This window comes from Talpa occidentalis, unplaced genomic scaffold (genome assembly GCF_014898055.3).
Source record: "Talpa occidentalis isolate TD23 unplaced genomic scaffold, MPIMG_talOcc4v2.1 talOcc4.9, whole genome shotgun sequence".
Classification (NCBI taxonomy): domain Eukaryota; kingdom Metazoa; phylum Chordata; class Mammalia; order Eulipotyphla; family Talpidae; genus Talpa; species Talpa occidentalis.
Window position 1 is genome coordinate 99,233,137 of NW_023605305.1, and position 144,179 is coordinate 99,377,315.

Sequence of the window (144,179 nt, forward strand, 5' to 3'; positions counted from 1 at the left end):
CTTCATTTAATCTACACAACAGTCTCATGAGAGATAACTTTCTTTTTTTTTAAATGAAGCAAGTGGGGCACTGAGACATTAAGTAAATTTTCCAAAGTCATACTCTTTGCAAGTGGTAGAAATAGGAGTTGAACCCAGGTATGTCTGAAACTTGAGATCATGATTTTAACAACTAAGCTTTGTTCCTGTTATTTGCACAGGTTTTGATCTTCACGGACTGTTCTACAGCTGAGAAACTACAACTGCAGCTTTTCCCTTATTGGCCCACCGTCAATCTAGCAGGTAAGGTATATCTTCATTAAGGAATATTCTGCTCAAATTTCATACCTCAGCAATTTATTTAATCTTTGCATCATGGAGAAGTGTGGTAAACATTTTTAGGATACTAAGCAGAAACTTTTAAACAAGTATGATGTATAGTTCTTTAAGTGTAAAACAGAATTCCTATTCAGGACTGCTCCGAGGATTACATGAAGCAATGGAAAATGTTCATTTCCGTGTCTTTATCATTCTCTGGAGGAAAAGTTTCAAGGAATTTTAACTATGCCTTGCATAGAATGTCTTATAATTTATAAATATAATCTTAATTTCATGTGAATAAGAAATTCATTATGTGGTATACTTTATGTAATATATATTATTTTATTAGTAGTAATTCATCTGACCAGCACAGGTGGAGGCTTGAAAGGACACAGGTGGAGAGCCACCAGCTATCCTTGGGAGGGAGTGGTGATTCACCAGTTCTGCGTGCTCACATCGCTCTTGGCGTCCTGTCCCCCAGTGATCACTCAGCGGCTGGCTGCAGACCACCAAGACCACCAGGGCCAACCCTAATCCTCAGGGAAGCTCATGGGCTGAGTATAAAAGTACTTGCTCTGCTTCTGGCCATCTTCGATTTAGATTTCAAAGAGTTTCACTTAGACGTTAACCTCATGAAATTCGCTGGGTCAAAAGCAAAATCCATATAGGATTCTTAATCTAAGTGCATATGTGCTTTGCTGTGTGTGTCAGTAGAATATCCATAGGATTCAACAAATTTTCAAAGTGGTTTATGAACAGATAATGGTTAGAAATTTTTCACTTAAGACTATTTTGGGAATTTTTTTCAATTCCTGGGGCTCAAGAAGTCTGTGCAAATAAGAGTCCCTCTTCCCCCAGAAGCTTTGTGAAAGCTCAGCTAACGCTAAAACCTTTTTGAAGCATTTTTAGGTTTTGTAGAACTTACTTTATTGTAGTTTTACTTTCCTAGGTTCATTTTTGGATGAAAATGGTGACTTTTGATTCCTAAATTAGGCTACAGGTTTTGAGCACTACAAAATAGGCATTTATGAATATGGAAAGTCAGACTGTTCAATAAGGCTGTCCCTTCCTGAAATTCCATATACTATTTTTTCCCACTTGAGCTTCTATAAATCCTAAGTTAGAGACAAATTTGCCAGTTGAAAAAGGAGAGTAAATATTTACCTATTATCATCTTTTTTAATAAGAGGAAATGATTCATTTTATACATCTAATTTTTAGTTTGGTCTTTGTGGTCAGGGAGACTCAAGTTCATATTTTGTATCCTCTACATGCTAGTATTTTGAACTTGGAGACAATGGCAGTAGAGATAATAATATCTAGTTATTATTATTATTGACATCTTATTTGTGACAATTAGTGATTTGAAACTGTATAGTGAATGATTTTTTTGGTTCCAAGCATTGTTACTAACAGCTTTGATTGAAGTATCTTTAATCCTTAAAAAAAAAATGTTCATGGGTGAATTGATGGTGGAAACTCTATGGGGACTTCACCTGAGAAAAGAAAGCAAACAGGGCCTCCCCATTGGTGCAGTGGGTTGAGCGCAGCACTGTGAAGCTGTCGGCAGCCTCTGCAGCATGGGTTCAATTCCTGGCCGGCCAGGGAGATACTCATATGGCATGGCAGACCTCTCCTGTCACTCCTGATGCTCCCCTCAGTAGTATGTTTCGGTAGACCTGTCTGTTCTGCTCCCCACTCTGTCTCTGATGAATTCTCTCACCCTCCTCTGCCTCTGGCCTGTACCCCAGTTCTTGTATAAATAAATAAATAAATCTTTTTTTTAAAAAAAAGGTAAACATTGTAAGAAAAAAAATAAGTAAATAGAATTTAAAAAAGAAAAACATGGTACAGGTGAGGATTACTAAGACTCAGATAGGTGAACTATGGCTCACAGCCCTAAACCAGGCAAGGGACAGAGCTAAAATATACCTCGTCTTGTATATTACCTTGCAGACAGCACATTCTTAGCAGATATTTGCCCCTCCTCCCCGCATCAGATTCCGGGAGAAATAGAGAAATAGAGGCCCGTGGTACAGGGTTTGAGTTTCTTGCTCTTTATCTTAGTTCCACCCACCCAGCAGCTAAGCTGCTCCTTAGGACCAGACCCCCCTCACTTTCCCTCTTCCCAGCCCTCTTACTGAGGATAACTTATTGAGAGGCAAATGTGGACATTATCTGGTAATTAGGCTCATTAATTTTATAGGAAATTCTTTAATTTTCTTTGGGGCCATGTTCTTGAAATGCATTATCTCCCTTTTATGACTTCACTTGCCTCAGTGTCAGTAGAGATTAAAGGTAACATGCCCTGCTGGGAACAAACACAATTTTCCAGCAGCTGCATTTTGTTTTCCTTAATAATTAACAATTGCTGCTGACTAACCCTTGCAGCATAAAATGCCCACCTTTTCACAAAGGAGTGGGCACTGGTTTGAGGAACTCACAGGGGATATCAGAAAAAGAAGTGTGATTAAAGCATTAAAGATTTAAAGGTTGACATTAGGATGAAAGGTAGAATTACAGTAAATATAACGCTGTTTAACATTAAATGGAATGTGTTGTACTTGAAACAATTGTTCATTTCAACATTAATTATTAAGGGGCCCTGGCAACTCATTTTTAATTCGCAACTAAAGACACAATTTCTTAAGATATAAATACAACAAAGGAGCTCAGAAGGTAGATACTTTTTTAGCTTTAATGATTCCATTTTTTTTTTCTTGGTAAAATCTATAAACAAATTAGAAAGGGCTGTGCCTAAATTATAGAAGCCAGGCATAGTTTGTGGTGTGCTGATATTGTGCTACTGGACAGAGAGATTAAGCAGTGTTATATTGGAAATTGTTTCACATGCTCCTCATTATTTTGATTTGAAGATTTCTTGGCAATACACGATTTAAAAGGACATTTGAGGCCACTTTGTGCTTTATATTTTAAATCAATTTTCTTCTAGGGGGAAGGCAAGCATGTTCATCCTTTGATTTTTAATAAGAGACTATGTGACTGTGTAAGTGTGATCAAATGTGCACTGGCCTAGTTTTTATAAGAAATTGATAACCATTTAAATTGGTTTATAAATCTATTGTTCATTAGACCTGCATGCCATTTGAGGAGTAAAACTTGGGAGTAAGTTCTTGATGGCCAAGTGACATCTTATAAATAAACATGAAAGAGTGAGGAAAGATGGCTCGGGGAAGGAATTTATGGTGGGGGAATTCAAAAGGCCAATTTCAGTTACTCTTTCTGGTAAAATACAGGCAAAGTCAATAGTACCATTATGTTATCATGATTTATTTTTCCACCTTAAAGAATGTGTGTAAAATGGTATTAGTGCTCTCAGTTTAGCAGCCTTTATTCTATGGCAGGTGTAAAATATTCAGTGTCATTATTAAAAATCTTTGAATTATATCTTTTTAAATATCAACTGAAGAGAAAAAGGACCAATAATGAATTACTGGCAAACACATGGTTTCCTTAGTGCATAGTTCTTTACTTTCTCCTTGTTCTCTCCATCTATATATACTAAGAAGGAAATATCATGATGGAGGGAAGCTCACTGCACTTGACACACTTGGGCCAGTCATCTTAGGGCAGTTTATGACTTGATGACATAAGACCTCAAAACATAGAAGCTCACCTCAATGAAAGTGTATTTCTCACTTATGTTACATCTTCACTGAATGTTGGCTTAGCACTTTGCTCTGGGACTCAGCCTGGGATAGTGTTAGTATTGTGGCAGAGGAAAAAGAGGGCAGAATTATCTGCAGTTTCTTAAACCTCCCATCTATGGTGGCATTTATCACCTCTGCTCAAGGTTTATCGATCAAAGCAAGTCACAAGGTCAGTGTTAATGTTGTTTAAATAATCTACTGTAGAGGAATCAGCTGATTTTGGAAATGAAAATAAAATGGACTACCCCTCCACATTCATATACCACGGAATTTTTCTGTAATTATATCATTGGAGCTATAGGGATGAAGTGTTTCTAGGGGAGTTAGGTTGGCAGCTTGCACCCATCCTCCCACTGATAATCTTTTAAGGAGAATTATCGTGCTGATTCTGTGGTAGGAAAATATTCAATAAAAAATGATTTTTTAAAAATTCTGCATGCTAGGGTTGCTGAGAAAACAGAATTCTGTCAACTGACCCTGCCCTCAGGAATATGGATCAGAAAAATTGGATAGGTCCTATCAATTATAGCATGTGTTTATACTACCATCATGAATTGCACATCTAGAATTAAACATGCCCTATGGCTATTAGGTTGCTCGTATTTCCCAGTGTGAGAGTTAGATGAAACAGTTACTACAAAATATAAGGTCATTACCCTATATGGAAAAAGGGGTAACTGTCCCTGAAATGAGTTATAAAATCTTCATTTTACAAAATAGGAAAATAAAGCATATTTATGATGACAGAGGATAAATTTTAGAATGTCTCTTGAACAGTATTGTAGAGTTTGCAGAGTGCTTTTATAGAAATCAACATTTGAAATATGTGGGATATATATTACTAGACTCATTTCTGTGTAAAAGAACTGGGGTTCAGTGAGGTTAAGTAACTTGCCTAAGGAAATGACAGACCTGGGATTCAAACTCAGACTTCCTAGACAAAGTCCAATGTTCTCTCACCAACATAAACTGCTTCCCAATACACAATGCCATATCCGACTCACTTTCTCTTTGAAGGAAAAATGGACACAAATATGGAAAATATGTTAAAATGGAAAAGAACATGGGCTAGAGTTTAGCCTCGCTTTGGCTACTTTAGTTGCTGTTACATTTTTAAGCAAGTCACATCAGCTCTCCATGCTTGGGTTTCTTCACCTGCCCAATCAAGGAGTGGATTATATTTTTTCTTAATGTCATGTCTTAAACTACTATTTTATAAATTTTAAAATTATAGTGTCTTGTCATTTGCATTAACCCCTAGCCCCCAGTTACCTACCAGCTTATGTGAGTATATTTTCCCTGACACTTTAGCTAAACCCACCCTGACAATTTAGTGACCAGCTTTGTTTTATTACTATCAATAACTCTAGAATCTTTTAACTAGTTAAGCACTGAAAAGGGATGCACTGGGTCATGTAACTGGGAAGTCCAAGGTGACAAGTACTTCAGACATAACCAAAAACGAGGTTCAGAAAAAATCAGCTAGCTCTTGCATGTTTTCTCTCCCTTTGTCTCCCTCCCTCTTCCTCTCTCTCTCTCTCTCTCTCTCTCTCTCTCACACACACACACACACACTGCTCTCTTATGCTCTATTCTCTTTTACTTTTCTCTCATCCCTGCTTGTCTCTGAACATTTTAGCCTCTCCTGTAGTAACTTTTCTGCTGTTCTCAATAAATGGGGAATGCAGTCACTCGTAGCTCCAGAGACACATCCTTTTAGTTTCTAGACATAGCATGAAAAACCTCTTCTCCAGGTTCAAATCAAAAGAGGTTTGGAAAGGACTCTGATTGGCCTTGTTCAGATGGCTTGGCTTCTGCTAGACTAGTTCCTGCAAGGTGAAGCTAAAGTGATTAGCCAAGCCTCTGTGACTTGCCCGCCCCATGGTTACACATTTAGCATGTCCACTAGACTCACAAAGGTATGACTCACAGTTCCCCAAAGAAAGTGGATCTGTTACCATAAGAACAGGGAAGGGGCTGTGTTAGAAAAACACAATAAATATCCACTATGCAGTATAAACAGACATCTGCAATGTTGCAGTCACAGTCAGATCCCCAAATGCATGGGTGAGAACCTGATAATGAAGCACAAAATGTTAAACTTCAAGATAGAAGAGTAGAATTATTATCATACATTAGACCCTTGACCATACTATACTGCCCAATTCCTCCAACATACTGAACGGCATATGGAGATAATCCATTTTTGGCAGCATTTTTAATTTTAAGAATATATCACAATACACCCATATTCCTTTTAGGAATCCACAAGAAACATCTCATGTATTTACATACTTATAGAGAGTTTCCCAAAGTCTATATTAAAACTATATAAGAACTTCAGTTCTTGGAGTAGTTGAAGAAAAAGAAAATTTCTGTGCCTCTATATTTTGTTGGGAACTGTTCCTTATTTCCATCCCTGGAGAGTCCTGATGTGTCACAGCATATTTAGTCACAATAAAGAGACTTTGTTTAAACCAGCATTTCCCAGACTCATTTGATTTCAGCACACCCAAACCACACATACATGCACACACAACAAAGAAAGACCGAAACAGATAGCAGTGTAATTAGAACACCTAAGAATATCCTGTGTAAGATCTTTGGATTGAATTTTGGAAGACAGTGACCTAAATCATCCTGGAAGCTACATATATTTGTCTCATGTCCCCTGTTGGGACAGAAAATTCTTCTGGTACTTCCCTGCTGTTTAGAGTTAACGCTTCTTTCAAATTTCATGAAGAACAAACCAGCTTTATGCTACTTCTGCATGAAAAATATGTCAGAATTTACCAAATCCATGAAGTTTTGATATCATAAATATAGATCGTGGACTTCAGAGACAAACATAAATCCAAAATAAATTTAGTAGTTGGCTAAAAAATTGATCGTTATAAATGTATCACAAAGATATTATTTATATGTGAGGGGCTGTGTCAAATACACCTGGGTTTTATAAATATTAGTGTATCTTTTCATTTCCCTTAGCTTCACTTTCCCCACATGCAAAATTGAGATGATATTGTATGCCCTTAGAGCTGTTTTGAAATTTTCATGATAAAATGGTTGTGAAAAATGAACTTCATACTTAGAAAATATGTTTAAACTCACTTTCTTCCTTAGCATTTTTTTCAACCTGAAGTTTGTGAACTTGAGGATTTATTGAGCATCTAGTAAATGAAAGACACTGTTCTATGGTGCCAGAGGTGAGGAAATTAACAAAATCAAAAATAATAAGTGATAGATGTGAGTAGAAAAGTGCTTTCTTAGAAAAGAATATAACTATTTACATAAAGATAACAATAAAAGGCAGCAAGTGACGAGGGCTAAGTTGAGGATCTCACCCCTGTTATGGGTGGAAGAAATCCCTGCAGGTGTAGTGTTCGAACAGGACTTGAAAGAGTCTCTGCATCTTTGAAAGAAGCAGAGAAGGAATAAGAACCCATTAGGAAAAGAGAATCACATAAGCAAAGACAAGAGGATGAGGGCCTCCCCGGTGGCGCAGTGGTTGAGCGCTGGGTTGCGAAGCTGCCCGCAGCCTCTGCTGCACTGGTTCGATCCCTGGCTGCTCCCCGGCCACTGGAGGAGGGTCCCGCATGGCGCGCAGACCTCTCCTGCCGCCCACTGCTCCCCTCAGCAGTGTACTTCTGTCCTTCTGCCTGCTCTGCTCCCCGCTCTGGCTCTGGTGAATTCTCTCACCCTCCCGCGCTTCTGACTGTACCCAGTGCTTGTGTAAATAAATAAACAAATAAATTTTAAAAAAATAAAATAAATTTAAAAAGACAAGAGGATGAGATCAATTGAGTATTTGCAGGAACAGGAAATAGATAACTTGATTATAATCAGTGAATTTAGATGCCAATATGTAGCATGTAAAAATGGGTGTGCAGTGGCCTCAAAAAAAAAAAAATGGGTGTGCAGATTGAGACCTGAGAGTGAAATGTTTTGAATGCCAGACTGAAGCATGTGCTTCATTAAATAAATGGAAGATATTAGCAATTTTTAAGGCAGGAAGGTGGCATAACAAAGCTGTTATTTCTGGCTATATAATATACCAGTTGTGTGCAAGGACTTAGGCTTGGAAGGGACATTTTAGCATTTGATACCTCTTGTCTAATACCCTTTTAGAAGTATTCTGAGGAATGCATAGATACTAGGAAATGTGATTTTATCTAGACATTCATCATTGTGCACATACAGTGCCAAAAATGTGTATTTCTGCACAGATCTTGTCAATGAAACCAGTAACTGTCCTTACCTTTCAGATGGACACCTACTGGTATTCTGACTACCTTCTGTACCAAAGCTCAGGCTTCTTACACGTGCTCTATCATACCCCAGACTTTTCCTTCTTCTGATCCATCAGGATGCTCATTTTTTCTGTGAAAGGGCCCTATCACTCAACATCAACAGAGAAATTGATTCAGTTTACATAATGAAATAATCTACCCTTTGAGATGTTGCTCACTTAGAAGCATAAATCATCAAATGTGCTCTGAGGGCTGAATTCCTAAAGTTGGAGAAAACAAGAGTCATGACCTCCTTTTACCTTCTGTTACCTATACTAATAGAGGGATTCTTCTGCGTTGTAGGGTTTGAAAGTGGGGTGATGACTCCCTGATAGTCAAACATTGTGTGGGGCTGCATGAATTTCACTAAGCTTATGAGGTTGCAGTGAGGAAAATAATTAGATTTAAAATAAAAAAGACATCCACTAGCCTTCTTTTCTAAATTCCAGAGCTGTCTTAGAGCCTTGAAAAAAACACCCCATTGCATTCTAAGCCAGTCCCCTGAGTGCCCTGATGATGGCTATTTTTGAACTACTGGTGCATGCAAAGAAAAATCAGCTTTGAATGTGGATGAGTAAACAACTCAGTACATATACATTTGAATTATTAAGAAACAATCCCTACATATTTTACCTTTCCTCCTATAGTCTCTCCCCAGGATGCATAGTTAAGAAAACAATCAGAATCTGAATACAAATAAACTAAATACTCTAACCTTATAACAAAAAAGAAAGGGAAAAAAAATTTTAAAAGATACTTTTAAAAAAATCTTTCTCCAAATTAGGAAATTTCTTAAGTTGTCCTGGTTTTCTGTTTGTTTCTTTGTTTGCTTTTTATGTTTCTTTTACTTGTTTTCCTCATGCACTACAGCTCTCTTCAGAGGAAAATTATTAAATGGTAGTATCCGGCATCCACTCCACTATCCTTCTTGACATAATTTGAAGCAACCAGTCTATCCACTAGAGAAAAGTAAATTAACTTGTCTTCCCATTAGTCTCTGGAACCACATAGGTACTGGGAGACCCTGGCCCCTCTCAGAGAGCTGATCCATTCAGAGGGAGGCCATGGGACTACTTTCTTATATCTGATGAAAATTGTAGTATAGGAGAAATACACAGATTTTGTAGACTGGCATACCTAAATTTAAATCTTGACTCTGATAAATATTAGCTACTTGAGTTAAGAAAAAAAATATAGAATTCCCCTAAACTTCAGTCTGACCATGTACAAAAATGTGATTGACATGTAGTTACAAAGATTAAGGGTTAGATGTATTAAATACATATAGTTCAAATCTTGAGCCATTAAATTCCCAAGAAATAGTATGCATTTTCTTTTTGCGGACTATTTTTGTTTTTGTCAATTATGAGCTTCTGTCCATCCATGCATCTGTCTATTCATCTATCCATCTATTCACCTAATCTATTATCCATTTACAAACTATTAATTGTGTTTATGATTAATATAATATTAAAGCTGAATGTCTTGCTACATGTCTCCTAATAGCTGTGTTGTCTATATATGGATCATTGAAATTAGCCACATCATTTTTCCTTTATAGAAGAAAAACTTAGTATAAGCTTTTTTTTTAAAATGTTTATTTATTTATACAAGCACTGGGTACAGTCAGAAGTGCGGGAGGGTGAGAGAATTCACCAGAGCCAGAGCGGGGAACAGAACAGGCAGACCGATGAAATACACTGCTGAGGGGAGCAGTGGGCATGGCAGGGGAGGTCTGCCACACCATGTGGGACCCTCGCCGGTGGCCAGAGATCGAACCAGGGCAGCCTTGCAGCCCGGCGTAAGCTTTTTAAAGTTTACATATAAGCCTTAGGAACTTCACTCAAATTGAGTTTTCAAAGCATGTTGATAAACAATGGTAAAGCAGTACACACAAACATTCTAGGTAAAATGCACTTAAAATTGAATTTGTCCAACTTGTAATTACTATTAAGTTTCTTTCTTGTACAGCTGCACTAACAGTATTTTACATAAGATCATTTGTCTACACAATATGTTCTTATTAAATTTAATTGACAACTGAGAAAAAAAATGTGGCTTACCAATTTGAGGAAATTAGTACTTAAGTAAATAAGAATCAAACAAAACAAACCAAAAAAAAACCCCAAAACCCACAGTCAAAACAAGATTATTAAAGTACAAATGTACTTTGATTATTTATTTTGGCCAGTGTTGTTTGGGTTTAATTATTTATGATAATAGTATACTTAAAAATGTACTGTAGGCTATTTTGTAGAGTAATGAAGTTTTAGAAATATGAGTGGACAATGTATTGTTCTGCTTGCAAATCTTTTGAGAAATTGCATGTAATATCTAATATTTTAATTGATAGCTGTATTTTCAGATTTAGTAATGTTTGAGTGTATGCTAGTTTGCCATTTTTATAACTCAGTATGCTTTTATTTTATGCTAGCATATTTGTGCATGTGAGTTATATGTAACTAAACAGAGTGAAATCTGTCTCAGTATATACAGACCTCTTGTGAGAAAGTTCACAGAGTCAGGTTGGCACTCACTCATGTTTTCTGCTACTAACTTTATTGCAAATTTAAAGTTTATTTTGTATGTGATCACTCTGTATCATGAGGAGGAGGTAGGGAGTGAAAAGACTAAGATTACTCTTTCTTTTAGCCCCATTAGCACCCTGTCAAACTTGGATAAAGTGTTGGGTATCTGAGGTATTCATTAAATAATATTCAAAATATCTTTAGGAAAACCCTAAAGATTCATCTTGACTATGTAATAGTTTGTAATCATTAAATTATCATTACAGAATATTTGCTAATATTCTTATTACCTATGTTCTCCTGATTTCTCATCAAAAATAATATTATATTAAAGCTTTGAAGTTTTTGCTCCTTCTCACTAATGGATTTTTTCCTGTATGTACTTCTTATGCAATCCCTATTCCCACCTTCACCAATCTATCAGTGTGAATTCTAGTTCTGGGATCTTTGGGATTTATGTCAAGTTTAATATTCACCATTCTGTAGGTGAGAGAGTATGGACTTTGGAAGCATTCTATAGAAATGTGTTTGACAAAGGGATAAAGAGAAGCAGGTGAGAAGAAGCCATATGGCTGACCTTTATCCACCACTGGGAGATAATGCCATAAAGAAAATAAATAAATAAATAAACGAGGGAGTTTTAGTGTGTAACTTTATTGAGGAATTCCATGATTTACTGTTCAATATAGTAAGGCTTATCATGTAAGTTAGCTGTGGAACTCCCTGATTTACTGTGAAGCACTGTAGGGCTTATCATGTAACTATTATATGAGAGTCTTGGCAAAGACATGGTTAGGGTTTTGCAATGCCTGTTAAGAATGACTGACATGCTTTCCTCAAATGGACCAAAGCAAACTCTGACTAGCAAACAATTTTTATTCTTAGCATCTGAAATTCTAGTATTTTAAATGTATTTGGCACAGCTGTGAAGTGTAACTTATATGCTTATTTTCCCATTCTTTCATCATTTTGCACCTAGACTTCTGTTTCATAGTAAATTGTAATATGAGGTTTATTGTTTTATTATTCTGATATCCATTTTGGAGAATTTTAACTCTTTTAAAAAGTGACATTACATATAGCTACTAAAGATAAAGCATGGGACAATTTCATCTCATGTCAGTCCCAGATTTAAGTCCTTCAAAGTCTCCCCTTCCCATTGATATAAGATCAAACCCCTAGTCAAGGTCATAGGGTCCTGTAAGCTAATTTCCTGTCTCTTTGTGATGGGAAGACCACTCAGTGAAAGTGGGAATATATTCTAAACAAGGACTACATCCTCAAGTATTACAATGTTCTGACTTTTACTATTCATAAGAAGCTTTAATTAAGCAGGGACAATTGAAAAGGACTAAAGCAATTTATGCTGAAAGATTCCATAACTCAATTAAATTTCTTGAGGATAAGAACTGTGTCTTATTCTTCATTGAATCCCCAATGTTTAGCACAGAGTATGGCACATAGAAGTTGCTCAAAGAAATATGAATACGTCTGAACTATTTGCAATTTTCTAATTCTCTGTACTCATTTATGCCTGCATATATGCATATCTATACTCATTACCATTGCATCTGCCTGGTTGTTACGTTTCCTCCTAGATCAACCAGCTGACTCCTATCATTATTCTAACACCAGCAGTACAGTGATTCCTTCTTGTCTTTCTTCTATTTGCTTCCATAAGATCCAGTAAAGATCTTATCACCTGTCAAACTAAATTCTAACACAGTGTGCCTGCCTAATTCTACTTTCACTCTTTTGACTTAGAAAACCTAGTACCTAATCTAATTTCTGCCACAAATTGATCATCGGTATTAAATATATGTATGTGTATGAATGTGTGTATATATATGTATAAATGTATATATATATATGTGTGTATAAATGTGTATATATATGTATATCTTGAGTGAATGATGTTAATGAGTTAGGATCAATGGACCTATTTGTTCTGATAATGAATGAAAAACTGTTAGAACTCTTTCAAGGAAATTGCTGCTTTAATCACCATATAGAAAAAAAAAAGTAGGTCAGAGAATAGCATTAAAATGGGCACTGAATGAAATATGAAAAACCTGAGGATAATGATGTATTAGAGGCAGTATAGCATGGTAAATGAAGGTAGGGATTGGGAGCATGATTGCCTGAATCCAAACCCTGATTTCTTTCTAGCTGTGAGACTTTAGGCAGGTTACTCAAACCTCTTTGCACCTGAGTTTCTTCATCTATAAAGTGTGGATTGTAATGATATCTATTTTGTGGAATTATTATGAAGATGATATTAAATAGATGTAAAGTGCTAGGAAAAGCACCTGATATAGAAACATTATGTAAGTACTAGCTGTAAGAATCATGATATTAATAATGATAATGAAAATAGTAATATATACTCTCCCCAGTAGAACAGTGCCTACTGTACAGAATGTTATATAAATACTAGCTGTAATAATAATATTATTACATACTCCTCCTAGTGTCTTTTTACAACTCTGTCTAGTGATCCTAAGCATCCTTTTTTTGTGATTTAATTTCCACAGCATTTCTGTTTGGATATTATTGACTTCAATTCCATTAATCAGAGATACAGAAGAAACTAGAGAGGTAAGAGATATTTAGAAAAGAAAAGTAAAATTTGGTAAACCTAACAGTTAATAGGATTCTTTAAGCTTGATATTTTGAGACTAGAATCCACTAAATTTAACAGACTGATTTCATTTTTATATCTCTGCCTAGAAAATCTGTCCTCTTTCTTATTCTCTTCTTGATCCAGATTATGACAATAGAAAATAATTTTCTATAGCTTCTACCTTGTGGAAATTTGCCAGTTTTATGTTGGGAAGCTAATAGTGGGAAACTTCCTGTAAGGCTATACAAGAATGAATTAACAGTATGTCCATCAAAAATTGTAATTTGCCATTATTCTACGTTCCTTAAATGGAGTGGAGCCCAAGAAAATATGTAGCCATAATTGTATGATTACTAGCACTTAAGAGTTTGCTGAAATTATGCATATAAGTCATTCATTTTACTTAACTACAATTGTTCTAAGTGCCCTTTTCAAGGACACATCTGTCATTATAACACTGGGAACCATACCCCACATTTCTAGAAGAATGAGATTTCCTCATTTGCCACAATCTATTAACATAGTTGTGCTCCACTGCTTTGCCCTGGCACCTTCTTAGCACTTATGTCCACTCCTAGTGATGTCATTTAGTTTCATGGATATAAATAAACAATTTCTATAGCTTTGAAATTCCTAACTTTAATCTCCAATTGTCCCTGAACTTCAGATTTGTATATCGGTTAGCCTACATCACCTTAATGACTAATAAGTATCTCAATTTAGAATGTTTGTTCTAAGTAGAATTCCTTATATCACCCCTCAAACAAGACTGAAACATTTGCTTTGCCTTAACCTTCAGTGGCAAGACCACCCTTCAGAAGAGTCATGCTGATTCTTCTAATTTCTTCATGTCCACTTCTAATCTCATAGGAAATTATTCTGGCTCTACTTTTTAACTATATCCAGAATCCAAAAAGAAAATAAAAACCCAGTTAAACAAATGGGCAGAATACCTAAATAGACACTTCTCCAAAGAAGACATACAGATGGTCAATAGGCACCTGATAAAAATAGTCACCACTTATCATCAAGAAAATGCAAAGCAGGGGCCTCCCCTGGTGGTGCAGGCGGTTGAGCGCAGCGCTGTGAAGCTGTCCACAGCCTCTGCAGCACCAGTTCGATCCCAGCTGGCCGGCCGCCGAGGGTCCCACATGGCAGAGCAGACCTCTCCTGTCGCGCCCACTGCTCCCCTCAGCAGTGTATTTCGTCAGTCTGCCTATTCTGTTACCCATTCTGTGTCTGGTGAATCCTCTCACCCTCCCGTGGATCTGGCCTGTACCCTGGTTCTTGTATAAATAAATAATCTTAAAAAAAAAAAAGAAAATGCAAATCAAAACTACAGTAAGATAGTAAGTACTTCATAACTATGAGACTAACCCATATCAAAATAAAGCAAACAAAAGGCAACCAGAAACAGCAGATGTTGGCAAGGGTTTGGGAAAAAGGAACCCTCATACACTACTGGTAGTAATGTAGGCTGATCTAACCACTGTGGCAAACAGTATGGAGAGTTCTCAAAATATTAAAAGTAGATCCGCCAATGTGATCCAACAACTCTTTGGTATCTACCCGAAGAATATAAGATCACTAATTTGCACTGCTGTGCTCATTGAAGCACTGTTTACAATAGCGAGGTATGAAAACAACCTAAGTGCCCAAGGATAGAGGTGTAGATTAAGAATATATGGCATAGGGCCTCCCTGGTGGTGTAAGGGGTTAAGACACAGCACTATGAAGCTCTCCACAGCCACTGCAGCACGAGTTCAATCCCCGGCCAGGGAGCTACCCACATGGCGCAGCAGACCTTTCCTGACTCGCCTGCTGCTCCCCTCAGCAGTGTATTTCAGTAGATCTGCCTGTTTTGCTCCCCAATGTGTCTCTGGTGAATCCTCTCAGCCCCCACACCTCAGGCCTGTGTCCCAGTTCTTGTATGCATGAAATAAAAAAATATATATGATATAGATGCGCAATGGCATACTACTCCTCTATAATATAAATAAATAAATAAAAGATGAACTCTGTTGATATGAAGCCACATAGATGGAACTGCAGGGCATGATGCTAAGCAAAATAATCTGGAAAGGGAAAGATAAATTCTGCATGGTTCCACTCCTATATAGAATATAGAGAAACAAAACGAAGAGTCAGAAATCTCCAAACCAAAAATGAAAAACCCTAGAAAACCTCAAAATTCCTGTGAAACTGAGGGTCCTAGTGAGGAGGGGGAGGTGGGAAGCAAAGTAGGGAGGGAGCCCAGTACACTATGCTGAAGGACTGCGGTGCCTTGTCGGTGGCATGGTGTGGTAACATGCATCGATATTTTTGAATCATTCAGTGTTGCAGATCAGTGTTACTTTCATTTAAAGACTATTAAAAAAATATCCAGAATCCAACCACATCACTACTCCACCGACGCTGGCAACCTGATCTAGGATACTATTATTGCTGGCCTGAATTATTTTAACAGCCTCTGAACTGTTCTGAAGGCTTTCACACTCTCCCGCTTTAGACTCTTTTCAATTCTGCAGCCAGAGTGATTCTGCCAAAATGTAAGGCAGAACTTGCCACTTTACTTTGCAAAACCTTCAAATGCACTTTTTTGTCCCTTTTCCCTACTTAATTTTGTTCTCCATGTCATTGATGACTTTTCAGTACACTGTAGAATTTAGTATGAGTTTTTTTTTAGTTTCTGATTTACCCTTACTAAGATAAAATCCTCATGAGGGATGTGATTTTTGTTTATTTCAGTCATTACTACATTGCTAATACCTTGAATAGCGTCTGGTCATTTTATAAGAAAACAATTAGTAAACCTTTGTTTTAGACAACAACAACAACAACAACAAAATCAAACTGTAGCATAACATAGATATAATTACATGTTTATCATATTGCATTGGTGTTAATTGAAATAATGTTGTAGTGCCTCAATGGTAGCTCAGTGGTTAAAGTCTCAGCTCTATCAAGCTATTGCCAGCCACTGAGGCTTCAGTATGATCCCCAGCCAGGGAGCTGACGCACATGGTGCAGCAGACCTCTCCTGCCTTGCCCGCTGCTCCCCTCAGCAGTGTATTTCAGTAGATCTGCCTATTCTGCTCCCCATTCTGTCCCTGGTGAATCTGCTCATCCCCTACACCTCTGGCCTACACCCCAGTTCTTGAGGCACAAATAAATAAAAACAAATCTTTCACAAAAATAAAAAAAATGTCGTAGATAGTCAGCTGTCCCCCATAATCTCTTTCTGTTCATGGTTTAGAATCTGTAGGATACACTTTGTACTATAGACTTGTTGCTGATACACAGCTGTCCACCCAGGGTTTATAATTCCCAGCCTTCCCTGTATCCAAGTATGACCAAGTGATGTGTTCTTACCAATGGAATTTATATGTGCCACTCCTGGTGAGGGATTGTGACAGGCATATGCCTCTTCGGTCTCTTTCTTACATGGGGTCACTGCATACAATGAGAAATATACTTGCACAGTAGTTTGACTTCATTATTATTGCATTTATATACATGGGATGTCGATGGGTCAAGAGGTCTTAGTGGAGAGGTTTTATCTTCATGATGGGGTAATGAAAAGAAATAAACAAAGAAGGGTAATTTGGGGAACAGTGATGAGATAATGGGAGGTGTAGATTAGGACCTTGAAAGCAGCACCTCCTTTCAGGATATGAAATTTTACTCATTTCATGTCTGTCTTGAAGAAATGGAGAGGGAGCAAAGGGAAAAGTAAGGTTGAGAGGGGGAGTAAAAGAGAAAGATTTGAAAAAAAAGGTGTCTATGTGTTAGGTAACCATTGCTGACAGATAAGACCAAGAAAACCAATTAGATCTCTAAGCTTTAAAGAAAAAGGTCTTGTCCAAAGATTTAATATTTCTAACTTTAGCCCCTAGTGCCTTCCTTTTCTTATTGATCTCTGATAGTCTCGGGCTCACTTTCTTTACCAGTCACCCTAGCAACCCTACATCCCAGCAGATCTAAGAATTCTCTTTATGTTTTACACATAACTTAGTTGGGGAAAACAAGGCAGCTGGGATTCCTAACATGAAGAGATTTTCTTTTACAAGGGCTAACTCTCCTCTTTAGAACAAAGATATTGGACTCAGATGGAGGTCAATAAAAATTTCAACCTACTTGTAAAGTTGCTGTTCCTTTTGAGGTTACCAAACATCTTGCTGTAGTCCCAGGTGTTAATGAATTACACTGACAATAGTGCACCTGCCTTCTTCGTCAGACTTTGTCCATTGTGTATACCATCATGTTTGTCAAGGTTATCCGTTTTGAGGTTCAAAAAACAAGGGAAGGGAAGAACATGAGTTGGGGTTTAGAGAGGGGAGGAAGGATTTCAACTACATCTGTAGGTAGTTTCTAGTAATTTTAAAGTAATTTCTAGGAGACTCCAAGCAGAAAATGCTCAGGCAGTTGAAATACACTGCGTAGTATTATATTTTATAAAGGTAAACAACAGAATGAAATGCAACATTATTCCATAGTGCTTAAGTGTTGAGTGAAAACTTAAAATATATGTCAAGTATCTGAAAATATCAAAACCTGGACAAGACTAGAAAAAAAAAAGAATAAGCAATATGCAATTTACCTACAATTACAATACCAAGGTGACCTATTATTTTTATTTCCCTGAATTAATAACTGTGTAGAGATTGTACAGCCATAGCCATTGCTATTGGATTGATAAGTTGCTCTTTTTACTTTTTGACTAGTTGTTTAGTAATTGTGAAACAAAATTTGATGTCTAAATTAAATTTGAAGATCTTTGTGTCTTATATTCATTCTTTCTTTCATTTCCCTAGTAACTCCCACTAAGCTTTACAATAGAATTTTAGCTAGGAAAAAAAGTGGAACTTGAACATTTTATACCTGTAAAGGGCTGGACTGGGCACAGTGCAGGTTTTCTGATCCCATGCAGACTGGGTAAAGGAGGAGTCAGAGTCCTCAGTAGTTTTGCAGGTTTTTTATTTGGGGTTCACCAGTCATATGGCAGGCAGGGGTGCTGGCTGGGGGGCTGGGGGCTGGGAGGCTGGCAGGCCTGCCAGCCTCCCAGCCCCCAGCAAGTCTTCACTCTATCTGGGCTCTCTGGCGTTCTTTCTGTTGCTTCTCCGCTTCCGCTTCGGCTTCTACTGCTGCTACTGCTGCTGCTGCTGGCGTCCCCGTGACGCCGCCCTTAAAAAGCACAGTCTTAACTCAGCTGAATCCCATCTACCTATGCCCACACCCTATTCCAGGTGCCCGCCATCAGGCATGCATTCAGGACAAGGATCCATCATCTATCCTGATGGCGGAAGGGCAGAAAAGCCTGATATTTTCCTTACCCTACAATACCCTTCTTAGTCAGATTATCTTCCTCAAATTTAGTTTGTACAATATATTTTGATTTTTTTGAGGGTCAGGGTAACTTTTATAACTATATAATGAGGTATGAGGCATATAAAGATGGAAAAAAACATTGGGAAAAAGGAAAAATATAAAGGTAGAGAGTTTGAGAGGAAAGTTTTCATTGATAGTCTGAGATTTCAGATAAACCTGGACTCAAATTTAAGAGCTGATTGATTTTGGTAAGTCACTTGCCATAGGTAAGCCACAATTTGTCATAATGAACTGGATTGTAATATATTGCAAATGTCAAATTCTATCGTGTGTTAAATACTTGTTATAAATCTTTGCAATCAATTTAAATGGTTGCAATATCCACTATTATTGTGATGAAAAATAAAATATTTTTATACCAGGGAAATATTTTTATACCAGCATTCATATACCAGGGAAGTTATTGAATTTAAAAAGACAAGAAGCAGAATGCTCTTTCCTCCACATTGTTTTTTTTCCTCTATGTTATCTACATTTCAGCACTCACCTCTTTTTTTTCTTTTTTTTGCTCCAAGTCCTGTGTGACCACATACCCCTAAGGATCACAGTGGCTCATTCCTCCTTTATGAATTACATGCACATCTTTTAAATTGCCATATATAATTACATATCATCTTTTTAAATATACACCTTTTCTATTTTCAAATTCTTGACAAATTTTCAGTCATTGCATCTCCATAATACTATCTCAATATTACTCAGTTAAAAATGCCATATTTAGAATTGCCTTGGGTTTCCTGTAGATCTTATTCAGAATTATGAAGTGATTTATCATGTGAAGTCAAAACTTCCAATGGGAACACTAAGAATTTCAAGATGTTATATTTAATTTTCACTCTTTCTTTATTCTTTCAAGGTCATCTTGGTTAATTAGTTTATTTAGGCTGCTTTCATGGGTGCAGAATCTTAGCTAATTATTCTTATTTCTTCCCTAAACTACTGGATTTTCTTTTACTACTTTACATCAATGTTCTGTAATAATCATGCCTATCATGGCCCCTCTCCCAGCTAGACACACACTCTTTTTAATGCAAAAACGTCATAGCATTCCTCTTGTGAAATCATGCTCAAATTCTTTCAATTTTTTTTTTTCAAAGTTTGCCATCTGGTCAATCTTATATTGTATATAATCGACTAATGTAATGTAACAAACACTGTAGTGCTTTCTAAATATTCTGTGTGCTCCCTACTTTTCCCCAGCATCCCTTGTAATTAGGTTGGAGTTGTATGATGAGTTCTGATGTGGAGTGGAAATGACGTCAGTCTGAGGTCCTTAGAGGCAGGTGTTGGAAGCCACTTGTTAGGATGGCAGCTGCATAGATGGTTGCATCAGTGTCAGTCTGAGATCTTTAGTGACCCCTGTCCACCCATCCCCAGCCATATCTCACGTGTAGCATGAATGAGAAATGCATGCTTTCAGTATAAAGTGGCTAAGATCTTGAGTAAATATATTTCCCTAGCCTGTCCCAGCTTATATTGACTAATATCCTTGGCTAATTAGACCCAGTAGTAATGAACTCATAGGAGTAAGACAACAAAACAGGGTTAATTGGCTATGGGTGTCCATTTCTGAAAATGTAAAATTGTTTCTAGAAATACTGTTTTTCTCTATCAATAGGATCAAAAGAAACATTAATAACAGTGATGGTAATTGTATAGCACCATGCTTAGCTTATTATTGCCAATAATAAAATGGTGCTATTAATGGCTTTTGAGTGTTTGCAGTTTTAAGGTATACACCGCATGCATTGTCTAGAGTCTGCTCCTTCTACTTGTTAATACATTAATATATTTGTATTAGTTTTATATTTTCATGCCATACTTTACATTCTTTTATATTTGACCTAAGTTCTAAATAAAAATGTGTGATTTGCAGTTGCTACTGTACCATTTTCATCTTTAGTGTGCTGCGTACTTTTCGCTTAAAAAGAAAATGAAATCAACTCTCTTTTCTTTGATTCTTCAAGCTTAATTGGAATGGAGCTTTCATGCTCAAATTAAGGGACTTTCACTTAACTATTTTGCCTCATTTAAGAAAAAAGAGCCTTGTTAGCTAAGCAAAGACATGATATTTGTGAATCCATAACTAAGAAAGCATTCCTCACACAGCTGCAAAGCACAATAGGTATTTTGGTAAAGTTATATCTGTCTGAGGGATCTGTAGTGTGAGAAAAGAAGATACTAAAATAGGATCCACTAAATAAAATCCAGCCTTTGGCTAACTATACCTTTCTTCTGTTTCTTACCTTTCACTAGGACTAATGAGCTACTGGAACTTAGGTTAATGTGAAAAATCCCACCAAATATTCAAAACTATAGTTAAATTAAGTAATTTTGAGCCCACAAATATATCTGATTCTGATAGAAATATTTAATTATGGGCCTCCCTTCCCTGGTGGTGCAAGGGGTTAAGATATAGCACCGTGAAGGTACCTGCAACCACTGCAGCATGAGTTTGATGCCCAGCCAGGGAGGTGACCTACATGGTGCAGCAGACCTCTCCTGTCTTGCCTGCTGCTCCCCTCTGCAGTGTGTTTCAGTGGATCTGCCTGTTCTGCTCCCCACTCTGTCTCTGGTGAGTCCTCTTACCCCCTGTATCTCTGGCCTGTATCCCAGTTCTTTTATGCATAAATAAGTAAATCTTTAAAAAAAAAAGAAAGAAAGATTTAATTATCCTACCTATTCCTCTTTAATATATCTGAAACTCAGAGCAATCATATAATTTTGACAAGAGGTCTAACTCTACTTTAGTGCAATATTATATTGATTTCTATCTCAGTAACACATATTTTGGAAAACCCTTAGAGGAAAATGTTCTGGTTGTGATTTTTAAATGCAAACATTTATGACAAACATGAAGCAGAGAAAGTATCTGTGGTAGATCTGGTCAAGCAGATTACTAGATTATCTCTCTAAGTGAGAAGGAGACATTTATAGTTATCTTGTAGTGGAGTTTAGATTTATAAGTAGAAACACCCACTTCTTTCTTTGATAGTCATCTTATCTTGACACCTAAGTACCATTCTTAATACCTTTGTCTCCCTTTTGCTTCCTGAGTAATCTGTTCTGTCCCTTACATATTTTCTGGTTCATTCACATCTTTCTACTACTGTCACTCTTCAATCGCACCTGGATGCTATCCCACAGTCCCTTGGCTGATAAAAAGCATCCATTCTGAATTTCCTCTAACCCACTCTCCAACTTGTCTTTGAAACTAATCTAACTGTATCACAGCACATCTGTAAATCACTCAGTGGTTTTTGATTCCTTTTGCAATGAAGTTAAAATGCCTGGAGGAGCCTAAAACTACAGCCCCACCTCTCCACATGTCTGGTTTTGCTTCCACTCAGTCTTCCTTTTACTCTCTTATTTCTAGTCATCGTGGTCATTTAAAGGTTTCTCCATACTTCCTTCTACCACAGGGCATTTGTGCAAGGAGTTACCTCTATCTGGGATTCTAACCTCTTCTGTCACTCCCACATACCCAAACAACTACAATATGCCCACTCTTCCTTTAGTTATTTTTCATTCATGCCTCAGAATCCAGTTTATTCACTGCTTTTTTGTACATATTGTATCTCTTGAATGTTACTAATAATAGTTATAATTTTACATTTTTTCATATGAGTAATTGATTAATACATATCTCCTAATTTAAATCTGTATCAACTAGGGTTAGATCCTGCCTGATTTTTCATTTAGTACTGGCACAAAGTAGGTAGTCAATAAATGTATGTTGAGTGAATTAATTTTTAGAAATAAGTCTCAACTTGCTTGTCTATAAACCCATCAAGTCTGTTGTAAGGAATACATGAAATATCATTCATAAAGTATTTAACACGGTGCCAGAGTGCTCTATGATCTATGATTATATGTACAACATGCTCTCTGATTATAAGTACAACAATAATAGTAAAAATAAGATAACCACATATAATGTCCCCCTCTCTTAAATATGAAAAATGGTTAGTTTTTTCTTTCTTTTGTTAAAGTTGTAGTCAAAAGATCAATTCCCTTTTATCCAATAAAATTTCTGACATAGACAAAGAAGGAAAAAGGAAGAATAAAAATTATGAGCCTTGGACCTCCCCTGGTAGCAAAGCAGTTAGCGCTGGGCTGCGAAGCTGCCCGCAGCCTCTGTAGCGCCGGTTTGATCCCCAGCCGCCAGCAAGAGTCCCACATGGTGCAGCAGACCTCTTCTGTCTTGCCCGCTGCTCCCCTCAGCAGTGTATTTCGTCGGTCTGCCTGTTCTGTTCCCCGCTCTGGCTCTGGTGAATTCTCTCACCCTCCCGTGCTTCTGACTGTACCCAGTGCTTGCATAAATAAATAAATAAATCTTAAAAAAAAAAAATTACCAACCTTCCTACTGATAAAGCAAATAATGGAGAATGTAGTTTAATTTCAAGGCAATAATAAACTTCCCAATACTCTACCTTAGAACAAGGCTGACATCTCCGATAGTCAGTCAGCAGCAGATACAGTTGTAGGCCTTCCAGCATCTTCAGGGGCAGGGCCTCTGCCTCCAAGATTACAGTGTGGGAACAAACCAACCAGAGCATGTTCTGTTTTCTGTAGAAAAGCTAATCACACACACACCAAAAAAAAAAAAAAAAAAAAAAACAGGAGGATGTGGCTGAGTCATATATGCTCAGTTCCTTCATCCAAATGTACCTGACCAATAAATTACATCTCACTCCAAGATAGAGTGAGAAGGTTGGGAGAAAGACCAAAAATATGACTTTTATGGGAACCCTTCACATGAAAGAGAATGGAGACTAAGTATTTGATTTATTGCCTTAATGTACTACACTAGGTATAATACTGTGGACCTTCTTATAGACTTTCAACTGCCTCTTTCTCTCTCTTATATTTCGCTTATTGCTGAGTTGCTTCTCAACCTTCAAGGGACTAGATGATACAAGTTAGAAGTTTAGGACAATTAGGACCCAATGGGTTAAGCCTTGACTAGTGGAAAATTGGAAATGAGCTGGAAAAAAGTAAATATTTCTTTCCTTTCATTTGTGGACTCCTCCAAGATTCAATTTCTCCTTGTTAATTTTTTGAAGAAAGAATATAGAAATATTAAGCCATAGTGATGCACCAAGACACACTGCTTTGACATTTTCCTTCCTCATTTTTCCATTTCTTTCTTCCCTACCAAAAATATCCTTCATCTAGATATTTCAATTTAAGTATCAGTGCTTTATCCTTTTCCCAGACTTTATTTTCTGGAGGAGCTACTCTAGAATTGGTATGTTATTTGAAAGGAAAATGTATGAGTTCCTTTGAAAAATCTTGTTTGTTTCTTAAATTTCATATTAATTTATTTAATTGACAAAATTGTGTATATTTAGCTTATAATGTGATGATTAGATATAGTATGCATTGTGAAATGATTACCACAATGAAGTTAATTAACACATCCATAACCTCACATAACTACAATTGCTTTGTGTGTATGGTGAGAATGCGTAGATATTACTCTTAACAAGTTTCAAGTATACAATGAAATGTTATTAACTATAGTCACATGAAGTACATTAGATCCCAGAATTTATTCTTTTTTTTTAAATTAATTTTTTCTTTTAGATTTATTTATTTATACAAGCACTGGGTACAGTCAGGAGCACGGGAGGGTGAGAGAATTCACCAGAGCCAGAGCGGGGAGCAGAGCAGGCAGAAGGACCGAAGTACACTGCTGAGGGGAGCAGCGGGTGGCAGGAGAGGTCTGCGCGCCATGTGGGACCCTTCTCTGGTGGCCGGGGAGCAGCCGGGGATCGAACTGGCGCCGCAGAGGCTGCGGGCAGCTTCGCAACCCAGCGCTCAACCGCTGCACCACCGGGGAGGCCCCCAGAATTTATTCTTATAAATGTAAGTTTAAATCCTTTGACCAACATCTGACCATTCTTCCCAACCCAGCCCCCTGACAATTATCTACTCACTGTGAATATGAGCTTGATATTTTTAAAATAGTTACATGTAAATGAGATATCTGGTTTATTTCAGTTAGTATATTAGCTGAGCACATTTCTAAGACTCCTTTTAAAGTTCATTGTTAATCTCCTCTCCCTTTTGGGGCTAGGTAAACTAAGCATCAGGCTTAGTTTCTAGAAGAGAGTCTGGTTGACCTCCTTACTTATTCTCACTCTCGTTGGCCTTGTCACAAGCTTTTCTCTCCTCCAACTTGGTTTTGGAGTGGAGTCAGGAAAATATTTTTTTTTTCTTTTAAATATGAATTTTTTTATTTTTATATTCCCCATACAATTGCAACCCCCTGATTTTGACCCCAACCCCTCCTTTCCCCGCCCCCCCCCAAGTGTGTCTCTGGTTCATAGTTGTTTGTTGATTTTGATTTTTTTCTTTCTTATAGTTATTCTTTTTCCTGGTCCCTTATTTAAGTTTTCTAGATTCCTGCTATGAGTGAGACCATCCGGTATTTTTCTTTTTCTTTCTGGTTTATTTAGCTGAGCATGATCTCTCCCAGCTCCATCCATGTTGCTGCAAATTGCATGTGTTTATCTTTTTTGAATGCTGAGTAATATTCCATGGTGTATATGTACCACATCTTCTTGATCCAGTCATCTATTTTTGGGCATTTGGGTTGTTTCCAAAGCTTAGCTATTGTAAATAATGCTGCTATAAACATAGGGGTGCAGGTGCCCTTTGGAATTACTGTTTCTGTGTCCTTTGGGTAAATACCTAGGAGTGGAATTGCTGGATCATATGGAAGCTCTATGTTTAGCAGGTCAAGAAATCTCCACACAGCTCTCCATACTGGTTGGACCAGTTTGCACTCCCACCAGCAGTACAGGAGAGTTCCTTTCTCTCCACATCCTTGCCAACATTTGTTGTTGCTGGATTTTTTAATATGTGCCATTCTCACTGGTGTGAGATGGTATCTCATTGTAGTTTTGATTTGCATTTCCCTGATTGCAAGTTACGTTGAATATATTTTCATATGCCTGTTGGCCATTTGTATTTCCTCTTTGGAGAAGTTTCTTTTTAGCTCTTCTGCCCATTTTTTGACTGGATTATTTTCTTTGTTTTTGTTGAGTCTCATCAGTTCTTTGTAGATTTTTGTGATCAGGCGAAACACTACATGACATGCACCTCAAAGACATATTTACAGACGCATCACCCAAAGTAGTGATAGTGAAGGCAAAGATAAACAGCTAGGACTACATCAAATTAAAGAGCTTCTGCACAGCAAAAGAGACAATAATCAAAACAAAGAGAAACCCCACCAACTGGGAGAAAATTTTTGCACCCAACACTAATGATAAAGGACTGATCAGGAAAATATTTTATTTTTGAGACATACCATCCTAATATGGCTTCATGGTCTATGGACATGCATGATGTTTAATACTTTCTTTGTTGTGGAAACTTTGTGATTTCTGGAGGATGCTATGGCCCTCTGCAATTATGACTCAAAATTGCCAGGATTTCTCGAATCACTGATTCTCTCCAGTCCACCTTTAGCAACTATCTCTGGTTTTTCTTACTTCTGGTGTCACTCTGTCCTGTAAAATCACTTGCCGAAGCAGGAACTTGTAATACAAACACTGTAATAGAACCATTGAGGGTGAGTCTCCAGGATTTATCATAATTCAGCTAAGAAATGTTTTTTCATCCTTATATTATTGCAAGATCAATTTTTAAAATCAAATGTAATAAATTCAATAGCTCTCTGTTGAATGAATAAATAAAAAGCTGTTCTAAAATACAATCTTCCTGAACTCTGACATTCTATAATATAATTTATTTTTTCTTCCTAAATCAATCAGCCTTTTTCCTAGTCAGTTGATAGAATCAATCAACTATCAGTCAACCCTCAAGTATATGTTCAGCCTGTAACCACATTCTAGATGTTTTTAAAATTTAAGAGATTCCTATATAATGGTTTAGTTGCATAATTAATTTCTTAACACTATGTACTGTCACCAACTGAGCTAACCTCCATGCTGCAAAATTAACTTAAAAATTAGCTTAGTAACTAAGACTAGTCAGAATAAATAATTTAAGAATGATACCATATGTCAAAGGTATGGCGCACACTCTGCACAATAATCCTCACAAGACACAGGGAAGGGGAGTCTCTACCTTCTCTAATGTCGTCTTTTATACTTGACTTGATCTTTGATTCATAAGCCCCAACTTTATACTCATTTGTTAATTACCCTGCAGTATTTGGTAATTATTCCAAGAGAGAATCCAAAAGTCAGAGATAGAAGAAGGGACTGGAGAAAAAGGAGGAGACGATGAGAAAGTGGGCTGGTGAAGAGGACTACAGAAGAGAGGATTAGTTTTTGCTTGTCAGAACCTAGGTGCAGCTTGTGTGTGTGTGTGTGCGCACAAATTAAAATATCCAAAATAAGGATAAAGTGCTGTTCTCTTTTTGCTTTTACCATCTGTAAACATGGAGTGGGCTTCATTTTTTTAAATTTTATTTTATATATTACATCATTTTTTAAAAGATTTATTTATTCATTTATTTATTTGTTTTTTAATTATTTATTTATATAAGCACTGGGTACAGTCAGAAGCATGGGAGGGTGAGAGAATTCACCAGAGCCAGAACAGGAAACAGAACAGGCAGACCGACGAAATACACTGCTGAGGGAAGCAGCGGGCATGGCAACAGAGGTTTGCGTGCCATGTGGGACCCTCGCCGGCCGGCCAGGGATTGAACCGGCAGCGCAGAGGCTGCGGGCAGCTTCGCAGCCCAGTGCTCAACCGCTGCGCCACCGGGGAGGCCCTACATCATTTTTTAACGTGTTTTTTTTTTATTTTCTAAATCTTTTTAAAGATTTATTTATTTATACAAGAACTGGAGTACAGGTCAGAGGTGCAGGAGGGCGAGAGACTTCACCAGAGAGAGCGGGTAGCAGAACAGGCAGACGGACAGAAGACACTGCTGAGGGGAGCAGTGGGTGAGACAGGAGAAGTCTGCTGCACCATGTGGTTTTCTCCCTGGCTGGCTGGTAATTGAAACTGTGCTACAGAGGCTGCGGACAGCTTCACAGCACAGCGCTCAACACACCGCGCCACCAGGGAGGCCCGTTACATCATTTTGCATTTTTGCACAATGTGTGCGTTTTCATCTTGGTTATAGTCCCCATACAATTCCCTCCCCCCTTATTTTTACCCTAATCCCTCTCCCCCCTCCATGGACATAGAAACATTAATTCAAAAGGCCAACTGCACCACTATGTTTATAGCAGTACTATTCACAAAAGCGAAACTATGGGAACAACCCAAATGTCCAAAAACAGATGACTAGATCAAGAAGATGTGGTACATATACACCATGGAATATTACTCAGCAATCAAAAAAGATAAACTCATGCAATTTGCAGCAACGTGGATGGAGCTGGAAGGGATCATGTTCAGCGAAATAAGCCAGAAAGAAAAAGAAAAATACCAGATGATCTCACTCATAGCAGGAATTTAGAAAACCTAAATAAGGGACTGGGAAAAAAACTAATTATAATAAAGTAAAAATCAAAATCAATAAGCCACTATAAACCTGAGTTTCATTTTTAAGAACTTTGAAATGAAAAGAGTTAAGTGAAAGAGTAATTAATGCCCAAAATGGATTTCCTGATCATAATTAGAGAAGAAATCATAGAAAATATTTTCTCTGTGTAATTTTGTAATTTTCCTTCTTTCCCCTTTGAAATAGTAATCATTGTTACAAACTGAGGCTCTTGTAACTACAATGTCCCTTTGTCTTACCAGGGTATCGGTCTCACATTAACAACGTGGCTTGCTTCCTACAACTGGCTGGCATCAGCGCAGAGGTGAGGTAGGCAGTGCACGCCCCTTTATCCATCTTCAGCCACTTGTTTCTTCCCACTCCTTATGCCTGCTACCACATCTCGCTTAGATTAAAATGTAGTGGTCCCTTAGAGTTTAGGATTTTATAAAAATTACAAACACATCTAAAATTTTTTTAATTCTTTTCTAAGAAAAATGTATATAGACCAAGTTGTTTTTATACATTTAAGGTTATTATTGCTGAATTCTGATCGTCACCATATAAATATAATACAACTGCATATTCCATGTTCAAGAATTCAGAATGACACTAAAATAACTTAAATGAAATGCATTGAGGTATTAGAAATGCAAGGAGTGACCTATTGTCCTTTTTTCCTTCAATAACTACAGAAAGTTTTGAAATGTGGCTTTGTGTACAGTTTTGTCCATATTTTCCAAAAAGTTTCCTCAGTAATAATGTATTATATCTCTCTACAAACTATATCCAGGTAATTTTATAATCTGATTTTTAAATGTTAACTGAGAGGATATTTGTTTTTTATGATTTTGAGTTTATGATTTTTATAGAAATATTTTCTTAGTTCTTCCATACCTCCCATTTTCCAGTCTAATCAAAAACTAGCAAGAGTTTTCCAGGTCTTCTCTGAATTGCCATGCAATGCCACTTTAAGGAACTTTCATTTATGTTGGATTTTTTTTTTTTTTTACATTTTCTATAAGTATTGAATCCCTCTGAGCTACACAGCAATCAGTGGTAAAGTGAAATGGAATCTGAAGTTCCTAAATATTTTCCTTCTTTAAGCATTTTTTCATGATAAAAGGTTGTTTAAAATAGAACTCTTTGTTTACTCAGTTTTCTAGGATAATGTTAAAAAAAATACTTCTCTAGTCAAATAAAAAAAGATATAGAGACAGAAACAGCAATTGGAAGAAGTTGTTTAAAATAAAGAATTTTAATTTCTCTTGTGTTATTGGCTCGAGGTTTGAAAGGTTCAGTTTGGCCTACAAAGGTTTGGAAATTTGGAGAAAACAACCACCTCCAGTGGAACCTCAACTCTCCAAGAGTGGGGAGAAGATTAAAAGACAGTGTAAGGAAGGCTGGTATTGAAATGCAGATAAACGTGAATGATAGAGTTGAGGAAGCCCCACAGAACACTCACACAGCTGGGCTAAAGAGCTCAGTGCAATGGAACAAGAAGCTTAAAGTTCCCAAGGGTCCCAAATAAAAGGTGTCCCTATTAGTGACCAGTATAACAACTCATCCTAGCTGCAAGAATGACAGTACTGGAGACATGGGTTCCCTCGTGGTGATTAGGTGCCTGCTCCCATGCTAAGAAAATTTCACCCTCCTGGACCTTAGTTAGTGGAGGGCAACAAACTACTACTTTATTTCAAGTTACTATCTTATGCCATGTAAAGAACCAAATACTTGCTACTGTTTCTGGTAGTGTTTCAAAGAACGAAGAGACATTTACATAGTAGAACATATCGCCCATGAATTTTTTTTTCTTATAATTGTCTGGGGAAGCATGGAAATGTAAAGAAGCAACTAGATTCCTGATGGAAAATAGCATGAATTTTTTTTTTTCACTTCTGTATGCTAGTTCTCCAACTACCACATGAAAAAACCACTGTACCCATTTTTTCTTTATCACATATGCATGATGCGCACACACACATACACACACAATTTCCCTGAGAGTACAGTAAATACTTCCTATTATCATCAAGTTGGGGCTGCCAATTGATTTCCATGGTTGCAGAAGGAAAAACTGATTCTGGATAACTTGCTAAAGGGAATATTGTTGAAGTTAGTAGAAGCTCACAGGATTTATAGAAAGGCTAGAAACCAGCTTAGAAGTAGATGGCCTACCAGTGTTTACAGTGGCTGTGAAGCTGAGATTATAGAACTGGCCTCATAGCAAAACTGTGTGACCAAGTCCTGCTGCTGGACTGCTGAAGTGAATGGACTCCATCATTTCTCTATTATGTGTGCTGCACTCACCTGTCACATTCTAAATCAGAACCATTTGATTGACCTAGCTTGAGTCAAGTGGAAGCTTCTAAGTTAAGACATAACTGACAGAACACCTGATTTCATCCACAGTGGTATCTGTCCACTGTAAAGAAGTTACTCTCCACCAAAAAAAAAAAATTAAAGTGTGCTGCTAGGAATGGGGGAGGGAAGCAAGGACACCAAATATCAATGAAGCTCCAACACACTTGGTTGAGCAGGAAAAGCAGGAGCAAGAAAGCAGGCACCTAATCACCAGGAGGGACCCGGTGTCTTCAGCACTGTCATTCTTTCAGCCAAGGTGAGTTGCTGTCCCAGTCACTAATAGGGACACCTTTTATTTGGGCTGCTTGGGAACTGTTACGCTTCTTGTTGCATTGCACTGAGCTCTTCAGCTCAGCAGTGTGTGTGTGTGTGTGTTCCTTGGGGCTTCCTCAGCTGTCAACTTACAAAGAAAGGTCTTAGGGTATGGATGAAGCAGTAGAAACTGATTACGCAATGACTACTCTCCTTGTAATCCTTTTCTTGAGCAATTGGGTTCCTCACTGCTGAAATATTCAGTGACCCTAGCATTAAAAATGGTAGGTAATGACAACATGCTATGAAGATTTCATTAAGGAATGTTTGGGAGAAAAAGTAATGTACCATTCATGTAAAAGCACAGTGATTTGAAAAAGGAAAAGAAATAAAACTGGCAAGGTTTGAAGCTAAATTGGAGGCTGACTCGGCAATATTTATTGTATAATTCGTGTTGCAGACATTTTGAGCTGCCTGATTGAACCATTTCAAAATGTCGTGTAATCAGTGATTTCTGAGTGGTGTGGAGATACAGAACACATGCAGACATTTGGCAAAACTTGTCAAAGTCTTAACCTATATTTCTGGAGGAAAAATAGGATTTCTATATTGGAAGTCTGAACTTTATCTACTCCACATCCCACTTTGTGAAATTTACTTTCTGATGAGGAGGATTATAGATTAATGTTTTCAATCCTTGTCTCACTTGAGACTTGGAACTATATGTCTCTTGCTCTTTGGGGTGATTGTTGTGGCAATCTTCTCCACGGCTTCATCTTCTCTTTAAGTCACATCGTACTTCTTCCAAGCCAGCCCAAAATTGCCTTTATATTTGAGCTCTATCTTTCCGCTCTTTCTGTTTCCCCATCCCCGGAATCTATCTGAAGTTGACTTCTTAAGTGGAATTCTTCACTGATGATTTAGAAGCAGCTTATCCTAGAAATTGTACGGTGATACACACTTTCTTTCTTGGGTCTTACACTTAAACTCCCAGAGGCTAGAAATACTATAAAATGCTAACAGTCTGACAGAGGGTAAGGAGTTAATTATTGGCCAGTGCTACACCTAGCCACATCTCATTAAAATGCCTGATAATATATTCAGGGCATCAGGAAGAAATGAAAAGAAAACATCAGAAGGCTGAAGATGAAAGGAGAATGATACAATAATAAGAGAGAGCTTGTAATTTCTCAACTGATGCAATTTTTTTTTCTTTAAAGAACTCACCTCTATTCTGTTTTAAGTCTGCTTTGTGGCAGAGCTATTAGTGTGCTGAGTCACTAGTCACTCATTGACATCAGCAATCAGAGTGGAATCAAGAAACATGATGCCAAATTGGGGCTTGGTCACATTGATGTCTTGTTTCTTAAACATTGGGCAAAAAAGTGATATGACTGCAAAGTAAACAAATAGAAAGGTGCAAGCTAGTTGGAATATACTTACATATGCACATACAAAAACATAAATTCACATACACAATTATGAAGTGAGCAGTTGTGTTATTTTTAGCAACTTGATCTTTCTAAGTTTCTATTAATTTCATGGGTTGACTTTATTGTCTGTTGACAAGTGGAGAGGGCAGAGAAATCATATCATAATAAAAAGGACATGCAGAACCATTAAGATGAAAGGTAGGGGAATATTCAGGGAATAACACATTGTCCAGGTGAATTACAATGTGGGAGTGTTTGCAGAAGGTCATGGGAGAAAATGAAAAATCATGCTTAGAGGAAATGTTGAATCTTTAAAAGAAAATAATCAAAATATATCAGAGAGAAGTATTTATTAGCCTATTCCATGACGTTCTTATGAAGACTGATTATATAGATATTAACAAATACTATACTAGATATACACACATATATTGATGTACATAGAGACATATATTAACACATATGTAATTAGACTATCACTGTAGGTGTTCATATGAAGCACTTTAAAAAATGAAGCAGTCTATAAATACTAAGTCACACTAGAATTATTAAATAGATAATAGTGATACACCACAAGTTTTTTAATAGGATATGTTATTATGAAAGGGTATGCATGCAACCATAAATACTTTAATACAAGGAAGTGAATGCAATAAAAAGTAGTAGGAGATGACTATTGGATTTAAATCTAGACCAGGGCAAATTATAATCTATGGGTAAAATCTGCCTATTTTCATAAATAATTTTTTCTTGCAACACAACTATGCCTATTTATTTAGGGATTATCATGGCTGCTTTTGTACTACAGTAGAAGATTCGAGTACTTACAAGGACCATATGGCTACAAAGTCTAAAGTGTTTATTATCTTCCCTTACTAAAAAATGTTTGCTCATCCCTACTCTAGATAATTAGAATGATAAAAGAAGCTAATTTGTATGAAATAGTAACCATATGCCAGACATTGTTCTAACATGTTACATGACTTAAATCCTTAAACTTCCATATTAGGAAGATACTGTTATCATTCCTCTTTTCTTATTAACAGAGGGGCTGAGTAACTTGCCAAGGGTAGGTGTTAGTAGCAAAATCTAGGTTCACCAAGTTAAGCAAATTAAACTATAGTGTACCTAGTTTAATTTGAATTTCAGTAGACAGTGGATAATAACAGAGTATAAGTATATCCCCTGAAATATTTTTAACATACTTACATTAAAAATTACTGGCTCCAGAGTTGCCCCTTAACAATTACTATGCAGCCTTCTCTGGAAAAGACATTGGTCTTATTTTAACAGGAGTAGTCTTGCAGGGCAAAGGAAGTAATTTTCAGCAAGTGAGTGACAGAGTTGGTCTATAATTTGAGAGGCAGAATTGGCCTTTTTCCTCAAAAATATATTAAAGATATAGTGTGACTTTGGGTTGAAAAGATTAAATCAGATTTGGTTTGGTTTCTTTATGACATTGCCCAAATATAGAGTTTTGTGCTAAGAGAGTAATTAGGACTAGACCATAGATTGAATCACCTAAGTTTAAGTGGTAGCGGAAACTAGAAATAAATACCATTTCTGTGCACTCAGAGGTGGGTGTTGGCTCAAATCAGATCCTTCCAGATCTCCTAACAGTGCTATGTTAGTAATGCTTAGCTGAGCTTTCAAAAACCATTTATTTTCCATAGTGAAAGCCCAACCAGAATTACACCATAATTTCTCATCAGTACTTAAGAAAAAAAAAATTAATGAAAAAGATTAGCTTAATGCTTTTTTGCAAAGTGAAGGGTCCTAAAATTTGTAGGCATCACTGTGCTGAAAATAACATTTCTGACTAGGAAAGTAGGTCCTGTATATCCTTTCTGTTCTTAGAAATAGGGCCACAGATGTGGGAAGCAGGATATTGAGAAGTGCTGTCCATCAGGAGCAATAAAATTCAGTATGGACTACAACTTGCATTTGACTTAGGGGTGTGGTACATTGCTGCTGAAACTATAAACTTGTCTTAATGGGTTATTTTGCAGAAAGCAGCTTGCAGTTGTGATAGGCACTATAGTCCATAAATCCAATTTCATACAGGCAGTGCCCAGACACAGATTTTGCTAATTGCTCTCCCTCAGACTTGGAATTCACTTTTATCCCAGTAGTGTATTAAAAAAAAAAAAAAAGGCAGGGGGAGTAAATTTCTGTAGAAGAGACTGAAATACTAGCTGTTTCATGACATAATCGCTTACAAATGAGAAAGTTGTTGATTATGAGAATATAACAAATAGAAAAAGTGTAACAACTATTTGAAAATGTAGATTCATATTTTATAACCTGTCTCTAAGTATTCTGTATCCTAGGTAATAATCAGTGACTTCTGAAAATTCAGCAAACTTTTATCAAGTTACTGTGTGCCAGGCATGTCCTAGGTAATGAGGATAGACAGATGAATAAACTAATTTCTAACTGTCAGGCATTCACAGTCTAAAACCAGAGACAGAAATTTACACAAATAAATGTCATTGAATGTTTTCATCCTTAAATAGAGCCACAGTGGGGGTCTAAAGACATAATTCCCAGTGCTTCTTGGAGAGGTCAAGGCATATTTTGTAGAGAAGGTGCTGATCGAGCTTTTTAATATTTACAAAGGAATTTATCAGATGAAAAAGGAAGGAAGAATGTGGACAGGAATTCACTGTGCCATTAGAAAAACACGTTGAAGGAGGAGAGAAAAATTATGGCAACAGACTAGGAAGAGAATGGACACAAGCAGAGATTGACAAATCACATTTTATGGAAAAAATCCAGCTCACTGCCTGGTTTTGAAAGTGAAGTTTTCAAAAGTTTTACTGGTACACAGATATGCTCATACATCTAGGCATTGTCTATGACAACGTTTGTGTTATAATGGCAGAGTTGCATAGTTGCAACCAAAACCACTTGGCCACAAAATAATTACTATCTGACGCTTTATAGAAAAATGTTTCTCACCCCTGGATGATAGCATCTGTTTACCATAAAAAATTACTTGGAGGATAAAATTAGAATTATGGTGTGTTCGATAAGTCAATCAAATTCCCTCCTATGTGCTAGACAAAATGTTACTGCAAAATCCCAAACCTCAAGCAATTGCATTTGGAAAGAAAAACATTAAATAAGTAGCTGCATGATAGTCATTATAAGGGTAAATCTCTTCCTAAGTCTTCTGTTTTAGAAAGCTCACCAAGGGCAACAAGTGGACCCAGAAGGATGAATAGGAGTTCTTAACATGGGAAAACAGCATTTGCTCTATTTCTAAAACATAACTCCAAGTGAAACTTTCTGATTGTTTTTGCATTAGCTGTTTTAGAAATCCCCTGTTTTAAAATATCTTTTGTGTTTGTTGAATGCTCTGAAACATGACACAGAATAAGCTTATGGTGTTCTTTTGACTGTGGCCTTCCTCCAGCATATATTATTTTGGCTCAGCGTTGTGTACCTCAATCACAAAAAAGTCATTTCAGAGATGTGAGTATCACACGTTGCCCATAAAGAAAGCTTTTGTTCCCATTACTCCTAGTTATCAACTAACTGATAATAATTTGACACATCTAGAACAGCTGATAGGATGTACTTAGTCTTTAAATCTGAGAAACCTTTTTGTGTTATGGAAAGGATTAGTTGTGTTACTTTCAACCAGAACCTTGTCATAGAACTCTACTGACTGACTCCTGGAAGTTACTTAGCAAAAAAGTTTCTCCCAATGTCAGCACTAAGAATGAGTTGTTCTAGAAGCAGTTGCCTAAGACCGCATGCAATGCCAAAGGTAGAGACTGAAACAAAAGAGAGGATACTGGTCTGTGAGATTTTTAATCACTAGATTATTATCTGAATATGATTATTATCTGAATCTATGCATTAAATCTAAACTTTGGCTCAACAATAACAAATGTAACAATATGTCCAAAATGTCCCAAAGTTGGACATCTAGAATCTACAACATCTCTAATAATCTCTCTTTCTTAATCTCTCTCTCTCTCTCTCTCTCTCTCTCTCTCTCTCACACACACACACACACACACACACACACAGAGACACACAGATACACACACAGTGAAAAAGAGCTTCCATAAAATACATATCATATAGCCTTATTTTTATTGAGTAATTATATATTATATTAGATATTATATTTATGAAAAGTAAATACCCCAAATGCTGCTTATAAGGCATATATGTGTATTTATATATGTCTATTTTAAAAATGATGTTATACATTTGCACTCATACCTACAATGTTTTTTTAAGTGAAATAAATATTCAGATTACCTGAGCTGAGATTTTACTATGCAATTTTAAGTAGTGGCCTGGGTTAGTGGCTTATTCCTAATTCCTTTCACAAATATTTATGTCACTGGTATATTTTGCTTTTTTGGTAACACTGAAAGTTGTCCATCGGACAAAGGGTTCTTTGGTGATGGGCAACTATGGCAACAATGCCTGAAGAGGGTGATCCTACATTTCTATTATGGATACACTGATGTATCCACCCATAATTAATTTTTTTTTAATTAAAACATGATCTTAATATTTAGATTTTTTTTAGTCCACATTATAATCAGTAAAATTGAGGCTACAGCTCTTCTATTGCCTGAGGGCACACTCAACTATTAACAGTAGGATGGAATATATAGAAGGATCAAGTAGCACTTTATCCACACTCTTAGAAAATTGCCACCTTATACTGAATGACCTCTGACTTCTCTCTTGGGAAAGGACTCATTAGACTGCCTTCAGCTCAACTGGGCAAAATCCCCACCAGGGCTACCTTGGTGCAGACCATCTGTACAGGCGTTGTTGCTGGGTTGGCCTCAGGAATACTTGTGGTCAACTCATCTTGAGAATGCTTTTAATAATTTATTCTTCAAAAAATGTTTTTTGATTGTCTACTCTGTGGCAGTCACTATCCAAGAAACTGGAGAAACTTTGGAGACACCCAGATTCTAGGAACAAGGTTACTGACTTTGTGAAGTATACAGCCTAATCAATTTGGGCCGAAAGCTCACCAATCTCTCTTTCCCTACTTAATCCTAATAGAAATGTGAGAGTGCAAAATATATGGTGATCAATAAAGAGAGTGTATTTGGAAAGTGGAAAACAAAAAAGTCTGGTTTTAACATTCAACTAAACCAAAAAATGTGAACTATAAAAAAAGGTTTACTAAACTGAGTTTGGCTTAAATGTCACACACTATCAGCTAATAAAATAAAACCTAAACCTCTTTCAAAATAAAGTAAACATTAAGGAAAAGGTACAGGAATTTTATATAAAACAGTGTAGATAAAAAACATAAGCATTTATGCAAAACTGTATTTGATAAGAAGCAAATGAAAAAATAAATCTAGTAATATAAAAGTAACATCTTGAAGTTTATATTATCATGTTTTATTCTGTTATGAAAAAAAAAATTGTAGCACACCATATATTTTTGCCTCACAGATTCAGTGTTAGAAGGACTCAAATATGGCAAAGTATAAAGGTAATTAGAATGAAATTGAAAGAATAAGGTTACTCTTGACATGGGATGACTTTGTATGGGTATTGTGTCATTCCTGTAGATTCTGGGTCTCCTTAATGCCCTCGTTTTTTTTTTAAGATTTATTTATTTATGCATACAAGAACTGGGGTACAGGCCAGAGTTGTGGGGTGTGAGAGGATTCACCAGAGACAGAGTGGGGAACAGAAGAGGCAGACTGACTGAAATACACCACTGAGGGGAGCAGCAGGCAAGTCAGGAGGGGTCTGCTGCACCATGTGAGTAGCTCCCTGGCCAGGGATCGAACTTGTGCTGCAGTGGCTGCGGATAGCTTCATAATGCTGATGCTTAACCCCTTTGGGCCACCAGGGAGGCCCCAAAGCTCTTATTTTTGACCTATTTTGTATTCAAAGCGAGTTTCCCCAGAGAACACCCCAAAGCAGAGTTGCCGCGGTATGTTCTTTTTCATTGAACTTCTAAGGCTTATTAGAAAGTGGATATTTCTACTCAAATGGCCAAACCCCTTTCCACGTAGGCAGTATTAAGGTTGATGTGTTCTTTTGTTTCTTCCCAAACTCTCATTCCCTCATGTGAATATTCTTGGTTCAGCTGAATGCTACATACTCCCACCGGGAGCACCAGGCCTCTGTGTTTGCGCTGTGGTAATTACTGTATACTGATCGCCATCTCTTCTTTACATGAGATCAGGACCTTTGGTGATTTTAGTTTGATAAAATGGCATATTTACATTTTCGATTTGATTCACTGCCTTTAGCTAAAACAAATACTCTGAAAACTGTCTTAAATTTTGAAATAGGAGTTTTTTTTGGCCCTAGGTTTTACTACTTATGAAGTATTAATATATGGTTAAAATGGATTAAGGAAGATAGTGTTCTGTCTAACATGCAAAACCTGATTTAACCTGTGAAACTGAGTCACCCAATTATTTATGGGGTCCCCTGGCCTGGTAATAAGTAAAGGCTAAGCCTAAAGAGAATTCACTTCATCCTGAGCCAGAATGGGGACTTTTAGGGAGTAAAGAGTTGCTTTTACCACTCAGTATACTTCATCAGATTCACCTTAGGAAACTTATTTTCGGAACTCCAATATTTGTTGTTGGTATAGTTCCCAGAGATTCAATATATTGATATTAGGAGCTTTAGGTAGATTTGTAGAAATATTTTTTGTAATGTCCAAGTATCATGATTTAAAAAAAAAAATTCATTTGAATGCAATCCTCTTAAGACTATTATGTTTGCAAGTAGCACCCCTAGTTCAATGGAATAATTTTTCTCTATTTATTTCCTAAAAGGTTCATGAAATAGAAAAACCATGTGAGATTTCTTGGTGCAATTTCTTCAAATATTGAAGTCTCAAATTTAGGAGACAATATAAAAGGAAGAAAAGGAGGAATATATTGTGCTGATTAGGTAACAAATTGAAAAACCATGGGGCATTTCTGCTTTGTAGAATGAACCTACAGCAGTGGGAAATAAAGTCCTAGGTAAATCACTGGTGAAATTAATATGTTTTAAAGGTTATCAGAGCAAAACTGCTGAATCCTATAGCTTGTCATCAATAAATTAAAGGCAAATCGCTAATTTAATTTGTATGAATTACTAGTTGACTCCAAATGTACGGAATAATGAGAACTAATGCCACTTTATGAGATGGAAATGAGATATTTTTATTTTCAAAGAAGCAAAAAGACAAGGTATAAAGTTGATTCAGAAATGAAGCAATCTTTTAGTTCTAGTGATTGTTGATTTTCTAACAAAAAAAATTATCCCAGGTTTTCTGCAATTCTTTTCATTCAAATCTAGCTCAGATGAAATGTAGGGAGGCAATTGACTTCCTCTCAAACCTGATCTGATTTTGACCCAAGAGAAGAGCATTCCAAGCCTGGGTAAGGTAGGCACAGTACAGTTTCCCCAAGAGAACCATCTGAGCTCTAGTTTCTCATCCTTATACTTGATGAGAGGAAGGAAGGGTGCTTTCTTTTTCCATGTTTTTTTCATTGAGCATGAAATTTTGAGCTGTGGGAAATTAACTTAACAAAAAAGGACTTTTGTGGCAATATCTAGAATAACAGAATAAATTCAAGTTCTGAAGCCTTAGCAAAAATCAGAATTACAAAATGTTAGAACTATCAGAACTCAAGAGATTGTTTTTGTCCAGAAACTCATTTTATAGATAATGAAACAGACCTAGAAAGATGAGGTTTATTTGAGGCAGGGTAGCTATCACGAACAAAGCCTGTACTGAAGGCCATGACTTGAAACCATTGCTCCTGTTTTTTAATTAATTGCAAAATTAAGAGATCTCCATTGGAAAGAGTTTGTGTGTGTGTGTGTGTGTGTGTGTGTGTGTATACTTAGTTTATCCTTAAATAAAGACACACACACACAAATATTGGACAATGTTTATGACCATCATCTCACACCTTGCGTGATTGGGAGAAACATACTGTGTAACAAAGTCTACTTTCTCTTGGAGTCATATTTTTTCCCAAATGCATCCATTGAGATATAACCTGTCTAGTGTCTTCCTTAGCTGGGGGGACTGGGTGTTCACCACAGAGAAATGAGCAATAAATTGGCTTTCCTCTGCAGGTTCAGACACCTGAAGTATATGCCTCAGCAGCTGTGAAAAGTAACTTTATTTATCTAACTGGCATTAGAAGTAAAGGGTGACAGCCTAAGAAGGATGAACAGTAATTTTATAAAATGTTTCCACAATGAACCGGTTTAAAAATGAGGGTGAATGTTCTTAAAATTGACTGATACAAAGGATCATTTGGGTTCCAGTAGGTGGCTACAGCTCTGTGCCTTTATGGTCATTTCTTTGATGTATGACTACATTTTTTTTTCACCTTTTGCCAATAGGCTTTGGACTGTCAGAAATACACAATGATTCCTTTTCCCTGAGTAGCTAGAACTTAATTCCACAATGTGATAGAATTAACAAAATATGGGTCAGAAGAGGTAATAATAAACATTAGAATTCAACTCCTTTGTATAAGTGGGGAAAGTGAGTTCCAGTGACCAAGGCAAGGATTTCTAACTTGATAAAAAAAAAAAAAAGCAAGGATTAGAATCCAGGTTTCCTGGTGCTTATATTTTCTTGTTTTTAACAACAGTATCATTTGGCTGTAGGAATGGTATTTTGTGTGGTGTGCAGGCCATGGAGGCTGGGGTTCTGTGAAGAAATTTCATCTTTGATGCTTGAAAATATCCCAGTTAAGTTGCTTATACTCTCTGGGTTATAGTTTCCTCACCTGTGCCATAGGAATAAAATAATCTCTGGCACATCGGGTTGTTATGAGAATTAATAGACTTAGCTCCATGGCTGGCTCAATGTAGTGAGAACACAGTAAATGTTAGCTTTTAGAAGAATGAAGTCCTAGGACAGCGGCAGTGAATGCTGGGAAGGAAATCTCTAAATGGGATTCATGTAACTGTGAAAGAATTATTTTGCTTTCATCCTTCCAGTAGACAATAATAATAACAACAGTGTATCAACTCACATATCTCTCCTAAAACTGAAATCATTATGTTAAGCAGTAACATATACTGTTACCAGCCCAGGTCATTTATTCATTTATCAAAGATTCATTAAGCACCTTCTACATGCCACGCTATATTGGGTACCAAACTATCAAAGGTACCTGTCACTGTTCTCAAAATGAGTGCCAAAGGGGGGGAAATCACAACAAAATGTGCAGCAAGTATAATGTTAAGATGTAATGAGAATGACCAAAAAGAGTGCTGAATTCATAATTGCAGGGAGGGAACTAGGTGAGGTTGTGTTTCTTTTTTTTTTTTAAGATTTATTTATTTATACATACAAGAATTGGGGTACAGGCCAGAGTTGTGGGGAGTGAGAGGGTTCACCAGAGACAGAGTGGAGAACAGAACAAGCAGATTGACTGAAATACACTGCTTAGGGGAGCAGCAGTCGAGTCGGGAGAGGTCTGCTGCGCCATGTAGGTTATTCCCTGGCTGGGGATAGAAATCTGCAGTGGCTGCAGTGGCTGCGGCTAGCCCTTGCTCCAGGGAGGGAAGCCCGAGGATATGTTTCTTAAGAAAGATAATCCAGGGGCCTCCCAGGTGGCGCAGCGGTTGAGCGCTGGGTTGCGAAGCTGCCCGCGGCCTCTGCGGTGCCGGTTCGATCCCCGGCTGCTCCCCGGCCACCGGAGGAGGGTCCCACATGGCGTGCAGACCTCTCCTGCCGCCCGCTGCTCCCCTCAGCAGTGTACTTCGGTCCTTCTGCCTGTTCTGCTCCCTGCTCTGGCTCTGGTGAATTCTCTCACCCTCCCGGCTTCTGACTGTACCCAGTGCATGTATAAACCAAACAAACAAACAAACAAATAGATAAATAAATAAGACATGCCTCTAGAAAATTAAAAATAAATAAATAAAAAATAAAAAAAAGATAATCCAGGTCTAGTACCATGAGAAGATAAAGCCAGGAGAAGTTGGAGAATGAAGCCATTCCAAGTAGTGAAATGGACAGGTGCAGAGGAAGAATGGCATAATATAATTCAGCACATTCGGGGAAATAGAGTTCATTCAGTGTGGCTAAAATTTCAGGTTTAAGAGAAGGAATGGAGCAAGGTCTAACAAATGGGAGTCAAATTCAGATCATGAGGACCTTAAATGCTATGCAAGGACTTGTTGAACTTACCCTTAAGGCACTGATAAGTCAGAGAAGGATTGTGTACAAAGGAGTTACATGATCAGGATTTTTTTTTAAAGAATGGTAATTCTGGATTTGAATGAAGTGTAGGTTGAAAGAGTGATGATTGGAAAAATGGAGAAAAGTTAAAAGACTGTAAAATCAAAATGAAGGTAGTATTGATGAGAACAAGAGGAGGGCCATTGATGTCAGGAATGGATTGGTAGTGAGAAAAAGAAAGGAGGCACTGGTGGTCATTAATTTTCTGATTTGGGATTTTTAGTTTAATAATGGTAGCACTTACAAAAACTGAAACCCTGTAAGAGGAGCAGGTGTCCAGAGTGGAAGGGTGGAAAAGAAATTGAATTTAAAATTGTACATGTTGAGCTTGAAGAGCATAAAGACATCAGCATTAAAATATCCTTTAGAAGAAAAAAACTTTCCATGACATTGGCTTCAGCGATATCATTAGGACTCCATTCCAATGATAAAGGAAACAAAAACAAAAATAAACAAATGGAACTATATCAAACTAGAAAGTTCTGCATAGTGAAAGAAACTACCATTAAAATGAAAATACACTCTACTGAATAGGAGAAAATATTTACACATCATACATCGGACAGTCATCTAATATCCAAGATCCACAATGAACTCCTATAACTCAACAACAACAACAACAAAAAAAACAATTAAAAAAAAAGACAGGCAGAAGAGCTAACTTCTCCAAAGATGATATTACAGGCACATGAAAAGAATGCTCATCTACCCAAAGAATGCAAAAGTACTAATTTGAAGAGAAATAGATGCATTCCTATGCTCATGGCAGTACTGTTTGCTGTGGTCAAGCAATGGAAACAAGCTAGGTGCCCAAAGATAGATGAACGGATTAAGTGTGGAGTATAAATATAGAAAATGGAATCCTACTCAGCTCCAAAAAGGATCAACTCTTACCCTTTGTTACACCTGAATGGAACTGGAGGTGATTCTGCTAAGTGAAATAAACCGGAAGGAAAAAGACAAATACCAGATGATTTCATTCCTATGTGGAAAATAGGGAAATAAAACAAGGGTCAGACAAAATCAAACCAAAAACAAAGCAGAATTGAGGCTACCAGAAGGGAGAGAGAGGGTAAAGAGCAAAGTGGGGAACAGGCATGATGGACTGTGGCCTTGATGGTGGGTATGGTGTGGTAACATACATCAAAGAGATGTGATCCTATGAATCAAATGCTCCACCCCCAGGTTCATTGGGCAGGCAGCACAGCCTCCAGGTGGGGACTAGCAGAGCAGCACTCAACCAAACTCCACTCCTTGACATCCTGACATCCAGACAGAACACTCGGTATAGAGCGACCTTTTATTTATTTATTTATTTTTGGGGCATTTAAAAGGGAGCAAGACATGTGGGCTCAGTCTTTTTCCTAGAACTGCTGCAAAGGCATCCATCCCACTGACCAGCTGTCAGGGTAATAGGCCTTTGCCCACCCACACTCCCCCTGGCCTCAGCAGCAGCAGACCTCTGTCACACCCTGCCAGCCTTAGTTGCCACACCAAAGACTCTCTTGTTTGCATTTATGTTGCAGGTTCTGGACTCATAACTAGTGAGAAAGGTTCTGACCCAGTAACAATTTTTAGACCTTTCACCCAGTAGTAAAGCAATGTTAATGCAAAATAAATAATGAGTGTGCAGGAGGTGGGGGATTAATGAGAGAGATTCCTCCAAACATATCACTCAAGTGTTCAATAGCTTTAAAATATAAACCAGTACAAAGCAATGGAAAATTTTAAAAATAAAATAAAACAATAAAATACCCTGTAGAAACTTTGGAACCCAAAGATCCAAGACTGAATGATAAGCATAGATTTGGGAGATATCAGGATATGGATCGCCAGTTACCTTCTGTGTACCTCTGTGAACTGGTGAGGCTGTGGTTCCCTGCTCAGATCTTCTGATGACATTCCAGAAAAACATGTGCTGTCAACTGAGAGAGAGAGCTTTCCCTCAACTTCCTAGTGATTGCTGGAGTCTATAGTATTTTTAGGAACACTGTGTTAGCAGGACTGTGATAGCGTTTTACCTGATCAAACATTTGGGTCTGTCAGGTTGGTAGCACATCATCCCCCATGTCATTCACAGGCAGGACAGGGTACCTCATGCCACATGTGGTGCCCCAGAGATAAAGGCTCCCACTTTATCTCTGAAGAATGAAAGAAGGAGACTGGCGTGGCCACACACTGGCCCAAGCTCACCTGCTTTGACCTCCAGAGGGAAGGTAACCCTGCTTCATGCCAGTCCTGTGTTTTCTAATGTGGAGACTGCCACTGGGTCTTGGATCTGGCTTCCCTGGCTTGGTAAGCAGAATAATGCCCCCACTCCCCACAAGGAGGCCCATATCCTAAGCCTTTGGGGCTGTGAATATGTCATTTCACATTGCAAAGAAGGATTCAGTTTGCCTGTTATCCTGGATTCTCTCAGTTAGCCTAACATAGTCACAGAAGTCTATGAAAATAAAGAGGGAGACAGATGAGGAGATCAGAATGGTATAATATTAGAACTCGTCCCACTGTTGCTGGTTCTGAAGATGAAAGAAAGGGCCATGTGAACCAAGGAACATGGACAACTTCTAGAAAAGGCAAGAACATGGATTCTTCTCAAGACCCTGCAGAAGTGAACATAGCCCTGATGACACATAGATTTCTATCCATAGAGACTTGTGTTAGACTTATTACAGAACCATAAAGCAATGCACTGGTGGTGTTTACCTTTGTAATGATTTGTTATACCAGCCACAGAAAACTAATACCCTAACCTGTACCCAAAGGGACCAGATGTCATAACTCAGTGTGAAGGTGTTGATGCCACCTTTGGGCAAGGGAGCCAGTGGGAAAATGTGTGTGCTCGCCCTCTATAGTCTATTCTGATACATCAGATTTCAGATGGTCTTTTGAAGCAAATGTAAGAAATCTGGTGTGTTTTTCACAAAGTGATATCCTTGTTTATGTTCTTGCTCCTGCCATTATGAATTTCCCTTTTGGCTCGTTTATGTTTCTCTGAGACTTCTGAGGTTCCTAAGAAAATAGTTGCTTGGGAGGCTTTTTCTCACTCAGCTGCTTTCAAAGGAGCCTGGGAGGGTAGTGACTGCAATTATGCAATTAGGTGAGCCCATTGAGAATGTGTGTGTGAGTGATGGGTCAAGGGACTGAGAAGACCTGGGAGGAGTCAGTGTTTCAGCCCAAGGGAAGAGGAATTGTGAGAGCGAAGGTGTGGTCAGCAGTACTAGAGGTGCAGCCATGGCTGGTGAGCTCAAGTAAGGGGAAATCTGACACTGTGGGACACTGCAGACCTTGGCCAAAGGTGCAGACAAATCAGGTCACCAGGGATTTGGGAATAAATTAGGAGAGATGAAATACCTGCAGGAGGCATAGACAGCTCTTTAAGTGAATAGTTATGAAAACAAGAGGGGATCAGAATGTAGCTAGAAAACAACATTGGATAGAAGGGTGCATTTTTCATCTTAGTTTCACTTTGATTTTTTTGGAGAAATCTGAGTATGTTTATGTCCCAGAGGAAATGGGCCAGCAGAGAGGACAGTTTAAAAATTCACACAATACACAGGGAAGCTGCACAGACATATACCAACTAACAGAATGCAGAACTTTCCCTTGAATGCTGTCACAAATGCAGAACTGTGTTTCCTTCCCCCAAACCTAGCATAGAAATTTGGCTGCAGTGTCTATTTGAGGAGGCTGGCAGCTCTGTTTCTAAGTGAGTCAGACAGGACAGCAGTGTGATTTGGGCCTCGTGGGCTCTTCACGAGAGCAGCTTAGTCAGTGACTTGCTTCTTTAATCTTCTGACTTGGAATAAAGCTAGATTGCAGCTGTGCATAGTGAGTTCAAACCAGCAGCAGTCAAGGTGTACCTAGGTTTCCAGAATGGAGAAAGATACCTGTTTGTGACTCTTCGAAATTCTCCGTGGGCCTTCCCAGAAAATTCAGTTCTGAAATCAGTTACCAGACTAGGTAACTCAGAAACCTTTTCATTCACCCTTTCTGAAACCTACACACACTGAACTAGAATCAAATGAATACAAAAGTGGTCCATTTATTATTTTTTAAGAATCACAGATTTTTAGTGAGTGGAGGACATTTTTAGGATCATTTAGTTCAATACTCTCATTTTACAGTTGAAGAATTGGAGGCATAATAAAAGCACCAAAGCATAACAATAACAAATTATATTCTAATATGCTTTTGCAAAAATTAACATATCTGATCCTCAAAGAGATTTTGGAAGAAGAGGAACAAAGCAAAAGCAAAAGGAAAGGAATTCAAATTTTATCATAAATATATTCTGCTTCTTAAGCCTTACTCTTTGTAAAGTAGACTATTTATTCCCCTCTTCATCCTCCTGCTGGTCAAAAATATATTATTGCTGTTTTAAAGTTAAGAAAATAGGACTATGAGATGTAAAGGATATGCATAATGCCCAGTATCCTAAGTCTTAAACTCATGTCAGCATCCACAGCAGAGCTCAGGATTCTTTGATTTCAGAGCCTTTTTTTCATTTATCAGTTTATACTTTTATAATAGTCTGTACTTATCAAAGTAGTTTCACTTATATGGTTTAGTTAATCATTATGACAACTTTGAACGGTAGATCAAACCATTAAAAAAAAAAACATAAAGAACTTGATGGAAGTCTCATCAGTTGTTAACATTGTGTTAAAATCAAGCAACAAATGGTCTCTGAACTTCCTACCCCCCATAACAGTTGTTCTCAGTGCTGCCTACAAAATGGCATTATCTGAGGGGCTTAAAAAAAAAAATACAAGTGCCTAGGCCCTAACCCAGACTAATGGACTCATCCTTCCTGGTGGAAGGGTCCTCAGAATCTATATTTTTTTAAGCTTTCCAGGTGATTCTCATAGTCTATGTTGTGAATCGCCGCAATATTTAATAGATTTAAAGTCTTAATTTTTGTTCCACACAGTCTGATTTCCTCTTCTGCAATAATAGCTCACATTTTTGTAGCATTCTGAAGGCCTTGAGTGACTCATTGATTCCTCCATTGCATTTCAGTTCTTTACTTAAAACTGTCCGATTTTGTCTACAAGTATCAGGTAATACAGGTTACAAAGTCCTATTGAATTGCCCATTCTAACAGCCAGCAAAACATAATGCTTTCAACCTTATGCTACTTGAAGGCAGTCAAACACCATTCACATGGCGCTGGCTGACTAATATCATACTGCCTGGGAAACATAAAGAGGAAGAAATGCTAGAAGCATAATACCTTTGCTTTCATTGCTGACGGTGGTGGCTACCGCCGTTGTGAGCAGAAACTCCGTGCAGGAGGAGACTCGGAAGGCAGATGAGCAGAGAGCTTGCTGTCTCTTATGCCACAGCCCCACGTGTATTATTGCCAGTATCCATGTGTAACAGATAGTATTGTGCACTGAGCTGGAAGATAATAAATAGATGTGAGATGATGATTTACAGAAGGGTGCTTGGAACTCCTTGAACCAGCAGGAGAAGAAAACGGCTTGTACAAGGTTGTACTGTCAAACTCAAAGTTCTTTTTTTCCTTTCTCTCCAGAGGGCAATTTCTCCAAGACAAAACTTGCTCTCTGCCTTATCATCTGGAAATTCGGTGGTTAATTACTAAAATGCCTGATCCACAAATCTCTAACTGTCATATTTTTTTCCTTCCCTTTCCTTCCTTGACTTTTTTTTTTTAAAGGTCTCATTAGAGCAGCCTTTATTCTAGGAGTTTTACACAACTATTTCTTCCTCCTTTCAAAACCCTCCCTTATTTAAGTTTCTGTGACTTAGTGAAATTATGTAACTAAAATCTGTATGATTTGAGAGCTTATCAAAATCAATGAAAAAACTTGAAATAGAAAGGGAAAATGCCAGTGAATTCTTCGCATGATTTCGTATGAGACCATTGTTTTATTTCATGTGTTTCTTGTCAACAAAGAAGCAATTCTAGTAAATATGACCATGATAGATGTATTAAAGTGATTAATGATATTGTTAGCTTGATGGCTCATCTCTATCAAATGAAAATTTATCCAAGACTATGCTTTTTTATCATTCTAATATTCAATACAATCATAAGATGAAAGCACTAACATTGCCAAAAATGGAAAGTGATTTATATTTATGAACATCTTCCACCAGATGTTCCATGGAAAAATGAGCTGCTGTTAAAGGTGAGTTTTATATATAGGCCAAGTAAACTAGCCCCTGTCATTTCATGGGCCCTTCATTTTAACATAGTGATTACATGTACTGTCTTTATCATCCCATTAATGAGTAAAAATTCCAGCTGCACTACTTTCTAGCTGTGTGACCTTGGGCAAGTTATACTCTGCCATTCCTCAGTTTCCTCATTTGTAAAATAAAGGTAAAAATAGTACATATCTCATAGCATTGTCTTGAAGTTGAAAATGCCTAACACTTAGTATGTGTTCCACAAAGTCAAGCCATTATTATTATCATCAATCTGGTATGTCCCCTTGTCATTCAGTTTATATTCCAGAGGCATTGAATAAGATATATAACATCGTGAGAAAACATGAGCATGATCAACCTGATTTATTTCTCTGATAATTCAACCAATTCATCACCCGAGATAAGAGATACTAGGGTAGAGAAAAGTGAGTAAAACTGGATTGAGGGAAGAGTATGAATCACTCTCTCAAGGGGGTTGCTATATCAAAAGCAGTTGGTGCAGCAAAGAGCATGTGTGTCAGACTAACATGAAAATAAGCTCTGCTTCTTGAGAAGGAGGTAAGACCTTCCACAGATTAATCTAGTTCTCACTGGACTCTGAGTTAGAAAGTTAGAAAAATTTAAATGTGATCTTGGATGTAAAGTACTCGGCTACAGTTAGAGCTCATTTTTTGTTAGTTATTCATTGTTTTAAATCTTGGGAGAGGAAATGGAGTAGGGATGATGGATATCTGGGGTAGGAAGAGAATCTGAGCTGGAGTATGAGGGCAGAGGACATATTTAGGACAGTTTCCAATAAGGGAAACAGTCAGAGAGACCTTAAACATCACTGGTCCCTCCCTACCATTTTTCTCGCCCAGTGAACCACCAAAGGCCATGTCCTCTGAGTAATCAACAAATAGCATTGAGTCCCTGCTTAGGCAGGACCCTTTTCCAGGCCATGTCAGGCAATGTTCCTACTCTTAGGGAACTTATATTTCTGCTTATATTCTGCAGAAATCTTACCATAAACAAAAAGTGAGGCAGATATTTTAGATTGTGAAAAGATGATAGATTAGATGAAGAATGACATGGGAGAAGATACTTTAGATAGAGGTTTAGAGAGGTCAGCTGAAGAAGCAAATTTTAAGTGGGAAGGAAGAGGATCCAGCCACATAAATATCTGGGAAAAGAACATTCCACTCAGAAGGTCTTGCATTTATAAGACCTTGAAGTAGAAATGATCTTGGCCCATTCCCAGGCCAGTGTGACCGCTGCGTGTACTAGAGAGAGCAGCTTAGTCAGGAAAAGACCTGCAGGCCATGCAAGGAACCTGGATACCCAGCGCCATGTGAAGACATGGGAAGGCTTGAAGCAGAGGAGTGAGGTATGGATTCATTACAGTGGCCTTTGCCATGAACTAAAAAAAAAAAAAAAAAAAAATCAACAGGCAAATAGGCAGCCATGTAGAATTCTCTAGACTCATCTCAGTTTGTTCATAACAACAAAAAAAAATGAAGTAGTAGCAGAGATTTTACTCCCCCAATTTTAGAAATAAGGAAATAAGGTACACAAGTACCTCCAACTAGGAGCCTCATGAAGGCTCGTGGGGTCCACCGTAGGCTTTCAGATTTTAATCCGAGCTCTACTTCTTGCAAGGAATTCAGATCACACTGGCTTAGCAATCAGATTTATTCTATTAATTTTTTTTTTACATTTTGATTATTTTTATCCTGTTTGTTTTTCACACCTTGTGATTTCTATTTGATTTCCCATTAGGTCCTGCCAACTAAGGGTAAACTCCTTGGATGTATGTGTTAGGCTTCTGTGAGTGGTAATAACCACAGTGCTACAAGAATCACTAAGCGCATAAATATGACATGACTCTCTTCTCTCCCTTCCCTTTGTGGCAGTGCAGACTGAGCATGACAGAAGCGAGTGAGAGGTACAGACAGGCAATGTAGACACATCCATTTCATCAACATCTACCCAGTTTTCATAGCCCCTTCCAGGCCGTTCTCACAAACTGTGCCTCTCATTAAAGCAGTAGGCACAATCATTTGTCCTATATGCTAATTCCAGAATTTGTGATTCAATATTTGAAGGATTTACAGTTTTCCATATTCCACCAAAAATGAACAGGGCCCATAATGACAGCAGCCAGACAGCTTTACATATGTGCTCTGACCAAGAAAATAAAAGGATTGTCTTAGAATTTAATGAGAGGCAGAAAGAAACACTAGTTCCTTTCAAAACTGTAGCATCGACAAGGCTGGTGATGGCACTTATAGTGATTTAGCAACAGAAGGTAGATATACTTGGCATAATGGTAAAGAGTTGGGAGGAATTGAGTTGTATTAATCAAACAGAGTAAAGAAATATTTCATTAACTGCATAGTTTATAAGCACCACATTTTTGTACTGTTTGTTAGGAAGATGGAGGCATGCACTGGAAACACTAATTCTAATTATTACTGTAAGTGGGAGTTTTTGGCACAAGGTCAAGAAATAATAGGAGAATGTGTGAATCTCACTATTGAGCTGCAGTAAGCCTAATCATTTGAATAAAGCCAGTTGTTTTTTCTTGGACCCTCTCTGGGCTGTTCAGTGTTCTGGATGAATCTAACACAATCAGGCTGTTCTCTGGAGTATAACCACTTCCTGCTGACTCAGGGCAACTTGCTTCCTCTGCCGTTTATTAAAATGAAACATTCATATTAAAACCCCATTTTTTAGTGATGACCAAATATACATTAGTAATGACATTATTAAAACTATTTTGTTTAAAATGAACTTTCACACTAGCGTGTTGCAAAGTGGCACAAACAAATCTATCTAATTTCACTAGAGATGGTTTTAAAACACTTGCAGATCTTTCTGGCATTGGCATAGAAAGGGATCTGATGTGTGTTTCAGGAGACAATCTAAGTTTTTATGGCCATAAAAAATGAATACTGTTTCCACTACTCCACACGGCAAATAATGTATAATTCATGATTTTTCATTAACATGCAAATGTGAAATAGTGTCTTCTATGTTTGCATCTACTAATAATCTATTAAATATTTAGAGGCATAGTAAAGAATACTAAAAATATTTGGTCTGGCTACTGTTTCAGTAGTTTTTCCCCTCATTTTTCATTTGTCCATATATTTACACATGAAAAATTGTAATAGAAACAGACAAACAAATAATCAATTCAATATGTGGCATTTCTAAAACAAGAAAATAACCCTAATGTTTATATAGGTCCTGGTATTTTTTATAGCATTTTCACATAGATGATCTTGGTCAACTATGGCAGCAACCACATGAGGCTGACATTATTCCCATTTTGTAGATCAAAAGACCAAGGAGTTTCTTGTTTGCTTTGGTTTTGATTTTGCTAAATACTTGGACAGTCAGCCAGACCAACATTTCAAGTGCCTTGATTTATAATTTGTTGTACCTTAAGCATATAATAGAATCTCAGGTGTGTTCATAGAATCCCAATGTTTGATAAATATTTTTGGCTAAGACCATTACATACAGCTTGTACTGGCTAAGGAATATGAGGTTTCTAGTACTCTTTCAAGGGGGGCAGGACACTTCATGGGGTCATTCTGCAAGTATTTGTTGAGCAAAACCATATGCTTTTCTGTGCTCGACATTCTTCCAAGGCCCTGATGGGAAGTCAATATGAATCAGACACGCCATCAAGGCTGTAGAGTACAGAAGACAGCTATGAAAGGAAATTACTGTAATGAAAGGATTTTATTACATTAAATGCTATTAATGGGGTACAGAAAGTGCTCCTTCTCTCTGGGCAGTGAGGATCTTGGTGAACTTCATGGAGAAGCTATGGATGCAGGATAATGGTTGAAATGAGCCATTGAAGGGCTGAAGCCCAATCAAGTAATGTTCTGTGTAATTTTGGTGGCACGGTGAGAATTGGACGGAAATGGGATGATTAGATGCCCATTAAAATATTTATAAGAGACTAAATTGTAAAACAAAAGAGTCATAGAAATAAACATAAAGAAAGAAACTTTTCTATTTCAATATACTGGAAGGATTCTTAGAATCAAATACTGGTTTTTTTCAATAAGTCATTGAGTAGATGACAATAAAGGGTCAGTTCTATCTAGATATGACAGATTGTTGACCTTGACTTTTCTCATGTGCTCTGGGTTATAAATGCTCTATAGAATCACAATGTAATTGTTTTCTGTAGTATTACATGTAGGGCATCAATCTGAGTGTGTTAAGACATTTCCACTATGATAATAACCCCTAAAGGGGAGGATCCTATCCCCAAAATATAAACAATGATGTAAACCAATGTTACCTTAATTTAAAAAAAAGAAAAGACATTTGGAAGACAAATTTTTCCTTAAAAACAAAATTATCTGTACAGTTTCTATTGATGACCCTTTCCATGCCTTTTAGGAATTTGTAGTTAAATAAAGATATCTTCCATCAGAGTACTAAGATTTTCATTTGGAGGAAGGGAAACTAAATTTTGGGTTACCTTTCAACAATAGCACTTTTCTGTGCTAACCTAGTTATTTATTGCCTCAGCCAATCCAGCAGACTGACTTCCATTACAAATTTTAAACGTATCAGAAATAGTCTGTCAAATTCGTTTCAGTAAAGAAATAAAAAAGTAGCTCTAAAGATAATACAAATAAAAACAATCACATAATGTTAAAGTCTTCCCTGTTTTTATACTGATATCAAGAACTCACCTCTCTGACAGGTGAGTTCTTGATATCAGTATAAAAACAGACCATTTTTCTTCTTGCTAGAGTTATTTTCCATACAGTGACTGGGAGCCTCCTTTGTGTATTATCAGTGTCTCTCCCTATTGAAATGAGCTCTGTCTCAATTCTCTATAGGATTCTCTAGGCAACCACACCCTGTGTATCTGGGGTCAGAGAAGTAGCTCAATTACAATAGATAGTGTTACAGTGAAGGGTTCATTATCGGAAGTTATTTTAATGCTTTATTAAATTGATTTTTGTACTTTACTGATTTGATTATAATATTAAGAGTTTCTACACAAAATTTCATTCCAACATTCCAATTATTTTTTTTAAGATTTATTTATTTATGCATGCAAGAACTGTGGTACAGGCCAGAAGTATGGGGGGATGAGAGGATTCACCAGAGACAGAGTGGGAAGCAGAACAGGCAGACTGACTGAAATACACTGGTGAGGGGAGCAGCAGGCGAGACGGGAGATGTCTGCTGTGCCATGTGGGTAGCTCCCTGGCCACCTGGGGATCGAACACTTGCTACAGAGGCTGCAGATAGCTTCACAGTCATGTGCTTAACCCCTTGCACCTCCAGGGAATCCCACCAATTATTTTGCTATTTAATTTACCAGTACCATTACTTTTCATTTATGCATGACAATTGATATACCATTCATGGATCAATTAGAGAAACACAGGATGCCTGGTATAAAATGAACTCCTGGCAAATATTTATAATGAATAAATGGTCCTCTGTTACCTAAAAAAAAAAAATGGAGTGCTAATTTCTGTGACCACAGAAATAGTAGGAAAATTATCACAAAATGAATTTATGGATAGAATTACTATCTGATACATTCACATCAAACATATCAAATCTTTTATCATGACAGAATAAAGTCCTATAAAACAAAAGGGAAGCACAGAGATAAGCTACCTTGATTTAATCAAAAGACTGACATTTTATTCTGTAAAACTTCCTTTTCTTTCACACGGGATAAATTTTAAACAGTAGTTATCAATTACAATACAGCAGACTAGAAAAGTTCTGGATGGAGAGGGAATTTGTTTTGGTATTTTCTGAACTTTAATAATTTTCTGATTTGAGAACTATTCCCCTAGCACTGTCATTATGATTCTAACCCAGTGGGCATGTGATGGAGTATAAGCATCAGCATTTTAAAACAATCCTCCTGATAATTCTGCCACATATCCAGGCTTAGGAATCAGGACCCTTCAGCATAAACAACTGACATCAGGAACAATCATGGTTAGCAGGAGACCACAGTGACCCAAGGCATGGATACCTGAGGAATCCTGGAACTGATCAAACTCATAAGAGATTTTTAGTGTGTAGCAAGTAAGAGTTGGGCAGAGGAAACAATTGCTATTATAGCCACATTACAAAGCACTGTTGTTACAGACCAACTTAGAGTTCATGAAAAATGCTTTTTGTGTAGGAACCTTTACCATCACTCCTAGTATATCTAGTCACTTATCTGCCCAGGGTAGTAGGAAGAAGAAGCTCATGGGATTTCAGGACCAGTGGGACAAGTAGAAGAACATGCTCCATGGCAAGGGAAGGCAGTGACTGTTATAGAATGACATTTTAAACTCTTATTATGGTAACATTTTTTGAGACTCTTAAGTGTGCACACATAGGAGCTGTGACAAATAGTATGTCCAAGGATAGTTAAGAGAAATGTATCAGTAAGTATAAAAGAGAGAATTGATAACTTAACAATGACTGGTAATTAGAGTATGCTCTATAGAAAGATCAATAATGCCAGAGAAATGGAGATCTATTAATTTTTAAAAGACTCCTTGAGGCCAAAAATGATTCCCCTGCATGGCTAAAATAAAACCATAATAGAAGGTAACTGCTGGCATAGAGAAGAGAACACATTGCAGAAATTCAGGTGTTCATCTTTCCTTCTGTGAAATCTGTATTGTGTGCAGGATCCTTGTAAGTAGAAAGAGTGGGTGTAGCTAAGGCTACTTCAAAACAGCCTCAAGTCTCTAAAAAGCTGAGAAATCCCAGGGTGATGTATCTCAGACTGATACAGTAAAGAATGTCAATTTCATAGGATAGTATATCAATGAGTCTCAGTAAAGAGTCTTAAAAACCAATCATTTCCCTTACATGCAGACCCTGTAGCAAGGTAACGGTATCTTAACTAGTGTTAATCAGATATATGCAATATGATGAGACTATCTTGCTTAATAGCTTTTACCTAATATTTTGATATATTAGTTTTGCATTTAATTCCATTACATATCACTGTGTCAACTATGCTTGTCCAGAAAGGTAAAAAAAAATAACAGCAACAACATTGCTTCATTCTGGGTATAGTTCTTGCTAGGTAAACATTAAGTTAGGGTGGTGTCCATAAGAATCACAATCCTAGGGCCTCCCCTGGTGGCACAGTGGTTGAGCACTGGGCTGCGAGTCTGCCCGCAGCCTCTGCAGTGCCAGTTCGATCCCCGGCCACCGGCGAGGGTCACACATGGCGCAACAGACCTCTCCTATCTCACCCACTGCTCCCCTCCATGGTGTATTTCGTTGGTCTGTCCTGTTCCCCGCTCTGGCTCTGGTGAATTCTCTCACCCCACCCTCGTGCTTCTGACTGTACCCAGTGCTTGTATAAATAAATAAATATTAAAAAAAAAAAGAATCGCAATCCTAGCTCTTTGTGGCAGTGATTCTATGAGAATTACAGTTGTTTGTGTGAGAATTACTGATGACCACTAAGACATAGAGATACCAGAAGCTATTTTGTTGAGGTGATTTCTCAGATGAGGGAACAGCCTACTAGATAAGTAGATAAGTTGAAAACATATTTTCTTTCTTTCTCTAACTTTTCTTGTTCTGTATCTCTGTGGTCACCTACCTAATAGCCATAAATACCAAAGTAAAGCCTTGATGCCTGGCATTATAATCTTGTTTAAATTCTTACTTTCAATGAGCATAATTTCTGCCAGGCCTGACCTTATTCTTTTTTTTTTTTTTGGGGGGGGGTGGTAAGTTCTCAGTCTGTGAACCCATTCTGATTTACATATGAGTACCAGCAGATTCACTTCTGTTCCTTAAGTCCAGTTTTCAAGTTCCAAGCATTAGCAGTATGTGACCACAAAGATCTATAATCTGATGTTTTATTTGATTTTTGTGTGTTTGTTTTAATGGAAGAGTAGAAAGGGAGGGGAATATTTGATTTGCTGTCTAGCCAACACAATTCTAAAAAGCATTAAGCTGAAACTGCTTCAAGTGTTTATTTTCTAACTCTTTCTCGTATAATGGGAACAGTCAAGATCTGAACATGAGTCGATATAAGGTTTGTGGTTTTATGATAAGCATATCAGCCAGTGGATAGAATAAACCTCAGTGACAGCTGTGATGGTTCTTGGAATCAGACATCCTTCAATAATGCGTTCCCCCATAGCTTATAGACACTGCTGTAGAATAAGGTCAAGGCTTATGGCAGATGTTGAATATCTCTGAGCTCTGTGAAATTTCTCTCTGTGGATCCGTGCCTAACAACCATTACATCAAACCACAGGTACAACGAAGCCCATTTCACTCTTTGACATGATACTGTTGTTACTCTAGAGGCAAAGCCTTATGCTCTTGCTAGCTGAAAAAGACACCTCTCTAAAAGCTGAAAGACTGCAGGCACAGAATTGAGAATAGTTGAGTAGTTCCAGCCATCAGTATATAAAACAATTACTTTATCCAGCACAAACACATTATAGTGTGCTGTCCTGGAATTAGGATAGCTGGCAGTATCAAAAAACATATTTGTGGAAATTTCTATGATGTTAGTTTGCCTTATTCTATGCAGCTCTAGTCTTTATTAAAACAGTATTCATTCATTTCATAGGAAATAACTGACTGCTTCATTAATTGATTCATTGCATGAAATATTGTCATTGAACAATCAGGACAAGAGATAAGAGAAAATTAGGAAACATATAAGTACCATGAGTCAGGAAGAAAGAGGAAAAGAAAGAGAAATTAGACCACTATTTAGCACTATGCACTAAAATGAACTGAAAATGGGTTAAAGACTTAGATGTAAGACCTGAAACTATAAAATACACATAAGAAAAAGAGGCATATCCTCCTTGACATTAGCTTAAGAAATGTGTTTGGGGATTTAACTCCAATGGCAACAGAAACAAAAGCAAAATTAATAAAAGGAACCAGGCAGCAGCTCTCCTGCCCTCCTGTGACTGTACAGGTGCTTCTCTTCATCAACCTTCTCCCTTTGCAAAGCAGCAGAGGCAGCTCCTCCCAAGGCTGCCTGCCTGTGACTATGTAGGCTTCTTTCAACAAACCTGTCCCTTTCATGGGACAGCTCTTTCTGCCTGCTTGTGTCTATGCACACACCCTTTACTTCCCAACCCTTTTTATAATAAACCTGTCCATTTGAATATTAAAAAAAAACACAAATTGAACCAACTCAAACCAAAAAGCTTCTCCACAGCAAAAGAACCTTGCATCAAAACACCCTACATAATGGGGTAAGATATTTGCACATTTGTCCAACAAGTGGTTAGTGCCCAACATATAGAAATAATTCATAAAACACAACAATAAAAAATAAACAACTTGATTAAAAATGGTTAGTAGATCTGAATATACACTAGAAAGAAGACATACAGATGGCCAGCAGACATGTGAAAAGATGTTCCTCATCAACAATGAGATATCACTTCACACCTGTGAGAATGGCAATTATCCAGAAAAGTAAAATTTCTATGCTCTCTGGGCTTTCTTGGAGAAACTAAATATATTTTAAGAATAGCCAGGAAAAATATAAGAAAACGCTAAAAACAAAATTTACAGGAGTGGTTCAAATTAGTAATAATTTTAATGCACAAAATTAGCACCATAATGGCTCATAAGGAATATTATACTTGACCTATTTGATAATTAAAATAATATGGTAACTTTCTTATCATCACTCATATCTTCTCCCTCCTCGATACCCCCATCCTGCCCAGAGAACTTATATTTTTCTGTTGGTGTACTACAGAGTTAATTTTGAAAAGTTCTTTAGATGAATATACTTGATTATTTGGTAATGGAATATAGATGCCATTGAGCTTAACATCCAATACTGTTCACTCTCCAGCAATTGTTGACATTTAGGTGGGAAACACTCTACTAAGCTTTGTGAAGAAACTTAGTATGGAGAGTTTGAGATTATTGTTTCAAGGTCCCATAAGAATATGAGACACCTGATTGCTTGGTTTTAGTGATTCAAGTATCACTTTAAGGAGGAAGAATAGCTACATGATATACTAGCTAGAGGCACCCGATCCACAGAAGAAGACCTCTTGCAGGTTTCTTTCTTGTCTCCTGCATGGAAGAAAATCAAGTGTTTTCAAACTACCATCTTATTACTTTGTGTGATGTAGCACAACAGTTATCAAGGGACAAGAAGTAGATATCATAGAAACTGCTGGAGAATAGATATCTTGAAAATGCAAGAAAGTACTTTATGTGATATATTTGTTTTACTTTTTCTTTTTGCTGCTGTGGTTTGCATTTGGTCCTGCAGATAAACAAAACACATACATTTCTGTGTCTGTTCTCACTGACCAGAAACATTTTTTAAAATAAATGCAGGGAGGAATTTTTAGTTTTATCAATCTGTGTTATGTTACTTCTCACATAAAAGTTCTATATCAAAGTTTATATCATTTTTTTCTTTGTATTTCAGTTTTCTAAGCATTTGTCATTTTGGAAATGAATCATTACAAAGCATTACATTTGAACATTTTAGTTTACTAACCTGTTATCTCAATATATTATTTATTATACATTTAACTTATATGTTATCATTTACAAAAGAGCTGTGCATTTAAATGAGGAAGTCTATTTAGGTCTGTTATATTCCCATTTGCAAAGTTTTCTAATATTAGAACTTAATAGACTTAGAAAATAACCTAAGATTTTCCTCTTTTTTTATAAACATGGTATTTACATCTTAAAATTGTTTAGCTTAATTCATCTGTTAGCTAAGCAGAATATTTTAATATTTGTTATTTCATGATGTGTAATGTGAGAATTTGAGATAGAAGTGGTCAGTCTGTTTAAATCTGATGGTTTCCCATTTTTGCTTTGTTTTATTATCCCCCCTACCCCCAGGTATCATAACAAGAGTCATTTTATCTGAGTCATGTTTTAAATCTTCTTCCCAGTGGTGGTAGTTCAGGAAAAAGACTTTGTTTAGACAATGAATACACAAAAAAGCAAAGGGGAAATTCAACATATATCACATTAATCTGATCTATGTAAACATACTAAAAAGAGAACTCATCTGAAATGCTCACAGTTTCCATACATTTCATGTTTCTTAAAGATATATAAAAATAAAGTACCGGGCCTCCCCCGTGGCACAGCAGTTGAGCACTGGGTTGCGAAGCTGCCCGCAGGCTCTGCAGCACCGGTTCGATCCCCGGCTACCGGGCGAGGGTCCCACATGACGCGCAGACATCTCCTGCTGTGCCCGCTGCTCCCCTTAGCAGTGTATTTTGTCAGTTTGCCTGTTCTGTACCCCGCTCTGGCTCTGGTGAATTCTCTCACCCTCCCCTACTTCTGACTCTACCCAGTGATTAGATAAATGAATAAATATTTTTAAAAAATGAAGTACAATGCTAGTCTCTTGCCTTTCCTGCTACAGAAATTAAATTATTTTGGTTATAAACATTGATTCAGTTAATGATCAGACAATCTAATCCCAACTTCTCTTTGTGTCCTCTTAATCTTTGTTACGTCTCTTAGATTTAAGGACAGCAATTAAAGAGTTGCTTGGGAATTGTTTTATAATTGGGAATGGTGTACTTATCCACATAAAAGGGAAATGATAGAAATCTAAAGAGTAGTGACTATATGCTTAGAGATGAAAATGAAGGAAAAATGGGGAGGACAGAAGACTAAGTTTGATCATCAATTTTCATTCAGTCATTCAACAAATATATAATGCATGCCTAGCAGTGTCAAAGACTATGTGAGGCAGTAGGAATACAAAAATGAAGAAGTTAAAGCCTCTATGATCACAGTACTCATATTAAGGATTCCAGAAAATCTATGATTATAATAGAGTGTTATGAGAGATGTAGAAAAGGTATGCAAAATATTGTGGGAAAAATCAAAGAGTCCCCAAACTGCCTGGAAAAGCTTAGAAAACATTTTCACAGAAAGTAATACTTGCTCTCTTTCATGAAGGAAAGTGTCATTATCTGATTGATATGAGTAAAGAAAATTTGAAACAGAGAGTATAAAGAACATTCACTAGAAGGAAGATATATGCTAGAACCTGTCATATTTAGTGAAATACTAATATGGCTGTCTAGAAAGTAATCTAATATAGGAAACCAGTAACACACAGGTCATGAAGGAACATATATGCCAATTTGAACTTTATGTCAAAGGCAATGGAAGACCATTATTGATTTTAAGTTGCAAAGTTACATGGTTAGACTTATCAACTAAAGTCAGTGCACACATATAAGTCCCTTAGTAGTGGATCTATTTTAGTGCTATTGAGAGATTTTCTTTTACAGGAAGATAAGAGAGTTCAGAATAGTGGGAAAGTCTTTCCTCAAACTACCTATGGGACCTTAGACTATATTCAAAACTCTCCAAACTAATTTTCTCCATTGCAAATGAAGAGGTTGATTAAACGAACTTTGTCTCTTTGACTTGAAATTTCTATGTTCTCGCTGTTTGTTTTGAACTGTAACACTTTATAAATATAACTAATGATTCACCCTACCTATATTGAAGATACCATGGGTCACATGACTAAAATTAGCCAATTACCATGTTAGATATGGCAATATCCACTTAATGAGTTGTTCTTGGAGGCAGAATTCTGGTTATAAAATCCCACAGTGTGCTGATTTGTGACAGAAGCCACGAGAGGATGGTACACATGGGAGGAAAATAATTAATTTCCACACCTCCTACTTAAGCAGGAGTCCAGCTATGTAGAATAAGAATAAAAGTGAAATATTATAAGTCCATCTGTAGATTTTGTTTTCTTCTTTTTTTTATACTGAAGTGGGCCAATAAATTTTAACACCACTGCCAACTCAACTTTTACTTTAAAAATTCAAGTGAAACATTCTCAGTTCTGCTTTGTGGTGGATACAATTTTTAAAAAGATAGTGGAGGAATGAGGGGAGTAAGTTACAGTTTCAGATTCTGTGGGGGTCAGGTTTATTTAAATAGAATTGACAATTTATCTCATTTGAAATTAAGACACATCAATGCAATGATGATGCAAAGTAATTTCAATTCTGCATTCACAAGAGTATTCAGGGAACTTCTAACTATGGTTTGGCACTCTGTCAGGGAGCCTTTGAGTCTTGACACCGGCAGATAGCTATTTCACATTAATTGTAAAAGGCTTTCTGGAAAGTTTGCATCTTTGCTTTTTAGAGGACAATTTCAAAAGACTTATATACCACACTTGAACTGTGAAGTGATATTGTAAATTCAAATGGAAAAAGGGCTATTGTCCACACAAAGAGCTAACATTTTAAAAGCAAAATAAAATAAAATAAGATGTATTTGAATAGGTATTTAAGTTAGGACTAGGGAGAACTTTCAAATGCAAGGAATGCATCTGAGGAATTACTCATAGATACCCACATGAATGATAAAAAAAATAAACTAGTAAAAAAAGGAGATTGGGCCAGTTAACTACTTTGTTCCATTCAGTCTAGAATTTTTTTCACAAGTGAAATGAAATGCAAATGGTTAGATATATGTGTGTGTTTCAGGTCATAAGAGTCTATCAGTGGCTTAGATCGAAATTAATTCTATGGATTTTTCATATTAAGATGACTGACAGAATTAGAAACTATAAATAACTAGAAAACAATTCTTGAGATGAGTTCAACTAAATATATCTCAGACTTTTAAATAATAGGCATATTGCAATGAATTCCAGTATTCATCCTCATCTCACTGATCTATCAGCTGTAAGATTTGTTTTGACCCATGGTGTTATCAAAGAAATCAGTATAATCTTTCTTATAGTCATACATTGCTTATAACAAAGTGACTGAAGTTCCAAGTTCTATTACTATGTAGATGGGTTCCAGATCCTTATATTTGCTTTTGCCAAAATAATTCTGGGAAGTTCTGATATCAAGAAAAGTGAACTATATTCTAATTGAATTTTTTTTTTTGCAAAAACCAATTTCATCTCATTACAGTGATATCACAGTTCTCGCTCTCTCTCACTCTATTTCTTGCTCTATCTCTCATACACATACACCAAAATATGCATTGAAAACTATGGGCTAAATGCATATTTAAATATACTATCAGAATATACTGTTATTGGGTATAATCAATAAGTGTTTTTGCATATGAAAAGATTTATTTTTCACTACGATAACAAGAGTTGACTCATTGTGTGTCTGAATTACTCATCTATTGAGCATATTTTATTGAGTGCCTGCTATGGCCAGACACTATTCTAGCCCTGTATATATTATAATATTAGATCGCACCCTTTTATCATTACGGAGTCAATACTAGACCATATGATTGTAAAAGAATAATCAGTGTTAAAATATCTTTTAAAATATGCAATGAAGGATTGAATTAAACATATAATCAGTAGCTATGCTGTGGGGAGAAAATTAGGACAGGATGAAAACAAGATGTAGGCAGTGGGTGTAGGGATGGAAATTTAGAATAAGGAGTCAAGTTAGAATTTACTGTGTTGACCCTTGAGCAATAACAGTTTTGCTAATTCATATTCATTCCACATATAGTTGGTTAAATGGTTAAATTATTCCATATTGAGCTGCTGGATAGATAGCATTTGTGGTAAACTTCCAAAGATCGCCACAACCCAGTTCCCAGGATCTGTGAAGGTTACCATGTGGGTAGATAATACTTTGCAATTGCAATTAAATTAAGGGTATTGCGATAAGAAGATTATCCTGGATTATCAAGGTAGGCCTGTGGTAATCAAAGTGTTCTTCTAAGAGGGATCGGTACAAGAAGGTCATAACCAGATGCAAGTCCTGTGGTAGCAGAAGCAGAGGGTAACAGAGTGAGAGATAGAAGCAGCCACCCAATGGTTTTGAAAATGAAGGAAGGGGCCACAAGCCAAAGAATATACTCGGCCTCTAGATGCTAGAAAAGATGAAGGAAGAGGTTCTTTTCTGAAGCCTCCAAAAGGAACTAGTCATGTCAATACTTTGATATTGTCCTGTAAGATTCCTTTCAGGCTTCTGATCTCTAGAACTGTAAGAGAGTATGTTTGTGTTGTCTTAAGTCACTAATTTGAGGTAATTTGCCATAGCAACAATAGGAGACACGTAACTTTGAGTACTCAAATACTTTATTTGAGACATTTTTCATCTAATAACTGCAACTGTGTTGGTTAAGAGCAGGGGCTCTAGCGTTTGAATCTATGTTCTTCCATGTTCTATTTGTGAGACTATGTACAGTTCTTTAACTTCTGTGTTACCTCAATTTTTTTTTTACTTATAAAATATGACAGGAGTTAAGGCATAGCGATTTTTACAAAGAGCTAATATTTTTTAAATATTAGAGATTTTTGATGAATAAAAGTGTTAAACTGGGTTTAGAGGTAAACATTGATGTCAACATTATAGTTGTGCCATTTTATAGCTCAGTAAATGTGGACAAAGCGTATAACTTCTCTGAGAGCTTGTTTTATTATCTGGTAGTAATACTCACACTCCATCACAAGGATATTCTGAGCACCAGAAAAGAAAATGTATGATTAACTTCCATTGGGTAAATTTTTTAAAAAAATATTTAATGAGCATCTACCATGAATCTGTCACTCTGTGAGTCCTGGAATGTGGTGAGGATATATGCCTCATTCCTTATAGTAGTTTTATTTTAGTTCAGGAGACGACAAACAAACAAGCAAATGAATAATTTATGACATTGATGTATGTGTTATGAATATTATCAGATGATATGAATATTAACATGAAGCTAATCACACCGGCGCAGGGAAGACAGTAAGTTAAATGACTATGGTGTCAAGTTTAATGTTAGAAATATAAAGATGTAAGTTTGGCTAAAGTGTAGTGAGTAAGGGAGAGAATGGTAAAATATGACACCAGAGAGTGAGGCATGGTCCAAAACATTGGAATTTGTCCCACTTCTTTTTTTTTTTTTTTAAGTTAGGAATGAACCTTTAGTGTAAGACAAAGTATACCCTCAAGAGTGACTACAAATAAATCTTAAAAAAAAAATAAAAAATAAAAAGGGCCTCCCTGGTGGCACAGTGATTGAGTGCTGGGCTGCGAAGTTGCCCGCAGCCTCTGCAGTGCCGGTTCAATCCCCAGCCACTGGGCGAGGGTCCCAATATGGCGCGCAGACCTCTCCTGCAGCGCCTGCTGCTCCCCTCAGCAGTGTACTTCATAAGTCTGCCTGCTCTGCTCCCTGTTCTGGCTCTGGTGAATTCTCTCACCCTCCCGTGCTTCTGACTGCACCCCAGTGCTTGTATAAATAAATAAATAAATCTTAAAAAAAAAAGAGTGACTACAGGCAGATTCAGAGGAGAATCACATGAAATTTATTCTGCATTTCATGGAAAGTCATGGAAGTGTAAACACAGGAGCCTATGAATTAATTTATTTGTTTTGATGTAATGATCATTGTGGTGTGTTTGGAGCCAAGTATGTTCTTTATTTTTAATAGAAGCCTACTTTCCTTTATCATTCTCCAAGTGTATTTAAATTCAACTCTAGAAATAGGTAGGCATGTTGCTTGTGGAGGAAAAATATCTGTCAATCCATCTATGTATCATCTACATTTATCTTTCTGTCTAGACTAGGCACACACACAATTATAACCCACAGGCCAAATCCACTACATGCTACTTTTTGTAAGTAAAGTTTTCCTAGAACACATTTGCTTATATATTGTTTATGGCTGTTAGAATAAAGTAGTTATGTCATAATCATACAACCTTCAAAGTCCAAAATGTTTATCACCTAGCCCTTGGTAGAAAATTACTTGCTTACCCCTATCATATGTTTTCCTCATCTTTACCTAGACTATGATTTCCTACAACACGTAAGTCATCATTTATCTTGTCCTAGTCTTTGGGATAGCTCTTCAGACCTACCTCCTTCTCTTGTTGCTTGCCTATTGCCAAAGTTGACTTTCTTGCCAGTGTCTCTGTTTTAACTTCCATATCTTGATCTTTTGGGGTGGTTGAGAGCCACATTCTAGCCTTCCCTGATGATTCTTCTGATATATCACAATGTATTGTGTGCCCAGGAATTATACATATTGAATAATAGAAATGAACATGTCGATTTCATTCTGCTATTTAACTTCATGGACTTGCAATATATGAGTGGATTCAGAATGCAAATAAGTTCTTTTCTTCCTCCTCTTCATTTTGCATTACATGTGAGTCCTTTAACAGTCACACAGAAGATAAGAAAATCATATCTGGCAGGCACGTAGCTTCAAGCAATTTCTTCATTGGCAGCCATAGCATAATATGGTCTCAGAAACATAATATGTTTGCTGGTGCCATCACTGATATTTCTCACATCTCCTCCTTATATCCTTAGTTTTAAATAATCGACATCATGATTTTCCTTTATTCTGCTACTGATCATTCTACTGCATGCTTATGGAACATTAAATGTTATTTAATAATTTACCTGCCCCTTAGTTTCCTCTGCTACAAGATAAGAAGCAAAATCAAACTATTTCTAAAATTCCTTTCAACTCCACATCCTCTCATATATTTCTAAGATCTTCTAAAATTTTGCCTTTTACCAAAAAAAAAAAAAAAAAAAGATCCTTGTGCAAATACACAATGGATGTTAATTGGCTTACTTCTTTTCCAAGTTCCTGGGCAACATAAACTGTCTATCCCTCCCCCAATGCTGGTGACACAGGACTGCTGTTTTCAGTGGGCTTGTTGAATGTAGATTCATTGTCTTGGTCTCCTTGGCATAGTTCTGTTAAGCACACGTGCTCAGAACTAGCTAGAATCACATCTCATATCTGTGATTCTTTCAGAAATGAAAAAGGTTTGTACCCTGAAACAGCTCCTTTTTCTTCCTGACAGAACAGCCCGGCCTCTGTAAATCCAAGAAGTTATTGAGTGTGCTGCCAGCAGGTAAGGGATTTTGAAAATATTTTAAGTCAGATAATATTATCTCACAATTATAGAAAATAAAATCCTTAGTTTGCAATACATTGTCTAGAAAGGCAAAGAGAAAAGAGACCCAAATGATAACATGACCTTAAGAAAATCAAAACAATGCCAAAACACCCTTTAAGAAGCACTGGGCACATCTTCCTACTTTGCCATGGATTTCTTTAATCTGATGAATGTAACAAGTTGATGAGGCTTTACAAGCTTTAAGAAAAGTCAGAACCACTTATACTGAAAAATAGGACTCAGGATGTAAATTATTCACAGTTCATTAGACTAAGACAAGCATTTCTCAAACATTTCTCTATGCTTGAGAAAAGCGACATATTGAACTCTATTTTACTGTGAGGCTCAAAATGGCAATTAACAGTCTTAAGCTGCATATAAAACCCAATATGAACCGCATTTACAAGAAAATTGTGTGAGAATCAAATTATGTTATCTTTGGTTTGAAGAACTAAGAAATAATTGCCAATAAGTATTCATGTATAGGACCAATTTTTTTGAAACAAGTTATTTTAATTACTACTAGTGTCAGGAGTACGTGAGGGTGATTTTATTAGATTTAATGTGTTTAGTGGAGCTGCCTGACTGTAGCTGCTATTCTTGACAAGACATTAAAATTTATTTTATACTTGCATTGTTCATTGCAGACCAACATTATAATAAAACAATATTTTATTTTAAGTTAAATTTCTCACTTTACAGCACTTTTTAAAACTTCTGCTAAAAAATAAAGCTGAGTGACAAATTGCATGGTATTTTTTTAAGAGCTGTAGAACATCCACCAATACCATTAAGAAGCAGATGAATGGATGTAAAGGCCATGAACTCCTCCCTAAAGTTGTATTAGGTAATGCCTGCTTGGGTTAGAGCCCTTGATGAAGAGTCTCCATGTGGTTTCTACCATCTTCTCTGCTTTGACATGGTTTCCTGTCATTGGAAAGTCCTGATCCTTTAAGCATTTCTCTCCCTTAAAGGCCCAACTCTCTACATTGCAAACAAACAAACAAAAATGTTTCTAAGAAAAATGAAACAAAACCAAAGTGTACATCAGGCTACTGAAAGCAAATGAAATAAGCTGTAAACTCTCTCTTTCACCATATGCTGTGATAAGTTCTCTGAAAATTCACCCAAGAAGAGACCATCATTCTTTGTGGCGAGCAGATTGAAATTTCAGTATATCTGAGGTTGACATATTGTGGACTTCCTTTCACCCCATCTAAAAGCTAACTGCTTTCTTACTAAGGGCTATTTTCTCTTTTCAGTCCTTGTAAATTTTCTTCATTCTGAATACCTAAAGTCTTGGCAAACATATATCTAGATTAACATGTTTACTTGAGGCTGTGAATAGAGCAAAACTCAAAGGAGAATATTTCTCAAAGTTTATATTAACATCATGTGATATAAATTAACATTTTGCAGGGTTTCCATTGACTATTAATTTTCAGTTATTCTACAATGAAAGAGCTTTCAGATGATCTGGGAGAAAAGTCAGAACCTGAAATAGAAGTGAACCACAGTTATAAAAATAAATCTCGAGAAAGAAAAGAGAAAGAAGAGGAATGTTCTAATCTTACTTTCATCATAATCTTATTAGCATTTCTAGTGAGTAGTTCAAGTATCAGTCTATAGTCTTATGACTCTGTCTCATAAATATGTCAAGAGCAAAGTATAGTTATTTTAATAGTCTGTGTTGGTGGACCATCATGGATTTAATTAAGAGACAACTAGTGTATGAAATATGACACAAAAGCACAAGACTTAATGGAGAAATGTTTTACTGCAGATTTAAATCAGGGCCACAGACTTAATGATGATCCAGGCTCAGAAATCCTACTTAAATTTAATTAATGCAGACTAGTGCAGACCTGTTCATATAGGAGAAAAAAACACAGACATAAAAAAACATTAGTGATTTAAGATTCTCAAAGTACACTGACTTATTTATAAGGTTATGTGAACATGGATTATTAATAGCTTATTGTTTTGAATTTTATTATATGAGATATTTAGAATGTAAGCTGTATAAAAGTCTTTTAAAACATTATTTCTAACCTCCTCATTTTCTATGATTAAGTGCCCCCTCCTTCACTTCTTAGCAAAAAGAGCAAAAAACATTGAAAGCTGTGTGAGCCATTTTGATCAGATAATGACTGAGGGAAATGTGATTTGTCTCTGTGTCCTTTCAAAAGGATCGTAGGTGTTATTTTTCTAGCTTTACCTCACAGATAGAAATAAACAGAGGACGTACTAAATAGTTGATGATTTTCATATTTCAATAAATATTCCTGGTTTGTTTGTTTGGTTTTTTTTCCTCATTGGAACCACTGAATTGGAAAATCTGGCATCTGTTCCCTCTCTGACTTTGCTACTATCACAGGGAGGAACAATCACCAAGAACTTTATAAGTCTATTCAGTAGACATAATCCTTATTTCTTTTAAGAATTTGAACAACTTCTGAGGCACATCCTCTTAACATTTGCTTTTTCTTAGCAGACTTAGACTAAGCGAGACCCAGTATCATTTGTCTCAGTTCTTAAGTCAGGTTCATTATTCTGCTTTTTGTTTTCTTTTTAATTTCTCTCAAACATGGTTTGTTTTTCAGACTATTATAAGAATAGTCTTAAGGGACTCAGTGGAAGTTATTATAAGTTTTTTTCTGGTGTCTTTATAATCTGCAGCATTTACTTGGGAAGTGTGTTCAATGTTCAAGTTATCTCAACATTTCCTTAACATTTCTTTAATTAATGACCCTTTTTGAAGAATCTGTGTAAATTCTCAGTAAACCACATTATTTCTTTGTTAATTCAGAACATTAACCATTAAGATCAGCTATGTATTTAATGTGCCTGTCTGTTTATCGGTGGTATATGTTTTACCTTTTGTTAATCTCATCATTTCCTTGATAGATCTAAAGAAAAGAGATCTCGTTTTTTTCTACAATAGACTCATTGAGCTTTATGTCTTTACTTCTTTTATTTCTACTATACCTTAGTTGAAATAACCTATACTCACTTGAGTTTCTTCCTATATTTGCAGAATAGATCTTTATTCTTTAGCACGCTATTGGTTGTAGTAATAAAATGGGTTTCTTCTTTTCATTTTCTTTTAAAAAATCTGTTCTTGCTGGCATATGCTTCCTTAGAATGTGCTTTGCAGCTTGCCTATATGGACATTCTGTTATATTCTTAAAAATAAATAGATGGTCTTACATGACCTCATAAATAGTATCTATAGTCAAACCTTTAACATTCATTTGTTTGATCTTGATCTCTTCTAAGATCCAAATGCCACGAGATATGTCAAGTTTTCACTGTTGATTTGAGCAGCTTTTTTGAGATTTTGATTAGCATAACCTTTAAGAGGTTGGTTGTTTAAAAGGCAGTTAAACAAAATAATCATAGTTTTTATTAACCTTTTATTACTTTAAAAAATAATCACTGCAGTGGGATGTTAATAAGAGAGCAAGGTTTTAGTAGAACTCACCTTCCTGGCGTGAAACTACCAAAAAGCAATTATTCTGGATCATCAAATATCTAATCAAAGGTATAAAGTACCACAGTGAGTTTGGATGAATATTTTTAAGTCCTCCAAACATTTATCAGATAAAAAGTAAATGGTTGCAATTCATATTTGTGAAAAATGTAAAGAAGGAATTTTAAATACATTGATCAAAAATACAATAGGTCCACTCTATTATAACTCTGTTTTGAAAAACAGTGATGCCATAGGTTTCTAGCATGTTTATATGAAATGTTTTCATTTCTGCATAATTTATGCAAAAATTCACTATACTGTTATCTTTTATTTTTCTTTTTGCAAATATAATTAAAGCTAAAACTAAATTTAAAGTCATTTAAAATTACCAAAAATCTATTCCACATGAAAAATGTTTTACTAAATCTAGTTCAGTATGTTTTTTATAGTACACAAATAATATTGAAATGAGTTTAAATATGAATACAATGGATAAGCCTCTCATTTCTAAAAAAAAAAAAACCCTCTCTTATTTCTGTGTTTCCCTCCAGACTATATCAACTAAAATATGCTAAATAAAATATAAGACAGCCTTTTATATTAATATATGAGTTATAAGAAATTAAGTAAAATCATTGGTAGTCAGCAATAAAGTGGGAGGAGAAATTCCTGGAGGTAAAACTAGCATTGAAGATATTGAATATCCATGAGGTCTGCGTTCTCTGATGGTCATAGTCTCGCTATTAAATGCTGGTTCTCAAACCAGCAGGATTGGCATCTCCTGAGTGCTTATGGGAAGTACTGATTCTTGGGAACCACCCTAGACTTGATTATTGAGAATTTGTCTTTCAACAAGACACCCAAGTGATTTGTGTACATACTAAATTTGAGAACTAAAACTTAAGAACGCTAAACCACAGTTTTAATTACTGTATAAGATAAAGTAGACAAAATCAAAGCCTTGAGCTTTCACAGTGTCAGGGGTCCTCTTCCACCAATATTAGAATCCTCTCCTACCAACAAAGCTAGGGTTAAACTGGATGGGAAGCTTGACAGCCACTTTTAAAAGAGTCAAACTTGATCACCCTCTCACAACTTATCACAAACATTAACTCAAAATGAATTAAAGAAGTGGTTGTAAGACCCTTACAGCTGTAAGGGTAAAATATATTGAAGGAAGCACAGGCAAAGCACTCCATGATATTGGCATAGAGGACATACAAGTAATTCTTCCACTACTGAAACTAGCCACTGGCCATCTAGGTGCCTCTCCCTGAATAGTTGAACAGTCTATTCTCTGGCTGAGAATTATGGGCTCTCATTTCTTGGCCAGGGCCATGGGAGAGGCCAGAGGAGTTGTTAGGGAAGGGCAGATATCCCTTCTGGTAAACTGGGACCATTCCTGACTTATGATGCCTCAGTCTTTTACACCCTTTCTCTTTTCTATTGTTTGTAATTAATTTCTTTATTTTTATATATTTTATATCAGGTGTAGTCCCCATAAAATTTCCACCACCAATTCACCTGTGCACCATCACCTTAGTCCCTTGTGTTCCTCACATCCTCTCCCTCCCTTCCCTTGACAAGTGTCTCTGATATACACAATGGAATACTATTCAGGAAAAAAAAAAAAGATAATCTAATGCCATTTGCAGCAACATGGATAGAACTAGAAGGGATTTTGTTCAGTGAAATAAATCAAAAAGAAAAAGAAAAATATCAGATGGTTTCATTTATAGGAGGAATATAGGGGAATGAAATAAGGAATCAGGGGAAAAAAGAACAATCTAAAAAAAAATGACAAAACTAAACAAAAATAATCAGACAACTTTTCTACTCTTTCTGATGGTTTCTGTCTTTCCTTGCTGAGTCACCAGTCTCACATCCTCAAATCTGTCCTAGATGTGTCTGCTTCTTCCGAATGTTGATCCAATGTGTCCCTGCAGGACAGGACAATGATTCAATGATCCTATCCATTGGCCTTCTTAAAAATTGCCAGAATTATTTTTAACAATATACAATGTTTTTAAAGGTAAAAAGCATTTCCACATATAACTGAATAGTAATAATTCTATCTTACGAAGTGCATATGAAATTTTATTCATGCATACCTATTAAGATTATTTTAAAATATATTAAAGCAAAAATTAATAGAATTGATAAATTCACAAAAATATCTAAAAGTCTAGAAGATTTGAACTTATTTAGCAAACATATTCTAAATTTGTTAATTCAACAGTATCCTATTCCTATCAAGAACTAAACACAATTTTACATACATGCAGCTTGGAATAAAACAGAAAAAGAAACCCAGTCCTTGTGGAAATTATTTATGTAAGGATATTAAACACTCAACTCAACAAATGTAGAACATATATTTTTCTAAATATTTTAAACATTAATAAAAATTGTGTGAAAAGAGAACAAATAAGTCTCTAAATTTTCAATGCAATTAATTTAGAAACCAATAACAGAGAAAATGAAACTAAATCAGTAGCAAAGAGAGAATGTGCTATGGGTAAATTAATTATCTGAGCCTCACTATCTTCATTTGGTAAACAAACTCACAAAACAGAACACCAACAACAAAATTGTCTCAGATATGTTAAGGGTTAAATGAGATAACATGTCAAGAACTTTGCCTGTCACACAGCAGGAGCTCAATAAATATTAACTTTGTTATTGTAATAGTGTAATAGAGATAAACACAAGATTCTATTGGAATTCTTGCAAGAACTGGGATTAAAATGATAAGAGGGTCAGTCTACCCTCCTGAATGATGTCACCCTTTTAATGTTTGCACTGTGATGAGTATATGAAAGTCATAAAAGAGAAAAATTTCCATAAAACAATCTGGATACATATTTTAACTAAATTGACCAACCAGTTTCATCAAACAATTAGTTGATTTGCAACACCAATTTGTTGGCCTAGTGAAATCACTTGAGATTTTTATTCCGTAATTTTTTCATGAAAAAAATGCATTTGTTTTACCTTGTTTTAAATTTTTAGATTTAGATTCAGAGAGTCACTTTCCTGTGAAAAGAAAATGATATGAACTGTAATATTACATTTAACTGAATATAAAAATAGCTGTTTTAAACAACTGAATACATTAAATTGGTGTAGATGGAAAATAGTGGAAATTGCTCTACAAAGAACATTTTATCTCAAACCATTATCAGCTACTGGGAGCTTTCTTGCACTGCATTTTAAATAATAATCATACAAAGAATTGCAATAAATTGTTTATATGGTGTTCTATACTTCTTTCTATGTAGAATGGAACAAAATATCTCTATTACCTTTGAAATTTTTGGAAAAGTAATTTCCTCACTTGGTATTTCTCTACAGCTGTACATGCTGATCTCCCAGTGATCTATTAGCTTCTCTCCATGGGTTGCCCTGCCACTTGACAGCAACAGACTAGAGATCACTTTCTTATTGCTACTTAGGAGTGTTTAGGTTATTTAAAATGCATTCAGAAGAACAAAACACTTCAAATGAAGTTGGTTTCTGTTGGTTAGGCAACCAATGCAGGCAGTTTAAGAAAGCCTACCATGTAAATCTTAACTTATTATTATTTTGTATAATGCATTAATTAAGACTCCTAAAGTTGCAAACAACATAAAATCCATCCCATACTGACTCAAACAAAAAAGGGAATTTTTTAGTTCTTCACTAAGAAGTATTGAAAAAATTCATTTCAGGACTAGCAGCACCCTGGAGTTGTCTTTCCCTCAATAGACACAGTTGACCAGCATCAGTGAGGGAGCAGCTATACTTGGAAGTGAGACAGAGACCACCAAGAAAGGTAGGACAGCCAGAGATATCATCCTGCCACAAACAATATTGTGGCATTGGGAGAGGTATCTACCCAGGTTCCTGGAGCTTCCCTGAGTTCCTATCCCACCACAGAAAGTCAAGTGCTCCATATCATAAAGAATAGCAACCTCTTGGTGGGTGTGGCACTGACACCAGAGGGTTGCTGACAGCTGGCTTGCTTTGTATGGAAAGATAACAGTCTCCTTCCCAACTCTCAGGCTTTCCTGGGTTCCTAGTCTATAGCAGACATGCAAAAGTTGCATACTACAAATAACACTGTTGCAATACAAGTGTGGAGCTGACACACCTGGGCCTGCTGGAGGTTAGCATGGTGGTATTATGCTCCCAGACCTTCAATTATTCTACAAAGCTATAGTAATCAAAGCAGTGTGATTACTGTCTTTGTACAGTAATTAGAATAAAAATAGACATTTAACAATGGAATAGATTTGAGAGCCCAGAAATACATGCATCTTATATGAAGTTATTTACAATAAAGGAGCTAAATATATACAATAGTGAAAGGAGTGACTCACCTACTAATGGTGTTGAGAACACTAGACAGCCATATACACCAACGGACTAGGGTGCAGAATTATTGTGGCTTGCTAGTGGGCATTGTGTGAAACTAAATCTGATCTCACACCATACACAAAAAAATTATTTCAGAATGCATCAAAGACTTGTATGTATCACCTAAAACATAAAACACATAGAAGAGAATATAGGCAAACTATCCCATAACATTGGTTTTAAAGATGTCTGGGGTGGGGGGAGTAGGGGGAGGATCTCCTACAACAGCAAGGAAAACAGAAACAAAAGCAAAGAAATGGGACTACAACAAACTAGAAAGCATCTGCACAGTCAAAGAAACTCATTAAAACAAAAAGATGACTTAATGACTGGGGGAAAATATTTGCACATCATATAACCAACAAGGACTAATATCCAAAATCTACAAAAAACTCATACAGCTCATAATAAGAAAACAAATAACCCAATCAAAGAAATGGGCAAAAGAGCTAAATAGACTCTTCTCCAAAGACAACATATAACTGTCCAACAGGGATATGAAAAAAATGTTTACTATCATTTATTGTCAGGAAAATTAAATACCTTATACCTCACATGTATAAGAATGTCCCATATTAAAAAGACCAGAAACAATAAATGTTGGAGAGGGTGTGTTTAGAAACAAGAACCCTCTTACATTGTAAGTGGGAATGTAAACTAGTCCAGACCCTATGGAAAAAGAGTATGATGATTTCTGAAAACATTAAAAATAGATCTACAATCTGATATAAATCCATTTCTAGGCATTTACTCAAAGAATGCAAAAACACTAATTTAAAGGGACATATGCATTCGCTGTTTATTTCAGCACTTTTTACAATAGCCACAGTCTGGAAACAACCCAAATGCCCAATGACAAGAAGAGTAGATAAAATAGACTTAATATATATACACAATAGAATACTTCTCAGCTATAAAAAGGGATGAAACGTTGCCATATTTACAACAATATGAATGGAATGTCAGGGGATTATACTAAGTCAAATCAAGAGAAGACAGAAACCAGATGATTTTTCTCTTTTGTGGAGTATAAGGGGGAAAAAAAAACAGGAAATATACAAAAACAACCAAAACATACCCAGAGCTGAGGCTACTAGAAAGGGAAGGTGGTTGGATGGCAACAAAGAAGGAAGGAGAACCAATGGACTAGGGTGAAGGTTTACTGTGGCTTGGTGGTGCGCATAGTGTGATAACATACATTTGTAGAGTATGAACCTATACTCCTAAAGCATATACAGGGATATAAACCGATGTTTGTGCAGTAAACACAATTAAAAAAACAAATAACTCATTTCGGTTGAGGCTTAATCTAGCAGGTCAATTACTTTAGTTTTATGCTCTATTAAGCCTGGAAAACAAGCTGAAAGATAAAGATTTATGTGATTTTAATTTTCTAAATGATCCATAATATACACCTTACTTAGACATTTTCTGGGAAAAATCAGCAGGTGATCCAATAATCTCTATAATCCTATTAAGTAATATATTTTTCTTCTAATTGGAAGAAAAGATAGTAATATTGCAATCCCTGTTCTTGACTGGCATCTTTTCTAGGCTAAATCTACCAGTGTTTCCTGAATAGAACTAACATAAGCCTTTATCAGAATCCTGTCCAGTCAAAAAAGATTCTTACCTAAAATTTTGGTTTTTGTTCGGTTCTAATAAAATAAAGTAATGGATTAAGGCTCTATTAAGGCAAGGGATTTATTGTAAATATATTCTGTCATCCCTTTGTTCCAGGAGAGTTTGTAGCAAATAATAAAATCAGGAATTTTCTTGTTAGATAAAGTGCTTCTTAGGAAATTTATGGGACAGCCATGGCCATAAGTTTCAGTCACTTACTCTGATGTCATGTTCAGGCCAGTTTAAGGCTATGAACCCCTCAAAAAGTGGAAGGGTCCTATCTGTGGGTAGTCTGGTGTGAGTGCCATGAGTAATAGCCAATATTGGCTGATATTGCTTGATTATTGTAAAGAATTCCTATCTTTTGCACAAATTTCTATTCCATTGTAAGAGAAAATGATGTTATTTCTATTTTTAAAAATCCAACTTAAAATGGTATTAGTGGGAAAATAGACTATCTCATTCAAAAATAAATATGAAAGGGTAAGAATCAGCAAATATTTAAATTAACTCTCAAGAAGACTTGGACACTCATTCTGTTATGGTTGTAACTACAGAAAGACATGATATGAACAGAATCATCCCAGTACTGGTAGTAACAATTAGACCGTATTGAGGGACACACCATTATTCCTGCCATATTCTGTTCTTTAGAAGTTCAGCCTTTATCTACCCAAGAAGAGGAAAATTAAACAACATCTCTCAAAGGGAGTAGGGTAAATAATTTGTGGAGATATATTTAAAACCATCAAAAAAGTAAACAAAGAAAATGAACAGTTGGTACAAAAGGGAAAGTTCACATGAAGAAAGTTTATGAAGAGGTGGGCAGGATTACCAGTCATCTGAGGTAGTAAAACAACAAAGAAATATTGCTTTATGTACATCATAATTGCACAAATCAGTAACTCCAAGATCATACCAAGTGCCAAATCATGGAAAATGGAAAAAATTAAAGCAAGAGAGGTATATTTTGTGTCCCACAACTTAATTGCCTTGTGAGTGAGTATTGTGGAGGATTTTCCACCCCAACAAGCAATTCTTGGATTCTGGGGGGCGGGGGGGGTGTCTGAATTCAACTCAGTTCTGCTCAATTTGACCACTGTCTACAGGGAGGTAGCATCAGATTCCACAGGTAAAGGACCCAGTCTTCCAAGACCACCCTCCTCTTGAGGTTCCAACTGCAAGCCTAGATTGTTACCTGTGCTCCTCACCTACTGGTTATGGATCAGAGGTCCCAAAACAACCTCGTTAGGATCAACTAATTTGCTAAAGCACCTCACAGGACTCAGGAAACCCATTTACTCACTAGCTCATATAATAATTACAAAGGATATAACTCAGAAAGAGCCAATAGAAGAGATGCATGGGATAAGGAGTTATAGGGTCAGAGCTTCCATACCCTCTTCAGGTGCACCATTCTCCCCAAATCAACACAGATTTACCAACTTAGAAACTCTCCAAATTCCCTTCCCTAGGGTTTTCATGGAGACTCCATTACATAGGCATCAATTCATTAAGTCATTGGCTGTTGTTTGTGGAACTCAACCTCCAGCCTCTCTTCTTGTTCATTTTCCTGGCTACCAGCCTCCATCCTCTGGTGCTTACCAGAAGTCCCCTTCTTTAACATAATAACACTCATAATGATGATAGTATCTCAGAAGGATAGAAGAATCAACTGAGAGTTCTCAATGACCAAAGCAGGAAAATTTTGAGCAAGAAAATAACTAATATTGGATTATATCTCAAAATAAAGTGTCTATGGGACTCTACTTTAAAAGTATACAACTGTATTTTTTTTGAACAAGTCTTTTTGGTGAACATATAGATTATATTATTTTTTTCTATACTTATTTTCACCTATGTATTGCTATATGACAAACCACCCCAAAATTAGTGACTTAAAAGCGACAGTCCTTTTTACTGCTTATGATTCTGTGGGTCAGATATTTGAACAGGGTTCAGTGTATATATATATATATATATATATATATATATATATATATATATATATACCAAATTGTCAGATCAACCAAATTGTCTCATCAGACCAGGTATTTTATATTTTTGTTGCTGTGGTGAATAGGACATTTTCCTCATTTTATCTCCCCAATGATTATAATAGTATTTAATAATGCTTTTGATATATACTTATTTGTTTTATATTGTGCTACTATTGAATAAAAGCATTAATAACATTATTATTACTGTGACTGATGTTTATTAAATGTTTGTCATGTGCCATGTTTTTAAGTACTTAAAAAATATCATTTAGTTTTATTTAGTCTTTATGACAAACTTGTGAGATTAATAAAAAAAGTATACAACTGTATATATGAATAAATGAAGGGAAAATACACAAATCTCCCATCTACAGAAGTGTCACAAAACATTTATGAAAACACTTTGAAGTTAAAAATATAATTCACCATTCCTTAAGTGTGAACTTCACAGTTGCTTGCTTCTAAAGAGGCCAGTGAGAAAAAGGGAGAAGAGTGACTTGACAGTAGAAAACCCTGATAAACACTATCTTAACTCTAGTGATCAAGCTTAATATCAACAGTGATAAATACAATTGATAGTATGTATCCTTGACATGATGTGATGAGATACTACTGATGGAAGAATGGTAAATGGTAACCATTAGAATAACATCAGCAGTAGCAGCTACTGTTACATTTAATGCATAACATATGCTGACACTTTGTATGTATTCTTTCCTTTTACTCTCATAAGTTTCCTTGTAACAATGGCAATTATTATCCTTCCCATTTTTTCTCATGGGAAAACTGATATTTTGGGGAAATACTAATATCACATAGTTAGCAAATATAGCCAAAGGAGATCGGCCTGGCTTCCTAATCCTACCAATTTTCATGCTCCTAAAAGTTCTATGAGGGCCTCCCCGGTGGTGCAGCGGGTTGAGCGCTGTGCTGCGAAGCTGTCTGCAGCCTCTGCAGCACGGGTTCGATTCCCGGCTGGCCAGGGAGAATCCCACATGGCAAGGCAGACCTCTCCTGTCTCGCCTGCTGCTACCCTCAGCAGTATTTTCAGTCCGTCTACCTGTTCTGCTGCCCGCTCTCTCTGGTGAATTCTCTCACCCTCCCGCGACTCTGCCCTGTACCCCAGTTCTTGTATAAATAAATAAATCTTTAAAAAAATTAAAAAAATAAAAGGTCCATGAAAAAGTGAAGTATTAGGGCCCTAGTAACATGATGTTAAGTAGCCATAGGACAATAATGTGAATATTGCAGTCTATGGATTACTCACAACATAGTTCTGCTTGACTACCACTTTATAATGGTTATAGTGTATTTATATTTGTAACATATTTATCTAATATGTATTTTGTACTGATAAGTGTTATTACATTTTGTGTGAATTTTTTGAAATTTACCACTAATGATCCCAAATTGGAGAAGGAAACCCAGAAGTGTACTCACTTGTTTACAGGGTAAAAGACTTATACTTTATCATGTATTTATTTGCAAGTGGATAATTGAGAGGCTCTCAGTGTTAAATTGTTTGCACTCTGTTAAATGATTTGATGCTGATGGGCCCCAGATGTCCTGAAAATGTTCCCACACCCTTGATGGCTCCCTCCATACACTCATTACTGCTTTAGCATGGCTAAACATATTTACAAATTCTAGGTCACCATCTGCAAAGATGTTATGTTGTGTCTATTTCAAATAAAAAGTGTACTCTTACATATTATAAATAATATGATGGGTTTGAAAAATATGATTATATTAGAGTATAATGATCATTAATATGTCTTTGTGTTAAGGAGTCCCAGTGTAGTATCAGACAGATCTGTCAAGAATCCTAGCTTTATCTACTCCTTGGTTGTATAATGTTGAGCAAGTCACATAACATTTCTGAGCCTTAGGTCAAATATAATATATTCCTAGTGGTCTCTGACTAAAGGAAAATGCTCAATTTTGCCTCTTTTTCTTTGGGGGGGATGTTGGGGATTCATCAATTCTTTGACTCAGACTTATCAATGTGTTGTGAAGCCATGTAATTTGAACTCAACTGCATGCATTAAAAAAAAACTTTTATAACGTCCTGGATATATTACTATATATCATTTAATAAACATCTGGTATTAAAAACATGTTTACCGGGCATCCCCAGTGGCGCGGCAGTTGAGCGCTGGGCTGCGAAGCTGCCCGCAGCCTCTGCAGCGCCGGTTCAATCCCTGGCCTCCAGTGAGGGTCCAACATGGTGTGCAGACCTCTCCTGCCGCGCCTGCTGCTCCCCTCAGCAATGTATTTTGTCAATCTGCCTGTTCTGTTCCCCACTCTGGCTCTGGTGAATACTCTCACCCTCCCATGCTTCTGACTGTACCCAGTGCTTGTATAAATAAATAAATCTTTAAAAAAAAAGCATATTTACCCCATAAAGGAACCCATTCATTCATTTATTATTACATAAAGAGCTGTAATTATTAGAAAATGGTTACATATTTGGAATCAAAATGTATCATTCATTAATTCTATTAAGACTCTGTTCTGTTAACTCATACAAAATGAGACAAATCTTTCTTTTATATATAATATAGATTGAAATATTTTCGGAGTGCTTTTCTGGCCTTCATGTTTTCTCAGTTTTAGGTTCAGCCATGAATATATTATTAGTTCTTTTGATTACTAATCATTTTCATGGATTATACACTCTATGCAACTCTAATCCTTCTCCAAACATACTCTTGTTAGTCACTGAGGGGAGTATGCCATAATTGAGAGCAGTATTTGAGAAAAAGACCAATTGTTATACAGTCTCTGCTTTTGTTTGGATATATACCACCCACTTATCACATCAATTGCTGATGTCATCAGATGGTCTAGTGTTATACCATATTGTTGAGTCCAGTAGATGGATGGAATAGGTTCTATAGCCAGACTAGGTTCTCACCCAGGCTCTCTGATTTATCAGCTTTGTGATAATGGGTAGTTATTTAAAATTTAGATGCCTCAGTTTTTTTTTCCTTGTTTTTTTTTTTTCAAGATTTATTTATTTATTTATGCAAGCACTGGGTACAGTCAGAAGTGCGGGAGGGTGAGAGAATTCAACAGAGCCAGAGCAGGAAGCGGAACAGGCAGACTGATGAAGTACACTGCTGAGGGGAACAGCGGGCGTGGCAGGAGAGGTTTGCGTGCCATGTGGGACTCTCGCCGGTGGCCGGGGATCGGTGGCCGGGGATCGGTGGCCGGGGATCGAACCAGCACTGCAGAGGCTGCAGACAGCTTCGCAGCCCAGTGCTCAACCTCTGTGCCACTGGGGAGGCCCTGCCTCAGTTTTTCTGTCTACATGGGGGATGAATTGTGGTGCCTATCATAGGGCTGTTGTAACATAGGTAAAATAGCTACATAAGTATATTTATCATAAAGTAGTTCCTATATGAGTTTTCTCTTATTATTCAGTATTATCTTTGAAGTTTGCAACTATATTTGAAAAGCATCTTAATACAGATAATTTCGTAAATTCTGGGTTTGTGCCTTTAAATCCTGAACATTAGGTTTATAATTATTCTCTTTATATTTTATTTTTTAGGTTAGACTCATAGTGCTGTCTTTTGAGGACATTCTTAACTTTGAGACTCTAACCAACTTTATTCACTATCCTTCTCAGTTTTATGTCACCACAAAATTATATAAAGTCTTCACTGAAGTCAATGAACATATATTTGTATAGGAAAAATATGAGGGCAGGGGCCTCATGGTCACAAGTATCTCCTTTCTGGTCATTATAGAATAATGAATCTAACCAAGAGGACAAACACCCAGCCCAAATTTCTTCACTTTCTTCAAGTATATCATAAATTTGGTCAAATATTTTTCTTAAATCTTAACATATTCTTTAATATAACTCTCAAGAAATATCTAGGAAATCTATTAAAAAGAATATTTAGCTGACATAATTTAATCACAAAATTTCATGCTGTCACTTCTTTAAATGTTCATAGATACCATTTTATTTTTTTTTTTGCTTAAGTTAAGTGTGGTAAATGTTCATAAATGTACTTTTTCATTCTATAATATTTTCTGTCACAAAATCCATCTCACTGGCTCATAAGTGTCACTAATTTTATCTTGTTTTTAAAAATCAAGACAATATGTGTTAATATTTATCATTTTCTGTAACTGTTATTTGATTCAAGTTTTAATTCATCATTGGTTTATCAGTTTCATCTGAACCCAATGAAAAATTGATTAGTTCCACATTGAACTCTATGAACTAATGTTTGAACAGGAAAAGTCTGAGAACAAAGACCTCTGACATCCCTAGGCCACAAAACCCTTCAGGATGCTGATTCCTGTCTAAATTACCCAATCCAGTGTTCCAGTTAACTAGGTTTCAGCTCAGTAACTTTTAAACTTTTGAATGTGAGTCATACAAAGAAATGTACTTTACATTTATCTTTTCCCTGTTCTGTTTTACACATGAGAGAGAGACAGAGAAAGTGGAAGAGAGAGAGAGAAAGACAGAGAGAGAGAACATGCTTAATCTTAGTATAGTTTTTTTTTTCTTTTATATAATTCTTACATCATTTTTCATCTTGGAACAATGCATTTTCATTTTGGTTATATTCCCCATACAATTGCACAGCCCCCCCCCCTTATTTTGACTCTAGTTCTTCCTCTCCTTGCCCCTCCCACCTCCCCACCCCAGTGTGTCTCTGGTTTATAGTTGTTTGTTGATTTGATTATTACTTTGTATTGATTAGTCTTTTTCCTGGTCTCTTATTTAGGTTTTCTAAATTTTAGCTATGAGTGAGACCATCCAGTATTTTTCTTTTTCTTTCTGACTTATTTTGCTGAGCATGATCCCTTCTAGCTCCATCCATGTTGCTGCAAACTGCATGTGTTTATCTTTTTTGATTGCTGAGTAATATTCCATTGTGTATATGTACCACATCTTCTTGATCCAGTCATTTATTTTTAGGAATTTGGGTTGTTTCCATATCTTAGCTATTGTAAATAGTGCTGCTATAAACATAGGCATGCAGTTGCCCTTTGGAATTACTGTTTCTGTGTCATTTGGGTAAATACCTAGGAGTGGAATTGCTGGATCATATGGAAGCTCTATGTTTAGGTTTTTTGGGGTTTTTTTCTTTTCTTTTTTTTTTAACCCTGTCCTAGAAAAGAACTGTCCCTAGAATCTTGGAATTGGTTTTATGGTTCATTACTAAACAAGTCACAATCCATGGTTAGAAAACACTGCTCCAAAACATCAGTTTTGCATGTTTTGTAACTAAACCTATTATAACATTAATTATCCCTACAACACTGGCATGGATTTCTCTTAGTCAGAATTGGTTATGCTATGTTTCAGTAACAAAGAATTCTAAAATCTCAATGGCAAAGTTTTGCTTTTCAATCTTTATGTACAAAGCAGCCTTTTAAGCCATCCTCATATAAGAGCTAAAACCATGGCAAATTCCATCTCTGCATTACCATTTTTATCAAATAGGAAAAAAAATATTGCAAATCATCAGTCACTTCTCTCAGTTTCCACTTGGAATGGACAGTGTGAGTCATGCCCACTCCTATTTTATTTGCCAACACAAATCATGTAGAAGCCCTCAGATCAATGAGACCAGAAATATTTTGACCTAATATGTACCCAAGAGGAGGAGAAATAGAATAGTTATGAACAGTCTTAGTGCCTACTTCAGTCCTTATAATCACCACTCAGTTTACTATACATCTCCAATTCAGCCAAGATTCCATCTTAAAGGCCAGGATGCCTTCCATGACAGTGTTCTCTGTGGTTTCTGATTTTGCCTTCTCCATTATTCCTCTTTGTGATGTCTGAGGTAGTTGTTGGAAATCAGTCATACCATTATCATCATATGTCAGAATCTTTTAATCTAGGCTAATAGTCTTTTTGGTAGTATAAATTTCTCAAAATCTCCCCTTTTCTATTTTTTATTCAGATGTATATGCAAGTTGTCATAGCCATTGTTTTGTTACTGACATGTCAATTATTTCTATGTGCTTTTGCTTTTTCCTACCTGATGCCTCACTTTCTTTAAACACAGAGTAACTCTTCATCTCTTTTTTTCTAACCAACATCCTTCCATTAAAAGGATTTACTGATTGCCAGTATTATAATTAGGTCTTTGCTCAGAAATTAACTTAATTCACTGATTTTAGCAATGGGTGTAAAACCATGTCCTTGATTTGATCTTCTTCCCAAGGCTTTGTTTCAATAGACCTTCATTGCTCAAAAAATTCCACAGATTTTTCTTTTATATCTGGGTTGATAGCATATCTCTTTTTAACCCTATGAAAATGGTGAAGTCTGGACTCAATTCCTCTCATTCCCGCCTGCAAGCCAGCCAGCACTTTGTTGTGCTTATCTCATTTTTGTAATGACTTGTCAAATGCAACCAAGATTAACTCTAACACATCCTGGCATTCTATTGTCCAATCTCTTCTCCTGGAAGTCCAAGTTCATTAGATACTTGTTTGCTTTCCAAATTATTGCAAGCAACAGGTTTAGCAAATATTTTGTGACTTCAAAACATAAGCCCCCAGTTTTCAGCCTGGAATAATAGTTTCTTTACTGACTGTCAACTTGAGTACAATTTAGATTCATATCTGACATAATCCTAGTACTGGCAACCGGTTTCTGAATCATTTACTAGAGATACATTAGACAACAATGGCCTAAAATGCAGTGTTTATTTTTCATTCATGCTGTTTGTCCAGTGTGAGTTATTGGGGACTATACTCCAGTTGTCCTCTTTCAAGTAGCAGACCAAAGAGGATTCATCTCAAAGATTCACAACTGCAGAGGACACAACAGAGAGACATGAAAATATTGTACTGGCTTTTATAACTATTGCTAGAAGATGTCATGATGGCTCCTAATTTCAAAGGAGGTGGGGAAATGAAATCAAAGTATGTGCCCAGAAGGAGGACACATAAAATATTTATGACTAATCTTAATGACAGTCCCTTTATATGTATGTTTCTGGCTAGACATTGTACTCAACACTGCATATCTCTTCATATTTCATTCTCAGAATAATTGTGTAATTTGAAAATCATTATCCCTTTTTTTATCATAAGGAAATTAAGACTTGGCAAAGGGAAAAGACACATAGAAGCGAGAGGGAAAGCCAAACAGTGAAACTAGATTTGCTTATCTCCAGTGCTGGTGCTTTTCATCACTGAGATCAGAATGGAAAAAGCAAAATTAAATGTAGACCATAAGTCCCTGACTCTCCTCTATGGAGATATTTACTACTCAACTTCTACAGGTGTTAGATGTTGTTTTTTTTTTTTAAGATTTATTTATTTGTTTGTTTTTTTGTTTATTTATTTATACAAGCACTGGGTACAGTCAGAAGTGCGGGTGGGTGAGAGGATTCACCAGAGCGGGGAGCAGAACAGGCAGACAGATGGAGGACACTGCTGAGGGGAGCAGCGGGTGGCAGGAGAGGTCTGCGTGCCATGTAGGACCCTAGCCCGGTAGCCGGGGATCGAACCGGTGCTGCAGAAGCTGCGGGCAGCTTCACAAGCCAGCGCTCAACTGCTGCACCACTGGGTGGGCCCGGTGTTAGATACTTTTAAGTGATTCTCTTTATTCTTTTCCAAGTAACTTTCCAAATGTTACTGCTTACCATCCCTATTCCCAATAAAGTATTAAGGAGGTTAAAGTAACTGTAACAAATGGGTATTAAAATACATCTCAATACAATAAAAGTTTATTTCTCATTAATGTAATAGTATAGGTTTTTGTTCCTATTTATCAAATGACTGTCCTCTAGATGTTGATTTAAAGTTCTAATGTCGGGCCTCCCCGGTGGCGCAGCGGTTGAGCGCTGGGTTGTGAAGCTGCCTGCAGCCTCTGCAGCGCTGGTTCGATCCCCGGCTGCTCCCCGGCCACCTGAGGAGGGTCCCACATGGCGCGCAGACCTCTCCTGCCGCCTGCTGCTCCCCACAGCAGTGTACTTGGGTCCTTCTGCCTGTTCTGCTCCCCACTCTGGCTCTGGTGAATTCTCTCACCCTCCTGCGCTTCTGACTGTACCCAGTGCTTGTATAAATAATAAATAAATAAAAATAAATCTTTAAAAAAATAATAAATAAAGTTCTAATGTCTATATTGTTGCCCAAGGGCCTTGCTGTCATCTTATTCTTTGGTAGAGCTCTCAGCCAGAAGTTATATACCGCAATTCTGCTCCAACTGTACTGGCAAATATCAATTATATGACCATATCCAGCTATAAGAGATGTTAAAAAATGTCGTCCTTAGCTGAGCAGCTGCTTCCTAGCTATGACTCTGTAACTATAAAAGAGGATAATGGATTTTTTTGGACGGCTTACCCTCTTCAACATTCACATACACACACACACACACACACATATACACACACACACATTCTGGTCCATTCAGATCTGTTCCCAGGAAAGGCCTGGTATTAATCATGTATGCCTTAATATATATTTTATTCAATATTTCTTCTGAAAGATTTTTCCATAGGAAATTTTTGTATTCCAATCTTAGGTATATTTTGCAAGATCTCTGATAAATAGGATCCCCAAGTCCAGAAATTTTGGGAAAGCTGATAAAGAGAAAAATGGGTTCCCCTCTCCAAGGACTTTTTACAGCTTTAAAATATGTTGATAGAAATTATAAATCTTTAAGAAATGAATAGCATGTGGAACTTCCTCCCAAAATAATTGACCATAAGGCTCCTTTTAAGACTCACTTTTGTCATTTTAAATTTCTAGGGTGCTTAGTGTGCCCAGTTTTGGAAACAACTCCAGTGAGCTTGAATTAATCAAGACCTGGGTTTGTTCCCAGCTCTAAAATGATAACGTATAGGGAGAGCCTTCTCCACCTCTGAGTCAAACTAGCCTTCTATAAACTCACGCCTGCTGTTTTGCCATAGATCACTCTGGAAAGTGGTGCCTAGAGCTCTGACTCTCTGAACTGCAGAATACCTTCTGCTCTGACAGATGGGGGCCTGACAAGCTGTTGTTGCCATCAATACAATGCAAATGTGAATTCTCTTTACAGCTTTGAACAGTATTCTTTTATAGCACCAGAGGACTGGTCTGAGGCCCTCAGGAGTGCTACTAGAGGAGTGGATGTCCTCATTTCTGTGAAGTCTCCACCCCATTCTGTGCTCCCTGTCTGGAGCCAGATAATAAAAATAATCCCAAAAACAAACAAAAGATTGTGCTTGCTGGCCAAATTTCAGATCAATAGAGCAGTTGGGAGGGAGCCAAGATTCAGAAGCTTGCTTGGTGAGAGAGGCTACAGATCATTAAAGATGAACAGAGCCATAAAACACCAACACAATTGGCACAACCAATTGTGATGCTTTTGGCAGTCACTGTACAGAGGCCACAGATTGAATGTTCCTGGAAACTAGCACAACCCTTTTCACAAACAGTGTGGGTGAGACGCTCTTAAGTAACCTGCAAAGCATGTTGTGGACACATGCAGGGAACCTCACTTTGTTTTTTGTTGTTTTTTTTCAAAGATTTATTTTATTTATTTATGCATACAAGAGCTGGGTATAGACCAGAGTTGTGGGGGAGGGTGGGGTGAGACTGTTCACTCCTCCCAGAAACAGAGTAGGGAGCAGAACAGGCGGATTGACTGAAATACACTGCTGAAGGGAACAGCAGGCTAGACAGGAGAGGTCTGCTGTGCCATGTGGGTCAGCTCCCTGGCAGGGATCAAACTGGTGGACAGTGGAGGGTGATAGCTTGATAGTGCTGAAACTTAACCCTTTGCGCCACCAGGGAGGGGCAGGGAACCTCACCTTGTCCCTCTGGATATTGCATCATGCTTGGAGGTGGGTGCTTGTCAGAAACAATCCATTTACATAGCAGCACTTAAACACAAAGACTTAGGGTCCTTTTCACACTTATGTCTGGCAAGAGTTGGCAAATAGCAGTTTAATATCTTGAAGCAATTGTTAGAAATCATAGCTTAGAGTCTGCTGTAGTCTTTTTTTATTATTATGTTTTATATAATTCTTACATCATTTTTCATTTTTGCACAGTGTATGCATTTTCATTTTGGTTATATTCCCCATATAGTTCCCAACCCCCTTATTTTGGCCCTGATCCCTCCTCTTCTCCCCCAACCCCATTAGTGTGTCTCTGGTTTATAGTTGCTTGTTGATTTTGACTTTTCTTTATTATAATTAGTCTTTTTCCTGGTCCCTTATTTAGGTTTTCTAAATTCCTGCTATGAGTGAAATCATCTGATATTTTTCTTTTTTTTTTTTTCTGGCTCAAGACATACTGTTATCAATTTCCTGGAAAATGGCAGCATTCTGGTGGGGATAGTTCATTTCTCATTTGTAAAAATAAACAGTGAATAAATATATAAGTGAATGAGTAAATTCTATGCTGTTGCTGAACTTTAAAGTACAGAGGGAGAGACTGAAAATCTATATGCCCCTTAGAGTTCAACCAGGTTTGTCTGGCTGGTAGCCCTTATTTAAGTGAACATTAAGTTTCAAAATTAATTATTAACAAATCAAAAAAGGTGGTAGTTGCTTACAAACAAGTTGTTTTCTTTACAAAGTGGTTTACCACAAGATTTATTTTTAAAACTTGTATAATTTACATAGAATGGAACACACAGACCGTAAGTGATTAATTTGATGAATTTTGAGTATATACCCATATTCAAGATAAAGACCATTTCCATCATCCTAGAAAGTTTCTCCAATCCCTTTCATCTTGCTCTACCAATGCCAATCATGTTCTGTTCTCTATCCATGCATATTTGTTTTGTGTCTTTGGACCCCATGATAGAATCATGCAGAATATACTCTTACAACTGGCTTCATTTGTTTATTAGTTTTGTGAGATTCATTAATGTTACCAGTATTTATTTCTTTTTTATTTTTTTTTATTTTTCTACTTTATGAAGAATACATTTGAATTGATGGAATTATGAATCGCTTTTCATTTGGTTTATATGAAAAAAAGATGTCAAAACATTCTTTCTTTTTTGAGATATAATTGACCTGTAATATTATATTAGTTTTAGGTGTATGTCATATTTATTTACCATATGAGTAATTTGTGAAAGGGTTATTACAGTAAGTTTAGCCAACATCCATCAACAAACTTACAGTATTTTTTTCTCATCATGAGAACTCTTAAAAATATTCTTGTTCAAATCTACATGCAGGGCCTCCCTGGTGGTGCAGTGGCTGAGCACAGAGTTGCAAAGCTGCCTGCAGCCTCTGCATGCTTGTTCGATCCCCAGCCAGCAGGCAAGGGTCCCACAGGGCGCACAGACCTCTCCTGCCGCCCGCTGCTCCCCTCAGCAGTATGTATCATCGGTCTGCCTGTTCTGCTCCCCGCTCTGGCTCTGGTGAATCCTCTCACCCTCCTGCACTTCTGACTGTACCCAGTGCTAGTATAAATAAATAAATCTTTAAAAAAAAAAATCTTCATGTGAACATGATTTTATTTCTCTTGGTTAGAAACCAAGAAGTGAAACTCTAACTCAGAGGGCAGGTATATGCTCCTCTTTTAAAGACTCTGAGAAGCAGTTTTCCGAAGTGGTTGGATATATGAGAGCTCATATTGACCCAGAAACTCACCAGTATTTCCAGTAGTCAATTCTAGCAATCCCAACAAGTGTGAAGTATATTTTATGATGGCTTTGGATTGCATCTTCTTGGCAACTAATGGTATTAAGTACCATTTTATGTTCTCATTGTCCATTCACATATCTTTTTTTTACTACAGTTATTTTTACAAGACTTTGCTCTGTGCATTTATATATAATCATTTTTAGCACATAGTAGGTGTGCGGTAAATATACACTGAATTAAATGCAAAGGTTTTCTAATATTTTTAAAACATGTTATGATTTCAGAAATCTTTTTGTATAAATATTTATCATTATAGAAACTGAGACATACTTAGGAATTTGTTGAGCAATAGGGTCTATATTCTGTGTCATTCATGTCCCATCAAAATGGATTCACTTAGTCTTGATTGGTCCAAATAATATATAGTGGATATAAATCCATATTTAATAGCAGAACCCCCCAGTGGGATGATGTAAGAGTCAATGCTGGATAGTCAACATAGAGAAGGAAAAGGAATGATTGTCACTATGGAAGATCTGAGTCCAAACCAAGTATCCAAGCTAGCTGTGCGTGAATCACTTAACTCTGAGCCCCAGCTAATCATCTGTAAAATGGGTATGGAAATATCTTATTTCTTAGAGTTCAAATGCTCATGCTCATCTAATGTGTTTCAGGAAAACAAAAAGACTTAGGGACTCCAAAATCACTTAGAATACCCAACAGAGTGACATGCTTTTAAAAACAGATAGTGAGGAATAGTGAGGATCATTTGCTACCAATGATAAGATTAAATTAGATCTTCCCATATGGGATATTTTTTTGGCTTTGTTTGCTTGTTTTTGTGAATGAAACAAAGCTATTTAAATAAAAATATTTCTAAGACAAACAAAACCTATAGAAACATATAGTAATTAGTACACAAAACCCATATATGATGAAGCCCATTCAAACAAGCATAAATAACACAGAAATACACCTAGTGTAATTATAGTCACTGTTTCAAATGTTGTTTTGCATGAATAGTTGCACCCTCTTGAATCACCATTTAAAAGCAAACAACAAAAAAAATCCTTTCATGAAAGTGACACAAACTTGATTCACTGGCTGGAAGAAGATGTTGATCCTAATTAATTTCCACAGTGTTATTGTTGCAAAACATAAATTCACATTTCAGCATCCATCTTAAAGTAAAGCTCCTTTTTAAAATTCCTGGCCAAAGACTTCTATATTTATACAGCAAAATAAGAATACAATAATGAGAGGAATTTGTTGAGCAATAGGGTATATTAACTCTACATCTTCACACACACATCTTCACATAATGTTTATGATTCGTTTACTGAAGGCAAATTTTTATCAATCACAACCTTGCTTTAACATTTTGATCATTTGAGTATTACTACAGTGTTCTTCAGATTATGAGCAATTCTTCTTTTAATAAGTGCATTAGGGTGCAACTGAAATACATGGTTTTTTTTTCCTCTGGGTAACATTTGCTTTTCAGCCTCTTGTTCATTTGCTTGTAAAATAATAATAATAAAAAAAAAAAACATAGCAAAAATAATTTATTTTAATTATATTATAACCAGGTCAGATTTAAATATTTATCACACACACACATATAGTTAAACTTTACACTGTCATAAATTCATTTTCTTTAAGCTATACATATATTTCTAGATATTTCTGCTTATTTTTATGTTTTTTTTCTACTCCCAAAGATAATCTTCTAGCAAAACCTTAGCCATGAGCCTGAAAGCAAATAAAACAAAATTATGTGTGCATGCATTTTTCACCTATTATAAAGAACTGAGACAACTAGAAAGAAAAAAAATCAAGTAATCATGTCTATTTTGAAAGTAGAAAATGTGGTATGACTAGGAAGCTGATGTAATTTAAGGGTATGTTTGAATTTTTGTCGTGTATCTGATATGCAAGGAATTCTATTCATGGTTTATTTATTTAGATGGATTACATTCTTTATACAGTTGTGGTATTGCTGAAGAGATACACATTGACATTTGAAAATCAAAACCATATTTGACATTCATTTTGGTGGTTTATGTTTCAAAAGAACTGGTAAATTCAATCATAACTTATGTTAATCTTTTATAATATAAATTATTTCTTCCTAATTTATGTTAAGTTTGGAAATTTGATATCTTATAAAATTCTCATAAAGTGAGTATTAACTCTACATCTTCACACACACATTTGTTACTGCTTATCTTAAAATGGATTTGTTTCTTGTATTTCAGGAAAGAAGGGCCATTGCTATACAATTAGCATAGGTTTGGAGGAAAACTTATGCCAAGGTTAATCTTGTTGACATGTTTCAAAATATGTAGGAAATTCCATTTTAAAATTTAATTAAACTAAGTCAACTTCCACATACAGGCCAGAAACAGAGAATTAAAATCAGAAGGCAGAAGGAAGTCACCATAAATTTCATGGAGTCTCCTTTAATAGAAGAAAGATTCTCATGGAAAGTAGAAGGAGGTGATTCATGGCACAAACTGGGAAAATGGAGAAGATATTACAATTAAGAAATTCAAATACCCTAACATGACAGGTTGGGTTAATCTAATTATCTGAAGTCATTTGCTGACCAAGTAAGGAACAGAAATATGTAAAAGAGCGTAATTAGCACTTACATCTTAATTAGCAGATATGTATAAAAGACAGAAGGAGATGGGGCTGAAAGCAGTGCAGAGACCCTGAACAATAGCCCATGGTCAGAAGAAATAGAATCAAGTCAGGGAATTTTGAAAGATAGATCTTCTGTGGCAGATGCTCACCAGGGTAGTCAACAGGAATCCACAGAAACAAACAGATTTTTTTTTAAAGGATGTCAGGAAGCTTGTTCCAATTAAATAGCTATCTTGGCAGGAGAGGAGAGCCTGAGACCAGAAGCAGACAACATAGATGTGTAAGCAGACTGACCAACCAATCTCTGGGCTAAAAAGTCATGAAGAACAGGATTCTGGACTTAATTACATACTGATCAGGATAGAAATCTGCTGTTTGACCCTACTCTCAGACTGTTTTCCTAGACCTTCAAACTCCATCTTCACCTCAAGAGTTTCATAAAAATCTTTTTATCCAGAGTATTTCTCTAGCTTTGTCATTTTACCTCTGCAGTGACTTTCTAAACACCCACCCTGTGTGCTACCAGAACTTGGCTTTGTCTCTTGATGTTGTTCCTGTGCCTTGCCTTAATTTAGATTTGGTTACTCTGTTCTAGCCTATTTCATAACTGACTCAGAATTCCTAGAGGGTGCTTTCTCTTGTCCCTAGAATCTGTGCCAAGAAATTGCAACCTAAACATTATGCATCTGAGCTCAGACCTAGCCCTGGATACTATCAACCTGCCTAGCCTTTCATTTAGGGAAAGCAAAATTGTTGCTGGATTTGCTAACTTGGTTAGAGCTGGCTCAGTTAAGATTGTACCTAAAGTGTAAATATTATCAATTAAATAGGAAAAAAACCTCAAAATACAGGGATGAGAATTTGTGTAGTATGAAAGCTTTGCATATATTACTTCACTTAATTTTTAGAACAGTACCATTGTGTCCATTTTGCAGGTATGGGAATTTAAGTTCAGAGGAAGTAAGTAGTTGAATGGAGGTTGTGAAGCTTCTAAGTTATGAAGTTGGTTATAAAATCTAAATTAATTTGACATATTCAAATAATCATGTTCTTTCTGCTTCACTATGAAGCTTCTCTTTGCTTTTGAATCTGCAAAACAATGAAATGAATTCCCCTTGACTAGGTTAGAGGGATCTTGCCCTAATACTTTTATCATGTTTCCCCTATTCTCATTGGTAAGATCAAGCAAAATGGACTAGGAAGTCTCAAGACCAGCAATCCCACTTCTAGATGTACATTCAAAGGAAATAAAATCAGTACCTTGAAGAAATATCTGCACTCCTCACATTTATTGCAGCATAGTGACTATAGTTTGTAATACAGGATTGTATACAAGAAAATTGTGAAGGATGTAGATCGTAAGTGGTCTCACCTAATATACAAAAAGGTAACTGTGATGTGATGGATGTGTTAATTAGTTTGATTATAATAATTTCACATTGAATATGTATATCAAACATTTTGAGCAACAGAACCAAAATTGTAATAACTTTATAACATTTCCAAGAGGCAACTTTTAAAAGACAATACTTATTTTTATGTACAATTTATAATTTTTTTTCTACTGTTTTCAGAGGCTCACACAATCATATTCAAGGCTAGTTACTCTTTCATGCTTTTTAATCTCTGCTAGGAGACTTCTTTTACAGCAGTTATTTCTCCTGAATTTCTGTCTGTTACTTCTTTCTGGCTACTCGCCCATGGACTCCCTCTTTGTGTCTCTCTTCTGATCTTAGCCAAGAGTCTTGATAAAAGAATCTTAGACACCGTGTCCACTTTCTCACTTCCCATTCACACTTTAGGATTCTGCAATCTGAGTTTATTTACACCATCTATTTACAGCACCAGTAGACTTTGGCATTCTTCAGCCTACTTGATTGCCCTCCTGCATTTGACCTTCTGACAGCTCCTGTTTTCCTTAACATTTCACTCCTTAGTTTCAGTGACACCATTTATACCTGGTTCTCCACCTACCTCTTTAGTCTCTATTTTCTGTTTCCTTCTTTCTCCATTTACTCTCATCTCTTCTAAATAATGGTATTTCCTGAAGCGATATCTTTAAGCGATATCTTTAAGCGATATCTTTATCTTTTTCTCTTTTCACTCTACACACTTCCTTTGGGTTTTTTCATCCTAGTGACTCCCAAATCTGTATTTTAAGACCAGACTTTTCCCTTGTACTCTATATACAATATGGACATTGGATATGTCCATATGGATTTGCAATAGATATCTCAGAACAACTTATAAAAATTGATCTTTGTCTTCTTTCTCTTAATAATCTGCTTTGCCTTAACTAATCATGTATCACCAGGGAAAAGCAATCTAATCACCAAACAATCTAAATCTAGAAAAGCAAAGATAATGCCCACCTAAGAGACCTCTCTGATTCCCTCTAGATCCTATATTAATCTGACTTTGTATGTAATCACATATTAATGGATGGGATATAATCATACATTAATCTGAATTTGTATTGCCTTTTTGTCTTTAATATATCCCATACCAGAACTGTCTCCCCTAATGCTATCAGGAGATGAAAAATAATGAAAATTTAAGGTCAAGCACTGACAGATCTGTCCTACCTTCTTACTACAACCTCTACTGGCAGGAATCCTCCTCTGTAATACTTATTACCAGAAAATATTTTCAGATTCCCAGATCCCTACAACTCCCCTGGGGGAACTAATTTCTCCTGCTTTATGTTTCTCCAAATTCCTTTTTTTTTTTTTTTTTTCAAAAAAACCTATCTATCTCCCATTTACATGTCTGTTTCCTGTTTTTATATTATCGTCTTCTTCAATAAAGGAATTATATTTTATTCTTATTTCTTTACCCACCATGGAGTAATTTGAAAGAGTCCCTATAAGGTATTTAGTATATATTACATAAGCGAATGAAAAAGATATTAATTTTGTTAAGGATTAAAAACTAGAATTTCAATAATGTATGAAGGGATAATCAATTATAAAATAATTACTCAGTCTATTTGATAACATATATTGAACACTCATTTGTGCCATGAATACTGTACATAGGAGCTAGACTAAGTAATGAGTCATCGCAGCTATTCAACCAAAATTACCACTCAAATAATTTAGGAACAAATATCAAGTCAAAAATAAAACATAAAACTACATGGAAGAGATGTTTCAGTAAATTCTATATCTAAACTGTGCTCCTTAGAAATGAAAGATCATTTGTTTCAATAAAATAAAAAGTAAAACCTTCCCCCAGAACCCAATTTCCTTGATGCCTGTGTTCACTCCCATGGGTAAGTCTCCCATTATTTTAATCTGACAAATGAAGTAAGGATTTTATGTTTTCTTCTAAAAGATTCATATCATTTCATGCTTATTTGAATATCAGGCAAGGAAAATGTTTTTAATAAAATGATAAAGCTCAATAGTTTAACTTATACATACAAGTAATATTTAAACTATTGATTACAGTAATAAGCAATTCAATTGAACACTAACTTTTTTAAACATCTAGGATGACCTCTGGTTACAGACAAGATAGGTTAAGTGTATTCTTCCCTATTCTTTCTTAAAACTAACACTTGACAAAATATAAATAGTAAATAGCAAAAGACTATGAAAGAAGAAGAGAAGGCAGGCTCCCTAAGTACTGAAGTTGAGTTCATAAGGTGTTTCCCTGTTGACCATCCATAATTACATTGTCATTGGTCTAAGCATATAATTAAAAGACAGAGATTGACAGAATGAATATAAGAACATGACACAGCTATATGTTGTTTACTTGAAAATCACTTGAAATAATAGGTAGCCTTTTAAAAAAGGATGGAAATTATTGTCTATCATACCAATAATATTATTTTGGTGGCTACACACACACAATTATGCCTTTTTTTAAAACCCATAGAATGTACAATATTTAGAATGAATCCAAATGTAAACTAAGGATTTAGGTTATAATGATGTGTCAGTGTAGTTCACTGATTGTGATAAATGTACCACTCAGAATGTTGATAGTGGGGGAAACTGTATATTGGGAACAGGATATATATGGGACATCTCTGTACCTTTTGCTCTATTTCCCTGCTACCAAAAACTGCTCTAGAAAATAGTCTATCTTTTAAATAAAAATTAACAGAAGTTGGCCATTTGAAGGTAGTTTCTAAGAAATTAGAAAAAAGAACCAAATTAACCCAAAATTGGGACATGGCATGATGTTGAAATGAATAAAATGAGTAAAATAATTATTATGAAGAAAAAGTAGATTTTAAAAATGGTTCCTTAAATATAACAATAGGGTTTTAAGTTAGCCCTCATGCACTTGCTTAAAGAGAAAAAAAAAAAAGGCTGAAAAATATACGTGATCAGAAATGAGAAGGGAAATATAATCACAGATTACAAGAATTAAAAGAATTACCAAAGGTGCTATATGTAATATAGCACTATATGCTATAGCCATAAAATTTAAATGAAAGGGATGATTCTTCAGTAAAATATAAATTGCTAAATGGTAGCCAAGGAAAAATCTAAAACCTTGATTCAATTATTTAACACAGAAGATTTGGAAAGATTGTTAAAAATTGATCATTATTTAAGGCATTAGGATTAGAGATGTTCAACTTTAAAAAAAATAGAAAATTTTAATTTTACTCTAAACAAAAGTAAGTATGCTCCTGATTTCATTTTTTGAGGACACCATGTCTTTAATAAGATTTGAATCAAAAGGCAAAACTATACTTTTAAAAACCACTCAGAAGAGAGAAAGATCTGGGGCCTCCCCATGGCGCAGCGGTTGAGCGCTAGGTTGCAAAGTGCCCTCAGCCTCTGCAGTGCCGGTTCGATCCCCGGCTGCTCCCCAGCCACCAGAGGAGGGTCCCGCATGGTGTGCAGACCTCTCCTGCCACCCGCTGCTCCCCTCAGCAGTGTACTTCGGTCCTTCTGCCTGCTCTGCTCCCTGCTCTGGCTCTGGTGAATTCTCTCACCCTCCCGCGCTTCCAACTGTACCCAGTGCTTGTATAAATAAATAAATAAATCTTAAAAGAAAAAAAAAAAGAAGAGAAAGATCTGGATGAAAAGGAGGAGCACAGAGGATTTTTAGGGCAGGTAACTATTCTCAATTACACTGTAATAGTGGGGAAGTGTGATGTAAAAGTCAAAATGGATTGAAGTAATTGAAAACACAATGTATCAAAATCTGTGGGGTATAGCTAAAACATTGTTTAGAACAAAATCATTGCACAAAAAGAAGTGCTCCTATGAAAAAGGAGAAAGGTCTAGATCCTCTAGAACTCAATAAATTAGAACGAGAAGAAATCTAAAGCAAGTAGGAGGACAAAATTAAAATAAAATCAGAAATCAATAAAATTGCAAACAGAAAAGCAACAGAGAAAAATCAATGAAACCAAAAACTTGTTCTTTGTGAAGATCAATAAAATAATAAACTTCTAGAGTGACTGACAAAAAAAAATGAGAAAAGATACAAATTATCAATATCAGGAATATAATGGGGTGTGTCATGATATTAAAAGAATAATAGGGGAGCGTTATGATCCGTTCTACACACATTAGCCCTTATTGGAAATATATTCAGGAAAAGTATGACTTTGGAATGCTTGTTTACCTATCTAAGTTCATATTTTCTCATTCGTAGATTTTTTTCAAATTCTTTCTCAAGTATACAATAAATTATTCTGTATATGATTTTTGCTATATATATGACACTATATATGGTATATACACACACATATATGCACACACACACGTGTAGAGAAAGAGAGAATGCATTGGTCTTTATAAGAGGATTTTTTGAATAATTATTCTACATTAATATATGCCACATCTGCTTGAGAATTTTACTCTTTTATTTTGGATTCTTTAACTCAATAAAGGTAGACATTTTGTCTTTTTTACTGGTAAACCTGGGAGCTAACAGTGTCCAAAACACATTGAATGAAGAGGTTTGTGGAATTGAATTGTCTTAAACTTATTACAAATTCATTAATTGTCTTCCATAAGTAGTGTATAAATCTGTATTTCCACTAGAATCCCACTGAACTGAATTTGCTTCAGCACTAACAATTATCATTATTTGGATTTTTTTTTCTGACTTGATAAGAAAAAAATATTTCCTTTTTTAAAAAAATTTCTTTTATTAACATTGTGTTGAATATATTTCTTATATTCTTTTTATGTTTATATTGTTTTTTGATGGAGAGCTTGTCTATTACTTTATCAGGGGATATGTTGAAATAATGTAAGATATTAAGAATAAAATAAAAAGGCAAAAGATGAACAGAGAAACAGTATTTACAATACACTGAACAGAAAGTTAATACCATTAATATAAAATAATCTTGGGCCTCCCTGGTGGTGCAAGGGGATAAGTCTCAGCACTATCAAGCTATCACCAGCCACTGCAACATAGGTCTATCCCGGGACAGGGAGCTAACCCACATGGTGCAGCAGACTTCTCCTGTTTCGCCCTCTGATGCCCTCAGCAGTGTATTTCACTAGATCCACCTGTTCTGCTCCCCACTTGGTCTCTGGTGAATCCTCTCACTCCCCACATCTCTAGCCTATACCCCAGCTCTTGTATGCATAAATAAATAAATAAATAAATATTTAAAAATATATATAGATTAAAAAAATAGTCTTACCAATCAATAAGAAAATGGTGTACACATTAATGGGGGAAATTGGCAAAGGGCATAAGCAGTCTGTTTTCAGAAGAATAGATATAGTTTATAAATGGGCATACTTAAAATGTTTAACAGAGAAATACTGAAACAATTTTCCCTTTCACCCCCCCTATTTCCTTCCCTCCCTTTTCCCTTACTGCTTTCTCCTCCTCCCCCTTTTTCACCATATCTGTGAATCCTTAATTCTTTATATAGTAGTTTCTTCTTTGGCTTTTAGAACTCATACAGAAATCAGATAGTATATGCGCCTTTGCCCCTAATATTTTATGCTTTCAATTACTTTTTTTCACTTAACTCTTCAATCTGTCTGGAATTAATTTTTTTCAAGCTTATAAATTAGGGAGTGGGATTTTATAAATTACATGTTTAGAGGTTTTTTTTTCTTATTTGCAATGACATTATTATCAGTGTGCTTTGCTATCAAATAGACAGTATAGAAATTAGAGCAGGTGCATGGAAGTCAATGCTGTTTGAATTTATTTTAGTATCTGTACTCTAATCATAGAATTTGAGCATTCCTCTTAACTCTTTTTTGTAAAGATTGGATAAGGCAGCACTCACTATAGTAATCAGTTAAATCACGTAGACACCATAAATAATCAGCATACTTTTTCAGGGTTAGTACAATTATTAATAATGGTAAGATCTAGAAATAGACTGAGTTCAAAGTCCATCTCCATCACTTATTCATTATATGACCTTGGATAACATACCTACCTTCCCTGTGTCTCTCTTTTCTCCTCAGTTATATATCATTTATATAGCACTTTTTTTTTAGTCAACAGGAACTTTGACCTGTCATGACCTATTCATCTGCCACAGAAACAAAAGTTTCCTTTTCACTCTTATTTTTTGCCAGATAGTAAGTAAAAATAGATACTTTCTTACTCCTTTTATTTGTATTTTATGAATAATGGTGAGAGCAAGGACATTTTTAAAATTTATCACACCTTTTTAAAATTTTAACTTACTTTTTTTTCATTTTTAATACTCGCTTTTCACCTAAAACAAGAAAATTACCATACATTTTAATTTCTTTTCATGTCAATGATCTTTTGCCATCATTCACAAGATTTTCTACTGAGTGTTGTCCTGTTAGTCTATCTGTCTATCTGTTTTCCTTTCAGAATTAGATTTGAAGAGAGTAGGAAGGAAGAAAAAGCTTTCAGCTCACTCTAGGCCATATGGATATGAAATACTTTCTCTAATCCAAGGTTAGAGAAATGTATTCATGTTAAGCAACAATTTCAAACAATTTTCGTGAATGAAAATAGGACTGTTTGCCCTAAAACTTTATTTGAAGTCAGTTGGGTACTTGTATTATGTGAACAGAAATATTCTAGATCAGTGCTACTCCAAATGTGATGTGAGCACCGGCATCATTAGCATCACATGCAGCTTGTTGGAAGTGCACCATCTCAGGCCTAACCCCTGCTGCAATACAATTTTCATTTTAACAAGATCCTAGCTGATTCATCTGCAGGTTGAGAATAATAGCATAGATAATGAATTATGAAAACAAACCTCAATGTAAGAAGCACCTTAAATCAGTTATTTTAAATTAGCCTTTTTATGTCATAGCAATGGCAAATGTTTTCCTAGTCTGTAATCTGGGTGAAGTTTAAAAAATTATATTATTGTTATGCAATAATAATAATAAAGGACCCAATTCTAGGCTCCTTTAGAAGCCCACCCAACTCAAAATCTTACAAATATTTTCCTATTTTCTTTCAATCTTAATATCTTAAATTAAAAAGACAATATTTCTAAGTGTGCGTTGCTTTTTTTATAAAAAGTAAAGCAATTTTAAGAGATCTGAATGTGGCATTAATTTATTATGCATGATAGGCTGCTTTATAAACAGGTAATGTTTTTAATATGTTCACTGGATTATCAGTGGGTGTTTTTCCAGATGTTTTTCAAGGCTATTTCAGCTAGAAGTATGAGGCCTTCTGAAGAATAACTGTAGAAGGAGGTAAAGTAAGTTAAAAGAACCGATCAGTGATATAATGTTTTATTATATCAGCAAAATGGAATCTGTCCTTTTTTTTTTTTTTTTGAAATTAGGTGTAAGTTTAGATGTGAGAATTTTACAGATTTTCCAATAATAACCAAAATAAAATTGAAGAATTATGATTTGGCCAGTTAAGTCCTCTGGTTTGGTTTCTTCATCTACAAACTGAGGATAATAATAGTACCTACACCATATTAGGAATGGTTAGGAGGATTAAATCAGCTATTATTTGTATATAGTACTTAGCTCAGTAATTGGCATGAGTGTGTTCCAAAGTATTATTTTGTCTAATTAAAAATGCAGACCACATGAAGACAAATAGGTATTCCATATGAAAAAAGAGGGACATCATTGTAGAATTTCCTATACTAGAAATTAATAGATAACAGGTTTTTTTTTTTTTTTACCTTTAGATGATTTATATAGAAATAAAAAGAAGTGAGAATGGTCTGTAAATAACAGCTACTAGTTTCCCTGTTTCTCTGTCTATTACATACTCTGTTTCTAGTTTGTCTTTTCTCCTTCTGCTCAATGTCCCTCTTTATGAAAAAAAGAGACATGCAAAAACATAACCTCCAATTAGATTCCTGAACTTTGTTTGTTACATAACAAATAGGTTTGGGTATTCAGAGCATATTCACTTATTATATTGTACAGTCACCAATATAACTTCAATAATAAAAACAAATGAGGGTTTTACTGTTAAAGTGAACATTACTTTTTATAATGAGGAGATACAGTCTTCCTTTGACTTTAACATTTTGTCTTGTTAACATCTGTTTCCCCTCCTTTCACTCTATCATCATAAAGCTTTTACTGGAAAGGGGGGAAAAACTAACAACAGCAAAGAATCACTGCTCTTAAGAGAAGTAGGAGACATCAAGCCAGATAGCATGTTTTATGTCCAGTTTCTTACTGCTGCATTTTATTGTTGTTGAAATAAATACTGGCTACTGAAGTCTTATGAAAGTATTTAAGTAGCCACATAAATCTGGCTATGACTATGTAATCCATCTCTTTAGAGAGAAAGAGAACAGTCCTCTAAGAGTTTTACAAATATTCTGCCTTTAATGTCTTCAGACTTTGGTAGAATACTTTAGCAACAAATTTGAAAATAGTTTTGAGGCTATATTTAAAGTTTGAAATTGCACCCACTTTTGTTTCATTTCACAGTAGTTACTGTGCAGATTGTTCCATTATTTCTCAAGTTATGAAGTAATTTTACTGAAAATTTTCAAAACACTTCATTGGTGCAAGCTAAAACTGCATCTTGCTTACAACCAAATGAAGCAACATTTTTGCCATCAAAATCCATTATTACTTTCCTAAATCTGTGAAAGAAATCAGAATATATATTTTCCCCTTTGAATATGAAACTTTTCCCTTAGGTATATATCTAATATTTGTGTCTGATTTTTCAAGCAGAACACTCCAATTGCAGTACCCAAACCAAGTACAGAGGTAGATTATGTAATTTCTTATCTGTATGACACAAGCAATACACGCCCAAGCTCAAGCATAAAATAATGAGATGAAAATATTATGTGTGGGACTCATTTGGTGAATAGAAAACTCATCTCCCACTATACCATATATGTTTTCATGGAAATAAAATTGAAAAGGAAGACTAGATCTCTCACAATGTTACTAATATGGAAACACTGCATTGATAAAGCCAGAGAGAAAAATGTCATTGTTTCCAGAACCTCAAATTTGCTGGCTGCTTGCTATGTGCTTCCACACCATTAGTGTAAAAGACTTTGCAAAAAAAAATTTTTATTACCTGTTTATACTTAGTCTGGAGTGTCTTCTAGGTACAGACGACTTCTCTAAGACCAATGGTTTTAAAGAATCTCTCAGGCTTTCAATTTTTTTTTTTTTGGTCTGGGTTATCTATTTTTTAACTATTTCCTTTTTTTCTGATTAGCTTATAGCTCTGTAGTTCCAGCTGTTTCATTCTGTAACTCTAAAACCCTATCACTGGGGAGTTCTGTGTAATTGACCATAATATGTACCACATTATCCATTTCAGGAACTGTGCTGAAAGACAGCAGCAATAAGGGGGTTTCTAAAGGCAGTCTGGTTTACACTAATGGACCTAACAGGAAGGAAATGCAATTTGAAAGAAGCTGATGCATATGTTCTATTGCCGAATATAATGTTTGATTTAATTATTAACTGTCAGTGATGGAGAGGCAGATCCTGTTCAGGCCTACTTAGAGTGCAATGCTTCTCATTCAAAGAAAATAAATGACTAAAGTTTTTCTTTAAATCCATGACTTAACGAAAGGATATGATATTTCTTTCCACCAACAAATCATAGTTTTTTAAAAAATTACCTTTATTTTAGGTATAAATGGTGCAAAGAAAAATTGTGATTTTGCTTTTTTTTTTCCTTACCTTTTTATTTTTTTTTTCTTTTTTCTTGAGTACTATCATTCATGAAAACTTCCTGATAAGTGGTTTGGAATTAAAGACAGAGTCCTAGAAGTTAACTTTCTAAATCCCTGAATTTAGCTGAGAATTCTATCGTATGTTGACTGGCAGAAAACATTTCAGTGGAGAGGCTTGAAATGCATAGCTCTTTGTCTTTCTCTTTTCCCCAGAATGAGTTATTTGGCACTCAACTTCTGTCCATTTCTTTTAATCAGCATTTTGTGACTTCCACTGAGGCTTTCCCTTGCTTTAAAAGCCCATAATTGTGTGTGAAAGGCAGAGCGCAAGATGTAAGGAACACATTTATCAGAGGGCAAGCATATTCATGCTGCTTCTTAGTTACTTTATTCCTACATTGGTATAAAATGACCTAATATATACAGAGATATGGGCATTGGCCCACTGAATTTGCAAGGGAGCTCACTGGACAAAATGCTCTGTTGGGTCAGTCAGCTGGAAAAGAGTGGTTTAGTATTATGTGTAAACAGAATAATGGAGCTGTGTAATTTTAGTTGTGCATTTTATATCTAGCTGGTGAGATTATTATCTTTGACACAAGCCTAGGCAGATGCATAACTGGGGCTGAAATTAAACAATAGTGATGATATTTGGAACTCATCCAAAATGCTCTCTATTGTTTATGTAAGTGGCTCCAACATCATTATTTGATCCATAATTTCTCATTTTTTATTACACATATGTTCTTGCGTATAACAGCACACACCATCAACTCAGTGGGAGGTATTTTTCTTTACGATTTCAAAAGGAATTGTTTATTTTTGTCATGAGAATAATAGAAAGCAATGAAGCTTCCTGGAAATACTATACCACAATTCAAATGTCTAATTGATTTAGACAACTTAAGTAAAAAATATAAGGCCAATCTATATTTTTGTTCTAACAGCATAAATGTCTTACTTCAGTGTTTCCATTCTTATTCCGGGCTGAGAGATTCACTATTTTAGTTATGAATGACTGGAATCTAGTTCATGTACAATTATTACTAAACTGATAAGAGTTTAAGCCTATGAAAGCCTTGATCAACTTGAAAATGTTCAAAAGCGCAGCTCCTAGAAATATATCAATCACAAATCCTTGCACTATACTACTCAAATTCCATCGTTTAAATCAAGCTGTTAGATAGCTGTGTTTCGTTTTCCCTCCAACTCTATAGCTGTATAGGATTGATACACTTTCAAAAATTATTTGAATGGCATTTTAAATCTTCCTGTAATTGTTATTTGTTGTATTTTGAGTAATTGATAATTATAATTTAAAATAATTACACATAAAAGAATTCTTTTTGCTTTTCTCTCAGATGATTATTTAACATTTATATTTATAGACTTAAACTAAATTTGTAAATGACATATGTTTAAATACTTTTAATGTTCAAAGAAAGGTGTACATCTGAACCATGGCTTGCTATCCTTTTCAATATTCAGAGCTGTCATGGATGGTATTTCACTTATCTTGTTGCCAAAATAGGTTATTTGCTCCCAGATTTGGGTAGTTACCCATCTAACATGCACACATGCACACACACACAGTGTGCTGAGTAATCCCCTGTGGAAAGAGAAATACTTCAAAGCTGCTTACAAATGCATTTAAAAAAAAAAAAAAAAAGACCATGAGGATCTACAAAATGGGACTGAAGTCATTCCAGAGCATAAAGTTACATTAACCTCTGGACTTTTGGGAAAATACCCATCCCAACACTGAAAGCTCTGTTTATAAATACAATGCAAAATATTTGACTGCGCAGGTGTATCTGCATTTCTAATATGATTCCGCCAGGCAGCAAAACAGGTGTTCTGGCTGCATGCTAATCAGGAAAAGGACGTCTGAAATATGCATCTACACACTGACATCTGGGCAGAGATTGTCCGAACACATTCTCAAGTGCAGGGTCTTAGAAAATGGGCCTCTTTTACTTTCCTTAGTACTAAGAGGCCTATTTTGCATGTGGAAAAACTCACATTCACCAATCACTGGGGACATGAGGCAGCCAGAATGCAAATGCAGATTATCAAACTGGCTGAGTTTGAGATAACTTTGTAAAAGTGTTAGGTTTTCTGGAAGAGTAAAGTGTTCCCTGACAATAGGACTAAATCTCCAGGAAGGTAGAGGTCAGAGGTTTGGGGGAGGAAAGCAGAGAGATGGGTGATGTTTATGCAGATGTTTCCTATTTTGGCATCTTCATTTAGTTCTATTCACTTCTTAAAATTTTAATTCTTTTTTTGTCTTCAGGGACATCTCTGCTCTTTTCCTTCTTCTTAAGATGTGAACTGAATTATAGTAGATAGAATTTTCAGAATATAAAAATATGGTGAGTTGGGTTAATTATAATTTTTCACAGAAAGCTTACTGCCTTCAATTATACTCTTGACAAAGATAAAGGCAAATTCTTACAGGATTCATAAACTCAAGTCACATTTTCTGGATACATTGCTATAGGTGCAAGACAACTAAGCACAATAAAGAAGGAAATAGCTTTTAAATAGGAACAAATAAAAGATAAGTTATAAAATATATTCATAGCTCCTGAAATTTGTTCAGTTCTGAATTTTTACTTGGTCCCTACCATATATTAACACCATAATTTGTTTCAAAGATATGCATCACTATATTTAAATAGGTGATGTCAACGTGAATGACCTCGGATTATTGTTTTGAGTGGGCATTTTGTGCATACTTACATTTTAAACTAAAAAAATTATCCAAAGAAAGAAATAACTGCACTCTTTAGTTCAGAAAATAAACTGCAAATTTTGACTATATTTTAAATTCTCAGACTTTTATTCATTAACAAAGGAGGAAGCTCTGTGGGAAATACCACCATGACCACAGCGGTTTCTTCTTTCCCAGAGGCTACAATTGTTCATCTTCTTCTTAAAGTCAACTCCAACTGAGCTTCTGTTAGATTCCTATTCTTCTGTCATTTCAGTGGCTGAGCAAAAGATTCAACGAACAGCCAAATCTACATTTTAACATTTGTTAGTCTTCTCCAAATCCATCACTGATTTTTTTTTAATTCAAAGCACTGTTTGCCCTAGCTAACATCAGTGTTTCCTCTATAATGAGCTTCCGTTTTTTAAATTAGAAGATGAAATCTTAAAGAAAAATCTCCCAAATCCCAGCTAATAGCCCACTCTTAACAGCATCACTAACAATACTTTCTAGATGTTACTATTGCCCATCGAGTGGGTTCGTGTGTTCGAGCAATTGAGGAATAATCAACTATGCACCAGACTGAAGATTAGCAAACTCAGGTTTATTGCAAGAGAGACTCCTGTCAGAAGTGGGGGTGAGGGGTGTCCGGGGGAGGATCCAGTTACTGTTGGGGGTAGGTTTACTTTTATGATCTCTCATAGGGACTTTCCCCATTCTAGTGCTTTTCCACTACCCCCCTATGCCTCATTGCCCCATTTTGCCACCCAGAGGTGTGAAGCCACCACAAGCTTCTATATTCTTCTATATACCTCTTGGGGTTACCAGCTTTTGCCTGCTCACTCAGTGCCTAGCAGCCTTTGCCTATCATCTTTTTGCTCCCTCATTACAGTGATGTTAGTTTTCACATAAGATAAATAGAAGCTTCTTCATTGTCTCTCCCAATACTCCCATGCATGTGGCATTCCAGAACTGATGTCCCTTGAAATCTACTACTCAAGACCCAATGCAAATGACACCAATTCTGTGTTTTTCTCATACCCTTAACTGGATATGAATTCAATTCATTCTGTTTGAAAACTTACTGCGAAAGAGAAAGAAAAGGGAGGGAGGGGGAAAGAAAGAAAATACAAATCATTGCTTAAGTTACTCTGTAACATCCAAGAGAGGGTATAAATGTAGAGATTTTTAAAAAAAAGAACCTGGCATGTAGCAAATTGAAATTATAATTAAGCTTATTTGATTGCTTCAAATCTTATTAAAACAAGGTAAATAAAAAATAATGAAAATTTTTATTTTATTAATTTCATCCTGAAAATGTCCTTAATCATCATTTGATTAAAATATGTAGGACTTGAAATGAATGGGATTCAGGTTGGACTTATAAGCAAATCCTCCCTAAGGAAGGTTTTGTGTAAATTTCTGTCTTGATTGCTCTTCCCATATGTATCTAGATTGCTTTACAGATGACCAAATTTCATGGGTATGACCCAAGTAAATATCTTTAGATAGGTTTGTGGCAAGGAAGAACTTTCCTATCTCAATAATCTTATAAGGGGTAGAGTCACCTATAGTATTTGGCAACAGATTAATTGGCATGTGCTAAAAGAAGTTATTACATGCAAATAGAATAATACTGATTGGAGCTATTTTACAGGTGAATAACAGCAAAAGACATAATTGACATGATGGAAGCTTAAAATACTGTTTTTAACTTTTGTATAAGGAGCTGAAGTTAGAGTGATAAAGTAATATTAAGCTCATTTGGGATTAGTTATAAGGTTCCTAAAATACATTTTGTAAATGAACAAGTTCTGTAAAAGAAAACATTATAAGAATACATATACACATAAATATATATATTGATATATTAAATATATATATATTCACACACCCACTTATTTTATCATGTCTAGTCACATAATTTGGAAAGAGAGGAATTAAAATAATCCTTTTCTCTAAAATCACCAATTTGTTTTTGACTGAATAAATTCCCTCTCTCCACCCCATCTCCAAACGGCTTTGCCTACTTTACATCAGCCAATTTAAGTTTAAAAAAAAAAGAACAACGTGTAAGAAAAACAGAAAAACAATAAACATTCCAGAAATCGTACAAGTCTATGTGATATGAGAAAATTTGTTTTGTTTGGAGCTTCAGAAAAGGAAAAAAGAATAAATTAAGAGTCTCAGAGAAAGAGAAAAACATCTCTGAGTAGTCCTGAATACTTCTCGCCGAGAGCGGTGCTTATCGAGCAAGTGACCTTTATGAGATTATTGTTTATGATCACTCTGCGTGTGCCAAGAGTAGCAGGAAAGAATATTCCAATTTATTTCAAAGGTTACATATCAAAATTGAATATGCAGTACAACTACATTATCATATGGTATAAGTTTACATAAGAAGTTGGAGTTGAATCATATCATTGTTTCTCTTCAGCTCAGTGTGTTTTTATTCCTCTTTTGTGAGACACATCCCTTCTAATTTCTAAAATGGAATCTGGTCCAGTGATACAGATACAAGGAAAAAATTATTTTCTTGGCATTTCCCCCATTGAGAAACTTGGTTCAAGTGTGGAAGATTCATAGAATTATTTCTTTGATGTATTCCATCTAAAAGTAAAAATTTAATTTCAATTTCTAAAATTTTTAAACCAAGTAATCACTATCATCTAGCAAAGTGCTTATAACAATACAAAAAAAAGTGCTTATAACAATACAAAAAAGGCACATGGGGTGCAGCCAGAGAGAAGTCTGCTGGTAGGAGGGGAGGGAAATTGACCAACAGGGACATATTTTTTCCCCTGCCCATAAAAAGCTTTTAGGGAGAAGCAAGTGTGCATTTTGCTTTCTTCAATTTTCCTGTGCGTGCAGCTTAATGTTTTAGTTCAATAAGTCGGCTCATTCTCAACTTCATCACTTTGCACGGAGTGAAACATAAACCAAGTCTCCTTTCTTTCTTCCTTCTCAGTTGTCAAACTCAGTTGTCAAAGTAACTCCAGCACAGGGTTGCCCACAGCTAACCTCATTTCTTTCTTTAAATTTGTAACTTAGGGAAAAAATCTCACGGCTTCACAGGGTAAAGAAGCAATTCTTTAGATAGCACATCAATCTGCAAATATTTACTTAATGTCTGTAGATCCTCAGTACATCTGGGTGTCAGAGTTCAATACTGAGACAATGACTATGTCCCAGGGGCAAGAAAAATAAATAGAGCAAACATCTTCTCATTTTCTTTTTATCTCCTGCCTCCTGAAACCTCCCCAGGAAATGCAGACATGGTAGAACAGCAGGGCATAAGGCTCCTGGGGAAGGGCTGTGTAGAACCCTAGAACAGAAAACATTCTCCTCTCATTTCCCTCTCCCTGGCAAACTGGGATTTTTAAATCAGTTTAATCGATGATTAAACTACAAATGCATTTCAAACTGGTAGCACAGAAGAATCCAACACACCATCTTCTGGAATCAGAGCCCCTTTAAATAAGAATCTGAATAGCTCCTGCAGCTTTTGAAATGCCCTCTGATCTCCACCGCCTCTAATGTCTGCTTTCACGTGTACTACCGTGGGTTCCTGCGGTAACTGACATCACGGCTTCCTGGGACTTCAAAGCCAAACTTTTTTTGCTTTGTCTGCTGCAAGAGAATTTAAAGAACGACAACAATGAAGTAGGCATAAAGCCGGAAACTGGATCTTGAGGTAAACAAACCTGAAAGACTTTACACAGAAATAGAAAGTTGCATCAGCACACAAGAAAACCAACACAAACTTCAAGGCTCCTCTTCCAGGCAACTTGTGAGTTTCCGGGACCTGTCATTCAACTTTCAGACTGACCCTGATCTTGTAAGAGACACCTTTTTTAGAATATTTGCTCCTTCAGAAACAGAAAAGAATGAGTGATTCCACTCTTCCCAGACAACAATTAGTATGTTCTGTTTTTAAGGATTCATCAGTTTGTTTTTCTTCATTCACTCGCCCACTCAGTAAATATTTATCAGGTACTCATTTTATCAAGTACAAGTTTCTGGGCTGTCACACACTTTGTCTCATTTAATGGTATTTTATTCTCATTTATCAAAAAAAAAATTAGTTTGCCCCAGATCACATCTAATAGGTGAAGACTAATTGTAAACCAGGACTTGACCCCAGGACATCAACCCCACTGCAAAAGTCCCAAAAGAAAATAAATATTTGTGACAAACCTGCTGTAGTATCCAGTGGTAGGGAAGTCTGAAAATTTGTAGAAAGAGTCTTCTGCAACAGCATTTGCAGGCTAGCTAGATTATCAGTGGTTCCATATTTAGACAAAATTAAAAGAAATTTACATTAGTGAGTGAAGCAGCATTGAAATAAGAGTATGGATGGAGGTCTGAGAGCAACATGAAATACGTGTTGAGAGTGAGGGAAATGTAGTGAGAGGAGTCAGATAATGAAGGTCCTCAAAAATTACACATGACATGTGTGCTATAAGCACCATAAAATTTTTCTTAGCGTAGACAGGTGAGGCCAGATTGTGCGTTAGGGTGATGTTGTAGCATCAGTTTGAAGCTAGAAAAAGGAAGACATTGGAGGCAATGAATATTGTGCTTCAAATGCCTCTGAAATAGTGAAATAGAAGCAAAAAGTGAATCCAATCTTAAGTGAGGGATGTGTAAGAAGAAGGTGCACACCAATGATTTGCCACAAGGGTGTTGTCCTCTGAAAGTAATCCTGACTGCCCCAAAATGATAAAGTTCAGTGTAGATAAGCCAACTAAAGCAGGTGTAGGGTTAACAACAACTGGCTCAGAGAAACCCACAGTCAGTTTCAACATCTATGAAGTGGAAGCAAGGAGGCCTTTCTCCCAGCAATCTTGAAGGAACTGCTGTCCCTTCTGCTGAATCGTTTGTGTATCTAGCCAGCTTCTTCTTGGTTTGAACACACATCAGTACCTACTTCCTAGTGGTGCTCAGAGCGTTCCTGCTAATGTTGCTTCTTCTGTCCTTCCCCCTTCACTGGCTTGCCTTGTCTCACTAGTCCCCAGATGCCTAGACATAGCTACTAACTTCACTGCTCTTCTTGTAACTTCTTTCTGCACATCCTGACATCAGTAAGCAGTATATGTCCTAGGCTAGCTCTAATAGCACCACCTCGGTTCAAGTGAAGAAGTAAATTGGAACTGACACTATCCACTTAAGAGTTTTAGGTATTTGTTTCTGGACTCTTGCAGAGCATTCACTGGGTAGGATCCAATAAAATATATTGTGTGTGTGGTTTTTTTTTTTTTTTTTTTGGTCTTATCTACAACGTTTCTTCCAAGGATTTTTTAGAGCCTTAGCAACAGCTCTCATTAATCTTTTCAGCATCTCTGTGATGAAGGAGGCACATGGTAACTATTAACAACCCCATTTTACAGAAATGAATCATAAAGCTGGAAAAGGTTTGGTGACTTCCGTGAAGTCACAGTGTGAATGAGTCCTTAGGAGACACCAAAATACGAGCACTTCTGTGCTTCTCAAGATATATCCTTATTTTTCATGTGATCCTGGGGAAAAAATTAGTTTAAAGCTGAGATTTGAACACTGGTGAACTGTCTCCTATTCTCAGGAATAAATCAGTGATTTTCCTGCTGCTGTCTAGGGAAATGCAAGGTCCACAGTGGTGCTTTCAGGGTTGGGGCAAGTGATAAAATATTTTCTGCTGGACAATGAAGACTTAAACTGCCAGGGAAGCCTGGCTTTATCTGTTTTTACATATTGAAGTTCTGTGTGAGAATTCCTTTTTTTTTTTTTTTTTTTTTTTTCAGTTTGAAGCTACTGTATCAGGTCACAATGTTTTCCAAAATCAGTTAGGATGGATACTTAGAAATTGGCCCTTCAGTAATGTTACATACATAAGAATCAAAAACAGTTAAATATTCAAGCTAATTGTATACAAAGAAACAATTTCTCATTAAGAGAAGTACAACCCTTACACTATGAAATAATTTGAGATCAAAATCTTTTATTTTTGACCTTTGATTTATTGACCAAATGAGCATAGAAAAGAGTTTCAATTCATAGAATTTATTAATATTTTGTCTAGGGTTCCATCACCCTATAATTTAATATAATAGTAAGAATCCCACAAGAAATGACACAACTTCCAACTCACGGTCTCTCCTTGGATCTGACTAAAGACCTTCAAATATCCTCCTAATATCTGGTGATTGAAGACATATTTCTGTTGATTATTAGAAGTTTTAGTCAGTTCCCACATTCTGAGATCACCTTTGATTCTGTTAACTGCTGTCAACTCATGGGAGTAAAAGTCATGACCAAAGACTATCCTATCTGTCTGTCTGTCTATCCAGCCATCCAGCCATCCATCTATATATCTCGAAAAAGTCTACATTTTCCAATCTTCACAGAAACTTCCCTTGTCAGAAATTTTTCAAAGCATCAGCCTTCCCCTGGAGGGACCCAGTTCATCTAGCTAATACACTCCGCATCTTCAGGCCCTGGTTCATGTGTATCCTGCTGCCAAAACCTAAGGCATTGGCTGTTTTTCATTTGCCCCACAATATTGATCATGGTTCTTCTCCACTCTGCTCCATGACCTGGAAGGCCATCAGAGGACTCCCTCCCCCTTTGCCTCCTGCTTGGGTACTTCCAGTGTAAGCACAGGTACGTCAGAAAAACCTGGGAAAATAAAGTGGGGTTTTATCTCCCAGGCTGTTTCCCTGGGCTTGCCTCGGACTAGCTGCATCCATCGACTGAAGACCATAGTTCCCATTAAACAGTTTTTTTGGTTTTTTTTCCTAAACAGCTCTTTCTGTTCTTTTTTCCTAAACAGCTCTCTCTGTCTTCCTTACTCCACATGCCTAGGAGTATAGTGACCTCGAACATACTGTGCTGTCTTAATTCCTTACACATGCACATCTTTTTTTGGTAACTTTGAAAATCTTTTCTATATCACCCAATTTAAGGGTGCCTGTTTCTTGTTGGAACCCTAACTAGTTGGGACATTTCCCTGCCCTCATGCCCTCCATCAGAATAACTATGTTCCCCTTGTGCTTCCACTACAACTGGTGGATGTGTGCCACTTAGAGTGTTACTGATCTGTTTGTAAGTCTTATTTCCCTTCCCAGAGTTTGAAAGCACTCTTGATCCTTGCAGTGTCTGGCACATTGTAGGGACTCTAAGTCTGTGAAAACATTTTCAGCCACTGCTTATTTTATCAGCCTTCTAACATGCTAGCAAGGCTTTAAAGGAGCAGAACTTCCTAACACAACTGCGTCTAAATGCACATGTCATTTCCATTCTGAAGCTCAGAAGAAAGAATACAGAAAGGAGCTTAATAGTGTCTGTATCCCTCATTCCTGCAGTGAATTCTTCCAGGATGGAATTTTTCCCCCAGCGCTTATCAAGTGCCTGACATAGTATAAGCACTCAATATATATTTGTTGAATAAATGAAAGGTTCTCTGTTTTCAGGTTTCTTCCCTAATAGTGAGGAAAGAAACAAAAATAAATATAGTATGCCTGTCATTTTCTTGTTTTTAGCAATTGATGTTTTTCTTTATACCCTAATTCAGAGACTATTACATGTCCACTGTTGATTCCCAAAGGTTCAAAGTCAGGTAAAAGAAATCCAGCAAGAATGGTCAAATTAGAGCATCACGGTCGATGGAAGATTTGCATTTTTTAAATAAAATCAGTTGCCTTTTTTCTTAATATTAACTCCTCCTACATTTTTTTCATTGTTTCTGAGAACATGGAAATAAAAATTTATTTAATTTTGGAGAACAGTGCATTCAGGCTTTCATGTTAAAAGTATTTTATGTGTGCCTACTATGTACCCAATACATTTTTAATACAATGAATATGCTGATTAACAACATAGATATAGTCTCTGCCCTTAGTGTTTACATGTTAATGAGGGTGAGAAACAATAAACTAGATAAATAAGTAATGTGTACAGTAGGTTAGAGAGAATGGTTAAGGGACAGACTAGGAAATGTCAAGGGGCTGTGTCTTTGGGATAAAAAAAGTTCCACCACTATGTCCTTAAAATGATGCTGGCTCTACCATTCTAGTGATCCTATTTGAACAAACTAATGATGGGAATACAACCCAAAGGTAGCTACCTGCTTGAGTGAATCCCTATAGTTGCTAAAAGCTTTTTGTCTTACATGAATACCAAATCATAGTTGTCCATGTCAAACATGAAAATGTTAACATTAACATTCTAATCTCTTTTGGATTAGGAAAAAAACCATTGCACTTCACTACTCATGATTTCTAAGGGTATCACAAAGATTTGTTTCTGACTTAGTCTTTTAAACATGGTTCATTACCAAAACATGCAAAGCTATGAAAATGGCAATTATAATCTACATATGCATCACCATTTAAAATATATATTAACATACTTTATATTGAAGGTTATATTTCTATGAACCCACAGAGTAACTTCAAATTAGTAGCATCTCCATTCTCCAAAAGAGGTAGCTCGGTCTCAGATGTCATGTGATTACTTTGGCATGTGTCTAAATTATATGCCCAGGAGACATGAAAAATCTGTGTATATATATGAACATGTTTGCTCTGACAAATGAGAATCTCTGGAGCAAGTAGGAACAGGTAGCTGTGTCAAGTTTCCTCATGATTTGGTCCTTCTGATAAGCATTTGAACTTATCTTTCTTTGATGCTAGTTTACAAAAAGCAATTTATATTCCTATACATCTGCAGATAATTGAGAAAGGCTTCCTATAAAATCCTGAATTTATGATGGAGCAACTAAGTCTCTTCTATGTTCTGGACAACATCTCACCCCTGGTTTCAGTAGCCCAGAAATTCTGTCACCTGGACGAAAGGATAATTATCAAGATTTAAGGGAACCTAATCAGAAAATCATAAGCAGCTGGGAACAGACCCATATCTTCAAGGATTTCCTGACTGCCCATATTGTTTTAAAGACTGAACATTTGTTGTGCCTTGTGGTCTTCTATATAAGTGAAAATTTTATTCAGAAAAATTTTCATAGATTGTAGGTAGTATTAGAAGAATAAGATATTAGTAGGATGAATTGGAAATGTTGGTGGACATTGGGGGCAGAGATATGGATTACTGGGGTTGTAGAAAAAAAATCTAATAAGGTGCAAATATTGATTAGCCTTTCTCTCTCTTGCAATGTTATGAACAATGAATTGAGAGTAAGTGATGAACTCTTCATGTCAATGGTGCAGTCATCACCTGCTTATTCTCATATGAATCTCGAATAAGAGGAAGAATAAGATAGGGCATCAATGCAAGAAAGACTCTCAGAGATGGAGGAAGTCTTGATGAAAATATTCATTGTATTTCTAGGTCTTGAAGTTAGGTTATTGGACACATTTAAGACCCAAGCACCAAGATAGGTTTGGGTGGGGGCAGGGGAAGACTGTCCAGTTTTTCAGACAACTACAGAATTCATGTTGCTATTTGCTAAAAAGGTTGCAGTAATTCAGTGTTAAGAAATTCACATTTCAAACATGCTTGTGTATGCTTGGAGAAGAGAAAATGCAAAGTGAGGTATATCTAAGATCTCAGAGGTGACATTGCACTACTATTTGGGCTAAATTGATAGCTTCTATGCATTTAATTGAATATCTAAGCTACAACATACATTTGCTTCCATCACATATGGTCACCCACCTAACAAATAACTGACAATTAACAATGTACATTGATACGTGCTGTGATATTCCCTACCCATTTTGGAAAATCTATCCCTCAACAGCATCTTCACACATATTAAATCTGTACATAGATTTAGGATTAGAAATGACTTCTCCCTATGCTAACAAATGGTAATAGTGCTAAAGATAATCTGAAGATTATCTTGTTGGAGTGGACAACACAGGTTCTATAGTCTTTAGATGAACCTATATTTTGAGTTAAATAAGCATTTGATAAAAAAGCTTGATAACTTAATACAGCAAAGCATTCTAAGTAGTAGAATAATATTTCCAAATACCATTTATCAGGATAAGACTGTAGGCATGTGGAAATTGGAGTCCTACTTGCTCATCTATAAAATGTTGGGAAAGTAGGTGGTCTGATAGAAGTGGGGAATGCTTTAGAAATGAAATAGGTTTTAGCAGTTAAAAGACAAAGGTCCCAAGGACTTAATATTTGAAATCTGTGACCCTCAGTTTCCTCTGCTAGAAAAAGTCAATGCAAATAAAACCCTTTCATAGAGCTTTTGTGAGAATGAAATGAAAGCATGTATAGAAAGTGCCTCGCAGCCAACGCTCAAGAAATGGTAATTTCCTTGTAATATTATTCCTTTTTCATTCTGTTTTGCTTGGACACTTTCTAGTTTCCTCCATGCCTGTCTTCACACCATGCTTTTTTGGCCCACTATTGAATTAGATTCTTTCCTAACACCCACCTTCTCTCCTGAAGATTCTTTTAGGAAGCTTTCATAGGTAAGCATTATCTATACACTTAACTATATGTTAAAAACTTGTCATGTACTTCAAAATTATTATGATCTTTAATATTCATTAAAAACCTATGCAGAGAGGCCTCCCTGGTGCCACAAAGGTTAAAAGTCTCAGCACTATCAAGCTATCAGCAGCCACTGCAGCACAAATTCGATCCCCTAGCCAGGAAGCTAACCCACATGGCGCAGCAGATCTCTCCTGTCTCACCCACTGCTCCCCTCAGCAGTATCTTTCAGTCAGTCCACTTGTTCTGCTCCCCACTCTGTCTCTGGCAGGTCCTCTCACTCCACCTCCACGCCTCTGGCCTACACCCCAGCTCTTGTATGTATAAATAAATAACTATTTTTTTTTTTAAAAAAGAAAACCTATGCGGAATTGTATACTGGGAAATCTAAGGTTCAGGGAGATTATATAATATGCCCAGATTATATAATATGCTACAGTATTATGGTTTTCAGTTTAGGCTGAGGATAGTTTTTCGGTTTTGTGTGTAAGCAAGCAGATGAAAAAAAAAAAAACAAACAAACAGAAAGCATAACCCAGAGAAGTGAAAAAAATACAAAGAGAGTTAAATTATACATGTTTCTACCTGATCCCACTCTCCACCTATTAAGAGGATTTGCCTAGGTGTATAAGCACGATGCATGTCTTTGAAAAGAAATGTATGTATTTAAGTATGGGGATTCCTTTTCTACTCTTTTCTACACTTTATTGTTGATGTAATGGTGTAACCTTGTGACAAAACTAGTGTAGTAAAGCTTGGCACTAGGGATGCCTGGCCTCTTCTGTGGGTGCAGGATATGGGGGTACAGCAGGCTTCTCATCTCAGGGAATCTCACACTCTGCGCTCCACCTCTGGCAGGCTTGGCTTAGGGGAAAATAAGCAAAGTGACACATCTGTCACTTCTTTCTGAGAAATGCCACATGCCATGAAACACTTCTCTCCCCACTAGCACTTTGAATAATTTCTTTTTAGTAATGGCTCCTCCTCTGAGATTTTTCAGGTAAACAGCCTGAGATTAGTGTATATAATAGGTAGTAAGGGAGCATGAATCTTTTCTTCAACATTCTCTTTAAATTGAAGCCACAGCAAGTAAGTTTGTTGTGACTATGATTCGGAGCATCAGTATAAGAATAAGTCTTTCTGAAGGAATCCTTCTATCAGGGGAAATCTTAATAATCTACATGATCTTGCCAAATAGTAGATTTCACAGGGAAATAGGTCTATGTACAGGATGTGAAATAATTCCAGGTCATCATAGTTTTCTTCCACAGCTCTGTCTGTACAAATGCATCGGGGTGATGTCTATTTTGCCCTGCTTTTTCTGAAGCTAAAGTTTCCTAGCCTGGCAAGCAGGTGGCACAGAGGCTGCTGGCTAAAGACAACTGATTCTCCCCTGATTTGGGCAGTGGACTCCAGTGGCTCCCAATCCAGAATCAAGGAGAAAAGAATAAGAGAAGTGAAAAGACAGCAAGGGTGGCAGAATGATTAGAGGAGGGAGACAGTGAGAGATTAAAAAAAAAAAAAAAGGCTACTGACAAAATACTACGAGAAACCAGTATGATCACTTCAGTTATTGTCCTTTGATTTCAAATGGTACAATTTAAAATTCATAATGAACTCTGTCTCAACAGAAATATACTGATTTTGAAAGATCTTTCTATTACAAAATATGAATGCTGTGAAATAGATGTTTCTTTTTTTCCTACATTTTAACCTTTGAGGGTAACTTTACTCTAAATTACATGAAGTTGTAGTTATCAGCCACATCCAATTAAAAATGCTAAGCCAGTTTTATCTTGAAAGCCCGACACTGACACTATCTAAATATATAGGTATTATATTATTGTTGAAGCTATGGCCTCTGATTATTGTGCTTATACAACAGTGTCATCTAGTGGACATTGGTCAGGTAAGTTGTAGCCAAGATTCCTGAAGGAGTTTATTTAAAATGAGCTAATATTAAATGAAAAAATGCTTTGTCTTTTTCAATCTCCTAAAACTAAAGCAATTTATATAATGATTTCTAATCCATTTCAGTTCATTTTTTTCCAGAATAGTAATGGAATCAAAAACATTTTTATACCTAAAGAAAGAAACATAATTTTAAGGTATTTTTTTCTTTATTAAGATAGTAAACAATCACAAAAGAAAATAACTGAATTATTATTACACGGTACACGTACCGTGATTAGAAGGAAGTTGAAGCTGAAAGATTCTGAGTCAGGTTCCAGTATTTAAGTCTGAAAGACTTAAAGTAGCTCTGTCAACCATAACCAAACAAAGGCTGAATGCAGGAATTCTGTTGTCTTATTTCCAAAGCTTTATCATTTTCTGGTACCCTTTTTGTACATTTGTATGAGAAATATCTTTTAAAACAGAATTTTTCAAAAGCCCATCTTTTTTTTTTTTAATAAAAAAACATGTCACACATTTTGAGTATTTTGAGTATTTGTTTTGTCAAAGCCACTTAGCCTTAATTTTTTCCATAAATATTCAAATGCAAGAGACACATAATGGACACTGGACATATTCCCTAATTTTTTTAATTCTCTGCATTTTTTAATGGAACCATTTCATGTGTTAAAATAGATGCACAGTTAAGCTTTTCAAATTTCACCATAATAGACAGTGATTTTTTTTGTTTGGACCACAGTATAATCTTTTGTGAATTTGTTTGTGTTAGTTAAGTGGCCAGGAACACATAGATGCCAATAACCTTGCCCTTGTGTTTTAAAACCACTCAAAGATGGGAGGTTATTTTAAAGCTTTTTCTTTCAGAGGAAGAGGGAAAAAAAGCTATTGATAGCTATAAAGTTTCTATTGTACAAATATCACATCCTAGTTTCATATTCCAGTTTTACGTTTTATGCCATTTTGATACTTTCGATATTTGGTCTGAAAATGTGAAAGTGATACTGTGAAAAATAGATGCTATTAAATTTATTTTTCTTAAATTGGACACCATGTATTTTCCCTACTTATTTACAATGTTTAAAGTGTTGCTAGGATGAAACACCTAATATAATATTGTATATTATAATACTATATATACATAGTATTACATAAAACAGAGGAGTGTAAAATAATGCTGTGTTGCTGTGCTATATTGAAGGTATTTCCTGAAGTGTTCCTTCATGTTATTAAGGAAATATTTGGTTTTTAAGATAATTTGCCAGGGCCTCCCTGGTGTCATAGGGATTAGTTAAGTCACAACACTATCAAGATATTGTCGGCCACTGCAGCTGAGTTACATCCTGGGCCAAGGAGCAAACCCATATGGCGCAGCAGACCTCTCCTGTTTTACCCGCTGCTCCCCTCAGCAGTGTGTTTCAGTCACTCTGCCTGTTCTGCTCCCCACTCGGTCTCTGTCTCTGGTGAATCCTCTCACCCCTGGGACCTCTGGACTAGACCCCTGTTCTTGTATGCATAAATAAAATCAATCTTTAAAGAAAAAAGATAATTTGCCAATTGAAGTAATATAAAGGTTAACCACTTTGACCATCTTTTTGAAACAGAATACTTTCCCCTCAGTAAATGGGAAATACTCAACTATTGCTAATACTATATGCCTTTGCCTCTCTCATCTGTGATATAAATTAGATAAAAAATCTATCTGCTTTCTGGATGTCATTTTTATCGAATATCACTTCAAAATTAAGAGGTTGTTGATGTTTCACAATACAGTAACAAGAGAGAGAGTGTGATTCATAATTTACATGTAAAATTCACTAATTCTCTGTAGTATAAGACCTGTCCTAAGGAGAAATGTCATATTTTAAAACATTTGCAGAGTATATTTAGTTGAAAAGCTGTGTTTTTAAATTATGATACTTGTAAATTAGGGTAATGTTAATGTGCAAATTATTTGGGCTTTTTAGGGAGGAAAAAAATCTAGAATTTTGATGTCACTAGAAGAATATAGATTCTAAATATGCACAGTTTTTCAATTTGCAGAATAATTGAGTACCTTACACTCCATCAAAATTAAATTTGCAAGTCATAGAATTGAACTGGTAGCTGATAGGCAAGGCTTGGTATTTTCAGCTGAATTTTATCACATCCATCAGTATTTATTGAGCATCTACCAAAGATCATGAGAGGCACTGTTGGTCAGATAGAAGATGGGATAAATGTTCTGTGACCTTCCCAAACCTTACAATTCAATTGAAGAGATAAAACATACATAAGTGAGAAATTCAATGGCAATGAAGAATTTAAATAACAGTTCAATCTGATAATAGACATGTCACAGAGATGTTCATGCTCATTTATCATATGAATAGTCCAGGAACTGAGAGTCCTTTACCTATGAAAGAAGGATAAATTGTGATCAATCCTGAAGAACATTTTCCTAATAAATGTCTTCATAGGACAGATGTACAGTTAAGAGAAATCAAATTGTAACTGTGACTTCAATATCAAGGCCCCATTTATTGTTCCATGGGTATTTTAGTAATAAATGGAGGTCAACACTATAGAAGCCAACCTTTTCCTGTTGGGGCCTACCTGGTGGCACAAGGGGTTGAGCACCACACTGCGAAGCAATCCACAGCCTCTGCCAGGAAGCAACCCGCAAGGCAAGGCAGAGCTCTCCTGTCTCACCCGCTGCTCCCCTCAGCAGTGTATTTCGGTCCTTCTGCCTGTTCTGTTCCCTGCTCTGTCTCTGGTGAATCCTCTCACCCTCTGCATCTCTGGCCTGTACCCCAGCTCTTATATGCATAAATAAATAAATCTTTTTTTAAAAAAAGAAGCAGCCAACCTTTTCCTGTAGATGAATGGAATTTACCTGGTTTCTATAAAAATACCAACTTTCTCGAGAAACATTATTTCAATTTCTCTCCCTTTGTAAATATTACTTAGCACAATCTGTTGGTTTGCACTCAAAAAAGACAAATTATGTTCTTGACACCTTAACAAGACAGTGGCTACTAAGGAACCAGTAATCCAATGAGCTAGAAAGCAGTCATTATGACCTATTTCTGAGTCATAGAAGTCTTAGAAAACCAGATCAGTACCATGAACACGCTCTTGAAAAAATGACATCCTTGTAAAATATAGTCAGGCTGTTCAAAATATTTTTTCTGGTATTATTTTATTCCTGAAAGATTCATAACTAGCAATCATATTTTCTACTACAATTTAAAAAGTGAACAACTGTTTTATACTGTGCCAATTATCAAATAGACAGAGTTTTTCATATTTCTACTTATTCATCTGTTCTTTTCTATGCCTTGATAACATCATAATTGAATTATATAAAACAGTAAGGTAATATTTTATTTAAAAGTTGGCATTCTTGGTTCAGGATAAGGTTTTATAATCAAAGGTCCATCTATACTGGTCTTAGCTATTTTGATTCTGTAAGATAGAGTTGATTTTATAAATTAATTTTCCCAAGTGTAATTTCTGACATCTAATTTATACTTCCAGTGAAATAGTCCACATTTTCCTACAACAAAATTTCTCTACCCTTTTTACCACAACCTTCTGTGTTAGGTAGATACAATATAATTTAAAAATAGATAATGTACATTCTTGGGCAGGAATAAAAAAATGAAAAAAAAATCACTTCAACTCTGTTCCTATTTTTCTAAACCATATTTTGAATTTAAAATGGTGGTAGCTAAAATTGTGAGAGGACAGATTGTAGAACATTCAGCAAACCTCACAAGTGGTGTTTGAGAGATTCAGTCACTCATGCAGATTTTCAATTCATTCATTCCTTTACTCATTAATTCAATATCTAAGTATTGGTTAGTACCATGTGCTTCGTGAGGGCTACATGTTTATCTTGAAGAGATCAAAGACCAATAGGAAACACACTTAAGTCAATAGGTACAGCTATGTAAACTCATGCTACACTTTGTGCAGTGGCTAGGCAGGGAGGGGGGTATAACAGGGAGTCTCTTACCTCATCTTCTCCCTCTGGGATTACCTCCAACTTGACAGAACCTGTTTTCATAATGTTGCTATGAGTCCAGAAGGCCCCATACACTGATCATTCACCATAGTTGAAGTCAGACTCTAATAATTCATTGCTTTACTTTTAAAAAATAACAGTTTTGGTTTCACTTCTAGTTGTAGAAATATTACTTAATGTGTAGAATTAGAAAAATCTGGAAGAGCTTAAGAACAAAATCCAGGGGACTCCCTGTTGGCACAGGGGTTTAAGACACAGCTCTATCAAGCAGCACCAGCCACTGCGGCTTGAGTTCAATACCAGATCAGGGAGATAACCTACATGGCGCGGCAGACCTCTCCTGTCTCTCTTACTGCTCCCCTGAGCAGTATATTTCAGTTGATCTGCCTGTTCTGCTCCCCACTCTGTCTCTGGTGAATCCTCTCACCCACCCCCCAACACCTCTGGCCTCCACCCCAGTTCTTGTATGCATAAATAAATCTTTAAAAAAAAAAGAACAAAATCCATATGGATGTGGTCTCATAACCCAAAAGAAGACTCACTAGTTATATTTTGCTTTACCTCTTTTCTCCATCCTACAAGGATGTGCATTCATTTCTCTAAAAGTACATAAATATATAGTTTTTCTTTTCACATAATTAAGACTGTACTGGGAAGTAAGATCCTTTCCACACAATCCTCACATGAATCTAAGTACTACTGTTCACATGTGTTTGGAATTGCAGATAACAATCTTCCTTAAGGCAACTCTTAGGACAGATGATCCAAGAAGGCACAGTGGAAGCACTTTTTCTTATATGCTGAAGGAACATCCATTCCCAAGGCCCAAGGGAGAAGAGGTTTGTTTACTTTGTGCCATTATGTTAATATTATCATATTATGTTACTTGAGAGCTTGTGCTCAACTGCATATGGCTCTTCCCTTATTTTGCTCTAGGGAGGCTTGTCCTAAAGTACATAATCCCCATCCCAACCGGACTGTTTCTCTGCCATAGCTCAGAAATGAATCCTTTGGATTTTAGATGTAATTCAGAATGTTGCTTTTCTGAAACCAAAATAAATATATAGTCACAGCAAGTTCTGTTCTCGGAATATCATGCAACAATAGAATAAACCCTGTGCACCCAAATTTATATGAGGAGGAGTTTTTTCCCAAAACTTATTGGACTTTCTTGAGAAGTGAATTTTTCTTAGGATACTGTTTGGGGGCTGGTGGGAAGAAAGATAAACAAATAGTTTCCTGGGTGGATAGCAAAGTAAGGCCCAGAATGATCAACAACAGAAGTAAGTTGCCTGCCTGTGATAGAAAATATTGCCTACTGAGACTCAGCCCGAAATAAAAGGCTCAGGGTGATGAGTCCCAGGAGTTCAGGAAATAAAACCAGTGCTACAGCAGACAACTCTCTAATAGAGTGAGGACCAGTCTGCTTCCAAGAAAAATGATTTGACAAAGGGCATTACTTTTTTATCAAAGCATAAAGAAGTTGCTTCTGAAAAATAATGTGTCATTCTCACCAGCTCACCCTCCTGGTCCCCAAAGACTGTTTACCCTCTCAGAGACAACTGCTGACCCACATTGCCTGCCTCTGCAGCCTAGAAGCCCCAGGCAATCTGTAACCTACAAAAATTGCTCCATGGAAAGACTCTCACTTCTAGTGTGTGACTCATCCATATACAAGAGTAGTTTTACAACTCAGGCCCCTGGCACACATTTCCAGCCACAAATTGCTACCACAGATATTAATAGCTATCTCTGCAAGAGTAGTGTGATGCCATCCTCCATCCAATTTCTCTCCTCCATCTCTAATGTGATCTAAGAGACTTCCATCAGAAGAAGCTGAGAAGACCTGCTTGTAGCCATGAGATAAACTTGCCACAATCGTGGCGATATAGGGCCTCCCCAGTGGCACAGCAGGTTGAGCACAGCACTGTGAAGCTGTCTGCAGCCTCTGCAGCATGGGTTCGATTCCTGGACCACCAGGGAGATAACCACATGGCGCAGCAGACCTCTCCTGTCTGGCCTGCTGCTCCCCTCAGCAGTGTATTTCATCAGTCGGCCTGTTCTGTTCCCCACTCTGTCTCTGGTGAATTCTCTCACTCTTCCGTGCCACTGACCTGTAACCCAGTTATTGTATAAATAAGAACTGTTTCTGCCAACCTGAACAAAATTTATTATTAGAATCATACCTTTTTCAGAACCTCAGTAGCAATTCTATACTTTGTATAAAACCAGATAAGAGCTTTCCTAATACCCTGCAATCACTCAGAACCCCTTTCTTATGTACTACTATGTCCATAAGTATTTGGGTGTGTGTTACCTCCTGTATCGGATACACGTCTGTAATGTCAAAATTATTTATTTTCCATCTTTGTTACTCCACAGAGTTTAGTGTTGGTAAATTATAGTGTATATATTATATAAGCAGTGTATGTATTATATAATACATAGTGTATGTATTATATACTTCTAGTGTAGTAAACCCATGTTCACGTATCAGACCTACACTTGAACATCTCAATGATCTCTCTAGGTTTAGGTGAATCAAAACTTTGTTTTTTTTTTTAAGATTTTTTTAATTTTTAAAAAATATTTATTTATGCATACAAGAGCTGGAGGACAGGCCAGAGGTACAAGGGGTGAGAGGAATTAGCAGAGACAGAGTGGGGAATAGAACAGGCAGATTGACTGAAATATACTGCTGAAATACACAGTGGGTGAGACAGGAGAGGTCTGCTGCGCCATGTGGGTTGCTCCCTGGCATGCCAGGGATTGAACTAAAGCCGCAGAGGCCACGGACAGCTTCATAGGTTGCGTCTTAACCCCTTGCGCCACCAAGGAGGCCTTCAAAACTGTTTTTGTAATAAATCATATCTCTGAAAAACTCTAGTAGTGGCAACTCCAATTCATATTCCAGATCCCTTCTGTGAATATTCAGGTATATCCACAGAATATCATAGAAGTAGAAATAGAAAGTAGTAGATATTCTACTACCCCCTCCATGGTGATCTTTTTACTATTACCTATTCTGTATCTCAGTTGAATTTTTTTGGCTTCCTTACAGGAAAAGTCACAACCTCAAAAGCCTACAGGGACCATAAATGTAACATTATATATGTTACTTTTTGTAACCTACAAAAATTGCTCCATGGAAAGGTTCTTACTTCTAATTCCAGTGACACACACACATATATAAAATATGTGCATCTATGCACATATACATATATAATGTTACATATATGTATATATGTACACACACAAGGAAAAGAAGGACCCACCTTTACGGTGCAGAACCATTGACAGTTGGCACCCAACTTCAGTAAGGGGGAAAGAAGGGTTAGAAATCTGGAAGACAAGAGAGTACATATCTCTGCTAAAGTAGAAAATTTCTGCTAGTTCCAGACTATTGGTTGTCAAATGGGAATAACAACTCTTTGTTCACAGATATTTGGATTTTTTTAAGATTCAGATTTCACGTGAAATCTCTCAATTTTTAAATGTGGTCATCAAAAATTTCCAAAACCTTATCTAGTGGGTCACATTAAATGTATCTGAGGACCATGTCAGCCAGCAGGCCAGTAGTTCATAATTTCTGTCTTATAAATATACTTATGCTCACTCCTGAATAAGTGGATCTATATTATATGTGTTTACTATGTTCCCTCAGTAACTGACAATTCTTCTGGGACAGGAACTGGCATCTTTTAAGTCTTTCATGCTAAGAGCATATGATGAGTGCAGTAATGATTATTGTTAAATTAAAATTGGAAAATAAAATTGGAAAATAGATTCTTTTAAGGCACAAGATTCTCTAATACTTCAACCTTTAATCTTACTTGATTGTGTTTTGTACCTTGGAAAAGATGTTTTCACAGTAATGTGAAAGTGCAAATTTCCCTGCTTATTAGTAAAGTGCATTGGAATTTACTAAGTCACAACCTCAAAAACCTACAAGGGCCAGGAAAGTAACATTATATATGTTACTTTTTGTAACCTACAGAAATTTCTTCATGGAAAGATTCTTCTAGTTCTAATGACACTTATGCATGTGTGTATGTGTGTATAATAATGTGTATATTTACATATATGTTCATATATATGCACATATACATCAAATTTGGGTACTTAGTTCTGTTTAATAGCACACTGATTAAGACTTTCATTCTGGGTTCTTTTGTGAGATTTCCTTCTTTCTAGATTTTCACCTTTTCCCAAGTTTTCTGCCCAAGTCTCCCTTTCTTCATGTGCAAGTAGAAATGATAATGGTATCTACCTCACAGGATTGTTTGTGAAGAGGTTAAGTCACATTAATCAGGAAAAATGCTTAACACAATGCCTGCAATGAGGTTCTGATTGACGTTGTTGTCATCAAAGGTTGAATTGATTATACCTCTGAAAGGAAGGTCTATCTGGCAAGACATGCCATTAGGTGATTTAATAACTCTCCTGTCTCTATCAGAGATGTTCAAACATGGGATTCATTCACTTTCTATGCATAGATTTAAATCACACTTTAATAAATCAAACATCTCCTAAATTAAATAATACAACCCCACAAAACCTATCTTCATTCTGTCAGGAGTCAAGACCTTACCACTGTTCAGCATAAGCATCACTCTTTACCTTGTAATTTTGCTCATGACCTAGACAGCACAAAATTTCCACTTTAGTGAAAAAGAAATACACCCCAGGATTTCAATGAAATCTCAGAATGACACCTCTTCAGCCAGCCCTCTGACTATATTAGGGTGGCATTACAATATAACAACACGTTCTCTCTTACAGAAAGAAAGATGAGAAAGTTCCATCTCCTTGGCTTCACGTTTGTCTTCACAGCCACCACATCTTTTCATATGATTCTTTTTAGAATGTAATGTCAGAGTGAAGCCAACAGAGAAAAGTTCCAACGAATGGAATTGCCATAGCAACACCCTACATTTCTTATCAAGTTTGGTCTTGTGTGGATCATCACATTAAAGCTTGTTTTTCAGCTTGGTGAAAGCCATGGCTGTAATCTTCAGTGTGAAAATCTCTTTGGCCTATCCAGGAGTTAAAAATAGAAGAGAATAATTTGAATTATTTTATGAACATAAAAATCTGGAATTGCAGCTCCTCCGCAAATGGTATTAACTCGTAGAACTCTGGCATTTGGGACCACTTGAATTTCCCCCTACAGTTTCAGATTGGATTCAGTACTTGTCATCGTGACTTATTATTTGTTGAGTGCTGACCAAGTACTCAATTCCTCATTTCCTCAATTCTGAGCAAAACAAAGGGTACAGTACTCATCTCCTTCAAGAGGACACAGGATAGAAGCATAACATTCAATATGACTCTGTGTGTGTAGAGATAGAGCCAAATTCTATTGTTTTAGTTGTTTTTGATAGCTAGAAAAATCCTATACCTTAGATTTCTCCTAGCCTATAAAACTTTATATTTAACAGTTTTGCATTGGAAAGTTTTGTTTTATTGTAAATTGTCTTTAAAAAAACAAGAATTCTCAGAAAAATAACATACTTTTTTTAATCTTCTTCCAAGACTACAAACTAATCTTTATTTGGAAATCATTTTTTTCCACTTAAAATACCTGATGAAAATCAGGTTTTCTGAAATGTAGGGATTAGGAATATTGGGAATACTTTGTCAAAGTGTACTCTCTGAGAATTACCATAAAAATCAGATGTCCTCAGTACAAATGAGTCACATATTCTTTACTTACCTCAATAAGTTGTCTGTTTTGTGAACATTTTTACCTGTTGTGATTTAAGGTTTTGTATGATTAACCTATAAATAAATAATACTAAAAACATGTTAATTCAAGGAACAATTAAATACTCTATGGTCATAGAATTGTTACATAGAATTAGTAGGGAAAAAAACATCTGTAGACATACAACATTAGGTTGGTTGGACCTTTGGACTAGGATTTTGACTTGTTTTATACAAGAAAACAAAATAATTATTACTAATTTTTAATTTTTCCTTTTCTGGCCGATACAAACATTGTCATGCAATTGACATATTTTCACAGCCCTTGGCAATGATACATGCAAATGTAATCATGGATATTAATTCTCTCCTTAAAATCACTAGCCTGTCTCTTTAACTACTCTATTACTTCACCCTGGTATTTATTTCATTCAGTGAGGCAAAGAAATTAAACTATAGATATTCATTATTTTCCTACTTTTACTCAGTGCATAAAATTTTTGCTTGTATGCTGTGAAGAGGCAAAAATCTCATCACTGGCTTACCATCATCAAGACGTCGATCTTGAGGTGATTAAATGTTACAGGGATTTGGTATAAAGTTTTCAACCGGTGAAGCCAAGCTACAAAACTGGTGACAGGAAAGATGGCAGTGTAACTATGACAGCTGTGAAATAACCTATGATCTTTAAGAAAAGTCAGCATTATACACTATTACCTTAACCATCACTTTGAAAGCTAAGGTTCTACAATGAAATGTATAGAAATTCAATTGTTTTCAAATGACATATTGGGTTACAATATTTTTGTCAGCAATTACTTTGTCATAAAATCGTTTCTTCTTCTTTTTCCCCCCATGGGGTTAGTGATAAGGATGCTGGATTTTCCCAAACTAGCCTTTAATTATTGTATTTGATCTTGACATTTAAAAAAAAATGCCCTACTGGCTAGTTTTCTGTAAGAGCCATACGTAGGTTTTGATCATAAACTAACTGGTCATAGAAGCTCCCTGGTAAAAAGCATTGAGAGTTATTTTGGAAAAAGTCAAGGCACAGCCAATTTCACAGTCTTTTTTTTTTTTTTTTTAAAGATTTATTTATTTATTTAAACAAGCACTGGGTACAGTCAGAAGCGCGGGAGAGTGAGAGGATTCACCAGAGCCAGAGTGGGGAACAGAACAGGCAGACTGACGAAATACACTGCTGAGGGGAGCAGCGGGCACCACAAAAGAGGTCTGTTGCACCATGTGGGACCCTCGCCGGTGGCCAGGGATCAAACTGGCACCATCAGGGGAGGCCCAATTTCACAGTCTTGAAAGTTGAAATCATTTCTTCCAGCTTTCAAGGGAAAAAAATTCTCGCATGAAATTCTGTGCTAGAATTTTCAAACAAAAATAGAGGAAAAAATTGGTTTATAGCAAAAACAAAAAAAAGATACAGTAGAAACCTGAATATACTAAAAACTGCATTTGTCAAGAAAAGAAACTGCAACTTTATTTTCACAGCTAGGCCTAATTATTTGTACCTGAAATATGATGAATATATATTTCTAAAGTACGCATTTAAGAATGGAGGGAATGGGCCTCCCCGGTGGCGCAGCGGTTGAGCGCTGGGTTGCGAAGCTGCGCGCGGCCTCTGTGGCGCCGGTTCGATCCCCAGCTGCTCCCCGGACACCGGAGGAGGGTCCCGCATGGCGCGCAGACCTCTCCTGCCGCCCGCTGCTCCCCTCAGCAGTGTACTTCGGTCCTTCTGCCTGCTCTGCTCCCCGCTCTGGCTCTGGTGAATTCTCTCACCCTCCCGCGCTTCTGACTGTACCCAGTGCATGTATAAACAAAACAAACAAAAACAAACCAGCAAACAAATAAATAAAAAGCATGCCTCTATTAAAAAAAAAAAAAAATGGAGGGAAAATAAAATACATAATATTAGTAATTATAAAGGAAGTATTTCATCGCATCTTTGGATCAGTCCATGTCTTAATAAAAAAAAAAAAAAAAGAGATGACTTCAAAGAAAGAGAAAAGAAAGGAAAGCAAGGATACCGTAATCAGGAGACTCTGTATCAGATTAATGCACCATGACAAACCTGTCATAACTGGACATTACCTTAGTGTTGCCAGATATAATAGCACTGCAAGTTCACCTTAATAATGAGACATTTGGGCCTCCCCCCTGGCGCAGCGGTTGAGCGCTCGATTGCGAAGCTGCCTACAGCCTCTGAAGCTCCGGTTCAATCCCCGGCCACCTGCGAGGGTCCCACATGGCACGCAGACCTCTCCTGCTGCACCCGCTGCTCCCCTCAGCAGTGTATTTCATCAGTCTGACTGTTCTGTTCCTCTCTCTGGCTCTGGTGAATTCGCTCACCCTCCCTCACTTCTGACTGTACCCAGTGCTTGTATAAATAAATAAAAATAATAATTATAATTATAATAATAATAATGAGACATTTAAGACATTTGCTTCTTTAAACAGCCTCAGTGACTAAAATTTTAGCAGAAATTACTTCTTGCAAAGATGTGGCTTCTGACTTAACTGGAATTTATAGGTAACTGCTGCTTGTGTGAAACTGATTCATTTGCCTGTATTGTTCACTGTAGATTCTTTGAAGTATAGAGTCTATTATAAAATTTTCCTTAAATAGCAGAAATTTTTCTCTCTGTTGAGTTTTATTTTATAAAAACTCATTTCCTGAGGAAACCAAGGTGTTATCTCTGCCAATTTAAAGGAGAAGCTGCATTTCTGCTTTTGTAAAGGGTTGAGAGTTCCCATGGAAAGTAGACCTGTCAGATCTTAGAGTCGTTGAATTCACGTGACATGATTTTTGCTATTAATTCAAACTTGTAGTTACAGAAAACATATGTTAATATTCATTAAAAATAGAGAAAGCTGTTTTAGGAGGAGTAGCTGTTTATCGGTCACATTATCTCCTGATCTCGGTTCCCTAATCACTTCAATATCTTTTTCTGGAAATGCACACAAGTGTTGTGATTATAGAGAGTTCCTAATTGTGAGTTTTATTTCTACTACCAGTAAATTTGCAAATATAAAAATTTGAAAAAACACATCTTTATTCATTTGTATTCATGCTCACTTTTTTAATCTCTTTCTACAAACATATTAGCCTTTTTTTATTAGCATAAAAGCCATTACTTGATATTTAAGAAATACTATGCAAATAATTAGCATGCTAGTATGTGGTTATAACTTGAAAACCTATAACCTGTCCATCTTGAGGCTCAGTTCTTCCTCCTCCATCATCATTATCACCATATTGAAAGTCTATCTGACTATATAGTCTACATAAACTATTTAACATCCTACAAAAAGGAAGCTCAAAGAGGCCCATAACTTTTAAAAAGTGGACCCTAGATTCAAATTCAGGTTAATAATACTGCAACACAGCAGTATAATAATAGTGCATAATGTTTTAAAATGTAATACATCCTAATTTTCCCAAATTGTCCATTTTCAAAATCAAACACACAACCTACATATTCTGAACTTATCTCATGGCTCTGTCTATTGCAACAAAACTATCTGAACATGAGTCTACCTTCTCAAAGCTGCTTCTCTTGCAGACACAAGATTATCATGTTTAACATTTCATAATGTTAAGGCTTTTACTAATGATTATAGGTGCAACAAGAGTTCACATCACAAACAACGGCTGGTCTTATCCACTTTAGTCCCTTTCCTTTCCTTATTCTTGCCTCTTTCCCTAGGATCACCTATCAAAGATAATACATTCAGTAAAAATACATAAATCCCATGAAAAACTTGTTGCAAGTAGATTCTTTCAGTCACAAATTGAATTGAGTATCAGAAGGAGAACAGACGTGGTCCTGGGAAACAAAGGCTAAGTATAAACTCGAATGCCTACATTATTGACAAAAGTATGGCTTTGGCACAATTTGGAAGCTTATCTCATTATTGCTTTCTTTGTTTCAGTCATTGAGTCTAATTAGGTGCAAAAATGTACCTCCTCATTAATTAGACTAATTCTGCAGTTTTTCTTTTAATCCATTCACTCTAACTGCCCTAGTAATTACTTCTCATCCTTACAGCTTAATTCTTCTCTTCTCTACTGGCTTCATCTCCTCTACCTGCAATTTGATCTGGAGAATGTTTCTTCAGTTATCTTACTTTATCAAGTTACTGTCCATCTTCCATCCCATCTCTTTCTGTCTCACCATATTTCTCAAAGAATAATTCATTTTTCTGGGGCTCCCTGGTGGCACAAGGGGATAAACACCGCACTATGAAGCAATCCACAGCCTCTGCAGCACAAGTTCAATTCCTGGGCCGGCCAGGGAGCTACCCACGTGGCGCAGCAGACCTCTCCTGACTTGCCTGCTGCTCCCCTCAGCAGTGTGCCTCACTCAATCTGCCTGTTCTGCTCCCCACTCTGTCTCTGGTGAATCCTCTCAGCCCCTGCATCTCTGGCCTGTACCCCAGCTCTTGTATGCATAAACAAATAAATCTTTAAAAAAATTCATTTGTCCACTAGTATAGTACTCATTCATCCCTTTGCAATTTTGTGATTCTTTATACAATACCAATGCATTCTTCTTTTGAAGGGTAATACTATTTTGCTATTCACCAAATCCACTGGTCTTTTTAAAAAACAGCTTTATCAAGATATAATTTATAGGCAATGAAACCCTCCAACTACAGTGTGCATTTTGAGGCATTTAAACAAATATTTAGAGTTGTGTAAGCCTAACCACAATCATGATATAGAAGTTTCCAATATCCTGAAAAGTTTCCTTGAGTAATTCTCCATTTTGTCTTACTAAGATTTTTTTTTTTTGAGATTTATTTATTTATGCATACAGGAGCTGGGGCACAGGCCAGAGGTGTGTGGGTGAGAGGATTCACCAGAGACAGAGTGGGAAACAGAACAGGCAGATTGACTGAAATACACTGCTGAGGGGAACAGCAGGCGAATCAAGAGAGGTCTGCTGTGCCATGAGGGCAGCTCCCTGCCTGGGATCGAACTGATGCTTGCGACAGCTTCATAGGTTGTGACTTAACAAAATTCTTAAGACACTTTTAACGTGATGCTTAAAATTCAGTAGCTCACTAGATTCACTTGGTATGCTGACTAAAATTACAGATCCCTTAGCCCCATTGTCAGAATCCTGATGTTACAAACTTTCAGAAATAAGAATCTGATCTTGGCACTTCATTGCTAAAGACAATGGATATGGTTCTCCATTGTCTATGGAAAAACTATAAACTATATAATGCAGTTTAAAAATTATGCCTTGCTTCACAAAGAAATAAATTTATGAAGATTGAAATTAACAGCAAAAATATCAAAATAACATAAAACTAGAAACCAACCACAAAAATAAAGCTTGGCAAATCTTGTATATGGAAACTAAACAACATGCTACTCAATAACAATGGGTCAATAAGGAAATCAAAAGAGAAATAAAAAATATTGTGGGCTCCAGTGAAAGTGGTAGTAAGTGAGAAGTGAATAGCAAAGAGACCTGCATCAAGAAAATAGAGAAATATCAAACAATCTTACTTTATACCTAAAGGAATTCGAAAAAGAGGAACAGGGCCTTCCTGGTGGCACAGATATTAGTCTAAGCACTATCAAGCTGTTAACAGCCACTGCATCATGAGTTCGATCCCAGCCAGGCAGCTGACCCACATGGCACAGCAGACCTCTCCTGTCTCACCCGCTGCTCCCCTAAACAGTGTACTTCAGTTGATCTGTCTGTTCTGCTACCCACTCTGTCTCTGGTGAATCCTATCACTACTCCCCCACCCCGCACCTCTGGCCTACACCCCAGTTCTTGTATGCATAAGTAAGTATAGTAAATCTTAAAAAAGAAGAGTAAATGAAACCAAAAATCAGTAGCAGGAAAATACCATAAAATCAGAGCAGAAATAAACAAAACAGAAATAAAAAAGATAATACCAATAAAAGGACCAATGAAAATAAGAGTCAGTTCTTTGAAAATATAAAAAAAAAATAATAACCACTGGAGGTGAAAAAAAGAGAAAATTCTAAAAATAGAATCAGACATGAAAGAGAAGTTACAACAGATACCTCAGAAATACAGACTCATGAGAAACTACTGTGAACATAGATCTTTATGCAAATAAACTAGATAATATAGATGAAATGGACAAATTATTAGAATCAAAGAACTTTCTAAGACTAAATTAGTAAAAATTAGGAAATCTGAACAGAATAATCATAAGCAAAAAGTTATAATAATAAAACAGTGATCAAAAATTACTTACAAAACAAAAGTTCAGGACCAGATGACTTGAATAGTGAGTTCTATCAAAACTTAACAGAAGACCTAGTCCCTCTCCTTCTCAAATCTTGAAAAAAATTGAAGAAAAGGAACATTCCCAAACACATTTTATGAGACCAACATTACTCGAATACCAAGAGTAGACAAGGCATCACACACAAAAAGAAAACTACAGCCCAATATCCCTGATGAACATAGATACAAAAATAGAACAAAATGTTAGCCTACTGAATTCAGCATTACATTTAAAAGATGACCCATCATGACCAAGTGGGATTTTTTCCAGAGATGCAAGAATGATTCAACATAGGCAAATCAATCCCTGTAGCTCACCACATCAGCAAAGGAAAGATAAAAATCATATGGTCATATCAGTAGATATAGAGAAAACGTTTGACAAGATTCGGCATCCATTTATGATTTAAAAAATTCTCAATAAAATGGGATTACCTCCATATAATAAAGCCCATATGGGATACATCCACAGCTGTCATATTCAGTGGTGAAAAATTGATAGCTTTCCTCTAAGATCAGGTACTAGATAAGGCTGTCCACTCTTAACATTATTGTTCAGGATATTATTGGAAGACCTAGTTACCATACTTAAGTAGGCAATAAGAAGAATAAAAGGAATCCAAAATGAAAAATAGGAAATAAAATCACTATTTGAATGACATGACATTATGTATATAAAATGCTAAAGATTCAACTAAAAAGCTAATAGAATCAATAAATCAATATGGTAAAGTGGCAGGCTACAAAATCAACATATGGAAATTGGTGTTTCTGTACACAAACTATAAGAGAAAGAAATCAAGAAAATAATCCCATTTACAATTGCATCAAAGAGAACTTAGTACCTAGGAATAAACAGAAGAAAGGATGTAAAAGCCCTGCATAATGAAAACTATAGGACATTATAAAAGAAATACAAAACACAAAGAAATGGAGATACTCAGTGTTTATGGATTAGAAATAAAATTGTTGAAATGACCATCTAACCTAAATCAATATGATAATTTAAAGCAATCCCACTCAAAAATCTACTGGCATTCTTCTGTAATAGAATAGAAAATACCAAAATTTACATGAAACCACAAAAGAACAAGAATAGCCGAAGCAATGCTGAAGATGAATGGATATATCATGCCTCCCAACTTCAAATTAAACCTCAAAGGGATAGTAATCAAAACATGATAATCTTAAAATAAAAAGACACAAAGATCAATGAATAGAATTGAGAGTCCAGAAATAAACACACCCTTAGATAACAGATAATTTACAACAAAGGATCTAAGAACTTACAATAAAGAAAGTCTCTTCAACAAATGGTGTTAGGAAAAATGGATAGTCACATGCATAAGAATGATACTAGACCAATACATCTCACCATACACAAAGTTAATTCAAAATGGATTACAGACTTGTATGTAAGACCTGAAACTAAAACACATAGAAGAAAATATAAGCAATACACTATACGACATTGGCCTTAGAGATGTCTTAGGGACCCAACTCAAATGGCATGGGTAACATAAGCAAAATAATTTTTAAAAAAAGATGATGGGAATCTATTAAAAATGTCTCCTCAGCAAAAGAAGCAATCATCAAAATGGAAAGTCATCCTCCATTTAGGAGAAAATATTTTCATATTATACATATGATAAGGGGGTACTATCCAAAATATATAAAGAACTCATACAACTCAATAACAAAGAGAAAAAACAATCTAATTTTAAAAATGGGCAGAAGTACTAAATAGACACATCCAAAAAGTACATATAGCAATGGCCAACAGGCACATGAAAAAAAGTGCTCTTTGTCACTTATTATTAGAAAAATGCAAATCAAAACCATAATGAGATATCACCTCACAACTGAGAATGACCTATATCAAAAAAACTAGAAACAAGTTTTGAAGAAATAGGAGTGTGTGAAGGTGAAAATAGGAACCTTTACACACTGTTAGTGGGACTGTAGGTGGTGTAGCCTCTATGAAAAGCTGTATGTAGTTTCCTCAAAAAATTAAAATAGATATATCATATGACCCAGGAATTCTACATCTAGAGATCTATCTGAAGAATAAATATATAACAATAATAATAAATTTTAAACATTAGCAGGCAACCATAAATCAGAGACATTATGCAGGGGAGGCAGAGTAAGAGGAATCAAAACGGGTAAAAAAAAGAGCACAAGGGACTATGGTGATGGTTCACGGGTGACTAGGTGGTGGGAATTTTACAAGGTCTACACCTAAAAGAAGAAAGCATGCAAACATACATTGTACAAAAATGAGCAATAATAATATATATAAATTTTAAAAAAGAATATGAAAACACTAATTTCAAAAGATAAATGTGCCTCTATGTTCATTTCAGCACCATTTAAAATAGCCAAGTTATGGAAGCAACCTAAGTATCCAGCCAGATGGTTGAATAAAGGTGTGGAATATAGGGCCTCCCCGGTGGCGCAGCAGTTGAGCTCTGGTTCTATCCCCTGCCACCTGAGAGGGTCCCTCTCCTGCTGCCCGCTGCTCTCCTCAGCAGTGTACTTCGGTCCTGCCTGCTCTGCTCCCTGCTCTGGCTCTGGTGAATTCTCTCACCCTCCCCCGCTTCTGACTATACCCTGTGCTTTTATAAATAAATAAATAAATAAATCTTAAAAAAAAAGTGTGGAATATATACACAATGGAATACTACTTGGCATTAAAAAAAAAGATGAAATCTTGGCATTTATGACAACATGGATTGAGCGAGTGGGAATTAAACCAAACAAAATAAATCAGAAAGAGAAAGAACAGATGATTTCACATGTATGTGGAAAATAAAGAAATCAAGCAAAGGATTAAACAAAATAAATCCTTGCATTATGACTGCAGAATTGAGATTACCAGAGGGGGAGAGGTGAGAGCAAAGGGTGGAGGGGATTCAGCAGATTGGTAGACAGTTATTGGTATTTTGGTGGTGGGTGGTGGGGTAACATACAGTTAAATAGGTGTGAACCTGTACTCCTCAAACATATGGGAGAGTATACAAATGTTGCCTTAAAAGAAATAATAAATAAAACTGTACAATTTGTTCTACCCTGATTCAATTCTGCTTTATCACTCAGTATGCTCCATCTCCTCAATGCCCATCCTAGTATTTTATTTTGCCCAATTCCATAATAAGCAACTGGAAGCAGAATTTTAGGTGCAATTCCCTTCTTTTAGTTCTTTAAACCCACCAGACCCATTACTAACTTGGATCATTTTCTCCCTAGACACTTCCCTTGGGAAAATTCAACTTATCTGTATCAGATCTCACTTTATATGTCAATATTTCTATGAGTTTCCTCTTTGGTCTTCTATTCAAAGCAAATCAAGCTGTCCTCAAGCGCACTTGTCGAAATCTATTTATTTATTTGTTTATGGTTATTTGCTAGATGACTCTTTGGTAAATTGTAGGAAAGGAAGAAGTTTTGTCCACTATTGGACAGAAATAACTGGTGCAGAGTAGGTACTTAGGAACATTCTTGTTGAATGAATTAATGTGTTTTGACAAGATCTGCTCAATGACAAAAATGAGAACTGAATTCTGAGTCTGGTAAAATATGTGTTGCTTGCCCATAACATTTACTGTCTATACTGCATTGTCTTATCTACAATAAATGTCATCAGTTCATCTTTATTTTGTTAGTATTTTCTCCCAAGTTACAGGTAATTTCTCATATAGGAAGAACTATGTGTTCTATGTCATTTACATTCTCCATATTGCCTGTGCTGGTAAAAAATTAAAACTATCCTTATAATGACAGCAGCACCGTGATAATATGTTCTATTTATTGAAGGTTGTCATGGATTAGCATATGTGTTTTAAATTAATTAAAATATCATAATAAGTGTACAACTGTGTGAGGTAGGTGTGAATATCATTGCCATTTTGCAGATAAGAAATCTAAAGTTCACAGAAGTAACTACATAGCTAAGAAGTAGCTATAATAGGAATTCAATCTAAGCAGTCTTTTCCAAATATTAAAATTAAACTTGTGTATTTTAATTCCTCAGTCATCATTCTGTGAAAATAAATACATGCACCCCTTTATTTTCATCATTTTCCATACCTATAAGTTTCACGGTCAGATTTTTATTTTTTGAAGCATACTTTGAAAATTATGAAGATTTATCAGAGGACTGAGAAAGAAGACTGAAGTCAGAGAAAGCGCTTCAGGAGGAGGTTTGAGGAGGTTTCTACTCCTCAAATCTCAGTTCTTAAAATTCATTAATATCTTTTTTCCCTGTTTTATACTTGCCTTTTGAGGAAAAAAATATTTAAAGATCTAAAATTTCTCAGAAAATAAAGTGCTTTATAAATATTAATACTAATACCACCCAAGACAACCTAAAATAATTACTGCTAGAATATTTTCTTGATAATTTATACTTATGCAAGGTGAAAGACACTTTAAGCATTTTTATTATTTAAAAAGTACATTCATTAGAAAAAAAATAACCCCAATAATGTCAGGTTCTTTAAAGGAAACTCTTCTTGAATATTCATTAATTCAATTTTGATAATTTAATTTAACTGACTGTAGGACAGAACATGAGAAATAATTAGATAAAGCTAAACAAAAGGCCATTTTGGCCTTCTGTATAAAAAAATAGTTCAAAATCCAATAATGCCTCCAGCCTATTTGAATTCTATGTTTTCTCAATTAATATATAATCCATTAGATGTAGAAAATATATTTCTGGAGAAAACAGTGACTTTTATTTATCTGATGCAGCAACAATCCAAATTGTCTGATATACACAGGCCAAAAGACTTGGAATGTTTTAGAGGAGAGGATGAGAAAGTTGACTATAAATAAATGTGAAAAATATGTTAATATATTTTGTATTTTAATGGTAGCTCCCACTCTCCGCCCCCCCTTCATTTGGCCACTGAGGGAAATGTAATAACTCTGTTGATAATGAAAGTCTTATCCATGGTGAGAAGTCCTATCTTTACTATATACCAGGGACTAGTTTTTAAATTGATTCAATAATTCTAAACCTTTAAACTGCTCTTTCTAGGGCAAATTTTGCCCTCCAAAACTTAATTGGGTAGAATCCTATGTTGACTCAGAGGGACTAAAATGCTCTCAGAGTAAACTACTCACCCATTAATTTTTTCAAGGCAGCAAGGTATCGTTTAGTACCTGGAAGGAGGTAATTTACCACATGGTACTTTGTAGGAGCTACTGACTGAGCAGTTTACTCCCAGGGAGAATGCAACTCACCCTGGGTCACTATAGAAACAGCTTCCTATTATAATCAGGGTTATTATCCACCATTTACTCCCTTTTTTCTGCCTGAGTCTGTCAGTAACAGCTGGGGACCTCATTTATAAACAACCTATGCTGTAAAATGCACATGATGCTCACAGTATGAAAACATAGGAATATGGTTTATCCTTGGGCATATTATTATTTTATTATTATTTCATACATATTTGGTACATTTTCTCCAGGGAACTGAAGACATTTCATGAACTTTAAAAAACCAGTGGGTATAAATCTATGCCATGATTTGTAAGTTATAGTTACTCTAATAATAATGAAAACAAGAAAGGGTTAAGAATTGGCATTATTTATTTATCGTTAACACATGAGAAGGAAAAGACATTTCAGTGATCACTAAAGGATGCTATTATAAATTTCTTTCCTTATATTTTCATTATGAATTAAAGCTTGTGAGTTCAAGACATTATTTGCATAGATTATAGCAGTCTGTTTGGAATGGGTACTCAATAATGTTATTGACCAGTCACTGAAATTATATTTTAATTCTACAAAATGAGGAGAGAAGATTAACTGGCCAATACTTCCTACCAGTAATGTCCTCTGAGTGGGGATACCAGGGTGCAAGTGGGAACTAGAAAAACAGTAGAGTAAGAGCATGCATCTGCTCAGTTCCTAAACCAAACATGGCAGCTTTACTCCACCACGAGTTCTGTGTTCTCCCCTCTTCCCCCTCCCATCAGGACATCAGTCTCATGGCATGATGGGAGCTGTAGTCCTAAACACCTGCAGTCTCATCAGCATAGAGATGGGGTGGGTCTGTAAAGATGGAGTGGAGGGGGTGGAGTTAAGGGGGTGGAGTTTATTCCAGAAGTTATTCACTGGCTCAGTGATTGCTCCTCACTGTTCCTCTAACATTGCCCCTCTCCACTGTGTACAACTTACCTGCCAACATTTGTGTCTGTAATTTTTGCATGGACTCCTCTAAAGTATCCTCTCTCAGTTTGGTTGAAGCTCACTGGTCTTCACTTCACTGGTTGGCAAAATCCTGATCTTTGCTTATCTCAGATACTCTGTGTTTTGACAATTCAGCTCCTGCTAAGATTGATTAATTTGTATTCTCTCAGTAGAGCCATTTCATCCCTTTTCCATGTCCTTTCTGGAAAATATTCTAGATGAACTCTCTCATATATCTGGGCGCCTGTTATACATACAGGAGAAAAGGACATCTCATTCAAGATCACAGTGAAATTCTTGGATGTACCTAAATTTCAGATGTATAAGTGCACATAGAAGAAATTTCCAAGAGAATCAAAGATCAGGCTCTAAGTAAAGTGTATCTTCACTCATTCATTGTTAGACCTTGCCATGGGTTAGACCTTATGTTTGGCAATAGATATAATGACAAGCAACAAGACAGTGCCTGCAATTAAATGAGTTTGTCTAGGAAGGGAAAGATGACTTCTCCAACATGACAAAAGCCAAACTCACCACTTACAGAAAGTGTATTATTAAATAGTCCACTTCAACTCTATAGAAGCATTTTGAAAGATGAAGCTGGGGCCATTCAGGGGTAGATTATGATTTACATTTAAAATCTTAAAGTTCACCTTTTAGTCTTCTGATTCTAAAGGTTATTCAGAATCTAAGGTGGGAAATGAGAACTATACTGCCTTCAAGAAAGCATTTTAATCTATTGATGGAGTAATAGATATGACATGTTGAGGCAGTGTGCTTAGGACAATTTGATGTGGAACAGAATACAGAGACTGTGAGATGCTGCAGGCCAGATAGGAAGGCTTTTTTTTCCCCCTACCATGATTTTAACTCAAGCATATATTTTAGCCCAAAAAGTCAGTGTGAATAAAGAAATTGTGCAAATATAGGTGTATAATTGATGAGACATATTCTATGGCCAGTGGAAGAAGTATCAAATCAAGAACACTGCTGGCAGAATTTATCTTTGTGAAGAATAATTCTTTTTTCCTAAGAAGGAAAGAATGGTTTCAAGTGAAGAAGCAGCGAAGCACTTCAGTCTAATATAATTTCTCACTATTCTTAAAAAGGTCATGCTTTTCATGCCTTTATGCTTTTACACAGAATCTTTCTGCTGCTTAGAATTTTATCACTAGCTTTTCTACTTCATAAAAGTCTTCAGTGGACCCCATGCCTGATTCTGTCTGAGTGCTCTGTTGTTGTTGTTGTTGCTTTTTTTTGGGGGGGGCACTAATTGAGTGCTCCCACAATACTTTTTATGTACTAGATTTACAAGTCATTTGTTCACTTCATTATTCAAAAATAATTTTATGCCTGCTATGTAATAGGCACTGTTTTAGTCTGTGAGATCTCAAGGACTTACTGGATAATCATCCCTGCCTTTACTGAGCTTACATTCTGATTGGGAAGACACAATATAAACCTGACAGTGGACAAATAAATTATATATTTTCATTTTTACTAAGGATTGTGAAGGAAATCAGCAAAGGAAAGAGACAGAAAACATAAGAGGTCAGGGTGTGAGGAAATTTTTACTTTAGATGGGAAAGTTAAGAGGAATAGGGTTTTGTGCCAACCTTTAACGGAAGAGAAATAAGTACCATGTGATGCTACTTATTTTTGGGAAAGAATTCTGGGGCAAATAGATGGTGCTTCAGGCAGATGAAACAGCATGTGGACAGGTCCTGGGAGGGAACAAAGCTTGCTATGTAAAAGGAACTAATGCAATTGATGAAACACCAAAGTGGCCTGAGATGTGTTGTCCAGTACAGTAGCGACGTATGCATGTCTTTAAATTTAAATACAAATTTTAAGAAATCCAATTCTCAGGGTGACTCGACATGCTTCAGTTAATCAACGAGCAGACAAGGTTAGTGGCTATTTTATTGGATAGTGCAAAAAGAAGCCATTTGTATCATCTTAGGAATTTCAATTGGACAGTGTGTGACAGTGCACAGATGTGGGCTTAGTGAGTAAAGAGAAGAAAAACAAAAGCTGTGGATGTGGAGAAAAAGATGATATACCATGCAGGACTTTAAACAAGCAGTTATCACAGAACATGTCCCTGCTTTGAGCCTCTCAATGGCAGGGATAATCCTTGATGTTCTGGATAATGGAGCATCATTAATTTTTGACAAATGTGCAAATAAATGAGTATGTGAAAAATGAAGTTTTTATGTCAAATTGGTTGAGTCTTTTCAACTCACTTGAGGAGGATGGCCTAAACAAGGCTGATGCTAGAAAGGAGGAAAAGCAAAGATGGAAATTATTTGAATGCACTGATATGAATCTCAGCAAATTAGAAGTCATCTGTTCAGAGTGCAAGGGGCAGAAATGATTTCTAGAATTACATGCTCTAGGAAATGTACAGGAGATATAGCAGGTGATTTTTTAAAAAGGAAAAATTTAAGTAACCTAGTTGAGATTAGATATTTTATATTTATGTATTCTTAGTCATCAAGGTTTTTCTACTTTATGAAAGAAATGTAGAAATAACATTCATTACTTCATTTATTTGACAAATAAGTATTGATTATATATCCATACCATATGTATATTGACTAAATCCTGGTGATTTCCTGTCAAATAAAATAAGCAGAAACTTTCCTTCCTCAAAAAGTAAAAAGAGGGGGGAGTAATTTATGTAGCCTTTGACCTATTGTTTGGAAATAGACTGACCTAATAGAGACTAGTTTGGGGCAGGATTCATAAGATAAAGTGAAGAACATGGAGATTGTCAATAAAACCAATATGTTTGGGACAGTCTAGTGTTAACAAGATATTGTTGACAATAGAGGCTGATTTGGGGTAGAGAGGCTAGATGCAGGTATGCAAGGATAAGGGTAGATTCTAGAATTTGAAATAAGAACAATGTTTTGGGAGAGCGCCAAATCCTAACCATTAGTCTACCAGAGAAAAGAACAAAGTTTCAGTAATATAAAAAATAGTAGATGAGGTTGTAAAATTATATGGACATCAGAGATTCCAAGCTAAAACCTTCCAGCTGACTTTAGTTGTTAAACATCACTGGTAAAAAGAATAATACATTTTTGTTTTATATTACTCAAGTCTCTAAGATTTGGTATGGTTCTGTAAGACATGGAGCTATCATCAGACAGACACTTAACATTTTCTATATAAATATTCTAATATCCATTGTAGATCCTAATCAACTTGAGAACATGATCCATATGTGATTTACTTTTCCACCAAGTATACAGCATTAAATTATGTATTAAGTGAATGAACAGATACTTCCTACACTGCTAGTATCTCACAGAGACTTTAAATAAAGCACAGCAAAATAACTAGGTAGAAAAACACATTTTTATGGCTTTGTTTCAATCTTTTCTAATTTTTTTAAATTAATCTTAATGTTTTCCAT

The 144,179-nt window shown here is 36.2% G+C and overlaps 1 long non-coding RNA gene across 2 annotated transcripts; it reads left to right on the top strand.

Moving 5' to 3' along the window:
• The first annotated feature begins 206 nt into the window (after positions 1 to 206).
• LOC129145146 (uncharacterized) lies at positions 207 to 66,598 on the top strand. Of its 2 annotated transcripts, none has more exons than XR_008550268.1 (3): positions 207 to 282; positions 28,541 to 28,602; positions 66,553 to 66,598. It is a non-coding gene; the product is annotated as an uncharacterized LOC129145146 (long non-coding RNA). The 2 variants fall into 2 exon arrangements; XR_008550269.1 differs by lacking the exon at positions 207 to 282 and adding an exon at positions 13,332 to 13,386.
• The last annotated feature ends 77,581 nt before the right edge of the window (positions 66,599 to 144,179 follow it).